At 44.8% G+C, this 124,623-nt stretch overlaps 2 protein-coding genes across 2 annotated transcripts; both read right to left on the reverse strand.

The window, feature by feature from the left end:
* Nucleotides 1-7,896: 7,896 nt before the first annotated feature.
* On the reverse strand, nucleotides 7,897-78,000 carry LOC146772515 (asialoglycoprotein receptor 2-like). The gene is made up of 7 exons (XM_085637081.1): nucleotides 77,763-78,000; nucleotides 44,752-44,873; nucleotides 27,683-27,799; nucleotides 25,748-25,867; nucleotides 17,844-17,995; nucleotides 12,309-12,418; nucleotides 7,897-10,396 (listed from the first exon to the last, which is right to left on the reverse strand). The coding sequence occupies exons 2-7, from the start codon at nucleotides 44,822-44,824 to the stop codon at nucleotides 10,225-10,227; spliced, it is 744 nt and encodes a 247-aa protein (XP_085493207.1). The 5' UTR covers nucleotides 44,825-44,873; nucleotides 77,763-78,000; the 3' UTR covers nucleotides 7,897-10,224.
* Nucleotides 78,001-93,594: 15,594 nt separating this feature from the next.
* On the reverse strand, nucleotides 93,595-110,818 carry LOC146772516 (hepatic lectin-like). Its single transcript, XM_085637988.1, has 6 exons — nucleotides 110,590-110,818; nucleotides 107,993-108,112; nucleotides 107,502-107,624; nucleotides 105,817-105,968; nucleotides 102,814-102,923; nucleotides 93,595-93,965 (listed from the first exon to the last, which is right to left on the reverse strand). Exons 2-6 carry the CDS (start codon nucleotides 108,108-108,110, stop codon nucleotides 93,788-93,790), a joined length of 681 nt encoding a protein of 226 aa, XP_085494114.1. The 5' UTR covers nucleotides 108,111-108,112; nucleotides 110,590-110,818; the 3' UTR covers nucleotides 93,595-93,787.
* Nucleotides 110,819-124,623: the final 13,805 nt, after the last annotated feature.

Here is a 124,623-nt window from a genome sequence, read left to right on the forward strand (position 1 = left end):
ACGTTTTCAATAGTACATTCTCAGTATCTTCTGCTCTTGCTCTTTTTTTCTTTTTCCCCCTGCAGTGAACCCTATGTCCCCCCACACTACCACCCTGAAAAAAAAACAATCCCCACCCAAAATGTGGAGAAACCCCTTCCAACCACGCTAACCACATTTCGCCCCACCCAGCCCCACCCACCCTCATGGGTGTCATCAAATTACACCCTAAGTGACCCCCGCCGACCCAAGAACCGCCCCCACAAAAACGTTTCAAAGTAATCAAAAATAAATATCCCATCTGACTTCCTAGGTCTGTAAAAAGAGTATAAGAGAGACCCCTCTATAATTTCCGAAAGTATTTAGCTTAATACAAACAATAGCAAAAAATTCTTCATTTCAATTAATAATGATAGTTATATTTTCCCTATCCAGCCCAATGTGTATCTTTTGGGGAAGGGAATCCCACATATTATCATTAGTTCTACTAGCTCCCCATACATTTCTATATTCAATCGCCAGACCCTGCTGAAATTTCTTTTAACAGAGCCTGAGCCTCTTCGAGGTCTGAAAACATAAAGAACTTTCCCATGACTAGAACTCTGAGTTTTGACTGCAGTGCAATTGAAGCTTGCGCGCCGTGAGCTTTAAACAAGTGCAACATTTTTACGAATTCTTTTCTCCTGCATGCAGCAACAGCAGTCATATCGGAGAATATGCGACACTTATTAGTTTAATTCACGGAAAACTGTCTCTGCTGGATAGCTTTTGATAAAATCCTCTCCTTTATTCGGAAATCCGCAAAGTTCAGCAAGATGGTTCTTGGTATCGTAGAATTTGGGAAGGGTTGCGCTGGGACTCGGTGGGCTCTTGTAATCGTAAGGTCCCCTTCAAACTCGGGCAGGACATACCGTTTAATGAATGAATTTACCCATAGGATGGGTTGGGAGCCTTCAATCCCCTCCGGAACCCCAACGATCTGGAGGTTGGACCTCCGCGAGTGGTTTTCAAGCTCCTCCAGTTTATTCTCGAGGTAGTTCTTCCTTTTGGATACTTCCTTTACCTCTCCCATGGCCATGGTTATCTGATCCTCCAATACCGATATTCTAGCTTCTGCTTCCTGCAGCTTGGCAGGAAATCCCAACATCACTTCTTCAATGTTTTCCCAGTCTCTGATACAGAGCAGCGATTTCCATGTGTTGCGTTTTTTTCATTTCGGACATCTTCCAAGATTAAATTCAGTATTTCTTTGATATCTAACTGAAGAACCCCCCCAGTCTCCACATCCAAACCATGATTGCTCAGTCAGCCGTCAGCTCTAGTGCTTGTATCTTCCGCCCTTACATCGAGCAGAGCCGGTACAGCTTCTGGCGGCAATTGCCCCTGAGATCTCAAGTTGAGGTTGTAATTGAGCCTGGGAGGAACTTAACCTTGGCGTGGTTTTTCCCATTGAATTCATGGGGCTTGAACATGTTGAAGATGTTGAGAGTACTGCCAATGTTTGTGCTGGAATTAAAACTTGCTGTGGATGCCGGACTGACATCAGATCCATTTCGTTGAGTTATAGTTTCGTTCTGATCCTTGGGAGTCAGCTCTTCTTGTGGTCCTATTAAAACCAATCCTGACTCCAACAGCAGAGCACTTGATGGTTTGGGGACTGAAGTCGCAGTTGGGGAGGGGGATTGTGACATTTGTAGAGCGGAAAATCCCTCACTCCTTTTGCACTATTTCTTAAGCCATCCTGCGTCGGGCTGCCTTGTAAAGACATAGCAACAGCAGCCTCAGTCTGCTCCGGTATAACACATACCTGTTCAGACGTTGATTCGGGCAACCCCTCGCATTGTGGGGAGGCGGTAATGGAAGATTCATCTTCAGAGGTCTCGGGGGTGCTGTTAAGATCAGGGGGGACCAGAGTTGTTTCCCTTTTCTTTCTCCTTATTGGCCCGAAGCCCAGCTTTTTTTGCCCGAGCCTGACGTGTTTTGATTTTGAGGCGGGCCGCTACCACAGCGTCTACTTTACTGGATTTATTTACCATACCTACATCTTTCTGGGGTTTGCCCATTGTTGCTACTTCCTCTTTTTTTTTTTTTTTAAGTAGCTTTTTTTTTGCTTATTGTTTTCTCACTCTACTTTTTTTCCCCCCTCCCCTCTTAGCCAAACATAATGGAAGTCCTGATAGAAACCCTCTCCTCTCTTCCTTCTTTTGTTTTTTCACAAAAAAAAGAAAAAAAGCCAGCAAAGTCTCTTTAGCGCTTTGAAGCCGGGCTCATAATGATCTTCCTACACATTTCTTGATTGTCCTGGCCGTTGCTGGAAGACACACACCCCCTCCTCACCTCAATGACCCTCAATGAGCCCTCGCCGTCTACTCCTCTTCTGGCATTGGAGAGAGATCCCCCTCCTCTTATGATAATGACCCTTTAAATCTTCTGCTCAATCAGATGTGTCCTTCCGCAAAAAAGGCTCCACAAAGCGTTCTATTTAAGTCTATTTGTTCCCCGATATATTCAGAAGCCATCCCTGCAGATGCCCCCCATCAACTAATATGTTCCTTCTATTTCACCGGCGGCCTCACAACCCGAGGCGGAAGGCAATTAGCTGCAGTCCTCCTCAGTCCATTACCGCAGTCAAGCAAATCAGGCCACAAGCGGGGAAATCACAAGAGTCAACAGCAAGGCAACTGCCAGACAAAAACCACAATTTTAGGAAGCTAATGTCCGCCTCCGCGTCACCTCCTCCGCGCCGCCGCCAGGATAGCAGAAAACGTCATTCACTGCTCCGGAGGGCTCTCCACAAAATCCAAGGATTTCCCTAAGCTTCATGCGGCATCAGCACTCCGAAGCGGACACACCTCGCCGTCTGACTCCGAAAATCAGCTTCCACTTCCACTATCGCCGCACCTCGGGCGCCGTAGGGGAAGCGCTTTCAGCAATAAAAATATCCGCAACCATGACGCTTCGCCTTATCGCATACCCCAGACCACAACCTTCACCAAGACGCCGGCCAGGTATGAGCCGCCATTACCGGAGGTGGGGCCGTGGGTCACCTATGGCTATCCGGAGGCATGGTTCTCCGTAGCCAACCTTTCCGCCCTTTTGTCCTGGCCGCAATTTTTTCTTGACTGCTAGAAACGATGAACGCTGCCTTTGGACCTCCGTGGAAAAATCAGGAAAGATTCTGACAGAGCTATTGTCAACTATCAGGGGGTCCTTCTGCCGGGCCTGTCTGAATGTATGATCCCTGTCCTTATAAAACAAGAGACGAGCTACCACATGTCACGGCGGGCCTCCAGGGGGAGGAGGTTTTGCCGGCACTATATCCGCCTCCGCCTCACCTCCTCCGCGCCGCCGCCAGGATAGTAGAAAACGTCATTCACTGCTCCGGAGGGCTCTCCACAAAATCCAAGGATTTCCCTAAGCTTCATGCGGCATCAGCACTCCGAAGCGGACACACCTCGCCGTCTGACTCCGAAAATCAGCTTCCACTTCCACTATCGCCGCACCTCGGGCGCCGTAGGGGAAGCGCTTTCAGCAATAAAAATATCCGCAACCATGACGCTTCGCCTTATCGCATACCCCAGACCACAACCTTCACCAAGACGCTGGCCAGGTACGAGCCACCATTACCGGAGGTGGGGCCGTGGGTCACCTATGGCTATCCGGAGGCATGGTTCTCCGTAGCCAACCTTTCCGCCCTTTTGTCCTGGCCGCAATTTTTTCTTGACTGCTAGAAACGATGAACGCTGCCTTTGGACCTCCGTGGAAAAATCAGGAAAGATTCTGACAGAGCTATTGTCAACTATCAGGGGGTCCTTCTGCCGGGCCTGTCTGAATGTATGATCCCTGTCCTTATAAAACAAGAGACGAGCTACCACATGTCGCGGCGGGCCTCCAGGGGGAGGAGGTTTTGCCGGCACTATATGCGCTCTTTCCAGTGCAAAGTATTGAGACAGGCCTTCCAATGCCACTTCCTCCTTGAACCATTTCTCTAAGTAATCCACCGTGTCTCTCCCCTCAACTTTCTCCTGGAGCCCTGTGATTCGCACATTATTGCGTCGGGATCTATTTTCAGCATCTTTAGCCCTCATTTCGAGCACCTTCACTTGGGCTTCCACCACCCTCAGCCTGTCAGCGGTCGTAGATAAGGTCTATTTCAGATCCTCCATTTCCTTTTCCGTTGCATTAACTCGTTCCGCTAGTCGCTGGTGGTCGGCTCTCAAGAGACCCATTTCCTCCCTCGCCTTGTCAATCTTGGTCTCAACATCCAGTCTCGAGGCCGCTATGGCCTGTAGAATGTCTTGCAATGTGGGCGCTGCCTGTGGGTCGTTCTGCTCTGTGTTTGTGGGGTCAGTGTGGAGGAATCATCCATATCCGTCTGACTCTGGGTCGGGGGGTCAATATGCTTCTATCTACTTATCTACCCCATCTAACTCTTGTGGCAGCCAGGAGACTATTCACTGCTAATTGTCTGACCTCCAAGTAGTGCTCCTCCGATCAAAAGGCCAGCGGGGTCAAGAGGGGACCCCACCCAGTCGACCATTATCTTTCTCCTGAGGTAGTCCCCGATGCTCAAGGCTATACACAGGACGTCCAGTGAGTGCTACTTGGTTGCAGTCAGATCCGTTGCAGCAGTGGGGCTGAGAATCTCTCAAGTTTGCTACTCCTTATGCTACATCTGTCTTGTTTGTGAGAAGTTTGCCTTTATGCTGCCTGTGTTGTACTTGTGCAGTGTGTAAGAGAAATGCACATTGCTTCTTCCTGTGCCGTACATGTTTAGAACATAAGTGTACGTATACTGCTGCCTGTGTGGAAACAGTTTATGTATCAGAAGCTTGCACAGTTGCAGCATCCAGTGCTGGGTCTATGTGCGGCTGAAGCCTGCACTGTTACTTCTGCAGTATTAGTTCTCTGTGGGAGGGGATCTTTCACTGATGCTGCATGTATGGTGCATATTTCTGTACAGGCATAAGACATTTCTGCTGCTTTCTATGGAAGTACCTCCTACAGCTGCATGTGCTGCACCTGCTCTGTTTGTGCGAGGGTACTTACTCTACTGCTCCTAATATTGAGACTGAAACTTACATGGGCCCTGCCTGTCTGCAATGTACCTGTTCTGTGTGTTTCTGTGCACATCTGTGTGTTTGAGTCTGTGTGTGTGAAAGAGACAGCACTTCCAGCAACTTTTTTTACGGTACATATTGTGCTGAGCAATGTGTGTGTGTGAGTGTGTGTACGAGGTTTGTGCTCCATTGCTCTGCCAATCCTGTACCTGTTCTTTGTGGGAGGAGCTAGTCCTCTCTCTGTTGCTGGGGTTGTATGTGATGTATATAAGCATGGAGGTCTGGGCTGTGGCTACTCTACCTTTTCTGTATGACTGCAGCTTTCATAGCTGATTCCCGAAAAGTACCCATGCTGTTACCTTCAGGAAAGCTTCCTGTACTAGCACTTGTGCTGAAACTATTCTATGTGTGTAGGAAATGTTTATGTAAAATTAAAAAAAGCATGTGCACATCGTTCACCATACAACCCCCCAACTTTGACCTCTGATAGGGAATCGATGAGGTCTCGTGAATGAGCGGCTCACTGTGGGACCCGAATGCCAGTGTTCTTATACAGAATCAATAATACAATGTCACTGTGATTCTATGCAAATCACTTAGTCTCTCTATGATTAAAAACACAAAATGCATGAACTGAAAGTAAAATATAGGAATCCACACCCAATAGCTATCAGTTTAAAGTGCTCTATTGCCCACAAACTCTGTTTGCTCTCTTTTAATAACAAAAACAGTCAAATACTATTCCGGACACACGAGCGGCTGTCTACCTGACTAGCCCTCACCCTTGTTGTCTAGGAGGGAGGCAGGCAGGGATGAGTGACAACTTGATTAGTCTGAGATAACAAACATACAGGTACCCGGCTCCACGAAGAGCCTAGGAATGGTACTTGGTCCCCAGATGAAGTCACCAGTGCAAGGCAGCTGAAGCTAGGTTGCAGCGGCAGCACCTCTGGATGATGCCTTGGCTAATGCGTTGGCCGGGCCAGAATGAAAGCAGAATGGGCAGGAAGCTTGGGAACCATTGGGAGCACCAGCCACAACACAATATAAAAAATAAAAATAAATGAGTGGTGGTGATGACCACTGGCACAAACTGAGTACTGCCTAGAAGGAAACAAGTTAATAAAAATGATCTGTTTTTTTCCATCTGTGCATGTTGTTTTAGTTTTATGCAGGAAGTTCACAAAACAATTTTTTTATGATTACGCCTCGAATGACGCTGATCCCCGGCATAACCTGGAAAGGTTTTGCAAATTTTTTAAAAGTCGGAAATCCGTACCTAAGTGAGGTCGAAGACCACATGGGTGCAGAATTATCTCAGTTCAATTTTTACAAACTACCTTTTATAACTGATAGTATTCATTCCCATCGACGTGTTGGCCAAGTTACCAATAATCTAAGGATAATCATGTACTCCACCAGTATCTATGGACAAGAGTTGGGAGTAACATCCAGAAGTAATCCATTCTTAAAGGACATGGGTGCAATATCACTACCAACAAAAGGATGTATTTGGCTGATTTACGAATAACCGTTTGAAGATTTATTCAGGCTTGGTTTTTGTCTTTGCTGTCACTGCTACAATAGAAGCATTCACACATTCAGTTTGTTTCTTATTATTGATTTTTTAGTAGATGTAGATAACATGAACCAGACAAAAAGGGCAACAGAGCACTTTACATAGTAGCAATGATTAACACAAGGTACATATTTACAAGATTAATATAAAATATGATCCATCAGGAAACCATAATGAATACCCTAGCGGAAGGGAAGCAATCACCCTACAGAGGGAAAAGGTACACCGGAGCAGTGGAGAATGAAAATGAAATTGTTTTGAATTTTGGATTTAGTCAATAATAGGGGAAAATGCTGGGATGACTTTCTGTCTTCTCGTGAAAATAACATGAAGGAACGCTCTTTGTAGCTGGAGGGCTGAAGTTTCAGGTTATGGGAGCACTTCTCAACAAAGAAAGATTCTGAGTTCTTCATCTTTTGAGGCAACTTATTTTTCTATTCCAAAAGATCTGCCTCAGATTGAGGATATTAAAAAATGTATTGTACATCTTTTTATTTTGGGCAACCAATGCTTACAAAGACTCACAATACATCAAGGCAGCTAGGAAATGGCTAGATATCTGAATCTGTGATCAATACAGGTAAGTGTGGCACAGCCCAACCTTTGGACAATCTCAGATGGTTGCGATAGGGCTTGATTGTACCAACGTTATTAAATCTTTGTGAGTTTCTAGCCATTAAGCCCCCTTAAATCTCCTTGTACTATGCAGTGATAAAGTGCACAGCGTCCTAAGGCCAACAAAAACAAATTTCAGCAAAAATTGGAGGTAAGTAGGCAAAATGTTTGATGGAACACCACTCTAAGGCTGACAGGTCCAACATGGACAATGTAGTCTTGCTTAGCAAAGATTTGCAATTCCTGATAACAACCTTTTTTGCATATCTAGAAGGAATGGGCTGCAAATAAATACCAAGAAAACAAAAGGTATGCATTTGGCAACCACCAGAATAAAAAAAAAACATAACTTGGTATTTAGACAAACAATTGCACATAACTGACGCGTACACACATCTAGGAATCATCTTTGTTTGCCGACTATCTAAACAAAATGTTAACTCATTGTTAGCTGCATTCAAAACACTGAGTGGTCCAACGAGGACTCCTATACTTAAGACAACTGAGGCTAAATTTATACCATCACTTAGTTATGGATCGGAAATAATGCGTGGAGTGAGACTCCATACTTTTAGATACTCTCTAGCCAAATTTCTACAGGCGTCCTTTTATACATCGACCCAATACCTCCTGGAATTTGGCTTAGTTAGACAACTCTTGTCATGCCAGGGTGCGTTTATTTAATTTTAAAAAAAGTGGAACAAGCTCACGCACCATCCCTGCCCTCCCTTATCTTATCTGGGCAGAAATGGGTTTTGGTGAAATAAAATACCTCTTGGGAAGAGTATCTATCCTCTGCACTGAGCACTTTAAGGCTTACTCTGTTATGGGAATCTGTGATCTCAGACCCGTCCTTTAAGCAATTTGTAAGCAGGTCAGTTAGACTTGTTTCGTTTCTTCAGGAATCAACTTGCTAAAAAAACTCATGCATGGATGCTTTTAAACTCCAATGGCTGTTTACAACCACAGTATTACTTGAGTATTCTTACCACATCAAAACAAAGTTCATGAGGTTAAGAATGGGCGTTCTATCCTCAAAAGACATTAATTCAATATAGGAAGTGCACTCTGCCAACACCATCTTGTCATCTGTTTGGATAAAAAGATGAAGCATTTATTCACATTTTGGGCACTTGTTCAATTTTGGTGGATGCTTGTAGGTATTTTTACCTAAGCACTTCAACACTTTACAAATCAGATCATGTAGAGCAGCTTTGATTCAGTGCCTAAAGTAGGAACAGCCCACAACTTTCATGTACTTTTGTAAAATGTACAGAGTATATGTGCCATGATGGCACTGCATTGACTTGTTCTGACTGTAAAACTAGCTCATCCTCCTATGTTTTATCAAACAATGATTGACGCACATCAACACTTTTTGTACAAGTACTGTAAAACACATTGACACTTTTAGCACAAATATTTATAAACATATTAGACTTGAAAGAAGTATGATGACCCTGTTTGTAATCAAATATAATTGAGCAGGGTTGTCTTGTTCTATTGTTTAAGTGGGATAATGCCGCAATCACAGCATAATGTGGTAAAATCCAGGCCGGGGCGGTGCACTCTTCTCCGTTCGGAGTTTGCGGAGTTTTCCGCACTCCTCACTCCGCGAATGTTAAGTTGGTGAGTGCGAGCGAGGAGAATCCAACGCTAGACTACCTCACAGCGAGATTTGTGAAAGCAGGCGGCCGCAGATGGGCGCGACCGTTCGCGTTTAGAAACCTTCCATTTGTATTGAGGACGCTGTCGTTTCAGTAGAACATTTACTCGAGCGGCAGAAAGAAGCAGCGCCCTCTTGCGCTGCGCATGATGCTGTTTGCGCTGAATTTTCAGCGCAGGATAAACACTTGGCACTAAAAATTAGTGTGATTGGCATGACCTAACGCATCCACAGCTTGCAAAACTCTGCGTAGCACGGCAGAGTATTTTGGTCACTTTGCGGAGTTTCGCGTAGCTGAATTCAGCAGCCTCTGCCCGGGCGTGGTAAAATCCCTAAATTGTGTGTCTGAAAGGTTGCCTTGGCATGGGTTTGAATTATCAATAGGAATATTTGTGCGTTCAATTAGACAAAAAATATGCTTTATGGACAAATTTACACATATTCTATATCATCTCATATGTGTAGTTGTAATGTACAGTAAGGTGGATTTGTAGAGCACTGCTTATCACCAGGGAGAGTATCCAAGGGCGGAGTAGGTCAGTGTATTAGTTGGTGAGGCTCGGCCTGAATACAGGCAGTCACGATGTCCTGCAAGAAGACTAATTGAGTAGCCAGGTCTTCAGTTACTTGTGGAATTCAAGAAGTGAGGAGGAGTCCCTGATGTGTTGGGGGAGGTCATTCTAGAATTTGACTGCTTGGCAGCAGAATGATCGACCTCCCATTCTACTACTTTGGATGCGGGGTGGATGTGCGAGTGAGAGTGATGCTGGGGTAAGTTATCTTGTGGGTTGGTGGAAGTGAAGCTGGTGATTGAGGAATGCAGATCCTGTCTTGTGTAGTGACTTTGATGCATGTGTGAGAAATTTGAACTGGCAGCGCTTCTGGGTGGAGATTCTGTGGGGCTCTCTGAGGAGTGGTGTGGTGTGTGTTTTGTGCGGTAGTTCAAAAACGAGTCTTGCAGCGGCATTTTGGGTGGTTTGAAGTTGGTGAAGAAGATCGGTTGGGATGCTTGCATACAGTGCGTAGTTATTTTATTTATTTCTGTATTTTCTGGAAAGGATGTTTTATTGATTTGTTTTTATGGTCAAAAGTGAACCAGTTGACCTACAAATGCTTTTTATTTATACCTGAATTTATAATGATTGATTGATTTAATTGTGATGGTTATTAATAACTATAAGCAAAAAACTTGAACTATTTTCATTCAGGTTTTCACAAACTAACTCCTGTTCTCCATTCTATTGCATCCAAATAAAGGTTGTCTTTTTTAAACATAAAACATAAAAGGGCTAAATTAGAAGCGATCCATTGTCTGGCTGTGTAGTTCATGGGATGAAATCCATCTTTCTATCTTCAGCCTCTTTTTCACAGATGAAATTGTGTGCCTTTTCACAGTTGTCATCATTCCAGTCCTTCAGATATTCACACTCATACAAACCCACTGTGGCACAATCTTCTCCTGCTCCGGAGTTATCAGGTTGTTTACAGCTCCAAAATCTAAAAATAGGATCAAAAAATGAGCTACAATTAACTAACTGTTTGTATACCTCTGCCTGGTAGCTTATGAACATAACATATATTTGTAACGTTTGGGGTTGAATAATAGTTGTTTATGATTACCTAACTCAAGTAACTCATTTCATCGACCTCAGAAGCATGAAAGGCAGAGTGGAACTATGGAGATTCAAACCCATGTTCATGAGGTCAAACACAGGTTTCTGCAAAAAATGCATTTGTCCACCGAGCCCCAAGACTAGACCCTAATTGATGCAGACTTGAGATGCAATGAATATTACCTCCACGATGTCCACAAGATAGTGCTTTTGAGGAGTACACACTCCTAATTTAGGTAAGTCAGTCTAACTTTCCTGTTATATAATGCATAAGAATTAATTCACATGTTGATTCCCCCAAATGATTGCTCCAGGTCAATATAACTGCGGGAACACATGCAACTTCGTAGGCCAACCAGGTTTTGCTATTTGTAGTGTTGTGGTTTGTTATGTGTTGTGTTGCAAGTCAAACTGCTGTGCTTTGTTGTATTGTGTTGTGTTGAGTGTGTCACATTACATTGTGTTTTTGGGTCACTATGAGGATATTGTGTGCTATGTTAGGCTTTTGTCCATTCCTTCATGGCCTCCCTGATATTTGCATCCTTTCACTCCCAATTTCAAGAGAATCCTTCAGTGTGTTTGGTTTTCAACATTCCTCTTTTTCACTCATATCTTCAATCTTCCCCTCAAACAGTACTCATCCCATTTTCTCAGTGTATTATTGCATTGTACCTAAATCAGTTGACACTGCTTATCCACCAATGTCCCTCATTTCCTCCCTACACTTTATTTCCCTCTCTTTGGTCTTCTTCCTACTTTGTTACTTGTCCCCTTACCCTGTTTGTTCTTTACTTAGGTCCTCAATACAAGCGGCACAATTTCACCTGGAGCAATAACTACTCCTAGGGTAATTCCGACACCTCATCAGGGTAGCAAGCGCTATATAAATGCAAACTCTTCCCTCTTCTATCCCTCCACCATCCTTTCCAATCCAAATAATAGAATAACATATCCATCGCTCAAATTAATTTCAAATTTCACTATACTAATTCACCACTAATCCTTTTTTGGTTCCCGAGTAGCATGCTACTCACCGAAAAAGCATTTCGATACCTCATCAGGGGTAGTAAGCGCAATATAAATGCAATTACAACTGCAATGTCTCCAGGCCCAAAGTAATTGGAGACAGTATAGGCATGGGCTGAAGGTAGCCGCAGCTCGTGGTCCCTTGCTCAGAGTGGGGAAACTGGCAATGCTCGACCCAGACCAACCCAAGCACTCCCCGACGCCTCACCCAACACCCAACCATCACACACTCCCCACCAGAACCCCTGATGACATTTTCTGCCTGGTCAAAACCTGCAGTTTTATCACTGAAGTCACTGAAAAAACCTGCAGTAAAGGACCTGGTAGCTCTGATCTGAGTGGTTATTCCCCATGTCAGGGAGAAAACGTGTATCGTGCATGAATATTGGGATAAATTGGGAATTCTGGTCCTCCTGTATCCTCTCAATAAAATCCAATTATTTCATAATAAGGGCCTATGAGACATTTACTCTTTCTCCTCTACATTTTATTATTGGAAAATCGTTCTCCATGGTGCCCATCTTTTTTCACTCTATTATTCCACTGATGTCAAATTCTCAAACACACATCTTTTTGTCAGCCTCACTATTTCTGTCCCAAAACACAACATTAAATAATTTACATACTGGTTTTACTAACATTACCTATGTATTTAAAATTAGTTGCTTTGGAAAAAAACTGACCAATTAGATATAAAAATTTAAAAAATTCTGAAATATAAATTATGAACCTATAAACTATGAACGTATAGTGCTTTGCGGTTGACTTACACCTCTGGCTGTACCTTGGAGCCATTCACCCACTTCCAGGTACCTTCCTCATCCTTATCCGTCAAGCCAATCCAGTGGAAGCCCACCTTCTTCTTGTTTCTGATAAAAAGCTGCAGGAGAATAAAGGGAGCAGGTGAGGTAAAAGAGCACTAAGACCAGAATACTCTGGATTTTTGTGCTTTATCTCATAAATATCCATTCACTGGGTGCACACACAGATGCAGCAGTTCATTGACCAACACTACTCCATTGTCGTTTATCCCATCGTCGTCAATCATGGATTTGCTCCCACAGTCAATGCTCCCCCTACACCATCTCCTTTGTCCATGTGCACATAGACAATTTGGAAATGTTGCACATTTTATCCCTTAAACTCCTGGGTGTACATGTTGACTTTTTTTGTAATTAATGCACATTGCAGGTATGCACATTTTACACTTGTGGAGTCACATTTATGATTTCCAACCTGAAGGTCTTCCAGTCCGACCCTGATAACTACAAAATCAATTATAAAAGTAAATATGGCGCAGGTTATGAAGCAAGTGAAAACTTCACATATTTTTCAATTGCCAAATAAATTCTTACACTCCCGAGCATTCATGACGAGTGTGTTCATTGACTGGAAGTGTAGCGTACTGATCCTCTCTATACAGAGAGAAACTTTACCGATACTTCACCAGCGTGCATTTGAAGGCACTCCATTTTGGAACACAACAGGTAAACAGTTGTTCTTGTAGTCTTTCTTCTAAGTCAGGATATTCTCCAAAGTGCATTACAACAAACAAATGATGGACGGAATGCTGACAATGCATACATTCTCCCCCAGTCAAGAGATCTGGGTTAAATCCATCGTTCTTTTGCCCACTACACCACCCCAGTTTAGACATGGCCATATGCAAATCAGTCTTGACCCTGTGCCTCATGGGAACAGTCCAGCCCGAACTGCCAAGCCATGTCTTCCCTGGACCGGAATCAAGCATCCAAGGACCGGTCTCTGGCTATCAGCCATCATCAGCCAGGATAGCTTGACTCCAGTGGCGTAGTGAGCACGGGTCCCACGTCTGGGAATACCCATCCCACTTAGGGCAAAAAGTGTTACAACAAACAAATGATGGACGGAATGCTGACAATGCATACATTCTCCCCCAGTCAAGAGATCTGGGTTAAATCCATCGTTCTTTTGCCCACTACACCACCCCAGTTTAGACATGGCCATATGCAAATCAGTCTTGACCCTGTGCCTCATGGGAACAGTCCAGCCCGAACTGCCAAGCCATGTCTTCCCTGGACCGGAATCAAGCATCCTAGGACCGGTTTCTGGCTATCAGCCGTCATCAGCCAGGATAGCTTGACTCCAGTGGCGTAGTGAGCACGGGTCCCACGTCTGGGAATACCCATCCCACTTAGGGCAAAAAGCGTTACAACAAACAAATGATGGACGGAATGCTGACAATGCATACATTCTCCCCCAGTCAAGAGATCTGGGTTAAATCCATCGTTCTTTTGCCCACTACACCACCCCAGTTTAGACATGGCCATATGCAAATCAGTCTTGACCCTGTGCCTCATGGGAACAATCCAGCCCGAACTGCCAAGCCATGTCTTCCCTGGACCGGAATCAAGCATCCTAGGACCGGTTTCTGGCTATCAGCCGTCATCAGCCAGGATAGCTTGACTCCAGTGGCGTAGTGAGCACGGGTCCCACGTCTGGGAATACCCATCCCACTTAGGGCAAAAAGCGTTACAACAAACAAATGATGGACGGAATGCTGACAATGCATACATTCTCCCCCAGTCAAGAGATCTGGGTTAAATCCATCGTTCTTTTGCCCACTACACCACCCCAGTTTAGACATGGCCATATGCAAATCAGTCTTGACCCTGTGCCTCATGGGAACAGTCCAGCCCGAACTGCCAAGCCATGTCTTCCCTGGACCGAAATCAAGCATCCTAGGACCGGTTTCTGGCTATCAGCCGTCATCAGCCAGGATAGCTTGACTCCAGTGGCGTAGTAAGCACGGGTCCCACGTCTGGGAATACCCATCCCACTTAGGGCAAAAAGCGTTACAACAAACAAATGATGGACGGAATGCTGACAATGCATACATTCTCCCCCAGTCAAGAGATCTGGGTTAAATCCATCGTTCTTTTGACCACTACACCACCCCAGTTTAGACATGGCCATATGCAAATCAGTCTTGACCCTGTGCCTCATGGGAACAGTCCAGCCCGAACTGCCAAGCCATGTCTTCCCTGGACCGGAATCAAGCATCCTAGGACCGGTTTCTGGCTATCAGCCGTCATCAGCCAGGATAGCTTGACTCCAGTGGCGTAGTGAACACGGGTCCCACGTCTGGGAATACCCATCCCACTTAGGGCAAGAAGCGTTACAACAAACAAATGATGGACGGAATGCTGACAATGCATACATTCTCCCCCAGTCAAGAGATCTGGGTTAAATCCATCGTTCTTTTGCCCACTACACCACCCCAGTTTAGACATGGCCATATGCAAATCAGTCTTGACCCTGTGCCTCATGGGAACAGTCCAGCCCGAACTGCCAAGCCATGTCTTCCCTGGACCGGAATCAAGCATCCTAGGACCGGTTTCTGGCTATCAGCCGTCATCAGCCAGGATAGCTTGACTCCAGTGGCGTAGTGAGCACGGGTCCCACGTCTGGGAAAACCCATCCCACTTAGGGCAAAAAGCGTTACAACAAACAAATGATGGACGGAATGCTGACAATGCATACATTCTCCCCCAGTCAAGAGATCTGGGTTAAATCCATCGTTCTTTTGCCCACTACACCACCCCAGTTTAGACATGGCCATATGCAAATCGGTCTTGACCCTGTGCCTCATGGGAACAGTCAAGCCCGAACTGCCAAGCCATGTCTTCCCTGGACCGGAATCAAGCATCCTAGGACCGGTTTCTGGCTATCAGCCGTCATCAGCCAGGATAGCTTGACTCCAGTGGCGTAGTGAGCACGGGTCCCACGTCTGGGAATACCCATCCCACTTAGGGCAAAAAGCGTTACAACAAACAAATGATGGACGGAATGCTGACAATGCATACATTCTCCCCCAGTCAAGAGATCTGGGTTAAATCCATCGTTCTTTTGCCCACTACACCACCCCAGTTTAGACATGGCCATATGCAAATCAGTCTTGACCCTGTGCCTCATGGGAACAGTCCAGCCCGAACTGCCAAGCCATGTCTTCCCTGGACCGGAATCAAGCATCCTAGGACTGGTTTCTGGCTATCAGCCGTCATCAGCCAGGATAGCTTGACTCCAGTGGCGTAGTGAGCACGGGTCCCACGTCTGGGCAAAAGAACGATGGATTTAACCCAGATCTCTTGACTGGGGGAGAATGTATGCATTGTCAGCATTCCGTCCATCACTTGTTTGTTGTAACGCTTTTCGCCCTAAGTGGGATGGGTATTCCCAGACGTGGGACCCGTGCTCACTACGCCACTGGAGTCAAGCTATCGTGGCTGATGACGGCTGATAGCCAGAAACCGGTCCTAGGATGCTTGATTCCGGTCCAGGGAAGACATGGCTTGGCAGTTCGGGCTGGACTGTTCCCATGAGGCACAGGGTCAAGACTGATTTGCATATGGCCATGTCTAAACTGGGGTGGTGTAGTGGGCAAAAGAACGATGGATTTAACCCAGATCTCTTGACTGGGGGAGAATGTATGCATTGTCAGCATTCTGTCCATCACTTGTTTGTTGTAACGATTCTCAAAAGTGCAGGCCAAACTCAAACTAGTAGCGGGACAGTGCAGGATTGGATGAATGTAACTGTTATGATTGGATCTATAATACGGCACACATTATACCCAGCTCTGCTTCTAACCGCCCCATTAGGTGACCAGTTTGTTGTGTCCTTGGCCCTCCACTGCCTCTACAGCTGCTTGTGGCAATCTCTCCGACGAAAGACAATGCCTGGCGACCCAGCTCTCCCTTCTGTCCTCAAGGTCTCAGACTTTGATCATGGATGGTAGACTGTGAGGAGCTATAGATGCAGCCCGGAACCTACTGCCCATGAAAGCGCAGAGGACTTTGTCTCAGGCTGGATGAGCCATGCTGGTGCTCATTTTCTCTAATATTGCTAGGTCCAAACTAGGGGGTGGCTCTGTTGCGATGACTGCCAGACAAAATAAATCGAGTGGATGCTCCACCAGCGTTTTAGGTTCTTCTATAGCTAGCAGAGAATCTACATGTGAGTTGGTACATGAGCCCTGCTGAAAGGCTGTTCCTCACACAGAAGTGTGATACCCCCATTGCATCCTTCAACTCCAATAGTCCTAGGTACAGTTGTTGCTGAAGCAGGGGTCACATCTGCATCATAATTTAGAATGAATGGCAGAAGGGTAGAGGGTGTCAGCAGTTGAAAAATGCCCTGGCTGCTGTCTCATTGGAACCCATCGCCACTGCACCACACTTACACTCAATGAACACCTTTCCATGAATGCACAATAATAAAAAAGTCTTACTGAACTGGGTGAGGAAGGTTTGCAGAGCTGACTTCCCGTCTGTACATACTAAGTTTGTGGATGATGCAAGTGCTGATGTCTGACCTATACCCAGAATTAAACGAATAATACAAAATCATGCTAATTACACATCTCAGAAATGACATATATGCACAGAGAAGTGATATAGAAAACAATTTCTATACTTGTGAGAGAGAAGCTTGATCTTGTTTTGCTGGATACACTTCTTATGCACTGGAGTGAAACCTGCACTATTGCCTCTTGACTGAGCATTTTAGCATAGGGACCAGTTATATCCTGCTGCTGCCTATACTATGGGCCACCAGAATTATGCGAAACTGCAGCCATGGCAGTTTTTGGATAATACTTGATTTGCCACATAATCCATCAACTGATGTAAAATATGCAGACTTGAACAAAACATTTTGAGCTAGCTCCAACAGATCAAAACTCAGCAACACAGTTTCTCATGCAGTGGAAGGTCCTTCGCAAAGACTGACTAATCATTGTTCCATTCCTTATTACTTGATGTTAAAATGTTGTTAATGAGGTGAATTAATTTACCAAACAGTGCTATTGTGTTCACAATGACACAATAAGTAATACTATCACAAACTGTGCCACATTATGTCACATGAAGTGCCTTGCCACATTATTTTGTCCTTCCCTTTGGCATAATTCAAGTGGCCCTGCCTATATTTTACCTGTATAACGTCAAAACAATTGTCTCGGGCAATGGTTCTTTTTCGTATTTTCTCTCCCATAACCTTGCCTCAATCATCCCTGACCACGAATAGACCGAGGCCGTCTATTTCCATGGTGTTAGTTTGCGGATGGCTACATAGATTGACACATAGGCTGATAGAGAAACATATAGATTGACAACTGATATATAGGCTGACATTGATTGAAAAATCTATTTTGAATATAACTAAGGTTACAATGGTGCAGAGTCCAACGCTTTCAAAGCAGAAATATGCCACTGAAGACAGTTTATAGCAATCACATCAAAGCCTTATACACATCCTTAACTTACCTGCTCTGCCAGGTCAGCGATGATGAGCAGGTTTGCCTGACTTGACTGGCAGATGGATCTGCTTTTTTCCCATGACAGTGGGGTTTGAGAAAAGAAATAGCATGTTTCGTTGTGCAGCAGCCAATTTATGGGACAATACTTGTAGTAGAACTCTGAAAGAGAAAGAACAATCCATGGAGTAAGAACACACAATGAGAACCAGCAAGAACCCTTCTGCTGGGTCAGAAGTGAAGCCTCAAGGTGCTCTAAATAGGGATTCAAACCACATTCTCTTTTTGATGGGACGTCTCTAGTGCCCTGAAATTAGGCGAACCAGCTTCTGAAATCATCTTCCACTGGCCTGAATGTATATTTTAGGCAGTTCTATCTAAAATGGCCTTATAAGTTCAGATGCCTATCCCTGCATAACTGGTTTTGCTTTTAATGATTGATTCAGCGCAGAATGCCATCTACTCAGCAAATACAATATCAACAACTAACATGAGCTGTGCCTAACCCATGCCTCCTTAAACAAGGACATCAAAAGGCCCATCCCAATCCAACCTAAAGTTAATCAAGGCAGCAGTGAAAACAATCATCCCTTCTGGGGCCTACCTCTTGCCAAAATTACAGGGTGTGTAGGGAAATAATTAACCCAATAAGGTAAATGAATGGAACACAGAACAAATTTCATTCTGCTTTCAATTCAAGGCCCTCTGTTGAAAGGCTAATGTGAAACATAATTGATGCCTTTCAAATGCAGGGAAAAGGTAAAGCAAATCTTCTAATCCCGTTGGACTTCTCAGCCGCAGTTGATGGAGCAAATTTCTTCTTAGCTCATTATCCTTCTATTTCAGTACTGCAGAAACGGTTCAGATGGTAACTGGAGCGATTAGAGAACATTCTGACTTTCCTTGGCCTTTCATAGCGACAATGCGCTGACGAGCAACCTTAAGGTTTGCTTGGACTGATGACCTGGGTAACATAGATGATGAGGATTGGCAAGAGGCACTCCAAGGTCCAAGGGAAATAGCAATACTTGTACGGTTCCGACTGGTCCAGCTCAGGATACTGCATCGCTCCTATTACCCCTCGACGCTTCTGCATAAGATTGGAAAGGCGCCGTAACCGCAGTACATCAGAGGCTGTCAGGGCGAGGGCACTTTCCTTCATACCCTGCAGGAACGCCCTAGGGTTATGCAGTTCTGTCGCAATGTTACGGCATTAATGGCAGGAGTAGTGGGAGCTGAGGTTCCGCTAGATGCAAAGTGGCTTCTGCTTAGAATTAAGGCTGGCAGTGGGAATCGCAAAGCGCAACATCGCCAAGAGATGGGGAGCGCAACTCCCCCCCCCCTCGGTGACAGAGTGGTAGAGGGATCTGAATTGGTGTCAGAGGGCGGAAGAAATAGTGTATAAAAGTAGAAGGTCTGCCAAGAAATGGGAGAAAGTGTGGGCACCATGGAGTGCGTACAGGGGGTCATTGGAGAGCCATGAACCAACCGAAGGGGCCCCAGCTGACTGTAAAGGGATGGTCCCTTAAATATATGTCTTCATTGAATGCATAATGTTGTCCTCTCTCCCCATTCCCATATTCTCCTAAATGATGTAATCGAAATTCAACTGTGCGTGCTATGACGAATATCATTGTACTGTCTCTTGAGCTTGTTTAATAAAAGAAGTTTTTTTTAAAAAAGACAATGCGCTGATGATACAACGATATATGTAATATTCAATTACTTATCTAACGACTACGTTAATAAGTGCATATCTAAAATAAAAACTGGATGTCCACTGAGCAAGTCAGGCCAAACCAGAACAAGACACTGTTCGTATTTATCACTCGTGGTCCAAGCAGAAACACTGCAGAGGAGTTACAATTCAACGTACTTGAATCTGGCACTTGATACTACTCTCAAAAGCGAACTCAGCTTAAATTCACAGATAAGAATTAAGGCAACATCTCCAAACTTCCAGCTAAAACTCTTGTATCCAATCTGGAATTTTATACTTGGTAAATATATCTGAAACAGGGTGCACAAGCACTCGTTATATCATGACTGGAATATGGAATAGCCGTCCTTTAAGGGTAGGCTCCAATTACGACAGCCCTTCTAAAATGTATTCTACACACTACTGTGAGATTGCTGTGCAAAACACAACAACGCATGAACATATTATACTACCACTAATACCTCTTAAATGGTGCCCACTCCAATCTTGATGCACACTTTTAGCAATCAATTTTAAAGGATTGAAATGTAACACAGCACACCACTGAAGGAAGACACTTAAAACATCAGGGCAGCACAACCATAGCTGTAGAACAAATAATCTCTTCAATACTAAATGGTTCAATAATACGTCAATGATTTTCCTGTTCCTTCTCTATCTGCTCCCAAAATATAGCAGAGTTTATATCCACTTATGAGCATCTCCATCACTTGTCAAATCCTGGAATCCAAACTAATGCCCTTGGCCTTTAGTCTTGAAAATAAATATCTTGGTGCCCTTGACAGCCAGATGCTGTTACTTTTTAGTACAAACCATCTTTCAGTGGCACACACTTCATATTGGTTCTGCCGAGGGTCTGAAGAGATATTTGTATTGCACTAGCTTTATGTCAATGTCCATCTACGACATTTTTCCAACAAGTCAATGCCCATCTAGGAAATGTTTTCAACAGTCTGATTTCTCTGCAGTAGTAGCTTTTTGAGGATTTTCATCTTTAAGGATGGCATTCATAACTTACTCTATACTCAAACCCTTAAAGCATGATTCCTGTAATATCAAAAAGATAGGTAATTCTTTTTTATATGATGCTGTCTGTGTTCATTGGCATTCCGGGGTACAAAGGGAGATAAGAAGTGGAGTTCCAGCTCTCAAACGATATGGTTAAGCTGAAGAGCCCTCTTTTTTTATAATGCGGTGCAGGGTTAAGCGCAGTTCCCTGGGAGCTATCCGATCAGTGATTTGTGATCTGTGAATACTCTGAAGGTGTTCACATATAAATACACAGAGAAATCTTGACTGCCACATTTGATTTCGAGGGCATCTCTTTCAATTTGTAAATACCTGCATTCTGTGCAAACATGTGACCTGACTGCCATATGCAGTAAAAGTCTGTTACACATTTACTGTTCCTCTAATAGCACCAACTACCAGTTCGGCAGCTTTAGTGGGATCAAAATAATGTACTACTGTGTCCTGTAGAAGGCTTCATAAGTATCTTTGAATGCCCAAGTTGATTTACCTTTGTTAGGCCACATAGTGCCTTTGTGATAGTGGCTAGGTTAGGAATAAATCTACCACTGTTTAGAGCTGTGCAAAATTTGCGTATTTAATTTTGTAATTATGCAAAATCTTGGCGCAATTATGTGAAATTATGCGTATTTACATAATATGCAAATTTGTCATTTACTGAATTTGTTTTATCACAAAACGTGTTCTTGTATCTATTTTTGCTGTGAGGATACAATTTGAGCTTTAAAAAAAGCACAACAAACCACTATTGTTGCGACCAACAGTCGCTCGCGTTCTAGTTATTTACAATGTTCCTACACTCCCACCCTATATTTCTTCACAAATAGCGGCCTGAATACATAACGTGGAATAATGATATAATTTCAGGAATTCTGCATAACAGGATTAATGTGAAATGAATGAAATTAATTGAATTACACCAGTGTAAATTACATTGCATCTGAGCCTAATCTCTGTGTCTAGAAATGTGTTGTTTTGAAGCATTCTGAGGTGGTTTGCCATCTTGATATTTGAATCCTCTGTGGAACTCTATACAAAAATTAAGAGCTATCTTTTAAGAACTACCATTTCTTCTTGTGAAGGACCAGTCCACACTCAAATACTCATTGAAGCTCAGCTCTTAGGCGCCCTTAGAGTTCTTGCACTTCTGTGATTTACAAAGCGATATCATCACCGACATTCCTAACTCCTGTGATTCCTGCTAGAGTTTCCCAAAGGAGGTACTTTAGGTTCAGCTCTCAAAAGCAGAGTGCACTCTTTAGATCAGGCACAATGTCGTCTATTGTACAAGTCAAGTCCTCTCGGTTTGGTTTGAGAGGGAAGTCTCGCATCCTTGCATATTCTGATAGCTGCCCCCTGTTTTGATTTTGTGGAAACAATCATTGTGGACACTGTGGGTGTTGCACGTGTCACTTTCTTTATTACTGAATCCTTTTGAAGCATACCGAATTTAGCTTCTACCTGTGAGCGGATATGAAAAGATCGAAGTCCATGTGTTGGTGGTACCAGCTTGATAGTTGGGTCACTGTGCTGTTTCCGTGGTCTGGTGTTCTATGATCCTGGCCCATTAAATTTATTTTCAAACTCCTTTAGGATATATTCCACTCCAAGTACGTTAATGCTACTTGCAAAGTAAATCATCCCAAAGCCTTCAGTCGATTAACCGCCTAGCAATGTTCCAATACCTTTCTATGTGCAATCAAAGTTAGTTTGCACTTTCTTATCTTCATGTTAAACAATGGTTTCAAGAGTGGTAGCAGTTGAAGACCACGATAACTGTTATGTGCACATGCAGGTCTTTGCTCCCATGAATTTGTGCATGGGCCTTGGAGCATATTCACAGCATTCAGACATGCTGTTATTTGCGAGATTGGGACCATCACACCACTGTTGGGTTGAATTCTTCTCAGCTTGACTGTGTGGCGTACAAATTATCTTCTGAACACTTCCCCAATTTCCTTAGTTGGAGACGCTATTGAATTTTGGCCCACTTGTACTCTTCAGTGGTTATGGCTCCCATTTTCTTGGTTTACAGTCTCAGTTGACTGGCACAACTAAGAGTGAAGTCTACATGGGCAAACCAGTTTTTATGACCTCAATGGAGCATGTTTTACCCTGGGCAATGAACACTTGTGATGGGCCTTGGCTTCCCCTGGAGTATCCACATTTTGCTTTTCCAATGATACTTCCTGGCTTTCCATTAAATTGAGGTCTTAGAGGATCTCTTCTATAATGGTTGTCAACAGTTTCATGTTTGCTAGTTTGCGGTACATGAGTACTGTTTTGAGGACATCTTTGTAAGGGGTGACTCAATTTTTGTGCCTCTGGAATTTCATTCTTCATGTCATCATAATCCTGATTTATTTGAGAAATTATAAAGCAGGCACTGCAAGGTCATATTCTGCATCACCTACTGCATTTTGGAGAATTTTAATCCAACAGTTTATATATTTCTTCTCCTGCAAAATTGAGTGAAAGGGATCTTTGGATCCTTAATTGCCTCCTTAGTGGCTTCAAAGTAATTATTTAATCTTCTAATTCAAATGTACTGTTGCTGTAGACGTTCCAGGAGCTACCCGTTGACTGAGTGTAGCCATGGGCTAAAGGCACCTCCTATGCAATGTTTAGTTGGCTAAGACATTTTCTCTCTAAGTCCTTCTGCACTGTATTTTTCTCCTTTCCTTTCATCTCCTCTTATATGTGTTTTGGAATATCTTCCCTTCTTCTGTTTTGTCTTTCTTTCCTTTACAAATCAATCAGCAACAAATAGGCACTTTCCTGATTTAGTTTAAGGTATATGTGTGCTTGTATGTAAGTTCAGAATTGGTTCCTTTGTTTCTAGTATAGATGGATTTCATTTCGTCACACGGATTTCGCTTTTCCGCATGAAAATTAATGGCAGAGTTACATTTGTACCGCATAGGATTAATGGTCTCTTTTTTGCTGTGTATGGACGGTGTGTGGAGGCATCACTTCATGCGGCCATTAATGCAATTTATATTAATGGGTGGCAGTGCATGGGGTCTGCAGCACTTCATTGCCAAAGGGTGGTAAGACCCTGATTCACTAACATTTTGCATCATGGTTGCGCCACTTGTTTGGAGCAGCCGCGACACAAATGTTAGCTGATCTTTGCTAAGCCACGTAAGGGCTGTCTTGCATGGCTTGGTAATGAAAATGGAATGCACCGCAGCCTCTTGTCTGTTCCTTCCCATGCGTCCACTCATGGATTTTGGCAGTTTCCAGATTTACAAAAGCTAGTAAACCTGGGAATGCGTCAAATGCTACCCCCTTCCCCAGTGAAGCAAAACGAGGAGAAAAATCTTTACCGCAAGAGTACCTGCATTGGCGCAAGGCAGCACACAGTGCGCCAGCATGAGTGGGGAGCTGAACAGTGCCACATGTTCTAAATATGGCGCTGTACAGCTCTACCCATTTGACGCAACACAGTTGTCTTGCTGCGTTGTGTTTCGCCAAACGTGAGTAAATCTGAGCCCATATGTTTAACTTTACCCTGCTAGAAGTAACATTATGAATGCAGGATTTTGATCTTTGATGACCTTGTATTTTCATGATGAATGTCAGCGCATATGACCTTGGGGCTGACATAATCCATTCTATGTTACATAATTTGCTTTGAGAACACTTTCTGAGTTGTAGGGCAATCACTCTAATTGCAAAAGAAATTGTAGTCCACATATGGTTTGTTCATCAGTTTAAATCTTTTTTGTGGGTGGACAATTTACACTTCAAAGTGCCCTTAACCCTCTTATGCACATGCTCACCAATGGAGGCAGAAGTAAGATTGCTGCTCGACTAGCATGTACGTGCCTTAATATTAATTTAGTTTAGTAACATTTGTTGGGGTGTGTAATGTTAACACCAATTGTTTGTCCCAACTTTCCATTCAGACTACATTCAAAAAAAGATACATAACGATTGTTAAGGCAGTGGAGCCAGTGAGGTGGGTCAAGGAATGTGTGTGTCAAAAGAGTGGTGTGAAGAGGTGTGGGACAAGATAGGGTCTTCAGTCAAGCTTCTAAGTTCATTGTGGATGTGTGACCAAAGGAAAATGCTTGAAGCCTGAAATACAGCTGTTTGTACTGGTGGCGGCTGCACTGTCCCTGTAGTTTGGGGTACACTAAAGTGATGCTTCCAGCAGATGTGTGAGTCTTTCTGGTATAAAGAGCATACAGATAGTGGGTGATACAAGAATACATCTGGTTGGCGATGGATTTTCTCTGAGTCATTCTTCTGCATCACCAGATAGCTCTGCATTAAGGCTTCACTGTACATGTCAATAATGAACAAATCCAAACAAGGAGGACATAATTCAGACATTTCCAAAACTTTTCAATAATGTGAAACGTTGGCCAGTCCAGCACTTACCAAAACTAAACAAGCTCGAGTCACCCATATTTACAGTAGAGTTGAGTTTCACTGTACGCCCTCCATTTTTACAGCTCAGAAGAGGTGTGGTGCAGCACGGGTCTGACTGAGAGTATCTTTGCGTGGAGTATTTTCCAAGGAGCTGTCACTGTGAACATTTGTTATAACAAATCAAGGCTAACTACAATTGACATTGCTGCACTGGAGTAACATGCAACATCAACCTTTAGGTAACTCAACACCATTTCGTGGCTGTATAGATACGGTTAAAATATGGACTTACACATATATCAGAATCATAATGCAGACTTCCAACATACCATCTCAGAAGAGTTAATAAAAGAAGATGTACACTTAAATTTAACATATTACAGAGCCAATTTTATGTCCCAACATTTGATATTTTAATGTTTGTTAATGTGACATACGACCACTGTAGGGAAGTTCCAGTTGACTCGGCATCATGGGAACACATTAGTACTATTATTTACAGTATTATTTTTATTGGTCTATTCATCTAGTGGAATATTGTGTTTCTTTTGCTGATTTTATGTAATTTAATTCAAATGCTCACTTGACTCAACTGAATCCACTATAACGCACAGCAGTTGGTATCCTAGTGTAACCATCAGGATAGGCTGATGTGTGGCATTATTATTTCTCTGAAATTGGCAGGCCTTGGTTGCCATGTACAAGGCTGGAATGATATGAGATATTTTGCAGCTAAATGTAATATATGCAAGTGAAAGCCTGGGGTGAGTAGGAGGAATACTCACGACTACAATTGTGAGCAGATCTGTTTTTGCACCCAGTGTACTCCAGCAACTTGGTGTGATTGTGTTGCAACTGTGCCATCTGATGTTCCAACTCTGGAAGCCTTGAGGATGTGATGAAATCTACAAAGAATGCAAGTCACACTGTTATCTATGGATGATTCTTGGATCACATCTGTTTTAAAAATAAATCACAGTATCAGTACAATCCTGCAAAGTATTTCATTTACACAGAAAATTTGAATCGCAGAATAACCATGTCATTTTGCCCATTTATCTCCAATCTATTAGAGAGGGCCTACAAAAAGATAACTCATGTTTTTAGCATAATCCCATTCTCACGCAAAATATAGGTTTTCTGACCCAATCTTTCCAAAATATTCTGTTTACAAAGTAAATCTATAAACAATCAAGAATCTAACAGCTAAACAACGTTCCTTACTGTATATGGATGAATTCTGAGGGGTTATGTCCACACTTAGTGCTGCATGAGCTCAATAGCACCCGCAGAAACTAGGGGAGAATTTATTCGACAATGCATAGTAAAAAAAGAATCAGAAATATCTAGGATTTGTGATGATAACACATTCATTTATTAAAAATGTTAACAATATCAGCTACTCATTGCAGGTCTGGTTACCAAGAAGGTGGGCTTGGTCCCCATGGTAAATGTGAACCATTAGCCTGCAAAAAGAATGCAGATGACTGCCAATGGGAATTTGCCATAGACTCACATTGTTTATTGACAGAGTAAGCGCAGGTTACAGATGTATTTAAATGTAGAGGACATGTTAGTGTTATGTAATTGAGAGTTAATCAGCATGCTCTTTTTGTAATAAAATCAAATATACTATCTCTCCTCTCCTGTGGTCTCTAATGCTAGGTTATTACTAGGGCCTCAGGAATTCTGCAACAAAGGAGAGCCAGAGTATGCAGCAGGGTTAACTAAATTATACGGCATGAAAAGGCAAATTATGCTATGCAATACAGCACATTTGGTAATTTAATTTATTTCTTTATTATTTAGTCATTTTACACATGTTAGCACTAACTAGCAAAGGTGCTGCAAAGCTGGTACCAATTAAACACAAAAATTAAGATACAAGCAAATGAAAGGTTACGAGCCAAACTTTGTGATGTGCCTTCCACCATGCACCAACATGAGTGACCTTGTTTTAATAATTTTTGATTTGTTTTGTTAAAATATTCAAATTTTTCACCCAATGGATTAAGAGGCATATGCAGCAAATCTGTAATTATGCAGAAAGCACTGCAGCCTCAGAATTGCATTATTCCAATGGCCTTGGTATCACCACACTTCAAGAAATTCTGTTGTCCTGTAGTAATTCACTCAGGAAGTATTGTGTAAAGATAGTCAAAGTCCAATTAGAAACAACAAATCAAGGATTTGAAGAAACCACTAATGGCGAATAGGAGACTATGAGAAAACATTGAACATTCTACCAGTTAGGCTCCATGCTGCGATCAGTTCAGATAACATCCTAACAACATCTTACAGTCACAGATCCTTTTATTGAAACAGGTAACTTGGGAAACACTTTGCTCCAGAGCACCATTAAAAATAAATACAATGGAAATTTCTATTTCAAAATAAAGTTTAAAAGGGTTGAAGTCTCCTATACCACTCCATAATTGATACAAAACTGGAGGGATTTTGGGATATAAAGAGAATTCATAATGGGAATCTTCTAAGTTTACCAGATGTAAAATGTTTAGGTGAGGTGGAATTGTCCACTTGAATATAAGTGGGCACATTTTTACTTGGGGAAGGAAACAGTTCAACCTGTGGATGGAATCTGACCAAGATTTAGAAAATTAAATTACAGCATGCATCAAGAAAAAATAAATTTCCGGTGATGTTGCCAGAAACAAGTCGGACCTATTGACTGGGATGATTAGAAAACACGAGGTACTTACAGAGCGTGATCAGAGCAATCAATCCTGCCAGCAGAAGGACAATCACCAACAATAAGGCTACCACAATCTTTGGTGAATTCTTATTCTCACCCTGAGCCCGAGAGTCTGTCCTGGCACCTTGAAACCAAAGAACGACCATTAGTTTGAATGTTAAGAGGATGTCAGTCATTTGTTTGAAAAGGTGCTCTGGTTAAAGCCCAGAAACCTAATACTTTTTTATGCAGTTTCAGTGATGGCTGCTCTCATCACGTTTTTCCTCTTTTTTGTCTAAATAGAGAAGTCCTCCACATTTCACCACTCAAACCATCCTTTTTCACTGACCTTTCCCCACTTTCATCCACCTCTAGCCAATTTGTTTGAAGATGTTTGCACTTCCTGTACTTCTTAACAGACATATGACACTGTTTCAAGGACTCTAATATCATTCTACAGGATCGATTATATTGCCTACCACTAAATCATCAATGTATGTGTATGTTTACTATTCGTAACTTGACATCTGCTTGTTTACATATAGCATGTGATGCAGTGATTAAGTCATTGAGGTGAATGCAATATTTTTGTCACGCTGTACAGTGCATGCAATATAGTGCTGGAAGTATGCCTTTTTACCTCCTTACCCCTTATCTTGAGATTCAGTTCACTATGGCAAACAGTATACGCTATCTCTTCTAATGAAATTCTGTAGTTTTTGTTAAAAACACCTAATCTTCGACTCAATTTGGATTCCAATTACTAATGCACGAGGGTTTAAGTATCCAGAGCCAAGAAGACTCCTTCAATTGCAAATGTGTTGCAGATTCAACTCCATTTACAATAGAAATTTGAGAACCATCCACCCACCTGAAAGAATTAATGATTTAAATATTGTTACTGTGAGAAACTGAACTATTGGGAATGCCCACTAGGCCAATCCAGGCAGATAAATAGGTTATTCAAAATACAACTTTACCTTACAGTTAATATTTTGGGCTGTGTATTAAGGTAATTCTCAGAGAAACTGCATTAGTTGCAGTGCTTAACAAGCAAACAATACAGTATGGTGAAAGGAACGTCAATGTCCAATGTAACTTTAAGTAAAAGGTAAGTGGGGAGGGATGTCACACTCAAAAATCCATTAGAAATACAAATAATGAAAGATGTCCCCAGCAAGAATCTATGGAAAAGGGTATGCCTTGACACCCAATAGAAAATCAAAAATGTCCACAATAGCAATTCATGGTAAGAATCAGTAAATTAAAAATCAATGGAAAGCAGCTAAAATAATATAAAATCACTGATGAAAATTAAATACATGCTATGCTACCTTAAAGAGCAATAGGAAGCAATAAAATAAAAAATGTGAAAAGCTTTTTCAAAAGTCTTTCCTCAAGCTTTGCTATTTCCCTACTCAGTCGCAATTTCTATTAATCACAGAGTAGATCCAGGTACTGCAGGATGGCATTCCCTCACCAGATTATATCTAATTATTGCAGGAGGTGTTCACCCATCAACATATATCTAGTTAAGCAGAGGGATTTTTGGTGAATCCTTCACTAAAATACATACTGTTAATATAGGAAGGCGCTCCTTCACCAGAGTGTATCCAGTTGGTGGTATTCTATCACTCATTTTATGTCTTACCGCTGGCTTGCATTTGATGTACTCCTGAATGTTGTGCTAATCGTGTTCATGAATGGAGGTTTTCCCTCGACAGAACATACAAAGTTTTGAGGCAGTCATTACAGGACTGGTGGTTCGTAGGTCAGCAGCTGGACTTTAAAGACTCAAGGACACAGTGCAGTACCCATAGCCCCCAAAACTGTGAAGGTTGTGGGTTTTAGCTGGTGCAAGTGGTACCCGTGAAAACAAACCAGGGAGTCTGTAGTTAGAGCATTCATCCCACTGATTCTCTTCTGATCCTCTTATTCTATTCCCTATTTTAGTCTCACAACTGTAGCCACAGTTTGGGGTGAAAAGGGGAAGGATCAGCATCAGAATCCAGGGTGCCCAGGAGGAGTAGGTTAGGCCTGGGTCATCAGGAAAGGGAGCAAGAGAAGCAGTAGCCAGCTTATGGAATGAAATGAAATGCACCTGCAAAGCACAACTTCTACTCAGAGGCATCTTGGAGCTGCACGCTGGAGCAAAGAGCTAGTCAGCAGGAACGAGAAGATCACAGAGAAGACAAACGTCTTAATGAGTTTCCTGAAAGCTTTATGGTTTTCTGTAAGATCAAGTTCCACTATTCAGCCATGAAGGAGGTGAAAACAGATTTACCACCTCGTCTTCTGAATTTAAAGTTTGAAACCACCAGCTCATTCGTGTTACTAGATCTCAGTAGACACGGAGGGATATACAGCTGAAATCTTGCAGTAATGAAACTATGATCAGAATTATTCACTACCTTGTGAGCCAAACATAAAGATTTAAACATGGCCCTTATGCAGATAGGAAGCCAGTGAAGTATGTGGAGTTCTTTGGCGACCAACTGGTTCCAAGGCAAATTGAGAAAGAGGCGAGTTGATGCTTTCTGAGCCCCTTGAAGCCTAGACTGCAGTGTCTTCTTCAACCTCAAATACAAGGAATGGCAGCAATCCCACCTCCACGAGGATAAGGCCCTCAACACTATATTTTGTGATGAAATAGGGTTTAAACAAAAGATCTTCCTTGGTGCCCTTAAAATGACAAAACAGGTAGCTATGACCTTATCCACATGGTAGGAGTGGTGTAGTGTGTTGTCGAAAACCTCTCCCAAATTCCGGGTGGAATTGAAAGGCACTTGAATGGCATTTACTACTTTAGGTCCAGCAAGTATTGGACCAAAAGTTCAAATCTCAGCAAAACAGCAGAACCTCAGTCTTTTTAACATTCTCCTTAAGCCAGTTTGATTTCATCGAGCTGCTATGCACACATGCAGTTTCTAAAATTGGCTACAACAGGTTGGATGTCATAGGAGATGGTAACAATAATCTAATCTGAATGTCGTGGACGTAGGAAAGGAGCTTAAATCCAAAAGACTGAATAAGACTAGCCAGCAGAGAAACATACAAATTAAAAAGGGTGGGACACAGGAAAGATCCCTAAAGTCCACCAGATGAAAGCAACAAGCATTTAGAATGGAAATAATTACATGCCATAGTCTGTGTTCAGATGGACAGAAAAGAATAAATAGGTTGGAGAGCCTTTCCCTTAAAAACAAGTTGCTCTAGGTAGGCCACCAGTGCAGAGTTTAATAAAAAAAAAAGAGAATGAATGGACGAAATCACGCTAGCGTGATTTAAGTGAGTTGCGTCTCCTAGCAACTACCTAGGAGACAGGAGGAGAGGCTCTTTCCTGCTTGGGCCCGCGTCCTTAGTGACGTGGGGCATAGAAACCTGACAAAGAGGCCGGCACGTTACCTTGGTGACAGCTCCCCGCTCGAGCTCGTAATGCTGCCTCCTTCGAGTCGGACGCCTCCTCGGCAAAGAAAGTACCTTTTTCCTTGATTTTAAGCAAGTTTCGTCCCGACACCACCTAGTGGCCTCTCTCTAAAAGCGCTAATCTTACGCTGGGCAATAACATACTGGCTGTACTTCTTTTGACAATGAAATTGCCAGCATATCAATTCTGACTATTCCAAGACTAACAAGTTTGGGAAACAATATCCCTTCTTCTATCCTTCTTTATAAACAGTGAGTAAGCCTTGCAAAGGGCTTTTTTATCAATTTTCATTTTATTTTAGTCTGTCTATCTGATTCAATGGATACAAACAACCCACATCACCCTTCTAACGAAGTGCTTATGGGGGAAAGTTTTAAGAAGTTTCTTGAGGAAGAACTTAGGTCTTCCGTTGAAGTGGCGGCGGACGCCGTGCTAACCAAGAGGAAGAGGGCGTCCTCCATCGAGGAGATCTACTTTTCTCTCAGACGGCGAGTCCCCTACTACCTCAGAACCCCTTAAAAGGGGGAAAGTTTCCCCCAAGGGGAAACACTTAGAGGAAGCTTCTACCCATGCCAATGATTTTGGTAGCCCTCGTGCTAGAATAGATAATGGTGCTCATTGCAGCACAAAAGATAAAGCCCAACCTATTGGGGTTCAGAGAAAGGTTGCCCGTAGCGGCATGGAACAAAGAAGTAACCTTCATGGTACAAATGATATTGGAGACAGCTTTAACTCACCATCTGAGTTTTTAGAGTATGAAGAGATGGACATGGATGAATTTATTTTCAATCCACAAGATAGCTACAATACCCTAGAGAACCTAGGCAAAGACTTGGAGCAACCCTCTACTTCCATGACTATTAAAGGCCTCCTAGGCAGGGAAATGTTCAATCCTATATCCATTAGGCACCCACGCAGCACAGAATGGTGGCCCATGGACCACATGAATAAATACTTAAGTCAGTGGGTGAGGAAATCTCTGGACAGAGAAACTCATAACCTTTTGCCCAATAAATGCCCAAGACCCTCCACTGAGGATAAGGTATGTAACACCCCAACCTCGATCCGGAATTGTTAACCTTCCTGTTCAAGTTTGGGAAGGACCCTAGGAAAGGGATAGAAAAATATCTGAAACAGTGACAAGACAAACTCAAAGATGTCCTTGGCTCAATAATACGGATTCTGACATATGACAGAAGAGGCAAGGGCAAGTAATATGACAGTCAATATTGACCTACTGAGAGGCTGGTCCCAGCGAGCCATTTGTTTATTAGGCAATGCCAACGCTGGCCTGATTACTGAGCGACGGAAGGCAGGCCTCTTGAGAATGAATCCCAAACTAGCAGATTTGTTCTCTAGGGAGGACATGGGTGATACGAAGGAACTCTTCTTCGGAGACAGTTTTGTGAAATCGCTGGGGAAGTATGTTTCCACCTTTGCCGCTTTTAGTAAAGCCCAGTCTAATATGCGCAGAATCTTTGGGGAACGCCCACTTTTTGGAAGGGCTGACGGGAGGGGACTGGCTGTCAGCCGCGGTTCCTACAGGTCCCAGTTTTTCCCACAAGACCAGAGGGGCCACACTCTTTATAACAGAGGTTATCGCCAAAACTTCAATTTCTATCCCCAGAAAGGGACAAACTCAAGGTTGCGTGGCAGTAGACCCAGATCTTCAAACCAAAGCTACCAAGGTAAGCCCGAATTCCTATTCTCATACAAAGGTGGGAGGGAGATTGAGACACTTTCCATACAATTGGCCAGAGATTACACATGATCCTTGGGTACTAGAAACACTTGTGGGCTTCAAAATAGATTTTTGGAAACATCCAATTCAGCACAAAAGACCCAGAGAGATGATTTTAGATGCAGAGAATTCAAAACTAGTAGACCTAGAGATCTCCCAGATGCTTGACAAAGGTGCCTTAGTAAAGATACCTTTAACAGTGATTTCAAAAGGGTTCATAAATTCAATTTTTCTAGTCAAAAAGAAGGATAAGGGATGTTGCCCTGTCATAAACTTAAAGTATCCAAACAAGTTCTTAACTTACAGGCATTTCAAAATGGATGGGATCCATCTCTTGAGCAACATTTTACCAGCCAGGAACTGGCTGGTAAAATTCGACCTCAAAGATGCCTATGCTACAATACCCATGGACAAGGACAGCCAGAAGTACCTTTGTTTCACTTGGAAAGGAACTTGGAACTTGGAAAGGAACTCTTTATCAGTTCCTCGGAGAGAGGTGTTTGTCTAATTTTTTACCTAGACAACATACTTATTATGTCTTAGGACAAAACAGAGGTTCAAGAACACTTGTCTTGGACAGTAGACCTCCTACGGAAATGATGATTTATAATAAATAGTTAGAGTTAGAATTCCTTGGATTTCAGGTAAATAACAATTCTATCCCATTTAATTCTTCCCCCACTAAAAGTAACCAAAATTAAGAAACAAGTGTCTGCTGTCCTATCAAAAGACTCAATACTTTTGAATGATCTAGCGAGAGTCCTGGGACTTCTGTCATCTTCTATCCAAGCAACTTGCCCGGCCCCCTCCACTACAGGGACCTGCAGAGACTGAATGCCCTGGGCTTGAGAAAGGGTTTATGGTATGAGGACTTAATACCCCTATCAGAGGACGCCCAAGAGGATCTACTGTGGTGGCTAAAGAACCCCCGCGTTTGGAATGGGAAAACCATTTTCAGGAACGTTCCAGATTTTACCCTAGAATCAGACATGAGCAACCCTGGCTGGGGAGCCCGCCTAAACAAACTAGAAACTGGGGGGAGATGGTCATTGAAGGAACAATCCCTACAAATAAATTGCTTAGGAGCTAGTATTGGGCCAAATTCCGTTTTCTTCACCGCAAGAGCCCCCGGGGAAGCCGAGGCTACGTCTTTGATCAGCCGCGCTGGAGCTAAGGCGGGGGAGAAAGGTGCGGAGCCTGGTGCAGTCACGTCGTGGTACTGCCAATGGGGCTAAATCCAGAGTGGTAGCTACTAAGGACGCTTCAGGTGGGTTGCAGAAATCCGTGCTGTCACTATCACTATCGCCTCCTCGGGGAGAAGCCGAGGGAGGAAGGTCGACGAAAGGATTTTTTCTCTGTGGTGAGAGTTCTAAGAGTGCTGATACGCTGGCTGGACTGCCGCCGGGGTCCGAGGTTACTTGTGGGGAGTTTGTTGACTTGTCATTTACCGCTGATGGGGGGCAGGTTATTCAAGAGTCAAGTGAGGTAGTTTCACAAGCTCTTGGGGGGGCAGGTACTGTCCAGTACTCTCAGATATTGGTTAGAGGGAAAACTTCTTCTTATCTAAATACAGAAGTTAAGGCTAGAGGAAGCAAACAAAAATCTAAATCTAAATCCAAAGTAAAGGGTCCTAAGGTAGCACTATCTCTAGGATCCAAGATCACTCCATCACTTAGATCTTATTTTGAAGCGGTCCCCCAGATTCTCAATCTTGTAGAAGATCACTATATGGCAGGGGTCTTGATTGTCCCAGACACTCTCCCCTCTCCATCTGAAAATGGGTCATCATTATCCTCCCGCACATCAGGTAGGGACGAAGCCACAGAAGAGGGAACGGGTACACCACTACAGTTTACCCCACAAGTGAAAGACCTAGAAGAAGCCGGGGCAGGTCAAGAGGTGGTGTTGGGGGTTCAGGCATCAGGGGGTTTGTCTATCATCGAACAGTCTCCTCCTCTGAGTCCCCCTCTAAACCTGACAAGGTCGGCAAGATCAAATTCCGACGTACAGGTGGCAGCGACATCGGTGATGGAAGGGGCAGTTGGTGGAGAGTGTGCGGATGAAGAGAACATCAAGGCTCTGCATCAGAATGCTTCTGAGAATGCTTCTGCTGGTGCTATTACTGCCAACTTTGAGGCTGAACCTCCCATTTCTGCTGCCTCTTTGCTGGGGATGTTCTCTGCGCTCACGATGGAGATCAGGAAGGGGTTTTCTGAGTCTTCTGCAAATCAGTTAGAGATAAGGAAACACTGTGAAGCTCTGGACAATAAGATTGAGGGGTTGAAAGTCAGAACAGGATATTTGGAAGAGACCTCTGCAGCTCTCTCTACCAACTTGGAGCAAGTTAAGGATGATATAAAAAAGCTTACTAGAGAGGAGCAAAGTCTAAACGAGAGATTGGAGTCGTTAGAAAATAATGCCAGGCGGGGGAATATACGGATTCTCAATATTCCGGAAGGAACTGAGGGCTCAGATATAAAACATTTCATTTCTGTTCTGTTAAAGGAGTCCCTGGGCTTAGAGCACTCAGTTGAGGAGTTAGCCATGGACATACAACGAGTTCACAGAGATCCCTTTCGGCGGAATCCCCAGAGATCGAAGTCCCGTAAGATTCTGGTCAACTTTCGTACGTATGTGTTGAAGGAGCAGATCTTAAATTTGGCATTAAAGCAAAAATCTCTCGTAGGGAGTGGGTTTACTTTCTTAGTTAGGTCTGACCTCTCTAGAATTACATTGGAGAAGCAATGGGAGTTTGGGAGGAGATTGGATGCCTTTAGGAAAGTAGGAGCAACAGCTCAGCTCATGTTTCCGGCAGCCATCAAGGTTATGCATAATAATCGGATGTATAACATCAGGTCAGTTCAGGAAGCCGATGAGCTTTTGATGATGTTAGGCAAGGAGCATAAATAGTTTATATATGCTTTGACATAGCCTTGGTGTCTCTCTCTTGATAAGCCTTATAGACAGCGTTCACCTTTAATGTATAGGTCTATATAGGTCTAAGCTCCTTACGTTATGCCATATCTTCTTATCTATACAGACTAAAATGTTTTTTTCTATCTCTATGCAGCTAATCGGCCAAAGTAATTTTGGTTACCTTCTTTCCTACTGCTTGTTGGGTGGGGGTTTTTCTTCATCTTTGTATATTTTTCATTTTCTATTTTCCATCGCTGGATGGGAGGGAGTTTTTTTTGACGGGAGCCTGTCAAAGGGTTGCTTCTACCGGATCATTTTCCGGTTAGATAACACAAGGGTTTTCCAAGGGGGGTGGGGTGGGCGGGAGATGTTGCACGGGGGTAGGAGGGGGGTTGGGGGTTTGCATAAATATAAAATGGTCCTCATTGCTCGAAGCAGCTCTATTAAAGATGGAAGTAGGTATATATTGACTCAGGAATCAATGCAACAAACGGTAATCTTGGCTTTTTTTACTTTTTTCTTTTTAAGTATGGGTAGTGTAAAATATATCTCCTGAAATGTTAATGGCCTCTGCACCAAGCCCAGAGCTAATAGAATCATGCAATATTTGCGGGACTTGGATGCGCAGGTCTTGGTGCTCCAGGAGACACACCTAACTCACACTGAAATGCTTACCCTTATTAAGAAAAACAACTGGATAGACTTTGCAGTTTTAACTACCCAAACAACTAATACAAGAGGGGTCTCAGTTGTATTTAAAAAAGGAGCTAAAGCTAGGCTGATATCACAGGCAGTTGACCCAGGTGGCAGATGGGCCATATTGTCAGTTGTTATGTCTGGTAAACAAAGTACAATCTTAGGATATTATGGTCCGAATCAGGACGATCCCTCCATTCTGGAATCTATATTTTCACACTTGATTACCTTTCCTGAACCCATTATCCTGGCAGGCGATTTTAATATCGTACTGGATCCTTTGTTGGACAAATCACCCAATAATCGATCCTCTGTTTTTTCTAAGACGAGGGCCGTGCTCCAAAGTGCCATGAAGCAATATGGGTATGTTGATATCTGGAGAGCGAGGTCGGGGCAACAACAAGGGGTCTCTTTCAGGAATTATAAATATCACCACCAGTCCAGAATAGATTTCATCTTAATAAGTCTGAGGCTGGTGGATTCCGTAAAGAGTATTAGCTACCTCCCATCACATCTGTCGGACCATGCAGCGGTAGTAATGGAACTTGCCAGTTTGATTAAAAAGAGTTCCATCACATGGTCTTTTGACCGGTCTTTTCTCTCATCATTAGAGGATATTACTTTTCTTAAATCAGAAACCCATAATTTTTTGAATTCCAACGATTAGAATAATCTGGGATTCGTTTAAAGCTTTTTTGAGAGGGGTTATCATTGGGAAAGTTTCATACCGTAGGAAGTTACATAGAGAGGAAGTCACCTCCATTGAAGATCAGATATCTCAAATACAACAAGATATAGACTCCAACTGTATGGATTCCGGTTTAGATCTGCCCACTCTCCATAATCAATTAGTGACTTTGAAGGGTAGTTTGAGTTCGATATTAAATCTTCGACTTCAACAAAGATGGGAAGCCAGTAATTTGGCCCATTTTGAATACACTGAAGGTGCCGGGAAATTACTGGCCTGGAAAACTAAAACTGATCTGGTGCGGAATAACATTGCTGCAATAATGGTAGATAACAACATCTTCTCTTCAGATGAGGGCATCAGGGCTGCCTTCAGAGATTACTTTCAGGTAATCTATAAGGAGGATAAGCAGATCTCGCCAGATTCTGTTGAGGGTTGGTTAAGGGACATCAATTTACCTTCACTATCTGCTGAGCAATCTCAATCTTTAGATAAAACTATCACTGAGGATGAGGTAAGATCTGCCATTAAAAGAAGTAAGAAGGGGAAGGCGGCTGGACCTGATGGTCTGCCGGCAGAAATTTATAGAGCCCTTGAAATAGAATTAGTTCCATTCCTCACCGTTCTTTTTAATCAAATCCTACTGGAAGGTCAGCTTCCGCCAGATTCCTGGGATAATGCCTCAATCACCCTTATTCTGAAGCCAGGGAAACCAAAGACGGCTTGTGGTTCTTATAGGCCAATTTCAATCCTGAATGTGGATTACAAGATCTTTACCACAATCTTGGCATCAAGGTTGGCTGTGATTGCGCCTCTGGTTCTCCATCCAGACCAAAAGGGCTTCATTAAGGGGTCGACAATTATTCGAGCTAACCTATGATTTAATAGGAGCCATAGATATAGCATCGGCTCGGACCCTTCCTTTGGCCGCCCTCACGTTAGACGCGACCAAGGCCTTCGACAGAGTTAACTGGGTATACCTGTCGGGGGCTTTGGCTAAGTTTGGCGTGGGGGCTGGGTTACGTAGGGCAATTGGCTTGTTATATCATAATCCTGTAGCACGCCTCTTGGTCAATGGAGATTTGTCTGATCCAGTTACTATCACTAGGGGGACACGGCAAGGCTGCCCACTTTCCCCCCTTTTGTTTGATTTTTATATTGAACCCTTTGCGCAACAACTGAGGGAGGACACCTCTATTAAGCCTTTCTCGTATAAAGGGTGGGTAAGGAAAGTAGCCCTATATGCTGACGACGTGCTTATTCTTACTTCAGATGTTGGCTCTGCACTCCCTATAATTTTAAGGATAGCTCGTTCAATTGGTCAAGTTTCCGGTTACGAAATTAATGATACTAAAACCGAGATGCTTGTTTGGAATCATGAAGGGCAAGCTATAGACTTACAAGCGGGCTCCTCGATGAGGTATTTGGGTCTACAGATAGGAAAGGACATAGAAAAAATAGCTCAAATTAATTTATCATCAGTAGCTAAAGAATGCCGTAGGTTATTGCACTCATGGTCTCATACCCCACTATCTTTAATTGGGAGGGTCAACCTAATCAAGATGTCGATCTTTCCTAAAATTTCGTTTTTGTTTTGTACCATTCCCTTGCACTCTGATTATTCTTGTTTAGTTAAATTGCAGTCAGACATAACATCTTTTATTTGGAACAACAAACAGGCAAGGATTTCTTGGAAAAAGCTTAGAAGGCGAAGGGACAAAGGGGGCTTGGCAGCCCCGGACTTGATATTATATGCTTGGGCCTTCCAGTTAACTCATGCCCGTATGTTGTTAAAAATACCTACAGACTACGGGGTGGGTCTAATGTTCTCAGCCATGTTAGAAGGGGAAGATGCTAGTCAGTCAGCCTTTCTCTTCAAATTCGGCAACCCCAAGTACTTCAAAAAGATAAAACTGAAGGTATTACAAGGTTTGGCAAAATTATGGGCCGAAGTCACAAGATCTATAAAATTAAGCTATTTTTGTGATAAGACGCCGCTATGGGGCCTTCCTGAAAACCCCGTTTGGCTTGAAGACATTCTAGCGGCTCCTATAAGAGACGCAGGCTTAGAGGTCTGGGGAGATCTTTTTTTTTAAGGGGAGCTGCTCTCATGGGAACATCTTCAGGCTAAGATCGGCCCTAATCTATCAAGGCTCAAATACCTTCAAATACATAGTTGGACTCAGGCCTACAAATCTCAAGCTTTAGAAAGAAACAAGTTTCCACTTGGAGGATATAGCCTGCTCATAAATAACCTGATGAACAACCCCTTGGGAAAAAAGGAGACCTCACAGTGGTATAAACTCTTGTTGGAGGAAACGGATGGAGTTTTCGATATGCCTGATTCACTTTGGAGCCCTTCAATCTCTGGCCCAAACTTACAAAATCTTTGGACAGACTCATTCGGCCTTTTGTGTAGCATAGTTAAGCCTTCTTGGCTACGGAGGAACCACTTGTTTACACTGCATAGGGCATATTATTCTCCTCTTAGACTATCTAAATTTTCCGAGGGTAACTCAATTGCTTGTTCCAGATGTGGGTTTCTGGCTGCACCAGACACCCATATGTTTTTTGACTGCCCCAGTTTAGTGTCATACTGAGCAGCTATTAGTAACATTCTAACCACTTCATTGGGTGTTAAAGTAAACATTGACTTACCGCTTGTGATCTTCGGGATTTTGGAAGGAGCTCAAGGTGCAGCCAAAAACTTAGTGTTCTATACGATTTTGTTGGCAAGAAGGGAGATCTGCAAGAAATGGAAGGACGCGTCCCCTCCTTCCTTCGGCGAATGGCAGGCCTCCGTCATATATACATCACGTATGGACCTGGCTAGGGCTGGTAATCAGAGTAAAAGAGCTTTTTGGTTTTTTTTTTTGTTTTTTTTTCCCGGGTCCGATGATTACCCTATTATGGTGTTCTAGCCATTCGTACCATACCTGGTCCTAGCCCGGGCTGACATGGCTGCCACTTACACCAAGGTGGTTTATAAGAAGGGAAATGCCTGGTTCTTCGCCTTCCAAGATTGAAACTGCAATTGCTGAGGGATATCTTCTACTCACTTCCCTGGTCATATATCCCTGCCAGTTCTTTTATGAATTGAGACAGCTGACTGTAGGGTAATCTGGTATGGCACTGAAACCATGGTAGTAATGAGGTGTTAGTGGGTTTAAATCCTCTTATGAGTTTCAAAAAGTTCTCAGCAGTCTCATACATAAACCGTCTTGGGGTGGGAAATCCAAAACACTTTCCGATATAGCAAAATAGATCTGGTATTTTTGTTGGGAACAAAAGATCACTCTCAGAGCAGAATTGATACCTGGAACTCAAAATATCAGGGCAGACTGGAATTCTCATTTTCTCCACGAGTCCAGCGACTGAAAATTGAATCCAGAAGCCTCTGGATTATTTCAAAAGATATGGGGTCCAGTTCAGATAGACCTTTTTGCGAGCAGACTAACTTCCCAAGTACAATCGTACTTCGGCTGGAGACCAGATCCCAACGCAACAGCAGGACGCCTTCCTTCAGTCCTGGGAAAATAACAAGGGTTATGCTTTTTCCCCGTTCTCCATGATACAGAGCGTTTTGTGAAAGGTGAGACTAGAGTCATGCACCATCATTCTACTAACTCCCTTCTGGAGATCTCAAGTCTGGTTTCCCGGGGCAATGGAACTGGCAGTGGATTTCCCATGCCCGATCCCAACATACTTGGGCCTTCTTCAAGGTCCAGATGGAGAGGAACATCCGTTGGTCATAGAAGGGAAAATGAACCTTCTTGTTTGGAAGATATCAGGTGATCAGATAGATATTCAGACCTTTCGGAGGGGCTAAAAGCTTACTGGAAGAATCCTGGGCTCCATGAACTAGGAAGAGATATAGGGACGTTTGGAGGAAATTGTGTAGCTGGTGCATGGAAAGGGTCCTGGATCCCGTGGAAAGCTCTTTACAACAGATAGCCAACTAGCTAGCACATCTTTTTGATTCAGGTCTCTCTTATAGCACTATCAATTGTTATAGATCTGAAATCTCATCAGGTCATCCCTTGATTAATAATCTTGCAATAGGTAGTAACCCCCTAATTAAGAGAGTAATGAAAGGAGTTAGATTAGGAAGACCCCCATAAGCTCGTTATGAATCCTGTACACTTAAGTTTTTTAACTCTTCACAGCCTGGCCTGATAATACCTTGCTCTCTCTTAAGCAAATTTCCATGAAGCTTGCGACCTTACTCTGCTTAAAGAGTTTCAGACATTAAAGCGTTCGAACTTTCTAATAGATTCTACTCTTCAGAAGGCGTTCACTTCGATATTTGGAAGAGAACCAAAACTATGTCAGAGTCTACATTCTATCCTTTTTTTCCATGAATGTGAGAAATTATGTGTGGTTAATTGAATGAAGGTTAATGAGAGCAAGATTTCAGAATTCAGGTCTCATATGTTAGACCATATAAACCAGTTTCTACAGTTACTTTAACCAGATGGTTTCAACATGTTACGTATGAAGCAGGTGTAGATTTCTCTGGGTATGGGGCACACTCTTCTAGGGGCGCCGTGGCTAGTTAAGTATTCTGAGCAGGGGGATCCCTACCTGAAATACTTCAAGCAGGTGATTGGTCAAATGCAAGCAAGTTCTCAAAATCTTACTTGAGGCCAGTGGAGCATGTTAGCAGAGTAGACTTACATGGCTTTGAAGATGCATAGTGGTTCCCTCCGGTCTTGTAATGAAATGACGATTCTCCAGTAAATATGCACAGAGAATCTTAATTTCATTAAAGACAGACAGAGGCTAACATTATCACCACCTCCTCACCCTGAGGAGTAAGGGTTGAATATTATTATTTTCCTGAGTTAATGTATTGCTGACTGAAGATGTTTCTTGCTTTTGTGTTTTACAGTTTTGTACAGAATATCTTTACCATACAGTTCTTTTCTTTTGATTCTTTAGATAACAATGCTTAAGCGGAAAGCCACGAGATGTCTAATCCTTGGTGTCATCGCAGCCTACGAGGAGGATGGGGCTGTGCACTGTGTATTTATAGTGTTTTAGTATCATTCTTATGTTTTATGTTGTATTGGCATTCTTTAAAGGGCTGCATATTTGGGCAGCATAGAAAAGCCATTGCATAATGTTAGCCTCCATCTGTCTTTAATGAAATCATGATTTTCTCTGCATATTAATTAGAGAATCGTCATCCTCTCACTGACTGTGCCAGGGGACCCAGCAAGGGTAACGCTATTGGGGTTTCTGTGTGTTCTCATTCAGATTCAACCTGGCCTGGTGGCTAGTATTGGACTGTTCCTATTAGGGCAAGGCCAAGACTGACTTGGATTTGGTTGCTCCCTGTTTGGCGTGGTACATTGTCTAAACATACCACCCGAGTATTTAACAGTGGCTAAGAGTACGTCAAACATTCCACCGACTACTTTTTTGTTTTTCTAAGTACAGCAGTAAGTGAGAGGGTCCTGACAAGTTGTCAGTCATAAAGGGATCACGTTTTAACTCACTGGTGACCCCCCAATAAGGCCAAAACCTGCATGGGGTTGGTTGTGTTTCCAGGGGATGTGGATTGGTATTTTAGGCTGGAATATTACTAATGGAGCAGGGCCAAGGCTGATTTACATATGATTCTTCCCAGTCTGGAGATGAACAGTGAGAAATAAAAGGTAGGCCATAAACCACATCCAACTAATTATCATGATTAATTCAGACGGTCTTTCTGCCTTTTTTGCTTTCTTCTCTTAATCCATCACCATGGATGGATGACAGCTGCCTGAAAATAATATTCAACACCACTGCTGAATAGAGAAAGAGGTGGCTTGAAGGGTGGAAACCCTTAACCGCATCCCCTAGATGTTTCCAAATATAAAGCTGATTCAGTGGATGAAATTATTACAGGTAACCAACTAAAACCTGCATTCCACTTTGAAAATCTCCTTTTGTACCTATATACAAGAGGGCCAGTAACGTTACTCGGAGGTAGTGATGAGGCCAGAATGAAAGGGTGGCATATCAAGCAAGTCCAACTACTTACTAGAAGATAAAAACGAGAAATAACAAAGGAGTTGCTCGACCTGCACAACCTTGTACGGGTGGAGAACTCGTCCTACGTGGAATAGTAGGTTCACTTTTAACGGAATTTATAATCTATACAATAACTCTTTCTCTCTTTCTTCCCCCCTCTCTCCTTCCTTCCCTATATGGGTTTGATATTTACAATATGCGTGAATCTGCAGATGTATGTTTACTCCCTGTTTGTGTGCTGATTTTTAGAATTCATTGAGGTATTTAAGAGTACTTATGGAACCCTACTTGCCACAGTTGCAGCTTTCCAGAAGCACACTGGAAGATTTGGATGATTTTCAATTTATGTCTGTTCAACACCAGTTCTGTATGCGAAATTGCACATAGTGCACAACTGATCGTGTGATAAAACCCTTGAGTTATTGCACCTGTACTTTTAAACAATTATTTTCTCTCCACAAAGCAAATTTGTAGGAATCCCTCAGCCCACGCACCCAGTCCACAGAAAAGGAATTTTCTCACTCGGTGTCTTGAGAGGACTCCATATAGCCAACCAAATGCAGAGTAAAATAATATTTAATCATGCATCATAATATAGTATACTGGGGAAATATTACCCATAAGTATATCCCTTGATGAATGCAATTTTACCTTTGTGAATTTCAAATCAATTTGCAATTATAAGTTATGTTATTTGTATGTATATAAATGTAATATATATGTCCAAATAGCTTTATGAACGTAATTTAGAGCAGAAATATTTGCATGTCGGTTTGCACTCCATACTCTTTACTGGAATACAGACTTTACATTTCATAAGAAATGCTGGGGAGAGCTCGAGCATGAGTCATTTACAAATTTGACTAGCAGTGGAACGGGTAGACCTCATGTTAGACATGAGGTTCAAGTTCCTCTTTTTACATTGTCCCTACAGACAGCTTTAGCTGTGTCCTACAAACAACATTGTAACCAATATTTCAACATATTCTTAGGTGACCTTCAGGTCTGCCCTTGCTCATGATTTGATGGCCTTCTTCTCTATTTAAATTCCTTGCTCGTACTTCAACGGTTCCTTCCTGTAATCTTGTGTTGGTCCCACCAATAGCATTTAGATTTCACCTTACTTTATAATTGGTTGAGGGTATCCCCCCACTGTTGACATCAGGGAAGTATTTTTCTTATGTTTATTTTGGTGTAATATGAGATGGTCTTATTTCAAGTTTGGCGGAAGGAATACTCCATCACAAACATAGTGGATGTTCAACAATTGTAATATGTCGAAAGGGATAGTCACCAACTTTTGACAGTGTTACCTGTCTGCCAAACTCTAAATAAGGCAATCTTCTATATCATCACACACAATCACATATTTAACACAACCACCTACCCATCTTCTATCTTTCTTTCTTTCTCTCTCTTTCTTTCTTTCTCCCTCACACACACACACTGACACTCACACACCATCACACACCATCACACACTCACAAACACCAGCACTGCACACAATGAAGTAATATTTCTATACTTGTTCTCTGTTTCACATACAATAACCTACTCTGAAGCCTACCCACAGGCCAGTAAGCTTCTGCATTCCGTCATCGTACCCTTTACCTGATTTTGGCTTAGCTGTTCGCTCCACTTCGGAGTTGAATTTCAAATCAGCATAAGTCACATCGGACTCCATGGCTGCGGATTCCAGTCCAGTATCTTTGGAAACTATATCTTTTCATCACCTGAAAGTGGCAGAGAAAGCACAAAGCCAAGTTGGTGCAACAAATGTAATTACTTTATGTAATAGCAGGTAAAAATAGAGTTACAATTACGCTACAAAACCTCAGGTTCGAGCCCTGTCTGAAATTTTAGTAGTGACAAAACAATGACTTTTGTTTTCAAGATGAGCCTCTTGCAAATATTATGTGAAATGCAATAATTTATTCACTTCAATAGAAAGGTGCAGAATGTAAAACTATTCTCATTAGAAATGTTTTGATAATAATAAGCTATCAAAATGGATCATTTCTGTTTTAGGCTTTGTCTCATAAAATGCTTTCAAAATATGTTTTTGGGGAAGTTTTGTGTTTTTTATCCTCTGTAAAGCTAAGATATGTTTCTTGATTTAAGACAAAAATAATGTTTTGTATGAGACAAATTAAAATCCCCTAAAAAAGTCAGATTGGTCAATCCTCTGGTATGTGTTTTTATTGTACATACACACGCACGACATTTAGATATGCAATATTAATGCAATTGCTCCCAATCTTATTACTGCCCATTGAGAATAGTCATGCTACCACCTGCAGATGAGAACAACACATGGCAATATTGCTGTTTCTCTATGTTTTTTATGTTATCGCCCTTCTTTAAATCCTACCCTTCAGCATGCACAATTATTTTGCTAGGTTTTGGGTCAGAAATACTCAGTGACTATTGCCCTGATTACGAGGGCTAAATTCTGTTATTACGAGTTGTGTGATAATTATCCCATTCCTAGCAGTTTTCCTCTGAAAAAGTCCAGCAGGTCAAAACTGGTGAGATCTATCAGGGGAAAAGGCTGGTAAGAAAGGTAAAACATGTTGAATTTGGTGTGTTAAATGCAGATGCCGCATGTTACGCCTCATTTTCAAGTTAAAAAGTCGAAATAGCAGGAATTTACCACACATGGTTGATAACTCACTCCAGAGTAATATTCTTTACCATATGTTGGAATTGAATCACCTATGCAGCCTAACGTGTATTGAGGAACTGAAGTTTGATATTGATGTTAATAAATGGTCATGAATGCTCAGCGTGAAATCGGTAGGGCAAGTTCGTATAGCTTTCGTTAAATATCTGTTAAACGTGGCCCAATCATAAACCTCAGTGACCCCTAATATATTCATTCCGGTAACCCTGCCAGTTTCACCTGAGTATTGAGGAACTTCGATTTCTGATCGCGATCGAATCGACCCGCCATTTTGTGCTCCGCCGCCATTTTGTGTTGGCATCACTCAGGCAGCACGGCGAACAAAGTCTATTCTGCTTTTTCTGTAACCTGGTGTCGAAATACGCTTTCTGCCTCTGTTTGCAAAGCTGGTGTTAGGACTAGCCGAGTACACTAATCCCTGTCTGGCTTTTCTAATCCCCGTCTCAACTATCTGTTGGTTCACACTATTCTTTCCTGACCTTATCTTATTGTCTGGCCTTCACTGTCTTCTGCTAGCATTCTCTCGTTTCACAACTGTCCTCCAACACACACAAACGTATCTCGCCACCTGCAAGTTAGTTATGAATCTGTTAATAAATTAGCTTAAGGGAGGGGTGACAAACATAGTTGGAGGAGAGGTCTTTCGAATCATCTGAAACTTTGTTTTCCAAACTCTCCTATTGGTTCTGTCCTGTTTTCCAACTTTCCTTATTGGCTCTTTTCTTGTATACCGTGGGAGTGTATTTCGTTAATGATATGTTTCCATATGATATATAAGATTGTGCGCCACAGAGTGAAGTGGCAGTCTCCTGAAAACCTACTGTGTGTACTTCTAGGATAACTGTACTAGCTGCAGCTAAATAAACCTGATTTTCTAACGCCGACAGAGTGTCCCGTGTCTCTGTGTAGCTGAGCAGGAGAACTCCGGAGACTTGGGCGTACCCTGCGCTGCCAGGCCCAAAAGGTTCTGGTTCTTCAACTGGCGCCCACGTGGGGCGGCTTCAGTGGTACCGGTTCTGCCCGAAGGTCGTGAGGAACCCCGCAAGAAAATTCCGGAGGGTTCTCGAGCCACACTAAGCGACCCCTGTATGTCGAAAGTGGTCCGAAGGTCTTTTGCAGCGCGGTTACTCCTTCCTGACGGCTACTGACAACCGCTGCCCTCACTGCCGCCCTGCTTTGGCCCTTCCTTTGATGATGTATGGTAAGGCGAGACGATAGACGGGCCTCTGTTGGTGGGAGAAGACGTCCTTAGTTAAGTATTTTTGTGGGTCGCGCCCACAATTTTGGTTCTTTGTTTTTCTTTGGTCCTTAGATTTGTCTATTGCAATAAACAAAGCCGAGGGTAGGTGCATTTGTGCTGCGTAAACTGAGTTTTACTCCCTTGAAGTTTGTGAACAGCCTGGTAATATCACGAGATGCCTGGTCTGACTAAGTTTGGTAGAATTTGTTGCTTTGGTTGTAATAGGGATTCCCGACTTGAGGACTCTTGTCCGATTCCTTTTGTTGGAACTCCCACATATGAGCTCTATTCAAAACATGGTATTGGCCCCATTGCCTTTAACGAGACATGGACCCGATACACAAAGAAAGATGGTGTTCTAAAATGGCCAGAAAACATTAGTTTTGATCCTGATGTGCTAGACAATTTAGAAGCAGTTTTATTTAAAAGAAAAGCCCGGCCGGCAATGTTTGACTCTTTCCGCCTTTGGTGTAAGGAAGCCAAACAGAAAGAAATTAAACAAGCAAAACGAGATAGGAAAGCACAGGGTATGACAATTATACAGGCTGCCCAACAGTTTAAAGACGATGAAATTGATAATGCGACTGACATTTCAGAGAGACAGCATCGTATGGCGATAGATAAACGCTATCCGGTGTTGCCTATTTCTTCTTCCGATAATAAGAAAGATCTAGAAGAAGATCCCCTAATGTCCCATTTAATAAGGTTGCCTCCGCCCTATGTACAAAGTGCCAATGCACCTCAGCCGTTACAGCCTGTCCAGCCGCCAGCGGTACCTCCGCCTGTTCCGGCTCTTCCGCATTTGCCGCCTCCAGTATTACCGCCATTGACGGTTTTACCTTTAACCTCGATTTCTTTGCCCTCATCACCTGATCTTAGATCTCTTTTGCCTTCTGCTCCTCCTGCAATTATTGGTTCTTCTCCTGTCAGTCCTCCTAATACTTTGTCTCCAATTCTTATGTCTAATTCTCCGTCTGTGCGTAAGCGTCTTACAGACACAGTCACTGGTATTCTATCTCCTTTCTTTGGAGCTTTAAATGTGTCTCCGGCTTTTGCTCGAAGACAGTCTCGTAGTCAGTTCCCAGATTTTGAAGAACGAGAAAGGTTGGACTCTCTTGCACGTAGATGGATCAAAAAGGGTCCACAATACAGCGTGCTCGATATTATGTCTACCTTTTTACAATGGAACGCGCCTACGCAAAGATATGTTTTTAATATAATGTGCGATACACTTATTAAAGAATGGGAAGATGTGAGTTCGGGTCCGATCCCACAGGATCTACTAGATGTTCAGACAGATTTTGATAAAGGACTTGTTGTGGGTTCTAAGGTTGAGAAAGCTGTAAGGACACTTATTTCTTATAGATCCTTATTGTCCTCTCAGGTTTCCCTTGATTCTGATCCGTCGGTTAGACTGACGTTGAAAAATTATCCTATGAGAGAGGTTCCTCCAGTATGGAAAGAAGAGGTTGCGGGAGTAGGTGGTAATGCACCTATCCCTGCTCATTTCCAACGTATATGGGTACATGTCCCTTGGAAGAGATCTGAAGTTTTGGCCCTTAAGCAGACTCTACCGGATCCTCGTAAAAACCCTGCAGGTTATTATAAGGAATTATCACAGACAGTTGATGCTTGCATTATGAACCTAGCAGATATTGACATGTTGATGGGAAATGTAGTCCCACAAACAATATGGGCTAAGATCCGTAGAGAGGATCACGCGCAGGAATTAGGTGCTACTTGGGATGTTATAAGTACCACAGATAGTGATCAAGTGGGTGGTGCAAAGCCTGACGCTCTGATCTCGGAATTCCCTGGTAGAATCATTACATTAATGAAAACTATGATGCCTGCATTGAGAGTAAATTGGGATAAACTAGCAGCATGCAAACAAAAGAAAGATGAGAGTGTTTCTGATTTCTTTACTCGATTCGAAGAAACCTTTATTGATCACAGTGGTCAAGAGATGGCTACAGAAGGTGGACAGCGATTATTTGTGGACAAAGTCGTATTTTATTTGCTTCCCGAGCTGTCACACAAATTAAAAAATTCAGAAAGTTCATGGGCTGTTTCTTCTTCTGCTCAGATATTAGCTACTGCACAATATTATGAAAACAGGGACAAAGAAGAAAAAGAAAAGCAAGAGAAAAAGACAAAAGAATTAAAAACGAAAGTTCTCTTGCAACAAGCCTATCCTCCGCGTTATGTTCAGCCTCAATTCCAACAGCCTCCGCAGCTTCAGAGGTTGTATCAAAAACCTGAGCCATATATTCCGCGACCTTTTTTAGAACCTAATCAATGGGCCTATTGTAGAGAGGAAGGTCATTTTAAGAATAGTTGTCCGGTTTTATTGCAACGCAATGGAGCATTATCTGCTCCACGAGGTCGTGCTGGCCTTCAGTCAGCAAACAGAGGTAGAGGTCGGGGTGTGTTGACTCAAGAACAGCGTGCCCTTCCTTCTCCCAATTCTGTGAACTACTTTGATCAGCAGAATGTGAGGTCTGCACAGTATTACAATGAAGACCATTACATTGAAGGCGAGAATGAAAGTCTTCATGCTAACTAGGACAGCCATGGACAAAGTACGGGAGTTGTGTTGATCCCAGTAGATCAGAATGGACCTTATGTTAACGTCACTACAATGGGTGTTTCAGAGCCATTTCTTCTAGATACTGGGGCAATGAGAAGTTCTATCATTCATTCTAAACTCCCTGGGGCACCTTTGTCTGGCTTAACAAATGTTTCTGTAGGATTTTCTGGCGCCCCTGTTCGTAATCCAGTTTCTTGCCCTTTGCCCATTTCAGTTGGTCCTTATGATTTGGAAGCTCCGCTTCTTTTGACGAATGGTTGCAGTGAAAATCTGTTGGGTCTAGACCTATTGAAAAGAATGCATGCTACAATATATTGTTCTCCTTTTGGTGTACATCTTACTTTAGGACAGAAATTGATTTCCCCAATGTATTTGACCAAAGATCAGTTTCCACCTGAATTGCTTTCTCTTCCAGCAGCGCTTTGGGCCACGGGTCCAAATGACGTGGGTTGTCTAGAGATTCCACCTTATGTTGTCACTCTCAAGCCCAATGTCGAATTACCACGTATCCCGCAGTATAGAATTTCTACTGAGGGTGAAAAAGCGCTTTTGGAAATGATTCATGACTTGATCCAGAAGGGTGTGGTTGAAGAAACAAGCGGTAACACATGCAATAGTCCAATTCTTCCTGTCCTCAAACACACTGACCCTTCTGAACCACCTGTATATCGTTTTGTAATTGATCTGCGGGAGGTAAACAAAATTGTTGTCCCACAATTTCCTGTTGTTCCAGATATCACTGCTCTGTTGACAATGATACCTTCCACAGCGACTTGGTTCTCTGTTATCGATCTAAAGAATGCCTTCTTTAGTATTCCCATTGCAGAAGAGAGTAGGGACATTTTTGGCTTCTCTCTTGGAGGCTGAAGCTTCCGGTTTAAACGTGCACCTCAGGGCTATTGTGAAAGTCCTTCCATTTACAGCCAAGCTTTAAAATGTCATCTTGATACTTTTAATTTGCCACCTGGTGCTGCTCTTATACAGCACATGGATGACTTGTTAGTCGCCGCTGATTCAGAAGATATCTGCGAAGATGTCACTGTTGCATTATTACGTCATTTGTTTAATCTGAATCACAAGGTTTCACCTTCCAAACTGCAATATGTTTGTCGAGAGGTTACCTACTTGGGTCATCTCCTATCAAAGGAGGGACGACGATTAACACCAGAACGAATTCAGGCGATTACGCAAATGTCCGTGCCATCCACACAAAGAGAGGTACGTGCCTTTCTGGGTATTACTTCTTATTGTAGACAGTGGATCCCTAACTTCTCTCTAATAGCCAAACCTTTATTGGCACTCACTTTAAAAGATACGCCTCAGCCCCTTCCTTGGACTGATGCGTGCCAAAAGAGCTTTTCTGACTTACGTACTGCTCTGTGTTCTGCTCCTGTACTAGGCACCCCTGATTACACTAAGCCTTTTACGCTCTATGTTCATGAGAGAGATGGTTGTGCATTGTCAGTTCTAACACAGCAGTTCGGAGACAAACAGCGGCCATGTGCCTATTTTTTTGGCTACGTTAGATCCTGTAGCTAAAGCATTGACCAGTTGTCTCAAAGCGACAGCAGCAATTTCTATTCGACAATCTGCTGGAGTGGTGTTGGATAACAATCTCATTGTCATGGTGCCACATGCTGTGGATACTTTATTGAACAGAACAAAAACTCAGCACCTCACGAGTGCTCGTCTAACTGGATACGAGCTGACACTTTTGGCTAGTCACGTACACATTAAATGATGTAATACCCTGAATCCAGCTACTCTGTTGCCCCTTCCGGATGAGAAAAGTGTTGAGGAGCAACATGATTGTTTCTTCCGTACCGAGGAGGAGACAAAGGGAATAATTGAGTTGAAAGACACACCGCTAGAGAATCCGGATGGAACTCTATGGGTAGACGGTTCTTGTTTTAAAATGCCTAATGGAGATGCAGTTTCAGCCTATGCTGTAACTACTCTACATACAGTTGTGGAAACTGCACGCATTAGACATAATTCAGCGCAAGCAGCAGAATTGATAGCATTAACGAGAGCTTGTGCATTGTCAAAGGGAAAGAGAGTGAACGTATACACCGACAGCCAATATGCTTTTGGTGTAGCGTTCAACTTTGGGCGTCTCTGGAAGGAAAGGGGTTTTCTCACTTCACATGGCACCAAAATACAACATGGTCAGTTAGTGACTGATCTCCTCGAATCACTTGCCTTACCCACCCAAATAGCAATCGTGAAGTGTAGTGCACACAAAAAGATTACAGATGATGTTGGTCGAGGAAATGCATTTGCAGATGGAATAGCGAAAAAGACAGCAAAAGATGCAACAAGTCGAATGTATGTGGCGGGTCCTGCGAATTGGGTAAGAGAGAGAGGGATGTATGAGGATACAGTGGAAAGTGTAAAAGCGATTCAGAAAGAGGCTTCAGAAAGGGAGTTAAACAAATGGAAAGAAAGTACCGGAATGTTAGATGAGATGGGTTGCTGGATAGAACTATCTGAACATCAACGTTGGCTGTTGCCAGATGCCTATGTACTCCCAGTGGTTACTATGGCACATGGTCCAGCCCACTTAAGTGCAAAAGGTATATGCAAACTTCTGGCTCCAGTGTGGAGAAACGAACAAATCCCAAAATGCGCAGACAATGTAGTGAAGCATTGTATTATTTGTTTAATGTACAACCCGGGAAAGGGAACCCCAACTGCAACAGGTCACTTTGCTCCCCCAACATATCCATTTGAGGTGTTGCAAATCGATTATATTCATATGGAACGATGCAACAACCTCAAATATGTTCTGGTGGTAGTATGCGCCTTCTCAAGATGGATAGAAGCATACCCTTTAAAAGACAACACAGCCTTATCCACAGCTAAAATTCTACTGAAAGAATTCTTCCCCAGGTTTGGTTTGCCGCGCATTGTCTGGAGTGACAATGGGAGTGAATTTGTTGGCCAAGTCATGCAGAAAGTTTGTGCAGGTCTTGGTATCAAGCAAAAGTTCCATGCGGCAAATCACCCACAGTCAGCGGGTTTAGTAGAATGTTACAACGGAACCTTGAAATTAAAGCTAGCAAAGGTTCAAGCAAGTACAGGACTCAATTGGCCCGATGCTTTGCCAGTAGCCTTGTTATCCACCAGAACTGCAGTACACTCTCGTTTGGGGCTTTGCCCATACGAGGTGGTTTTTGGACGCCCGGCTAACGTCTGGGGAGTCCCTCGCCCTAAGAAATACTCAGACGTGCCATATCCAATGTTGATTGATTACTTGCATGATCTTACGACTAAATTGCGTGTTCTCCATCAACAGGTTCAGAGTGCTTTGCCGGAGGCCTCCACAGACCCAGGTCATTCCATCCGACCAGGAGACTGGGTCTGTATTAAAAACTTCCAGAGGACGAGAAATTTGGAACCGAGGTGGAGAGAGCCCCGAATGGTTTTACTCACTACGAGAACAGCAGTTAAAGTCGAAGGAAAGAAAAATTGGATTCACGGTGTGCATTGTAAGAAAGTGCCTTTGCCCTACGATCAATGGGTACGCAGGGGTATTGGTGACTTTGAAAGTGAAAAGGTTCCACGATTCGTACCCTTTAGTGATGCACACCTGAATGGGACACTGTCTGAGAAAGAGGACGACGACATTCTGCAGGAAGCAATACCATCGCATCGTCGCTTAGATACGACTAATCCTCGAACATTGTTTCAAGATGCAAACATTCCTGGGAAAGAAAGATACCATTTGAGACCCAGACCAAAGAACTTTTGAAATTTCTCTCTGGTGTAGTATTCTGTCCCGGTTGCAGGGTCACGGTAGGAGTCTGAATTACGACCTGAGTAGTGGCAATAGGCCTGCAGAACTTGTAGTGTCATAGGACGGCAGACAATCGTAATTGAGCGATCGAGGAAGATTGCCGTGAGCATCCATTAGAAAGATGGAAACTACACTAGACCAAAGAGATAGAAAAGAAGAAATGAAGAAAAGATCCTGTAAAATAATGTATAGCCGTTTCAGTATAACCTTGTATATTATTATATTATTGTGTATTGTTTTGGCGTTTATAGGTTGGATTATTTATGCTCTGCAGCAAAAAGTTGTCTCTCCTTCTTCCTCTTCGTTCTCTTTTACTGCCTCTCCACATCTCTTTCATACTCTTCCTCCACATGAACTCATTAGAAGAACTGAATATTATAACAATTCCTTTATCCAGCTATTACATCAGCACCAATTAGTGGTCAATACAACTGACTGTTGGGTGTGTGGACTCGTGCCACATACCACAGAGAACGGAATGCCATATTTAGTTCTTCCGTTCTCTTATGGGGTTTCTGCCTGGGCTTATTTCGTCATCTTCTCCAATGCTTATCAAAGCAAATTCAGACGATCCATTAGTTCACATGTTAACGATCCGGATTTTAATCATAGTTCTTTGATTAAAGGAATGGTAGCTATGGCTAAAATCATGGAAAACAGTAAAATCTCTATTGATGAAAGAAAAGCGTACACTAACTGGAACGTCACCCAATATATGTCTAGTCTTAGTGATAAAGTTAAGAAAGGAAAGTCTTTACCCATTTGGACTATACCACATCAGGGCAACTTCTGCTTACAGATAAATGATCGCTCTTCTGACACTATTCAAAGGAATAACTGCTCCTACACGTATGTTTATTCCTCTCAGAACTCGCCTCCTCTAGTGCCATCTCAAGGCACCTATTTCATTTGCTATAATAGGGCTTACACATGGTTACCAACGGGTTTCTCTGGTACTTGTTATATAGCCTTCCTTCTTCCCCCTACCTACACCGCTTCCGCAAACCATCATCAAAACAGATACGGCAGAGGGATTATTGATTCGAAGGACACAGCAGGACAAGAGGGAGGAGATTTCCTTAAAGGATTTCTTCCTTTTTGGGGTCCGATGGCCAACAGCAGAAATATAAGGCAACTGGTCCGTGTCGTAGACACTACAATAGACATCACTGTAGGAGCCTTACGTAACATCACGGCAGAACTACAGGCGGATCGTCTTATGACATTATAAAATCGAGTTGCCTTAGATTTTGTTCTTGCCGATCGTGGTGGAGTGTGCAAACTGATCGGGTCAAGTTGCTGTATTTTCATACCAAATGACGCTCCGACAGTATACCAAGCTATCTTCAAGTTGCACATAATCTCTGAGTCTATTCACCAGGACGAAGGAGATTGGTCTTTTACGGAATGGTTTTGGGGACTACTGTCCAAATGGGGTTGGAAAGCATTGACGTTTCTAGGAATAATTCTGACCATTATTTTCTCCTGCTGCCTTTGTATGCACCTTGGTCCCGCTATCTGTGACCTCTGTGCTACTATGTGCATCCCAAAACCCAAACCACAAGTAACAGAAAACATAAGGATGATGTTACAGCAACAGCTCGATGACCTCATGGCTATCGATATTGACTCAGATTAGCATGAGTCTATCTTGCCTGAGTTCTGGCAAAAGGAGGGTCTGAGGAACTTCGATTTCTGATCGCGATCGAATCGACCCGCCATTTTGTGCTCTGCCGACATTTTGTGTTGCCATCACTCAGGCAGCACGGCGAACAAAGTCTATTCTGCTTTTTCTGTAACCTGGTGTCGAAATACGCTTTCTGCCACTGTTTGCAAAGCTGGTGTTAGGACTAGCCGAGTACACTAATCCCTGTCTGGCTTTTCTAATCCCCGTCTCAACTATCTGTTGGTTCACACTATTCTTTCCTGACCTTATCTTATCGTCTGGCCTTCACTGTCTTCTGCTAGCATTCTCTCGTTTCACAACTGTCCTCCAACACACACAAATGTATCTCGCCACCTGCAAGTTAGTTATGAATCTGTTAATAAATTAGCTTAAGGGAGGGGTGACAAACATAGTTGGAGGAGAGGTCTTTTCGAGTCATCTGATACTTTGTTTTCCAAACTCTCCTATTGGTTCTGTCCTGTTTTACAACTTTCCTTATTGGCTCTTTTCTTGTATACCCTGGGAGTGTATTTCGTTAATGATATGTTTCCATATGATATATAAGGTTGTGCGCCACAGAGTGAAGTGGCAGTCTCCTGAGAACCTACTTTGTGTACTTCTAGGATAACTGTACTAGCTGCAGCTAAATAAACCTGATCTTCTAACGCCAACAGAGTGTCCCGTGTCTCTGTGTAGCTGAGCAGGAGAACTCCGGAGACTTGGGCGTACCCTGTGCCGCCAGGCCCAAAAGGTTCTGGGTCTTCAACATTCATGCCCATTTATTGACGAAAATATAATTACGTTAGCAATGGAACACTCCACAATTTTAAGTATTAACCGCTGGGTTCTACTACATTAAAACAAGGAAGGGAGAGACACTGGACACATCACAACTATTCCTAAAGCCACTGGTGAGACACTAGTTAATACTGCAGCTATGACTAAGGTTTTTCACAACATTTTGTGCCTTGAGAAAGTCTTTGAAAGGATCAAAACATGTTGGCGGTTGTGCTGCAATCGAGTAATTGTTGAGAACATAATGAGCATCAACCAAAATTTAAAACATTGTGAGGCCCATTCTCAAATGTTAATATACACCTGTATCCTTAGTCACGTATATATTACAGCTAAACATAGATGTAACTCTACACTTTTTTACTCTTCACAATTTCCAAGTGTAGACTTAATTGTAAACTTCCTTGTCTCAACCCCCTGTAATCCAGCAGTAAAGCTTCCTACATCAGGATTTACGAGTGTAAAGTTACGACAAGTACTGTTAGATTGCTGTGTTATGAATCTTCCCAAATCTTTCCCAAAAAATGTTTGCCCACCTCAGCTCCTTCTGGGAAAGCTTAAAGGTGATTCATCGAGCTAGGGCAGGGAAACATTAACATTCCGAAAACATAATTTTCCCATATTAATTCCCATAGAAAAGTTTAGGAAGCGATACAGATAAAAATGGCTGAATAGAATCACACCAAATTCGGCATAAAGGTTGAGCTTTTTCTCAGAAAGCATGCTTTTCATTCTTTTGTGTAAATCTGGGTGGTTATGAAGGGATTAAACTACAGTGATATTTGAACAGTTTGTCCTGTGAGAGTCTCGCAGACCCGTAATTTAAAAAAACAGATTGATTCGATCGGCCGAGAGGGCTTTTTTCCTGTTGGTTGGTTCCGTTCAGAGGGACCGATCCCGCAGGACCAAGTGATCTGACTGACTGGCAACAACATGAAGAAAAATCTTGCAGCTGCCATTACATTCTCAAGACTCTGTCCCGTGTCCAGAACCAAAAGTTTAGAAAACATATAAGGGAGCCGGGTAGCGGTACCTTACACACTTGCCATTTTTGTGGAAGCGCGAAAGGAAACACTACAGTGGACCCAAAAAAATAAATGTGTCTGGCATATCCTGTGGAACTCCCATGAGACCCAGCGCAGCACCTTATAGTGCTGTGTGACTCCCAAAGGAGCTAGGGTACTGTGAGAACACACTAGCGTCAACAAGTTAAACTTTTACCATGTCGCGGTACTGCAGGTGGGTCTTCGGCTGTGGTACCTTGGTAAAGCTAAAAAATTGAAAAGAAAATAAACACACAAGAAAAATGTGCGGTGTGTCTGTTGGTGGTTGCCCTCCAGCTGGGGGTTGAGCCAAGATCTGCAGCATACCAACTGCTGTGCATGGTGGGGAATTGAACTCCTTTGTGGGGCGCCCAACCACTGTCGGTGAAGGGCCGAACACTGGGTGTGGCATGGGGTTGGCCATCCTTGTGGGGCTGTGCAAATAGCCTGATCACAGGCATTGGCCGGGTGCAGCAGGGCATTGGCATTCCGCAGGGGGTTGGGCTCAGGGCCTGGCCACAGGTCTGGCCCTTTGGCCAACCCCAAGGCATGCATGACAAAAAGCTATACTCAGAGGGGGATTTGGTTGGATATGATTGAAATCCTCTGAAAAACAAAGTCTAAAGTGGCATTATAGTTAGGGGTCGCAATAATATAAAAACAAGCATATAAAAGCCAGACAAATGCTGCAAGTATCTAGTTATAATTTACTGATCAAAATATAACTTGTGCCCATGATATGTCACTACTTTTAACTCCATATTACATCACTCATGACATGTTAAATTACATCATTGATAACATCATGCAACCATTGTTAGACCTTCCAGTTGTCTTGTAGGGTGTGTGTGTAGGTGTGTGTGTGTATGTGTGTGTGTGTGTGTGTGTATAGATATACATATATATATACACCCCCCCCCCACACACACACACATGTATATACCATGCGTATGGTTTGACTTACTCCAATGTTTTGTTAGCTTTAGGACTTTAGTAAATTCAGAAGTGTAGTAAGTGAACAGCGCTCCTTTCTGGGTTTGTGTTCATATTAGCATGTCCATCTCTAAACACTTGAAATATTTCTAAACCCCTCATAAGTAAACTAAGGGCCCGATTCTGATGCGGTTTGGAAAGCTTCCTGACCGAATGGGTTTGGGAAAGGTTTCCAACCGAATAGGATTGGGAGAGTCCAACCAACCGAGTACAATACATCTGGATGCTTCCAGATACGATTTGGTTGGACTCCCATTGACTTCAATGGGAGCCTTAGTTCCGACCAAATGCTTAGGCTCCCATTGAAGAAAGGGGTGGCTGGGGAAAATCGGGCATCCTCTGGCAGGCACCCCCCGGTGCCTGCCACATTTGCATGGCTTGTAAAAGAAGACCCATGGGTACCCCCACGGGCCCGATTGTGAAGCTCCAGGTGCAGGGGAGCCCATTACGGGCCCCCAAGGTCTGATTCCGACTGCCGATTCGAGTTGGATGGCACGATTCAGAAAGGCTGTCCAAATTCAGCATCGTACTCGGTCGTTTGGAAATGTGGCCCGTAGAGACATACAGTTTTGCTCCGTACGGCTCAGTCATTCCAAATGTCATCGGGTTTGGATTGGGATATTCCTAACGCCTAACTCGCATCGTACTCGGTCAATTGGAAACCTTTCCGAGTTGGTTGGAAAAACACATTCCTGATCCGATTTGGACGGAGAAAATGCCGTTAGGAGGCCTTCCTAACCGCAACAGAATCAGGCCCTAAGAATTGTCCAGTTTCCAACCTCTCTCTCTCTTGCTTCTTCCTCATTTACTACTGAAATGCACACATACGTGAGTGAAAATCATTGTGCAGAAAAGACAACAGAGGCTTACTCTACGCACGTAGGTTTTTGAATAGAATGTTGTAGTCCATGAGTAGTACTACTGTAATACTATTTCATGTACTTCAAAATATAGTTTGTAAATAGGTCCATATACATGAATTGTGACCCCTTAATACTCTAGAAATAAGTATAAACTTTTTGTAAATACACTAAATTTTCTTTGAATAATTCATAATGAAAAAATAGTGGTATGCATCCATTTTATATTAAGATATGTCATAGAATGTGGTTGAATGTAACATCCAACTACATCAGTTAATGCTGTTGGTATCTAGGTGTTTAGTGGTTATTGCACACCTTTTCAGACCCCCAGGATACCGTGCCATAGATTTGCAGATTTTGCAGCACAAACATTTAAATTTTGCGGCACAAAAATGTAAATTTTGCAGCATTATTGCAGTACTTTATTTTACTTGTAATCCTTCCTTTTCAGCCTTAAATCAAAGGAAACTGCTTTAGCAGAGTATTCCACTTTCAAATAGGCATGTTTAAAGTGTCTGAGAGTGTTTGTTTGCTATATGGTAACATTCTGCATCCTAGTGTAAGACAAGCACAATAGCACAGGGTTGCTAGTCATCCTGTTTTTTGTGGCATTGTGCTGACTTGTGCTAGTGGGTCCAAGCCCCAGAGTCATCTTCTGTAGGATACTACATTTTGATATTCCCAATATGGGCAAAAGCCAAACTCATGGTTTTCCAGCAGCTGCCCAACGATTACCCTTGATTACCCTTCCACTTCCTCTGTAACTGGCCTCTTCTTAGATTTCACATATAGACCCATCCCTTTATTTGAATTGTAGTATGCCAAAGGTTTGAGGGTCTGAGGACAGTTATGTGACATTACTTGTTTTTTAAATTTACATCTTCATTGTATTGTGGATGTTTTATTTTTTGTATACAAATTGTTTGTTGTTTAGCTCTCCATGAGATATTCAGCAGGGGTCACACAAAATGAAATATCATAAAATAAAATAAAAAATACCAGAAAAGGTGAAATTGCATAGGATATCTAAGGTCCACACAAGGAGCTGCTCCAGTGACAAGATAACTGGCATGGGTCCAGGATTGTGTGCTGTATGCAAGAACCTTGAAGAACATAAAAGACATTCAACAGCCAGGTACCATGAACAACACCAAACACCAGGCCCGGGCGTAGAAGGCGGAGTGCCACTACGCGGAGTTCCATGGAGTTGGAAAAAAACTCAGTGGAATTCTACTCCGCTCCCCTCCACCCTCCCTAATTTAATTATTTTAAAAAGGCACTTACCTGCTGTGGCGTCTTCGGGCTGCCTCCTCCTCACCATGGTCTCTCTCTCCTCCTCCTCCTCGTCCTCGTCCACGTCCACGGAACCCCCTACGTTGTACATCATGCGCACGAGCATTCGCATACAAAATAGGGTTTCCGTGGATGAGGGCGGCAAGGACAAGGAGGAGAGAGAGATCATCATGAGGAGGAGGCAGCCGGGAGACACCGTAGCAGGTAAGTGCCTTTTATAAAAATAATTAAATCATGGAGGGTGGAGGGGCTGGCTAACTCCGCTCCACCACGAAGTTGGATTTTTGCCTGAACTCTGCATTCTTAAACAGAGCACGGAGTAGGAAAAACTCCGTAAACTCCTCTGGCTAAATGGAGTTTTCCACCTGGGGTTACAAACACACGACACAAACATGTCACATAAAGGAACCCACTTACGATGTGATTCGCAGTCATTTTACTCACTAGTGGTGCAGGAGAAATGGTTTGTGCTCCAAAACTATCAAGTTAAGTTCCACTGAATGTCAGTATGCATTAGGGTTGGACTGGACTATGGGGCAATCAGGCAATGCCCGAGGGGCTGCTCAAATAAGATAGTGTGTGGGACGTTTTAGGGGAGGTTTGTGAGTCTGGTTTGCAGGTTTTCACTGATGATTGTGCTGATATTACCACAAGCATTGCTTTTAGCAAACACAAATGCATACATACTTTACAAAACACCTATAGTTTCTTCAAAAGTTCAAAACTGCCCTATTTGCCAATGTGGGCCACTTTTTTTTTAGCTGTTTGATGCACTTGTAGTGGCCACTTTGGTTTTGGTCCCCTGGCTTATTTTCTGCCCCAGTCCAACTCTGGCCACTGTATAATGTGATTGGAGAGTGCAGAAGTTGCCCTCATCTGTGGGTACTGGTCCAGTTTGGACCCACCTCCTTGCAGGCAGAGCCTGTTGCTCTGGTGAGAAATGTGTGTCAAGGAAAACATGAAGCACTCTCACTGGACTCGCTGAGGGTCAATATACATGCGGGACCACAAAACCTGAAAAGTGTCATGATGGAGTGTGGAGCCTAAATTACGCAGCTTCAATGATATCCCGTCTGATTCCCAGACTAACTCTGAAGTCTGCCATTCAGTGACCTTCCAATGCTGTGGCAAAGACAGGATGATTTCAATAGTTAGAGGTTTCCGGGCCCTTCACTAAACCTATTTCTATTTAGGTTGAGCAGGTAGATACATTTTCTGAAGGGCCTGAAATGTTTTAGAATATCTAGCCAGGTAGGTTCATCTTCTGCAGGTATGGCTCAACTTCTGAAGATGAGGGGTCTTTACGTGGGAGTGTGTTGATGTGTGACCTCATAAACCCTAGATAATATTAAAGGAATATGCGAGTAAGAGCAAAGGGTAGCTGCCTGCGTTTTTATCCAAATTGTCAACTGTGATAATTTGGAGAACAAACAAAGGTTGCTGCTAATTTTTCTTCTGCTGCTAATTCTACTGACCGGATTTTCGGTCTTTTACTGTGTTATATTGTGTTTTTATTCCGCATACCCTCACTTAAAAAAACATTCACTCACCTGCTGCCTAGAGCGGGGCCTCATCCCTCATTGCCGAGCTGCGAGCGCCATCTTGGATCAGTCTGGATCCAACAGCTGAGCACCATCTTGGTACGCGCGCTAGTGTTCTTAGACGGGGGGACGATAAAAGCAGAGCAATGCAAGCCCGTCTGCGCCCGTCCGTGCCCCGGACGAGATCCGGACACCGGACGATGAGCACAACTCCAACAAGGTACGCCATGTATACTCTAAAAACCAGCTGATTGCGATAGGCAGGAGGGAAAATGGTGGAATTGATGCTGCCAATGAACTCGATGGCAGCGTCCCTGACATAGGGGCAAGCATAAGAAATGTGCGTGCTAACACGCCTGGTCACCTTAACTGTGGCCTGATCAACAGCAGGTCACTAGTAAAGCACTACTCTGAAATAGCGTTTCTAATTGAAGATTTGAAACTAGATGCCTTGTTCCTCACAGAGACCTGGATTAGAGCGGATTCAGCTGTGGAGATCGGACTTGCCTGCCTGGATGGATTTAAAATCTTACACAAATCCAGGGATGAGGGCATGGGAGGAGGGGTAGGGCTGATTTTTAGGGAGGAACTCAATTTTACTCTGCTACACGTGGATAAGCTAGAGGGAATTGAACTGATGGGCTTCTCGCTTCAGGAAGCCAGAGGTAATCTCTTCTCAGGCTTGCTGTGTTATCGCCCTCCGGGGAGTAATACTTCACAGCAACCCCTTCTAAATACCATTATCAACCTATCCCTATCACACTCCAATATGGTCATCCTGGGAGACTTTAACTGGTGGGAGAATGCTACCATGAAAAACCAACTGAGAGATCTGAAGTACACATGTCACAATCTTGGCCTCCAACAACTAGTCACCTCCCCGACTCACCAGGGAGGACATATACTTGATCTCCTATTTGCAAACGAGTCAGAGGTGGAACTTTTAAACATCTCTCCTCAAATTTGGACGGATCACTATCTGTTACATTTTACAATACGGCTAGCTGATTCTCCTGTCCAAGTTAATATGGCCGGGCTGTATCGGGAAGGGAGAAATTGGACTAAATTAGCAAGGACAGGCGCCCTCCTTACACCGCCTACGGTGAGCCTTTTCCAGAGCTCCAGCACAGTGGAGGATAATTACAACACATACCAGGAGTATATCACGACTGCACTGGATAATTTGATCCCGATGAAAAAAGTGAAAATTAGAAAGAAAACTTCAGCGCCCTGGTACACTGAATATCTGAGACAACTAAGATCACAATGCAAGAAGGCAGAAAGGGCGTGGAGGAAGGAGTATTTGGATAGGGATAGGGTATACTCTGAAGTCAGCATTAAGCAGGTACAAATCACCTATTCTGGAAAGTAAGGCTCACTTCTATGCTCAATCTATCCTGCAAGCCCCAAATGGGATTACGGAGCTTTTTAGAATTGCAAAAACCATCTCAGCTCCAACCTGCCTGGAGAATAAAGTAGAACCCTCACAAAAGCTATGTGATGAGATCGCCACTCATTTTCAAGATAAAGTGGCTAAAATTGTTGACCTCTTCAAGGACAACGAAACGACTGCCCAGAATCCTGGTAAAAAAACAATCAATGGGACCTTGGACCACCAAAACTCTCTGGTCGCCTTCCCCATCATGTCAGCCCTTACCTTCGATTCTATGGTCAGGAGTATTTCCTCCGGCTCACCCCTTGACCCCCTGCCCCAGAAAGTGTGGAAGTCATATGGTCATCTAACCTTCCCCTGGCTGCGCCAGATCTGCAACCAATCATTGGAAGTAGGACTGGTCCCGGAAAGATGGAAGCAGGCTGTGGTTTCCCCTCTCATTAAAAAGAGCCTTCCCTGGACCCTACCAATCCGGTTAACTTTCGACCTATCTCCCTTCTCCCTTTTCCTATTAACATTCTGGAAAAGATAGTGAGTAGATCTCTCTCGGAATTCCTGGAAGAGCATCACCTGTTAGACACGGACCAGTTCGGTTTCCGTCCTGGCCATGGGACGGAGTCGGCTCTGGTTACCTTGTTGGACAACATGCGAATGCGGGCTGACACCGGGAGCACCGCTGTTTTGGTGCTCCTGGATATGTCAGCCGCATTCGACACAGTAAGTCATCCTATACTGCTGGAGCGACTGGAGGAGATAGGAGTAAAGGGCCGAGCACTGCAGTGGCTCCGCTCTTATCTTGCGGAGAGACAGCAGGTGGTAACGCTGGGACCATTTTCCTCAGGAAAATCTCCCGTAGCATGCGGGGTACCACAGGGCTCTAGTATCAGCCCCATTCTTTTTAACATATACCTGCAACCATTATTTGCGATTATTAAGGCGTTTGGGGTTGAACTGGTAAACTATGCAGATGACACACAACTGGTGTTTTCGCTGGAAGGAAAACAGGCGATGCCCCTAGAGCAGTTTCACAACTGCATGAGTCTGACCACAGACTGGCTGCGGAGTAACTCCCTGCAGTTTAATGGAGAAAAAACTGAGGTGCTGTTCTACTCGCCGTTAAGGCAGAATCATCATCTGTCGGTGGAGTTCAGGTTGGCCCCGGATGAGGCTCCATTGGTACCAGCAAATACTATCCGTAACCTCGGCGTCTTGTTCGATAGCAATCTTCAATTAGATTCACAAGCGAACAAGACAGCCAGCGTGTAATTCGGGCTACTACGAGTGCTCCGCCGGATTCTTCCGTTTCTGCCAGGCAACTTGCGTGCCCTGATTGTAAGGAGTACAGTACTCAGCAGAATGGACTACTGTAACTCCCTGTATTTAGGGGCCCCCCAATACATCCTGCAGGGACTACAGAGAGTCCAATCAGCCGCAGCAAAGCTGGCGCTCAACCGTAGGCGCGACTTCTCATCCACTCAGGCGCTGCGAGAGCTTCACTGGCTACCGGTCAGAGAAAGGATTCATTTCAAATCGCTTTGTCTGATCCATAAAGCAATGCATGGGGAGGGCCCGATCCCGTTGCAGGAAAGATTCTTACGCTATTCCCCTCCAAGACAGCTGCGCTCCTCCAATGCTAACTTATTGGCACAACCCAGATTTAAACGTGCCAGAATGGGCGGGAGGGCTTTCAGTGTGGTAGGGGCCCAGTTGTGGAATGAGCTCCCTTGGAAGATCAGACAGCTAGACTCCTTACTGGAATTCAGAAAGAGCCTTAAGACCTGGCTTTTTCCAGCAGCCTGATTGCCGTTGATGCGGTTCACCTCTTTCAGCATAAGCAATTAATTGTTTTGTCAGAGCGCCAGGATACCCGTAGGGTGACAGTCTGCGCTATACAAATGATTATACAATACAATACAAAGGTTGTTTCTCTGTAGTGTGCCTAGTTCATCTAATGCTTTTGCTACAGGCTTTAAATTGTAAACTGGCATTGAAACAGAAAGGTGCCATAGACAACAGCTCCATCTAAATGTAGATTTATTTACTTTGTACCACCATGAAAAGGCAGGGCTCTCAGGTGACAAGACGACAGACGCACACAGAGTGGCTAAGAGACAGAGTACTTGGGAAGGTGGTGTATCACCTGTGTATTTTAGCGGCAGACTGAGGCCAGTTTATGCAAATAATTTGTAAACGAGCCCCAACTACACAAGTCCACAAGTACCCTAAGGACTGCTGGGCACTGACACAAAACCAGCCTTCATCTTACTGTGATACTAGTCCCTTGCAGCTCACATTTGTAAACTTGTAGCTGAGGCCTCCGGCAGAGCTAGCTTTCTCTCTCTCTCTTTCTCTCTCACTCTCCTCTTTCTCTCTCCCTCACCTGCTGAAAACCGTGACTTTAAGATTCGGCTCTTACTCTCTTTTTCCTCTCCTTTCCTACATTTGTTTCCCTGTGAAAAGGATCCAAAAGAGAAAAAAATAAGCGCATTGCTGAAAATGGCATCTTTTTCAGATATTTTACCCATACAATGTGCAGCCTCGGGACAGAGGGGAAAAAAAGGATGACTTTTTTCCCCCCAAAATCTGTCAAAATAAATAAAACAAGACAAAGCGACCAGATTGGTTTTATTCAGTGCTTTAAATGGAAAAAGAGAAGTGCTCACCAAATTGATTGGGGTGAGCCTGGAAGGGGCGTGGCTTCAAGGCAGCCTTGTACACTATCAGCATTTTCTTCTTCAATGTTCAAAGTGCCTTTGTCCAAGTTCTGCCCATAGCTGCAGGGTGTAATTGGTGTTTTTTGTAATCATATATAGCGTGAACTTAGCCCGAGGGCATTAACGTGAGAAGCAGAAGTTTTACGCGAAAGCAGACTTTTTTTTTTAAGGCACTTCAATGGATCTGCAAACTTTCCCTATAGCTGACAGCGCGACAGTTCCAATGTCGAGAGCTCTAGCTTAGAAAACCACAGGTGTCTTCCTGTCCTGTTGAGCTGTCAGGGTGTAAGCAGGGCCGGCCTGTTTTAACACCTCATTGCCCCTTTCTTCGCGCTCCTTTCACCGTCTCACCCCTGCTGATACACGCACCAACAGACCCATCACCGTGAGGCAGCTAATCTATCGGTGATTTAGGTGAGCTGGGGAGGTCCCGAGGCGTTTGTGTTCAGGGGGCAGTCACTGCTCATCCAGGGACTGACCAGTCAACTCAAAAAGGACCCCCTGCTGCCTCATTTTAGTCTCAATTAGCAAGGGCGCCAAATTTCTCTCCGCCTAAAGCGCTATCTTAACAAATACCTGCTGTGTAGGGCTGCAGCCGCAACCTAGCGCCGGAATCCACTCGACATTAAGTGTCAAGCGCCCATAACCCAGAGACTGACCACAGCATGCCACTAGGAGTACCGGTACTCTCTTAACACAAGGAGAAGTCCCGGTACTCAATGGGAGAACACGGAGAAGTGCTGGTACTCAGTACCGGTGAGTACCGGCCCATTTAAAGCACTGGTTTTATTCGCAATTAAACACATTAGCGCCACTTTATAGAGTTTGCCAGTGAAGTGCTACTTTTGTTTTCTCATCTTTCTTTCAACATCATTGATTTCCCCTTTCTTCTGTGAGGTGCGTGAAGCTCTGGATCCACGCACCACAGAATGCAAGCTGTGAACGTCATGCCCGCAGGGCCCACAGACAGGGTCGCTTCTGTAATTCCGAATGCGGCAGAAGGAGGCAGGCAGCAATTATCACTGTGCAGCCTTTTGCATCTGAAAAGATAATTATCACACCCATCATGCTCCTCAGTTGATTTCGCAAATTGCACAATCGCGAAATGCTGGAGGGTCTGCATCTTGTATTCGACAACACCCTTGATGTGGATGTTCGACAACACTTTTACCAGTGGCGGCTCTTCGAGGGAGTGCTGCGGGGCGGGGTAGGCGTAGGGTGGAGGGTAGTAAACTCCAGCATACGACCGAACTGAGTAAATAAATAAATAAATAAAACAATTTATATTGCGCACGCTGCATCGCCGAGTTGGCTTCCAGTGTGTTACCCTGTACATGGCCATTACCTCTGATCAGGTCCCCTAACACGACGATTTACTAAGTCATTCATCTGAGGTATCTGAGACAGAAAGGCACTTAAGATCATTGTTTCCAGATGGATTATTTCTTGCAATTCTCACTTTCATGAAGCACAGGGTACCTCATCATCAGAGGCCTTTAGTCTATTTTACCAGGTGAAAGCAAAGGCAGTATTCTCAACTTTCCAAATGCAATGGAAACGTGTAGGGCAGCCACAGGGGCTTCTATTCACAGATTCAGCAGACAGTTTTCCTATTATTCATATAGCTTAAAGGTCCTCTGATCAGAGATATTGGGTGGAAACAAAAAGATGGATGCATGATCAGATAAAATCTTAACCCCTTCCACCCGGGGGTAATTCCCCCGTGGTGAGGGGGGGGGGCCACGGCGGTGGCGCTGTGCTCTGACGAGCCCAGCTCATCATGAGGCACAGTGGAGCTGAGCTCGTCATGGCCCCGCCCACTGATTGATTCTCCTGCACAGGAGGGGAATCAACACGCGTGGGCGGGCCGCGACGGTTATGACGAGCCCAGCTCATCATGAGCACAGCTCCACTATGCCTTATGACGAGCTGTGCTCGTCATGAGCACCGAAGCGGTTAAGCACTTTAAGAGCTGTGGTTATGTTTTAAAAGAATAAGTGCCCGTCCCAAAGTTTTGCAGAGAAGCCCACTGCTTGAATTACTAACTGTCTGGGTGTTAAATGTCTAGTCTTGATTCCTCCTTGTGCTGCTTTCATGCACCACCAGACATCCCTGCACATTTAGCTCATTCTTGCAGGTGCATTTCCATACCTCCTTTCTCCATTTGTCACATTTTTTTGTCGTTCTCTTGATCCTTCTTCAGGCGCGTAGCTAGGGGGGGGCGGTGGGGGCGGACCGCCCCAGGCGGCACTGTATTTAGGGCGGCCGCTCGGCACTGGTGGCCCGTTGCGGCTGCGGCGGCTTTTATAATTTATTTAGGGACACAGTGTGTCACAAAATAAATTATAAAGTCCGCCGCGGCCGCAACGGCGCGTGCGGCCGGGCGGCCCAGTTTTGAAGAGTGTACTGTGCAAGCAGCGCGCTGCGCACTGCGCGCACCTCACCTACCTGGTTGTAGTGCTGAGTGCGCCAGTGCGTCAGCGCCTGTTGCTGCATTGCAATCCGCACCATGACGTTGACGCTACATTTTTGCCGGGCCCTCGCTATGGGAGCGTAGCGGTGACGCGTCACGCGCTTCACCACTACGCACTCTCGTGAGGGTTGATCGACGTTTTGCCTGGGTCGCGTCGGAGTCCTGGGCAGCAGGGTCCTGTGCATTGGAGTTCTGTGCGGAAACTGAAGACACTAGTCTGCATCGGCATACTTGCCCTTGCTTTTTGGAGGTTCCTGAATCGTGTCTGGGTTCCTGTGTGGCCGGAGGTTCCTGAATTGAGTGGGAGATCCCTGTGCGGCCGCAGGTTCCTGAACAGCGCCGGAGTCCCTTGTATGGCGTTGGTATCGGGTGAGACAATTATATTTGTGCAATCTGCCTTTTTGTTGTTTCCGTCGTTTCCCTTGCTGCACACAATTTGATTTATTTGAAGTCAGGTAGGACCCTGTAGGCAGGTTCTCTTGTTGTGCATATTTAGTTCTTTTGCTCACCTGATTCTCTCCTCTCTGCGCTGGCGCCAGTAATTATTTTTTTTTTTGCTCTTATTTATTGTTTTGGTATTGGGTTATCTTTCCGTTCCTGTGGATTAACAGGCCTTACTGGGGCCCGTTTTTCTTTCGTGTTCTATTTTATTTTACAACCTTCATTATTTCAGAGAGATAAGGGGCACTGGTGGATGGTGGCAGTGAGGGAGTCCAAGGAGGAGGTCATGAGGGGGAGGGGCTATGGGGAGATGAGGGGCACTTGTGGCGTGAGGCAGTGAGGCAATCTGAGGAGGAGGTCACTAGGGGGGCCATGGAGGGATGAGGGGCACTGTTGGAAGGTGGTAGTAAAGGTATTTACGGAGAAAGAGGTTATTAGTGTGGCGCCAAAAAAGACTTTCGCATCAGCGCTAAAGCCGGCCCTGTCATGGCCTTTCTGTTTTTAGGTCGAGGGACCATCCGGTCTGCCGAAGGCAGAACCGGAAGTCCGGAGATTTAATGTTTCTCAGAGTGGCTATTTAGGCCGCCTCTCTTTTTAGCTCTCCTCCATTGGCTGGCTTCCTAAACGGAAAATAGGCTCCGTCTTTTTCAGATTCGGGGGCGTGTTCCGTGCTGTTCTTTCCACTTTTTAGCCACGCCCTTTTTGGGCGTGTTTTTCTCTCCTCCTGCCAATGGCAAGAGGAGAGAAAAAGAAACACGCCCCGAATCCTAAACCGCCGCTGCGTTTCTCTGAGGCATTTCTGCTTCGCCTCGGAGAAAGGCAGCGGTGTGCTTCTTATTGTGTGTTCAATTGAAATAAACTCGGTTTTCTTTTGTAGTTAAGGGTGTTTTCTATTGACGGGTATTTGTGTGGAGTTTGACTGGGGAAAGTGCCTCCGTATTCAAATGGGTGCCTAAAAAGAGCGATCTCTGCGCCGGGCACACGCATTTCGCATGTCCGTAGTGAGGGGGGCAGATGGTAAATACTTTGTGAACGTGAAAAGCCCCCCCCCCTCCTGATCTATCTCACTCCCAAATATGTAAAAAAATAACTTCCAGAATCTTGAACGACAAAGACTCCGTAACCCTTTTGCGTCCTACATTGCGCATTTTTTAATACACATTAAAATGCAGTCATTTAATATCCTAGAGTCTGTGTGCGTAGTTTATGCAGGGTGCACACACCGCAGTGTCCACGAATCCCAGCAGTGTGCGCGTGTACGTGCGCGCGCTGTCTGTTGAACCAGCCCCTGTGTGAGACCATCTCAGTGCCATCCTCGTTGCGGGCCATAGCTACCCACCTCTGCCACGCTCTGACCCGGCCCCAAAGAGGCGCGAGCGGGGAGTGTGCGTGGGGGCAGAGGGTGCCAGGCCGTCTGCTGACCGGTTGCTGTCACTGTGTGTTCATCCTCCCGGAGCACGGCATTCCAGAAACGGTTGCGTCAGGGGTGTTGGGAGAACGTGACGTTCATAAGCATCAAACATGTTTCTTCTTAAGTGTGAAATCCCCCGACATTTTTCTGTGTTTTGAGTGTTCTTTGAATATAATAAATGGTGATGTTTCCTAATTTGTGATTTGTTGTCTGTTGCTCTCCAGCATAGTTTGGGATGAAAAGGAAAGCGCAGTATTGTCTCGAATAGGGGAGCTGCCTTTTGCAAGCTTCAGGACTGTCTCTTCCGCTCTGATCTAACACTATGCCTGATGGACTTTCCTTTTCACGGTGTTACGTTAGTGCGTTCTGCAGCTCAGGGTGCATTTGGATAGACAGACGGAGCACTTGTATATGACACGTGTTTTTACGGTACTCATTCGAAGTTGGAAATTACAAATGTGTTAACATATCTCGGAGTTTCGGGCAATTGGGCGCTTGTTTTATTTGTAATGTGTTTCATTAGCGTGGGTTATGTTTGAGAAGAACATGGCTGTCTTTGTAAACTCCTACCCGACACATATTATATATACACCATGTTTACTAAACCTCACTAGGTCTGGCGCGAGCCTTGCCAAGACCGGGGCAGTTCTTTTATAATGCCTTTCGCCCCCCAAGGAATGTTGCCCCGGTACCGTTTACTGTTTAATGCGTGGTTTTACATATACCTTACAATGCACTCTAAATAAACCAGAATGCACACCTTCATTAAATACTAACACATTCTATAAAATATGTGCAAGTGCATTTCGTCGTTGTTTATTTGCGTGCACTTTTCACAGAGATTTATTTAATTTTAACAGCGCTTATAACGTGCACAGATTTCTAGGTTATTATACGTACATACCAAACAGGAACAGTACGAAGACTTTAAATTTTAATTGTGCTGCATAGAAAATTTAGCGCCTTACGTAGACTTTATATTTTGATTGTGCTGCCGCCATTAATGTTAGCGCCAATTCATTGCACAGCACACCTCCCCCCTCCACCCACTGCCATAATGCTGAGTAATGGCAGGCTAGCCTGTATTTGTGATATGTTGTTTATTTCCGTGCACTTTTCACAGAGATTTATTTAATTTTAACAGCGCTTTTAACGTGCACAGATTTCAAGGTTATTATACGTACATACCAAATAGGAACAGTACCACTCTGCTTACATCTCACTACCTCACAACATCACTCTCCCTCACTACATCACTGTTTCACTACCTCACTCTCTCTCACTACATAACTCTCTCTACCTCACTACTCCACTCTCTCACTACCTCACTATCTCACAACTTCTCTCTCTCAAAACATCACTACCTCACTCTCTAGCTCACAACTTCACTCTCTCTCACTCACTACCTCAATCACTCTCTATCTCACTACCTCACTCTTTCTATCTCACTAACTCACTTTCACTCTCTCTTTCACTACCTCTCTCTCTATCTCACTACATCACAACATCCCTCTATGCTTATATATCACTACCTCACAACATCCCTCTCCCTCACTACCTCACTCTTTCACTACCTCACTCTCTCTATCTCACTACCTCACTCTCTATCTACCTCACTCTCTATCTCACTACCTCACTCTCAATCTACCTCACTCTCTCTCACTACCTCACTCTCTATTTCAAAACCTCACTCTCTCTCTCTATCTCACTACCTCACTCTCTATATGCTAATGCAATAGGTATCACATATGCAAAAAAAAAGCTAATGCCAATAGAAATGACAATGCCATTTATTTAGGGATACAAAAATGATAAAAAAATAATGAGCAATACCAATAGCTCTACCTATAATATTGCCGAGACCATTGCATTGTAAATGCTTGTTGTTTATTTAATTAGCAGTTGGGTCATAAGGGCTACTGTGGAACATACTTTAAAGTGCATGCTAATTATATTTACTGCTATATTCAATGTTTTAAGTTTGAAGGTGATTTTACTAATGTTTTTACCGGGAAAAAGCAAAGTGGAGCCCGATGGTGCCTGATATGGGGCTGGGGCCCAAGGTCAGCTGTGAGATAAGGTGCACTGGAAAGAGGAGAAGTGGATAATCAAGCCTGGTTGGGAGAGCGTTGCCGAGTCCGGGGTCAGGTGGAGGTAGTAATGAAGAGGGATTCTCCCTGAAGGCTCGCACAGAGGGAGCCTGTAAGGGAGTGCGTTGCAGAGTCCGGGGTCAGGTGGAGGTAGTAATGAAGAGGGATCCTCCATGAAGGCTCAAACAGATGGAGCCTGAGTAGTATCACTTGCCTGATACTCCCACCTCAGAAACCTCCTCTTCCCATCAAAGGAACATTACATGGAAAGTGATAATATTTAGAAAGAGATTTGGAAAAGAGTGAGTTTTACTGGTCCTATTTTTCTTGTTTCTTCTGAATATTCAAGGAGTGCCGCAGCGCCGGAACAGTTTGTCCCGGGTCTTGGATAGAGTTGAACAAGTTCCCATGGCCCCCACAACTGTGTTTAAGGATTGTGATCATAATGTGTCGCCCCTCCCTGTATTTTAGCTTTGGGCCCCCAGGCAGGCTGTGCACCATGTGTGTGCTGAGGCTGCTGTGAAGGAAAGATGCACTATTACAAGCTGGTTTTGGGTACCAAGAGCACATGTCTTTTCATTCCCAGGGAGTTGGTTGCTGCTGCTTGGAAGTAATGACAGGGAGCGACCCCTGGTTGTTGCCTTTGGGCCACCAGAGTGGGCTTTGTATCCGGTCTGTGTTGGCAAGGTGGAGCTGACTGACCCCTTTGTGCTGCGTTTAGTTTTAAGGGCACACAGTGAGTCATTCCCTGTGAATAATTAATTTGCTGTTTTTGAAAGATAAAGTATCACAGGCTTCGACACTGTTAAGTTGGTTTTGGGTCCACAGAGCACATCACGTTTGTGCAGGTCCCCACTGCTTTAATGGGGGGGACCATGATGTATGGTCATTTAATGTCAGCTGTAGATGAAGGTTACATGAACAGTGTCCTGTATGTGCATGTTTGCATTGTGTTGAGGGGATTACCAGGTAATTGTTCACGCAGCTCTCTGATGGATGTCACATGCGGTTTTTCTGAGTCCCCAAATAGATCATGCAGTCTGTGTGTTCTCTTTTGTACTGCCAGTCACCGGTGTATTCAACTGTGTAGCCTTGGACCGTGTCATGTATGTGCATGTAACTTGCATGATCAAGGTAACTATTAGCGGCGATACTACGTGTCTCTCGGACCTATTTGAAGTGCATGCCCCCCCCCCCGGGGGGGGGGGGGCGGCAATCTGAGGGATAGCCCCGGGCGCCACAAGCTCTAGCTACGCCACTGTCCTTCTTTCAGCCTTTTTTTGTTTTTTTCTCTCTTGCTCTGGGTCAAAGTCTGATGAGGAAAAATAAGTGCAGGTCCCCACTAAAGATTACCGGTGAGCCACACCTGAAGCCATCGACTCTGTTCAAGAGCAATCTTGTATTCTCCTGTCTACTGATCTTCAGGAAGCCTAGAAGGGAAGTGAGGAGTGCAAAGTGGGGAGAGGATGTGGTCTAATGGCTAGAGCGGTCGACTTACTGGAGAACCAGGTTCGAGGCTCAGCAGAGACGTTCAACATCCTGTGATTCTGAGCAAATCACTTAATCTCCCTGTGCCTAACAAAAAAAAAAAAAAAATGAATGTGTCCATCTGTAGCAGAACTGGTGCTCATGTAAAGCACTTTGATACCTTCAGGTCTAGTTCGCATTATATAAAAATAAAATCTACCAGAATCAGTATTTGTTTTAATTTCCAACAAATGGGTGTAAATAATCAGAATTTTCTGCGGTCAGAGAGGAGTCCGTGGGTAAATAAAGAACTAATGAAAATAAAATGAGTTCACATATTTAATTACTCATTAGGGAGTTTTGTAAAGAGCTGCATGAAAGCTCACAATTACATCAGAGCGCTAGGAAAAGAACAACTGTGGTGGTGGAGAGTTAGAGATCAAATAGAGAGGACAGGGGAGGCCCGATATTCTTTGTGGTGAAGGATTATATTATAGAAGCATTCAAAACTCAGTACACGGTTGTGTTCATATCATAAAAACCATGTTGGCAGTTTATTAAACATTCAGCCCCAGCCTGCAGTTTTTATCCTTCTACGGTTCACTCTAGTTTTAATTAAGAAAAGACCAAGCACAAAGTAACTGAGCTTTGGAAATGTAAAAGCTGACATTAAGGCGTGGAGCTTGTTACAAAGAAGTTAACCCAGTGAAGATATCTGAACATTTATAACAAAGTAACTCAGAAATGTGCACACTCAGGTAAAGTGACTCAGCCTTTCAGGAAGTTTGAATCTTAATAAAAAGAAACCACCCTGAATAAGAAAATGTGTCACTGATACAAAGTTACCCAGCCCAGGAAGGAACAGTGAATATTGTCACAACTCATCACAGTCTCTGTGCAAATGTAAGCATGGATACAAAGAGTCTCAAGGAGTTCATGTGAACATTGATACAAAGTAGCTCCGCTCTGGGTGGAATGTAAACTTTAATACAAGTTTACATCAGCTGCAGGGTTTGGTGAACATTGGTAAAAAGAGACAAACTGTGGTTAAGATCGTAGCTATAAATTGTGCAGCTGGTGCAGTGGCACCGGGTCCCTGTGTGTCAGGGCACACTGTCCTGGAATTCTGGAAGGTTTTTGCTATCAAAGGTGAGGCCATAATCCTTGCTTGCACTTGGGCCAATGATACTCCTGCTGTTCCACAGTCTGTGATATCCGTGGCTCGGCTGTGCCTGCAGTGAAGGTGCCATGGGATATAGTGTTCAGGTGGAATGCTCGACTGCTGGTGTCGGTGATAGCAGAACTGACCTAGGAACGGGGCAGTGAGTATGAATACTCTCATTGCGGTGCCCTCCTGAGTACTTATTCCAGTACTTGCTTAACTATCAAGTTGTCGGACCCCATTTGCGCAACCTCTGGGTAAAAAGGGGATACTCGCCCTGAACTGTGGTGGCTGAAGTCATTCACCACTGGTGTCCTGGGGTCTGTTCTACTATGGCTGTGCACACCGGGCAAAGTATAACCCTTTCTGAACTTGACTCACAGGGTGGGGGGCGGCGGGATGAGCAGTTACAGACTTTCCAGGCCAGTAGAGTGGAGGACAAGAGCTCAGAACTCAAAACCAACCAAACTATTATTCAGTTCAGAGCTCATCTTTTATGTTAAAAAAATACTTTAAATTGCACAGCATTACGAAATATTGTACATTTCAAAAGGGGGTTCAGTTACAGGGTTGTATATCCTATACAATATCGAATGAAATGCGGTATATGGTGGGCGAACATTTAAGTGCATCGGACGCGGGCTTCTGAGCAGAGATTTGGGCACTGTCACTCATTATTTTACACATTAAGCACTGGACACAGCACATGAAAATGTTCGACACAGGAAGTTGCGGCCCTGGAATGCAGGTGGTGAATGTTTATGGTGACATAATGGTGAATATTTCTCTGTGCTGCTCGAAGACCACATAGTCATTGGGTCAGGACCAGCTAAACTCAGCAGCCTTCTGGTCACCCCACGCCCTGGGACCACACTGGGCTTCTCCTCCTGGACAGCGTCTCCTCCTAGGCAGGCTTCTGGGTTCAGGAAGAACTAATCAGCAATTCCAGAATTTCTAACGGCTGCCCTGTTTCCATCCTCCTCACTCCAGTGACTCGAGTTCCACCCCCAACTACTGGAGTGGAGGCAAAACACTTCCACTCTCTGGGTATTCTATCCCCACCATCCATCTTTCACCATGCTAAACCGAGGGCATCTACAAGGGATTCACGGGCCAGTGATGTCAATGGCTTTTCTATTTTTAGCCAATCCAAATTTGTATTTTATTTTTAAACTGTTTTCACCTAAAGTGTAAATACATTATAGCACTACAGACTGACACTTCATTAAAAAAAAACAGAATTGTGTTATTTCTTTTTTGAATTCCCGTTTATTTCATAAGGCATGTGCAGGTAATAAGCAATTCATGTAGGGTCCCTCCTGTGACTGGTATGCCTAAACGCATAGACAGGGATGAGTCTGATAACAGTTTTCGTCACTCCACCTCGCGCTGTGCCATATGTGTTAAATGATAATCCCGCTCACTTAGGACCTTAAAAGGCATTGGCTCCTTCATGGGCCTCCTCTCAAAACTAAAGGCACCCGAGCCCTCTTCTTCTCCAGGTGGATCAAGCCAATGGTATCTATTAGGTAATCCTGAATATGATATCGAGCAAATGGAATGGATACAGAACACATCGACAAAACAACTAGTCTTCGATTGAGATAAGGACTACATCTCCTCCTTCCACACATGAGGCTAGATCCCAGTAGCCAAGTAGATCTCTGTTATGATACTCAGCATTACACATTTCCTGTAACAAAACTCTCTATCTATTACCTTAAGATTCTCAGATCTAAAGAAGCCCTATTATTTGTTGATTCAGTTGTCAGGAAATGCCGTGACTTGGGCTGTTTCTTCAGTTCTGACCGCTCGACATTGCAACAGCCTCCTGATGAGGAAACGCACTAACTTAAATATATTCAAGAAAGCAATACAAACGGGGTGTCCTTGATGTTGGTTTGAACCCCCATTGTAATCACTATACTGTAATTTGTATTGAATTATGATCTCACAGTTACTTCTGAAGAATTATGACCTTACTGCACAATTTCATTAAACTTCTTCATTAGGATGGGGTATGTGGCTTGTGCATCAATGCCATACCATTGCGGGCAAGATAACTTATTCTGATTGAACTATGACCATGCACATGTGTGCGGGGTTGATATATCATATACAAAGTAAAATCCAAATTTTACAGCCCAACTGTCACTAAATGAGTGGAGGAAACTACGCACATTAGCTCAATTCTAACACATATTCCAACACGGTATACAAGCACGCACAAAAATAAACAACCATATTTGGACCAGCGTGGAGCATGTGAAAAGAAACAGTGGTATTGTGAATTCAAGCAATACTATGCTATCCTTAGCTCATCTTCATGGCACAATCGTGTATACATGCAGTCTTGAAAAATTGAGAGCACCTCCTAGGACCTTACACCTACAAGAATACTCCCTTTGTATGCCTTACTACATCCTTGCACTCTACCTTCTTTTCATGCAAGATCTGACTTGAATTGAAGCAGTCAAAGTGATCCTGGAAGTAAAGCCCTGGATTGCACCAAATCAGACAAAGACTCTACAATACTAAAGCCACACCAGTGACAGCAAACCTGTTTGCAAATACCAGTATGAATCAACAGGTCTACCAATCACTTTTATTTACTACTGGCATTCATGCTGACTTTAAAGTTGCATTTTCTGCATCAATATGTTTTCTTTTACTTGAAACCAGCTAATCTGCTTGTGCGAAAGTGCACACTAAGGGCTCTCTGAATATCCCACACGCAACACCAAGTGTTCCTATTTACAACATACTAGTTCTATGTACATATGTAAATATGTATGCACTTCCAGCTAACACTAAAAATGTCAATGCAACCCTTGCTTGCTTGCTCCAAATCAAACACTTATTTCGGCGAACGAATAAAGGTGGTACGTTAGTGCCAGGAACTAATACACAGATAACCATACAATTCAATACACACAGTCTACCAAATTCCTAATAGGGCACTTACATTTGATGCTTGATTTTCTGCCGTTATTTCTTTCGTGCCTGTGCGCCACACAAAATCTGCTCTTCTGTTGGAGTCTTTTCTACAATGTGCATTTGTGCATATTGTACAACTAGTCGTTGTGAAACGCCAGCTCCTTTATTCAATGGTGCAATTTCCTTCTGGTTTTTTTTCTCCACTGGAGGAAAATATGCTCGTTCGGGGAACTACTTCTCCTTTGCTCTACTCGCGTTTTAGTGATGGTTTGCTTGCCTTCCAGTCAGTGGTTATTTTAAAAATCTGGCACAGCTCGGCGATGCGGCGAGCGCAAGGTAAGTGGTTTTATTGCACTGCCGGAATAATACCAACAGAGCGATCTTGAAAGTTTTTTTAGAGGACAAGTGAAACCGCCAGGATTGGGGGGGGGGGGGGGGGGGGGGTCTTCGGAGGTTTGGGCAAGCGCTCCTCCTTGCGGACGCCCATGAGATCAGGCTTTTTGAAAATGCATGCAATCTGATGACGCAATCAAGGAGAAAGAGACAACATAATTTGCATTTGAGATAGTGTTATATTGGGGACTTTAGATAGGTACTAGAATCAAGTCTAGCCACTGCTAAGTTACTGCTATACCAGAGTTTCAGCAAGGACAGCTGATCAACTCAGTGGCTGGAAACGTAAAGTAAAGGCTGGACTACGCTCGAAGCAAGGAGCGATCTTGTGATCATATCAACATGAGCATGTATTCAGGGGAAATAATGGAAATATCATAAAAGAGATTCTACAAATGCCGGTGTTGATGTCTTCTGTTGTTCACCCTTAAAGTTTGGCTCAAAGCATCTGCAAAGGTGGCTCCATTTTGGATGGCACGTGTTTAGCTGCATTCAGGGCACTGGAGAATTAAGACCCAGACACTGAAGTGACTAGGATGGAGCAGGGCCGCCTTTAGGAATTCCATCAAATCTGTTAGCAACTGACTGCTTATTAGTTCATCAACTCCATCCACTTCCTTTGGGGAGTGATTTTGTTGTATTTTGCACAAACCTGGGCACTCAAGTGGCGATTGGATTGCCCTTTAGTGGTATTGCCTTCAACAAGAACCCTACCATTAATAAAGAGCACGGACCTTACCCATCTCCACCTAGGCTAAGCGAAAGGCTGTGTTTATCTGCGACTAAAAAGAGGTCAGATTGAAGGCGTCATTGGAGGTTAAGTGTCCTAACCCAGAAGTAACCTAACCACAGGAGGCCTAATAATGGCCATATAGTGTGACTCTCTTATTTCACAGGCCCACAAGCTCCTCTCTATAGAAAAGATGGGGTTACAGAGATGAAGGCCTGGCATGCAGAGCTAAGCTGCTTCCTGGCAACACTGCCTCCCTGTGTGTGACACGAGCAGTGATATCCCGTAGTCAACTTCTAGTGCCGCTGTCACTTCCACAAGGTCCTCGAAGTTTATTGCAGCTGGCATGGGGAAGCTTCAAGAGAAAGAGAGGGAGGTGGGGGAAGGTAGAGAGAAAGCAAACAGAGAGGGAGCAGAGGAAGAGGAGGAGAGAGAGAATGGAAGGATGAAAAGAGAGATTGCACAAGGAGCTGAGTGGAGTGGCTTTTGGTTCCTCAGGTCGGCCTTGGCAGAGCCCCCTCGCTTCGTGTTGCTTGGCGCTGCTTTATATTTGTAGTGGGCGCACTTTGCTTTTAGGTCTGGGCTTTTTAAACGCCAGACTGTTCTTTTCCTTAAAAAATCACACATAAAAAATACATATAGACATAGATAGAGTGGCCTTCAGTCTTCATCCAATACCCTTTTAATTGGTCCTTCAGATTTTACTTCTGCCTTCTACAGCACACAGCATGGGCCAGTGGGTCAGCTCACTTCAGCCTCTCACTCTCTTTACTTTGTCTGATAGCATTTTGCTTGTTCACATCCACCTAACAATGGAGCCCCTCCCCCATTTTCTCTTTTGACAGATCCCATTTTTTTCTTGGTTTTTTAAAATTGTTTTATCTCGTTTTTTTCACCTCTCACTTCTCTGTCCTGTCCCCCCTCTCTGTTTCTCCTGCAGTCCTGGCTGCCTCTTCACTCTGCTCTCCTCCTCTACATGGCCCATGTAAGTCCTCGTCTCGCCCTTTTTGTAATGCTTGGAAAACAACATATAGAGCACCCACATGCTATGTTAAGAACAGAAAATGTTTCTATTCTGGTACTCAAACATGGAGCCTGTGGTTTGGGCACGCATTAACTTTACCATCAGGCCCCAAAGGCTGCATCAAGTGCGCCATTTTGTGGTCAATAACTTTCTCAAATGTTTGTTCATTACAATTTATTGTTTTATATTTCTGGACTTTTCAAAGGTGCAGATGTTTTGCTGGGAGTGAGTCTTTGACCAAACCCGTTTGTTTCAATGTAAATTATATATAAACCTATTACTTCAGTGTGTTTTGAGAAACTAAACGAAAGCAAGCAGTATGTTTCCTCACAGGTTGTATTGGAGCACTTTACAAATACAGGTTATGTTATGATATTTTATATTCTAGCTTCCACAAGTTCCGCAAGATGCCTTCTTACCCTACAAACTCTGGTGATGTCTTCTTCCCTTTCTCTCATTCTTCTCAGTGGCTGAATTGCATGAACCTGTAACATCCTAAAGCTATTTGTGCTTCCTGGAGAGGCCTTGCCCCCTGGACCCTTCTCTCTACCTGCTCCAACAGATATCCACTATCAGCAGCTGTTCCCTGTGAGGCTCATAACTTCTTACATCACTGATACACTCAAAAAGCAAAGTTTAGACCTCTTGAAAAATGGCAACTACAGACCTAAAGAAAATGGAGGTTGAAAGAGAAGCCGATCTCCTGCTATAAGAGTGATTTGCCGGGAATAATCCCTTGTTAGATGCCAAAATTGGTTTCGGACCCCTGTGTGAAGCTGAGTCTGCATTAATCCTCATCTGGGATGACCTTGAAAATGCTGGTGAAAATTGGGTGACTGATCTCAGCAGCTTTCAATACAGTACCTGTTATAATGGTTGTTAATTATTAGTTCATTTTTATTATCACCTTTACTTACCTCTTCTGGTTGATTGGTACATCCCATACCCCCTATGTTGCCACTTTCATTATTCCCAGATGATGTAATCGACTACTGGCAGCTGGAATGCAGCTGAGAGAACTGTGAGGAGACCTCCCTGAGAGAAGATCCTAGGGGGTGGCTTTTGAAGTCTTAATAAATCCGTCTTCTCTACCCAATGGAGTTGTTTCTCACTGGTGACGAGGATCAAACGGTCTATGCAGGAGACAGCCGTTCCGCCTTATCTCCTGGGCCCTCATCTCTTCCTCAATTGACCAGTTATTTACTATTAAGTCTGCATATCCACACTGTTGGTATGTACTCAACTATCACTTGATCATCCTGCATAACCTTCTATTCGCTATTAACTTATTACGATTGGGACTGGATTCCCACAAGATTTTTATGGCTTAGAGTGTCCACTGTTTAGATCCTGCATGAGTGATGTTTCCTCTTCACTCCTCAAGACATTAGCTTTTTTCTCAGCATAAACTAAAGCTTTACACTCTCTCCTTTATTTCTGGATAATGATCGTTTACCACTTATGTGAAACTGCCATTAACGACCTGATGCAGAAAGGATTCATTAATGTTGTTTGCTACATGCCTCTACAGTTAAAAGTTTAAAATACCTCATATCTTAATCGAGTCGACTGAGACCTTTGTCCTCAATCACTGTGCTCCAACACGGCATAATTCGGTTTCCCATGCCAGAACGACGAGTAGGCTTGGTAGCTGGAAACTACTACTTGCCAACAGGTAAATCTCCTGTTCTTTCATTGGATGGTAGACATCCATTTACCAATCACACTCTCAATTGGCCCAATGGGGGTTATTCTGTTTAGGTTCACAGAAAAACCATGAAGGAAAGCGTCTGACAACATCAAAGTAAAGACAAAGAAAGTCATGACTCTAAATAAGGAATTAAGGACCAACTTTGGACTGTAGGTGAATTGGTGATTCTTTAAAGTCCAAGCCAACAGAATGACCAATCAGCTCATCTCATCTCATCACATCTCATCCCATCTCATCTCATCTCATTTTGTCTTGCTTCGTCTCGTCTCATCTCATCTCATCCTATGAAAATGTCAAAGAAAAAACATAATGTAGTTGTGATGGAAGAGTCTGCACCTGGAGTAGGGATAGATAGGCTCATTGTCCTATCATTTATGGGGACAGACAATCCAATTTATCAAGAGAAAATGCTAAATTTCCTACTTTTCCTTCAAAAATTTCTAGGCAAGGCCAACATTCTGATTGGTCCAAGGACTATGTGATGAGTTAAGATGTAGTTCCATCGGACATGTTTATACATGTTTCTTAAACATTCTGCACAATATGAATGTCACTAGCCATTATGTATTGTGTTGTATATTAGAAATAACTATCTTTTTATTACCTCCTTGTTATGTATTTTTTTCTCTTGTTACTTTGTCTTTCTTCATTTGTGACACTTTGATATAAAGCACTTTGTATTAATGGTTTCACATTCCATAAAGGGGAAGATGTGTTATATTGGTTATTAATTATTAGGTAATTTTTTATTATTATCTCTGCTTGCCGCTTGGTACACTCACTTACACCCTATGATGCCACATTTCCTTAATCCCTGATAATGTCATTGACTGTTTGGAGTTGGAAACCTAATGAGAGAACTTTGAGGAGACCTGCCTGAGAGAACAGCATAGGAGGTGGCTTTTAAAGAATTAATAAATAGATCTACTCTACCAATTGGAGTAGTTGCTTTGCTACCCCATCCTATACTAGGAATTAATCTCTTCCTCCTTTTATTTCGGGGTGAATTTGCATGCTCTCCAACCTACATTTCCATTCCAATTGATGCCTATTCACTTAAGTGTACAACGGGATCCATGATAAGATCTGTTCTGATTACTACTCATTGACTATAGTGCAATTTTGAGGATGCACGTACCCCAACTTTGATTACAACGCATAAATCATTGTAAAATGAGGGAAACCATCAGAAAACAAGCATTCCCCGCTTTGTCGCTGCTTCTTGACAGTATAAAATTGATTGTCCTGGAACCATCCCAAAGTCAATGCTTCAAAAACTAAAATTCTCACCTGAATGGACTCGACAATTCAGTCTGAGCGTACTCAGTTCAGCACCTTTACATGTCAGTGGAGTGGTCTGATGCCAGGGATATCACTTAAAAAACACGCTATCCCTACAACATTTATAATAGGGATTTACCATCAGTAGGAGAACCAGGCATCGATTGGAGAGTCTGGGCTTGCATTTTTAGCCCTGTCCTTAAAGTTGTGTGTCTACTGCATTATTATGCCTTGGCTCCCTTAAGCAACATGGGCATGGTGGCAGAGCCTGCTGATATCAGTAGGCTTGCATCCATGCGCCTACAGCCTTCCTGGAGTATATACGCTTGGTCTTCAAAGGATGTACATGTCACACCTTTGCTCTAAATCTCCAGAGTTTCTATTATTTGCCAGGAACAACCAACAAGTGACTGTACAAAACTGGGCAAACCCCATCTTTCATGGAATGCCACTTGAATTGACCCTTAATGAACACATTGGCAAAAAAATCAATGACTGCCTGGTACCGACTCTCTCTTCTAAAGAAGGTGAAACAATTTCTTCTTGTATCTGGATGGTGGTAATGCCCTTCTATATGGACACCCACACTCCACGCTGGCACCCCCTTAGAGTCATCCTAGATGGTGCAGCACATCATCCAGGGCCTGATGAAAAAAAGATCACATCACCTCCAGCCTCATGGAATTCCATAGGCTCTCCTTGGCAGCCCACCCCATCTTGAAAACCAGCTGCATTGTTTACAAAGCCATCAAGACCAGCACCACACTTACCTTGCAGACACTTTCTCTGGCGGTTGTCGGTACACCCAGAGCCAGGACACCATTAGACAGTTAGTCTTTTACATCTATGCACCCAGGATCTGGAACAATATCCCCATATCCATCAGGAATGCCCAAATGCTGCTCAATTTCGGAAAGAGTTGAAGATGCACCTCTTTAAAGAACACTACATTACAATGCATTAACGCCCGCCATCACTCGTTGACCTCGACCCTGTACAGAGATCCACTGCCTTTCAGATAGGTTCACACTATTCAAATACCACATACCAGTACAAAAGTAAAAATAAATTACGGTCCTCCATCGCTCATGTAATTCATGAGCAGGGGAATATGGTGTACACACAGGACATTTTTTGCCCAGTGTCTACTTGTGTCTTCCTTTTCAGCACCTTGTGCCTGTTCAATCCTCCCCTACTGGAGATGCAGTGGAACCAGGTGGAAAATGTAGCCCTTCCTTCTAGGAATGAGGAACGAGCTGAGTTCCATCTCTTCACACCCTCAACACTTGCACAGTCACACATTATGCACCAAAGGCAGATGCTTGACAAAGAGAACAGTGTTAACAAACAAGTGCAAACACATCTGCAGATTAGCACTTGAGCAATATGTATGTTTTCCTCATAGCCAAATCTGGAAAAGGTTTTTGGGCTTCATGACCAAAGAGAGTATAGAACCAATTAGAATACGCTATCCTCCGATTACCTCTCACACACCTGACATGCCCTCTTCCTCACAACACATACGTCATAGGAACATGCGTCATGGTAGTGGAATCATGGATCAATTAAGCACCACCATCCCCCGACTTTCTAAGCGGCGCAAGTGCTAAAAAGAGCAAATGATAATTTGTGCCTGTTTTAATTCTAGTTTGCTGCCCTTAGGTTGGTTAAAAAGAAGAGTTGTGAGCTCAGTGTTGTGCGCTCCAGGTTTAGTAAGGTTGACCCACATTCAATACATGTCCAGGTCAGAGTTTACCTTCAGGACAAATCAGGTCATTTCTCCGAGTCACAGACTTCAAGGGGGCCCCATTTGAAACACAGAGGCCTCTTACCCCATAGTGGAGACAGATGAAAACTGGAGGTGTTATTTTTTTTCAGTCATTTATTATTTTTATTATTTTATTATTACACTAAAATATCCACAAGTCTGTAGGGGTTGAGAAATATTTTTCACTGGTGTTACATTTTAATCGCCAAATTTCCATTTCAGTTCAGACTCGTACACATTATAGAGCAGAAGATGAGGATACATTGATTTATATTTATGACAGTTACATTATTTTATTTACATGAGGGGGTTACAGCACCATTATGGATTTACCATCAAAGTGAATATTGCAACATAGGAGGATTTTCACATCAACGCCCTGAATGAGGTCTCTTTGGTGACCAGCCGCTTCCAAAATAAAATAGTTACTAACTGTTTAGATTGAAATTAATTTGTAACCTGATGACGCATGTTTAAGAGTAATTTGATGCTTTTTTAAGGTTGAAAAATTAACAGCAACATAATTTGACCATGACATGTCACACCACAATATGTATCAAATGGAAATACACATTTATGATTTCATCTGTAGTTTAGCTCTCAATGTCTTCTTGATAATTCACAGAGACTGTCTTTTCACCATTACTGCAATAGGTGGCCGGGGTACAACCATCTTTACTATTCAGATAATTACAATCATGAAAGTTGATGTTTCTGGAATCTAGTGAAAGCATCTTGTGTCTTCACTCTTCCTTTTGCTCCATTTTCTAACCGTTCCACCCATCTCCTGCTTCCCTACACTGACTCCTTCCTTTCCTTCTCCTACTCCGCATACTCCCATTTCTGTCTTTCCTCCATCTCAACTTTCTCCTTTTGCTTCTTCTACTTTCCTGCCTTCTTCTCTTTATCCTTCCCATTCTCCTTTCCCTCCTCCTTCTATTCCTCATCCATGTCTCATCCTTTCTTCAATATTTGCCTACTCCCACTCTTTTCTTGCTCTCTTTTTCTTAGTATTCTGTGTCTCCTTCTCCCTTGCCATGTCCTCCTTAATGTATCTCTCTTTCTTTCTTTCTTCTTTCTCCCTCTCTACTTTTTGTTCCTTCTTATCCCCCCCCCCCCTGTTATTTTCACGTTCCTCCTTCTCCTTTGTCTATTACCAGACTACATTGGGCCTATACTCTTTATTTTTCTGTAACTCATCCTCATTCTCACATCCGGACGTCTCCTCCTGCCTTTCAATCTATTCCTCCCCCTGCTTCCACACCCCATCTCCCTTTCCTCCTTCTCAAGCTTCCCTGTTTTCCTTTTCCCCTTCTCTCTCTCTCTGTCTCTATTTCTTCATCTCCTCCTTTTTCTTCACCTTCATCTCTTACTCGCGCTCAAACTCCTTACTCACTCTCTCTTTCCTCCTTTTGTTCTACTTCACTTTCTTCCTTTCTTTCTTGTGCTTCAGTGCACTAAATTTTCTTTTTGGCAAGCAGAATGATGTCCACCTCTGACCTATTTTCCAAGATGTCATGCCTTAGCACACACTACACCCCTTCCTAAATACTTCTTGCTGTACATATGCAAAGCTATTACACTGCAGTTTTCCTTCTTTTCCTTTCAAGACAGACAACCGAGTAAGTCCTGCATTTTTCTTTGTTCAATCTTTTCAATTAGGATGTTCTCAACTGGTCAAACCCTCTCCTCAGTTGCTTCTATGGACGACTAGCTCCATAAAATATTCAAGCTTTTCCAGCTCTAACACACATTACTCATTTTAATTCCAGTTCTCTTTTTTTACTAACTGATCGTACTCATTCCCACAGATGGGTTAGCCATGCTTTCCAAGCATTACAGGGCCAGTGTTCACTTATTCAACACCACAGGATAACTGTTTTGGGAATAAATTTCAGATGTGACCTATCTTAGGGACATGAACGCAATGTCCCTTTAGCAAAGAAACAAACATTTCAGAATGTTGTATAACCAGTCGTTGATTTAGTCAGGCCTGTTTTTGAGAATATTTTCATTGCGCCACAAAGACTTTCTAACCTATGAAGTTCTTCCCTCTTCCATAGGTTCTGCCTTGGAGTGAGAATATTAAGAGTATTCCTGTGTTTGTTTTTATTTTGGGTAACAGTTACTTGGAAATTGTCAGAGGTGTTTAGTAACTACAAATGGCTATATAAGTATATCTTAGTTTATATCCTATATCTATTTCAGATGCAACCCAGTTACAGGCCAAACTAAGATGGCTGGTATATGGACAGACTGACAATGTCCAATTGTACCAATGTAAACAGTTAATTCACACTGCCAAGTACTCAGGCCTTTGTTCTTATATTGACTCTTATGCCGATTTGAATCACAACAGTATTTCTGCTTGATTCCATATTACATGTAAAATAGTAGTTTTCCATGCTCTAATACAAGAAGAGGTCAACCCTGGAATTTGTCACAGAAAACAGTTCTGAATTCAGAATTTACATGTGGAGATCGATTCAGTAACGTTGACGTCCACAAACCTTCTCTGTTACAAAGGGAAAAAGTAATAAAACAACAGTAAATTTTCTTTCTCAAGGACTGTGAAAGTATTGCTTAGGAGGCCCTAGTGCATCCACTCCAGATGTCCATTGAGAATGCCGCTCCAACGATAACAATCAATCAGGTTTCTTATAAAACGCGACTACTCACCCGTAAGAGTCTCAAGGCGCTGAGTGTGTTGGGGGGCGGTGGGGATGGTTGATAACACCCTTTCTTGTACTGTACTGTTTTTTTTTTTTTTTTGAAACCGTTTATTGCAATCTCAAATATATACAGGTAGGGGCCTACAACCTTCTGGCCGGCCGCTAAAGTGACGATAACAAATGACATACATACAGTGAGGCACTTAGCTTTACATAGACACTAAGGCAGGAGGTATCCACAACGCGGGCCATGTGGCTCTGAGCCCACAATACGGTTTCATTTTATACAACACAACAACATAAATAAACACACACCCGCAAGGCAACCCACGATCGAAAGTGGCAGCACGTGCTCCTCAAATGGGGGACCCCAAACCATCCACTGAAAACCCCCGAGAGGGGAAGGGAAACAGGCCTGGGACCGGGAGAATACTGTGCTCGGAACTGAGGGAGGGAGCAAACTAGGGGGATGGAGCTGGTGAAGCGGGAGGCAACAACGGCGGCTCGCAGATATCCCCGCGGTAGGCGTTCCAGGGGTCCCACATCTTCACCCATGCCCCAGGCTTACCCCGCGCCACATACACCACCTTTTCTCGGAACATGCACCAATCCATGTGTTCTTTCCAGGCCGACACCGCCGGGGACCTCTGGGATCCCCACAGCTGTGCAACGTCCCGTTTAGCCACCATATAGCCCAGAGTCACCCATCGCGTCTGCGGAACCGAGTAATCGGTCGGTTCCCACACATTCAGCAAACATCTCCTCGCTTCAGGCAACAGCGCGACATGCGTAACCGCTCGCAGGACCTCATGCACACCACGCCAGAATCGCTCCACCCTCGGGCATTCCCACAAAATGTGCAAAAAGGTCGCTGAAGCACCACACCCACGCTTACACAATCCGTCCTCGGCATAGCCCATACGCAGAAGCCTTGGCCCCGTCATGTACACCCGGTGGAGTATCTTAAGCTGGACGAAACGAAGGCGAGCCGGGATGGCCACCTCCTTCGGAGAGGCCACCGCGGAAATCCAGTCCTCGTCGTCCAACTCCAGCCCATCGGCAACCCAGGCCTCGCGGAGGCCAGTCAGTAAGCCCAAACGATCATTTATCAATTTCTTGTAAATGAGGGAGATCGTGCTGTCCGGAACATGGCCATCTAGCACTCGATCCTCCAGGGGGGAGGACTCCGGGATGGAGGCCACGTCTGGGAAGACGGAGCCCAGCGCGTGACGGACCTGCAGGTACCGAAAGTATTCACTGCCCCGCAGCTGAAACTCCGCCTGCAACGTCTCGAATGTTTTAAATCCTCCCCTCGTCCAGAGATCCCCCACTGTACTGATGCCTATAGTGTCCCACTGCTCGAAGCCCTTCGAGGTCCACAGAGAGCCCAACCTCTCAGACGCATACAGCGGTGACGCCCGGGTCAAACGGTCCTTCCAACCCATAGCTGCATTAGCCGCGTGCCATACTCGCACCATGACCCGCGTGGGTCCCGTCAAGCGGGAATCGTGCACACTAGCGTAGAGCGCTCGATTGTAGTCGCCACCGGGTAGGAGCATCTTGTCCATTTCAAATGCCGGGTTTAGGGCGGGCCCATAGAGGCCCTGATTAATTGCAGCTAACTGGGAGGCCCAGTAATACCGTTTAATATCCGGGAGGGCAATCCCTCCGTCGTACCACGGGAGCGTCAACTTTGCCAAGGCTATACGCGGCCTCCCATCCCAGAACAGGCGGCGCTGTAAACCTTCCACTTCACGGAAGTAGCGCGCTGGGACCAAGTCCATAGTGTTCTGGAGAGCGTACAGGAAGCGCGGCAGTGACATCATCTTGAACAACGCCGCCCGGCCGAGCGGCGAGAGTGGCAAGCGCCTCCAGCGCGCGACATCCTCCTTCAAGCGCCGGAGGGGGGGAAGCAAATTTCGTTCGTAGCGGGCCACCGGGTCCAGCGTAATGTAGACACCCAAGTATCGAAATCCCTCCGAGGCAATCTGGATCGGACAGCCCCGCGGGAGGACAGGAGCCTCCCCGGAAAGCACATAGACACAGGATTTGGCCCAGTTGATGACAAGGCCTGAATTGCGGCCAAAAGAGTGCAGAACATCAACCAGGACAATCAGTGATTTGCGCGGGGAGGCCAAGTACAAGAGGATGTCGTCTGCATAGAGAGACACTCGGTCCTCATACTCAGGGGTCCAACGGAGACCTCGGATAGAAGGGTGCCACCGCAGCCACTCCGCCAGGGGCTCCAAGGCTAGTGCGAACAGGAGCGGCGACAGGGGGCAACCCTGTCGCGTGCCCCGTCCCAGCCCGAATGGGGCCGAGACTCGACCATTCACCACCACCTGTGCAAGTGGGTCCGAGTACAACAATTTGACCCAGCTGATGAAACCCGGCCCAAAGCCAAATTTCGCCAGCATCGCCCAGATGTACGGCCACTCGAGTGTGTCGAACGCCATAGTGGCGTCCAAAGACGCCAAGATGGCCGGCTCCCGCACGAACGGAACACGCGCTAGCACGCCGTGCAGGCGTCGCAGATTAAGAGCCGTATTGCGGTGGGGGATAAAGCCGGACTGGTCTTGGTGGACCAGGTCGCCCACCACGCCGACCAGCCGGTTGGCGAGCACCTTGGCGAGGATTTTAGGTTCCGCATTCAAGAGCGAGATAGGCCGATAGGATGTGACCCGATCTCGAGGTCTCCCCTCCTTGTGGATGACCACGATGGTAGCCAGACGCTGGTCCGGTGGGAGGGAGCCCCGCGAGTGGGCCGCAAGGAACATTGCGCGGAGGTGGGGTGCCAGTACATCCGGTCGCAGCTTGTATAACTCGATGGGAATGCCGTTCGGGCCCATGGCCTTGCCAGAAGCGACCGAGCGGATGGCGAGGGCGATTTCGTCCGAGGTGGGGGCGGCATCCAGCAACTCCCTGTCCTCCACAGAAAGGGAGGGGAGCGCGATGTCACGCAGCAGGGCATGGGAATCCTCCTCCGAGCAGGGAGAAACCGGGGAATATACCTCGCGAAAATAATCCGCGAAGCAAGAAACAATGCCTTCCGGCTCAATGACACGCACACCATCCGTCCTCTCAATCAGCGGGACCACACGACTCGCTCTCTCCTTCTTATCCAGCCACGCAATCAACTTGCCCGCCTTATCACCCACATCATACAATCGCCCCTGTTGCTCTCTGCTGAGGCCCCTGGCCGCCTCCGTGACGAGGGCCCTATAGGCCGCCTGCTTAAGGTGCAGAACGTGGAGCGCAGCATCAGTCACCCCACTCCCCAAATCACCCTCCAATTCAGTAATTTCGGCCTCCATCCGGGTCACCTCCTCCTGTGCGCGCCTCCGGGCATGGGAAATGAAGGAGAGGGCCTCCCCTCTCAGCACTGTCTTGAAAGCCTCCCACAGGGAGATAGCCGATAGGACTGACCCCACATTCTCCTCGAAATACCGTTGCAAGGATTTAATCAAGTCAGCGCGAATAGTGGGGTCGCGCAGGTACCAAGCGTTGATTGGAGCTACCCTGCCCTCCCCCCTCGGGAAGACATCAAAGTGCAACAGGAGCGGGGAGTGATCTGAGATGCCCCTCGCCAAATGGCGCACCTCCCCCACCCTCCCGGCATAGGCCGCAGGGACAAGGATATGATCAAGCCGCGAAAGGCTACCATGGGCACCCGAATGGAAGGTGTACTGCAGCTGAGTGGGATGCTTTAAACGCCAGCAGTCCACCAATCCCAGTGTGTCCAAAAGGCCCGACAGCCACGCCTGTGCCCGGGGGAGGTCCCTAGGGGGATAACGATCCATGGTCCCAGAAACCACCGCGTTGAAGTCCCCCCCGACCACCAGAAGCCCCCCCGGAAGGTCAAGAAGGAGGCGTCCCAGGTCCGCAAAGGTGGTGGACTGTAACCCCGGTGGGACGTACACTGAGACAAAGACGACTACTTTGCCCTCCATTCTCCCCACCAAAACAGTGTAGCGTCCCCTCTCATCATGGCGCACCTCGTCTATTTCTAGCGGGAGCGAGGTCTTGACCATAATGCCCACCCCTCGTGAGCCTGACGTAAAGCCCGAGTGGGCCACCAAACGATAACCACGTCGATTCATGGCACAAAAGGAGTTACCAATAAGGTGTGTCTCCTGCAGAAAGACCACATCAGGCGAAATCCGTTTCAGATATTGCAGGACCACACCCCGCTTAATCCTATCCCCCAGCCCGTTAACGTTCCAGGACAACAAAGTCAGGTTCCTACCCCCCATCACATACAGATGCCATCATTTGTCCCCCCGAGAGCAACTCAAAAACACCAGTACAATAAAGGGCTTGCCTTGCGGTAGAAACGAACCACACCCCACCCCAACCCACCCATCCCAACAGAACTCCCCCCACCCTGCACCCCTGCATGAGCCCAAACAGCCCCCCCAAAGTGCAGTGTGCCTGTCGCCCCATAGAAAGAAAACTAACTAGTCCCCCAGAGGAGGAGGGAGATCCCCCAACAGACCCCGCACGACCTCCACAGGAGGGGAACTTACCCTAACAGTCAATGGTGACAATGGTGACAATAACACAGCCCGGAGCAAGGCCTACCATTAGTCCCTTAGGCCTGACCCGGCGGGCCCTCCCCACCAACCGCACCCCCCCCGCCCCCCCGGCCCCGATCCCCGGGCAAAGTGTCCAGCCAGTCCCCGGCCGCCTCGGGACGATCAAAAAAGTGCGTGCGGCCATCTACCTCCACCCTCAGCTTAGCTGGAAAAAGCATCGAATATTTGAGATTCAGGTCTCGTAGGCGACGTTTGACACCCAGAAAGCTTAGTCTCTGCTTTTGGACCGCCGGGGTAAAGTCAGGATAGAAATTAATATCCATGTTGTCAAGTCTGACTGGCCCCTGGAGCCTAGAAGTCTGCAGGATAGCGTCTCTGTCCCTAAAATTGTAGATCCGGGCGATGAGAGGCCTCGGAGGGGCGCCGATCTTAGGCCTACCCCCGGGGACCCTATGGGCCCGCTCCACTGCAAAGAATTTGCTCAGCCCCCGAGGCTGTAGGTGGGTGAGGACCAGGTCCTCCACGAACAGATCCGCTGCCTCCGCCTCTCGTCCCTCTGGCACCCCGATAATGCGGACGTTGTTTCTCCGGGCCCGACCCTCGGAATCCTCCAGTCGACGATTCATCAGGGCGCTCGCCTGGCCAAGCCTGCGCACCTCCTGTTGGAGGGCCGCCACGTCAGTTGTGAGGCCCGAGGTAGAGTGGGCCAAAGAATCGACCCGGTCATTCGTTTTAGACAGATCGGCTCTCACGAGGCCCACATCCACGAGGACCGAGTCGATCTTCTGCGCCAGAGTGTCAAAGCGCTGGTCCACCGAGGCCTTCATCTCGGCGATGGCGCCCATGACGTCCCGGAGGGTCAGGTCCGTGGGCGGAACAGGAGCATCAGTCGGGCCCGTGGGGGACCTACGCAGCACCTCTGGAGATCCCTTCTGGAGGGTGTAGCGGTCCATGTTATTGGATTGTTGGGCCGTGCCACGACGGGTCGACTTCACCTTGGCCCGGTCGCCATCTTGTTTTGTGGCCATGGTCGCAATCCCCAAATCGAGCCAATCTCCTCAAAAAGGGGGCAGACAATCCCGTTCAAGGGCGCCGGGGGGGGGGCGACCACCGCTCCTCAGGACGGTTCGCAGCCGGCGGGCCGGCAGGGCAGCCCAACGAGGCCACAGCACCGCACACCGCCCCGCAACCCAACCTCGCCTGGCAGCGAGGAGGGCGCAAAAGCGAAAGTGAAAGTGCGGGGCACGCGAGCCACCCAGCCTCGCCCGCCGCTGTTGTTCACTTTGTGTCCGGATCGCCCCACAACTCCAATACGGGGGGCCGGCGTGGAGAAGGCCGCAAACCTCAATCGATGCTCCTGCCGGTGTCCGAGGTCCGATTTAAAAACGGAAAACGGGCGTCACCTCTGCTCGGGCTCACAAATACAGTCCCCTCATCTGGGACAGGATTCTGTCAGGATTTATGCAGGAGGTCGCGGAGGTCCTCGGGAGCCTCGCACCTACGCGGCCATCTTGGTTGCGCGCTAGGCTCCTCCTCCAGTACTGTTTTTTAATAATACTTCCTAAAGAACACCTTCTTATCAAAAATGGCCTCTTCTTTCAACTTCCACCCCTTTTATTCACACCGGTCCTGGGCATTAGAAGACTTTTCTTTTTTATTTAAAAAAAATTCATCTATTTACAATACATTGCATTAACTGTTTCTAAAAACTTAAAATTCAAATGAAAACATTCTAGAAATCTATTTAGATAAAATCTTTATTTTTCTCATATACATGGGAATTAGGCGTCGCTGTTATTATTCAGATTTTGACAAAGTAAACCCGGTTGCACCATGAGAATTGTGCATTCAGTCGCAGTAAGTAAATGTGTAAATGTGGCCTATTGTTTTTAACATAAAAGGACTGAATTAAAAGTGATCCATTGTCTGGCTCGGTATTTCACGGGGTGAAGTCCATCTTCTTGCCCTCCGCCTCTTTTTCGCAGATGAATTTGTACTCCTTTTTACAGGGGGCATCATTCCAGAGACTTGTAGCTCCTCCGCAATCTGTTATAGAGCCCATTGTGGCGCAGTCCTCTCTGTTTCCAAAGTTATCAGGTTGTTTACAGCTCCAAAATCTAAAAAAATAAGGATCAAGAAATTAGTTTCAACTTACGAAAATGTTTGTATATCTCCATGATAGCCAGCGGTACCCATTTTATCGACCTCAGAAGGATGAAGGGCTGAGTGAACCCAATGGGATGCAAACCTGTGGCCATGAGGCGAAACCCAGGTTTCTGAAGGGAATGCATTAGACGTCCACTGACCCACCAGACTGGAGTATCTCTGACCAGGGCTTTAGCTACAGTGGGCATTACTTCTACTGCTTAGAGAAGATGAACTCTTGGAGATGTACACACTCCTGATTTTAGATATGTCACTCTCATTCCTTCTGGTGCCTGATGCATAGGAGGTTTTCCCGCCCCACAGTATTGCCACAGGTCAACCTAATGGAGGCAACTCTTGCAACCACATAAGCCAGCCATTTTATGTTATGCGGTATATGTTATTTGAGTTGTGTAATAGGTTTTGTTGTTCTTTTTTATATGTTTTGTTCTATTGTGTTGCATTGCATTATGGTATACGTTTCATTCATGCTCAAGATGTCATGTTACAGTTTTGACAACTCTATGATGCCTCAAAGTGCTGAATTTGGAAAGGACTGACCAGCAGAGAGAGGGGGAGGAGGTAAGATGGAGGAAATTAGGAAAGGAGCCCTGTTGATAGTGTGATCTTCCTTACAATGTTACTATTACACTACACAGAGCTCTAAAGAAAATCTTCCTACACAAATTGCTCGGCATAGCCATATCCATCACCACAGAACCCTATCCCTTCTCTCCCGTTCCTCTAATGTGACTTTTTTTCACAACCCACCACTTTTTGTTCTTCTCCTCCTGCAGCCCTCCATCCTCTACTCGTACCAGTCTTGACTTTGACTACACACTTTCTGCTCCTTCTGACCAGAACTCTGTAGTTGACTTGTTCCATTTTTCTTGCCTTCTGCCTGGAATCAAATCTCCCAAATTTTGGCTTCCTTCTGCGTGAATCTTCTCCAATGGTCTTGTCAAGCTATATAAAGCCAGGAAGATGCTTTGCAGCACTGTACCGCCAGGGACTACCTGTCCCATATTGCACTGGGCTACTGAGGAGGAGGACCCAAGGTCCAGCAATGCTGGGGGAACGCTTTTAAGTGCAGCCTTCATCCCGCTGAGCGGGACGCTTTGCACCACTGTGTAGTAAGGGACTACCTGTCCCATACTGCCCTGGGCCTATGAGGAGGAGGGCCCAGAGTACAGCAGCACTGGGGGAGCACTTTTAATCCCACGGCGTGGGAAACAGCCGGGCTGTCCCCGGGCAAATCCTGGGCCAAAGGTGGACCCGTCCATGTCCGGATGAGGCTGGGCTGGGCCACCCCTCTTGGTTCCAGTTTTCTGGAGGTGCTGTTGCTTTACTGATCTGCTGTTGTTTCTTTGATCTGCCCCAGCACCTGAGATGGCGAAACGTAATGCCTCGATTCCCACTAAGTCCTGTACTAATTCATTTTTAATTTCATTCTCTGGGCGGAATGTTGACGTGGATAGAACTTCTCCACATAAAACGGGCCCCAGCTAAATGGAAAAGATGCCTTGGGGCAAGAACGATGCCCCCTATATTACAACCGTCAACCCGTGCTTTTGATACCTGCCCAGCGAGCACTACTGTGTCTATTGCTTTGGGCTTGGAGCTCCTCCTGAGGAAATGACTGGGTTTTGTGAGGGGAGGGGGAATATCTGCTTTCTCCAGAGCTTGTGCTGTTGGCAGCTGTCATAAATCATTTGTGCAGCTTTACATCAAGTCTCCCTACCTCTCCTAGTAGATGGTCAACTTCCTCACGCTCTGGCACCCGGGCCTCTGCGCTCTTGACCAGAGTTACCCCCAAACAATCACTATTTCCCACCCAATTGTTCTGAGGACAGACACACGGTCTCCCCCTCTACTTCACACCACTACCCTTTACAAAATCATCAATCTCAAATAGATTCTGGGCTGAGTGGTGTGGCAGGGTTTTACACTCTGGAGGGGGAGTCACTCTTGGGTAAGCCCTCTAGGACCACTGCAGGTCAGCTATCCACCCAGCCCCTTGGTGTTTACATTAATAACCCGGCTAGCATTACCAGCAGCACTACCTCATTTGATGCCCCACTTGGTAATTCAATTCGAGGGTCGGGAAACACGAGGGCTAGAGGAGGGGGTGTTACAATGATGTCACCATTCATTTTCCACCTGACTGCTTTCTTTATGTTGTGTTAATAATGAACGTCCATCCCCGGTCTCCGCATATCACCGAGTCTCCGGACAGGTTAAAGAACAAAGTCCTCCACTGGCTTCAAGTCAAGTACATCTTTACGGTCTGTAAAGCTGGTTATATTCTGTTGGCACGAAGGACTGTGTGGATTGGCCCATCTTAGAAGTTCTTTGAAGGAGATTGGGTTATTATTAATTTCAATATTCTAGGTCTGCAGGCGAGATTTGTCAATGTCTTAATCTTGCCTCTTTAATTCCAGAAACATTAAGCTTCCCCCACTGGGCTTTTTCTACCGCCACCTGCACCATGCACATCTTGCACCTGAAAGTCTCTGGTCAATCCTCTACCAGTAATCGTCGATCTCAACTTCCCCTCTTTAATAGGTTTGCAGCCTTGAGCGACCTGCAGGTGGTTGAGTGACGATATGACAGTCAGTGTACACCTCAGACAACCCGCCCATATGACCTTACTGATAACACATGCCTCCCTCTCTGTCATAGTTGTGAGCCTACATTTGAGCCTACTGCTCCTGCTCTTTTAAATCCATCTCAGGCTGTTAGGGGGGAATCAGTCAATTTTGCCTGGTCCCCCCGACATAGGCTTTCCACCAATAATCCCCGGTTATGGTGGGGTATGTAATATTACTTCATGGAATATTTCTGCACTCTTAAACAAATGAATGGCCCTGGACTGGCTCACATTTACTGAAACCTCTCAAGCCTCCGGGAAACCTGGCGTGCTGAATCAATCCAGGTTGAAGGCTTCTCCTCCATATTCACTGCTGCCACTCCGTCTCCGTCATGTCACGCCAGGGCAGCCTGCTGATTTTAATTTCTAATTTGTTGCCAGTTATAATTAGAGGATCTGTCACTGCCTCCCCGTATTATCAGTTTGCGTTTTTCGTCTTTTAGAGGCGGGTCGGGTCTAATGATAATACATGTTCATTATAACGTGTTTGATTCAACCCACAGCAATATCGTCTCCATCCCGGATGTGGATTTAGATGCTTTTTTTTGCATCGAACTCACTCTAACTGTCCCATCATATGGGGTGGTAATTTTAATATTCTAAAATTTACCGTTCCGGCAAGACGTGTGTGTGTATTACTAACCCCTTGGGTTAGGGTGTCTCACACTTTCCACACAACGCCTGTGGAAAGTCCTTAAATTCCTTAATGGTCAAACTCGACCTTTTGTTGTTGGATAATCGTAATACCTCAATTAGTGTGAAGAATCATTCTTTCATTGGTAAAGGTACAAATACCACAATTGATCATATCCTATTTACTTCTTCAGTCCGTCACTTTGCTTTTATTTTTGGTGTAACCTGAAATGCTGTGCATGACCACACTTCATTAGTGTTATCATCGCCCCTTCGCGCTAAAGGTTCCACAGTTACTAGCCATGTAGAAAATGTCACTCCAGTAAGGCCAATTAGAGTCCTCATCAAATGGACAGGGGTCGATTCATTGAGCATAACACGAAAGCTATTAGCTACAAATGTAAATGAGTTTAATTACTGCCTGGGCAACGAGGTCGATCAAGATGGGTTAATTCATGCTTTGGAAACAATCAGCAGGTTAATTAATTGTTTACTGATGCAGCCTTTTAGGCATAGGAATTCCAAAAGACACGTCAGGTTTAACAATTCATGTCAAGTTCCCTCCAAATCATTATGGATAGCTCTTCATAGCTCTCCAATGGACTATCTTGCCATTAAGCAACTGAGAAAGCAGTATAAAAAGGAGGCGCTTGCCTCTATGAAAAAGGCTCTTAGGGAAGATGCCTGGCTTAGGCAGTTGAGACCAATGATGTTTCCCTGTTTTGGGGCATGGTTACCGCACCTTTTAAAAAAAAACTGGAACTAACTCCATTTGTCTCTCTCCAAGCATGGGCTGACAATTTTTCAATAATGTTTAATCCCTTTGTGGGCATTGACTTTGAGAACGGTAATAAGGCACTAGTGGACGAATGGAAGAGTGTTCCCCAAATTAGTAGAGGGACCTTTGCATTTACGTTACAAGGAGTCCTTTTAGTGTTAGAAAAGTCTACTGAAGGCAAAGTCCCAGGCCTTATGGGATGTCGTTTGCTGCATTTAGAGGGGATTCAGGCAGGCCCGCGACCTGGCTCTATTCCTTTTTAGGTCTCGGCTAGCGAAGGCTGCACTTGCGCAGTCTCGCTCGCGAGATTTAATGACTTTGAGAAGTGGGGCTTTAACCCGCCCCTCTTCTCTCCTCTTCTCCATTGGCTGGCCTCTTAAATGCTGGTCAGCCATTGGAGAAGAGCTTTGTCTCTCCAAACAAGCCCCGTCCTTTTCGGATTCGGGGGCGTGTTTTTTCAATTATTTCTCTTTTTTGTACTCCCTGCCCATTTCACACGTGGTGGGTGTGTTTTTTTTTTGTTTTTTTTTACATCCGAAGGTTCGGCCATTTCGTGCGCGGCGGGACTGGGAACGGAGCATTTTTTTATCCTCGCAGACAGGAGTCTGCAAAGGTACAGAGCGGTGGCTGTACTCCCTCTCTCTCACCTCTGTGACTGTGCACTGGAACGGCCCTAACATCAAATACTAAATATTATGGCTGTAAAGGGGGGCTTCCCTTGTCGAGGTGTCACGGCACCCTGGCAGTCACCGGGTCTGAGGGGGAATGCGAAGTAGGCTCCGGGTCCGCCCCCTGTTCTCGTGCTTCTCCCAATTTGGAAATCCACAGTGTTTACCCTGCGCGTCAGCTCAGCTCCCTCCCCTCGGCTGACGTCTGTGCCGGGCTATGTTTTTTCCCCCGTAGCTACCAGGACGCCGTGCGCTCTGCAAAGCAGAGAGGCCCCTGGAGTTTGCCTTTCCAGCGGATGCAGGAGTCACAGCGCCCCCAGATGACTCACCTCACACTCATCACATCAGTGCCGGACAATAATCAAAGCTATTCCACTTCCCTTCTTGTGCAATCACTCTTTCTCACATCACATCCTGATTTACCTACAGCAACCATGGCCGGAAACTATAGGCTACTCGCTGCGCATGCGCAAAGTGTTTTAAACACCATCTGTCTCCTGTGCAGGGGAGACGCCGCTGTATCCCATCGGAGTCGGAACCAACCTTCCCAGCCAATGAGGAGAAAGGAATGATAGACATGGAAGAAAAACACCCCTGAGTGAACACGATTGACTGCGAGTCTGTCCAATCCCTGCGCGGAGCATATGTTGTTCGCTCCCATCAATGAGAGGAGGCGGAGGGCGGGACGTCGTCGTTCGGCACGCGAGTCTGGCGTTAGTAGGGACTGGCGAGCGGGTCGAGAGGAGAGGATGGCAGTTGGTGTTGTGCTCGCGCCTCTCTGGAGGTTCTTGGGAATCGTGCGCCTCGCGCTGGGGTTCGGTGAGTGTTCTTTATTCTCCTGGGCTTGCGGGAGCTGCGTTCTACGTGGGCCAGTGACGTCTGTGCCCGAGCACTGGTCCGAAGCTGTGGGGCGCGAGAGGTGATGGTGCAAGAGATACTGGAAAGGCAGGGAGGTGAAGGAGGGAACGAGGGATAGAGAAGGGCGAGGGACAGCCTGCAGGGCTTGAAGGATGTGGGGTAAGTTAGAGGGGAAAGAAGAGCAGGAAGTAATATTGAGTGAGAAGAAACCAAGATTGAAAGAGATGGAGGCAGAGATTGACCAGGGCAGATAGACCGGAGGCGTCAACAATACAAGTGCAGAGAATAAAAGTACCAATGGGGCTAGCCTGTATTGTCAAGTGGGAACTGAATGTGAGGGGGATGGTAGTGTATAGGGCAGTGGGGTGTTGGGAGTGCATTGGACAGAGAGGGGACGGGAGTGTATTGGGCAGAGGTGTTGCTGGGGGTGTATTGGAGACAGGAGTTTTTGGGGGTATATTGGGCCGATCGTGGTTGCTGGGAGTATATTGGGCCGATCGTGGTTGCTGGGAGTATATTGGGCTGATCGGGGTTGCTGGGAGGACATTGGGGAGGGGGGTTGCTGGGAGGACATTGGGGGAGTGTTTGCTGGGAGTATGTTGTGGAGAGGGGGTTTGCTGGGAGTATAGTGGGGAGAGGGGGTTGCTGGGAGTATGTTCGGCAGAGGGGGTTGCTTGGAATATATTGGGCCGATCGGGGTTGCTGGGATTATATTGGGAAGAGAGTGGTTTGCTGGGAGTATATTGGGCAGAGACGGGGTGAATTGGGCAGACATGGGTCCTGGAAGTGCCTTGGACTCTTCAGGCGAGGAGTACTTTTGTCAAGACAGGGTGTGTATGCTATAAAGTAGGTTCTGGCAGTCACTTGGTTAGAATCCTAGTGTGGTGATGCCGTCCGATTGAACAGAGACAAGTACAGTGTAGTGCCCAAGAGGAGTATACGTTTTAGGATACTGATTTTAAGCAAGTATTTTCTTGATTGACCAGCGTCATTAGTGATAGTTCTTTCAATGGTCTGCTCTTATACTGCCTCAGAGGTGAAGAGACCATACGTTGAATAGGTAGAGAGTAAGTGGAGGTTGGGCATGACATGGAAAGAGGCCACAGAACTCTGTGCATATCGGGAAGAGGCTGGTCGTAGCTCATGACAAGAGAAAAGGCAGAGCCGGGGTCTGGTCAGAGGCGGGGCGTAACAGTAGCAGATTAAATGGGTCCTTTATTAGGTCTCGGCAGCGAAGGCTGCGCTTGCGCAGTCTCGCTCGCGAGATTTAATGTTTTTCAGAAGAGGGGCTTGAACCCGCCCCTCTTCTCCCCTCTTCTCCATTGGCTGGCCTATTAAATGCTGGTCAGCCATTGGAGAAGAGCTTTGTCTCTCTAAACAAGCCCCGTCTTTTTCGGATTCGGGGGCGTGTTTTTTCGCGTCTTTCTCTTTTTTGTACTCCCTGCCCCTTTTACACATGGTGGGCGTGTTTGTTTTTGTTTTTTTTTTACATCGGAAGGTTCAGCCATTTTGTGCGCGGCGGGACTGGGAACGGAGCATTTTTTTTTATCCTCGGCAGACAGGAGTCTGCAAAGGTACAGAGCAGTGGCTGTACTCCCTCTCTCTCATGAGAGCCCATGTGATGACATTTAAAAGCAGAGCACTCAGCGCTTTATATTATTCTGTCCTTTCTATGACGGTCCAAGGAGATTTTTCTTGATACCGACCTTTGTTGAAAATAGTATCAAGGATTATAATGTTGCTCCACAGTACCTGTGAACATTGGAGGATCACACTATGTGCTTTAGAATAGCCTGTTATATATGGAGTGTGAATCAAACTAGAAAAAGCATATCTAGTTACACATAGTTTTGCCTATTTTAGATGGTTTTTCTATTAATGCTGTGCATAGTTTGTTTTCATATTGGTGTAGCCTGTCTGGGTGCTATTTACGGATGATGTTTTTTAGCTGAGCTGTTTATCATTATTGCACGATCACTCCCCTGTCTTTTTAAACTGTTTTAATTTGTGTTGCTGGAGTAGTTCTATGCTGGGGAAGCCACTTAGGTGCAATTTGTAGCTAACGTTCTTTAGCTGAGCTGTCTACTACTATTGCATGATCACTCCCCGGTCTTTTTAAGCAAATCTTTTACTTCTGTTGTTGTAGCAATTTTATACTGTTTGTTCTTTTATGTTCCAATGAGATTGTGCTGAATAGAGTTTTGACTCAAATCGCCTGGAAGAGATTGCCCTATCTCATTGATTTATCTGTCTGCCAAGCCCCTGTTTTATTATGACTCTGCTCTACTTGTGTCCTCTATATGCTCTTTTCTTCTCAGCCGTGCCCACTCTTCTCTGCTACTGACCATCTCCTTTCCCCTATCCTTATCATTCCTCAATTTACACCTGCACATTTTTTTCCTGAAGTTGGGGTTTGTGTGAAAGGTCTTTCACAAGGATACAAAGCCCCACTCCTTCTCTTCCCCTTCATCGTCTGCCACTTACAGTTCACGTCTTCATTCCATTGACAATTCTGATTTGGGTACAATCTCCTGCATGCGGCCAAATTCAGGATTTCAACCTGGGAGCAAATTGTGCAGTCCAGTATGGTAAATACCTTCTCCTATTAGTACGTCATCCTCAATTCCAATAAGCTTCAATCAAAATGGGCCCCTAATTGTATATCAGGTAAATACCACCCTATTTGCAGTTAGTATTATCTGGGTGTTTATAGGGTGCAGTCTGAATATGAAAACAAGACCAAATTTCCACCCAATGGTATGTGATCCTTGGACTTTCTTTCTATTTCTCTTCTTCCACCTGTAAAATTACATCTCTGATCTCATTTTTGTTCAGCCATCTCCTATTTGGATGCAAATCGTCTAATACTATCAATTCTAGATTCTGAGTTTAACACGTTTATTTAATCTGATGTATTCCTTGGTTCCTTTCATACTACCTTTCTTGACAACATCAGTTTTGACAAATTTAATGATACAGTAATGAGCCATGTGATAGCTGATTGGATGTATGAGTTCAAGTATAAATGACTGAGCAGGTAACATGAGTTATTGCTTGCACAAACTCACCAAGGACTGTAAGCGAGACCTACTGGCTTTGCCTATGCTTATTACCATTAGTTGACACTTCGTTGTTCTAGATTCTGTGGTTTGGTAAATAAAATAAGGTAAAGCAAGAAAACGATAATATACAGAAATATAAATCGAGTTTGTTTTGCTTGGAAGGCGACTTACTCTTCTGATTGCAAACTGAGACCGTTCACCCACTTCCAGACACCTTCCTGATCCTTATCCGTCAGGCCAATCCAGTAGATATCCGTCTTTGTCGTGTTTGAGATGAAGAGCTGCAGGAGAGCAAAGGGAACAGGTTCTGTAAAAGATCACAAATCTCTTGGGGTAATTTGTGACCTGTCTCAGACACAGGTGGCCACTTTTGATGCTAGACAACTCATGGATACAATGGAGATGGGTGCACGCAAGGATTCTGAAAATTTACTGACCAAAACACTTTGTATGGAAAAATGGCTGCTGGGAGTAACAGGTCTTTTGACTTGTGGTGCAGCAACCGCTCACACTAGGATGTGCCTTCAAAAATTAAATTAAATTTAAATTACATTTATTTATGATTTGAGATCTATCAAAACACTGTTGCACTCCTGCAGGTCTGTAACCACCGCCAGCTTTATTAGAATGTGCCACAGTGTCAGAGCAGAGTAGTGTGGACTGCTTGCATAAGTGCATGCATATTTTGTGCTTCTTTTTTCCTGTCTTCAATCCTGGATTTGCTAACATCGTCCCCTTTCTCCTTACACCATCTCCATACATTGCCATATATCTTTTTATGAGAAGAGGTTTGCACAGCTGTCAGCTGTCATGAACATGTGTACTGAGTGAGGGCTGCCTGGACCATTACAACTTATGCTGTATAAATGTTGTTGTGGTAAGTGTTTTCTACTCCTTGTGCTACATCTGCTGTGTTTGTGAGAAGTTTGCACTTATGATGCCTTTGTTGTGCTTTTTCTGTGTGTAGGAGAAACTTACGTTGCTTCTTCCTGTGCTGTACATGTTTAGAACATGAGTGTATGTAAACTGCTGCCTGTGTGGACACAGTGTATGTACATTTTAATATGCAGGTGCAAATCTACAATGCCACCAAGGGAGCCAATCATCTGTTGAGAATCCTAAGGAAACTAAAACCCTTCCTCCCACAGACTGATCTAAAAATGGCGGTACAAGCTCTAGTGTTACCAAGACTGGACTATGGAAGCACCACTCTATGCGGTCTTCGAAAATACAAGCTAGCACCGCTCAGGGCATCGCTTAACGCTGCGGCAAGGCGGGTCTCCGAAATAAAAAGAAATAACCACATCACCCCGGCCTTGAAAGCTCTGAACTGGCTACCCTACGAGGCGAGAATACAACTAAAGATCGCCTGCATGACACATAAAACCCTACACAGCAACACCCCCAGCTATTCAGCACAAAACCTAGAGCAGTCAGGAGGATGCAGACATTCGGGAAGTTCGAGCTCACTACTACTAAAACCTCAATACTTTCACAAAAAGAGAACTGGGTGCAGAGCTTTCTCGGGTATCGCACCGAAGATTTGGAACACCCTTCCCCCAGATGTAGGCAGAATCTCCTCCTTCACCGCCTTAAAAAAAGAAGTGAAAATGTTTCTAATGAACAAATTAACATCCTAAAACTTTAACTCTTGGGGACTGTTTGCCACCGATTATATCCAAACACCAATGCCTACCTCTTTTGTATTGTATGCGATTTCCGATTGTATGTATAATGTGTGATAACAGTGTACTGTAAAGCGCTCTGATACCCCTGTGGGTCATGTTCGCGCTATATAAAACTTTATAAATAAAAAAATAAATCTGAAGCTTGCACAGTTGCAGCATTCAGTGCTGGGCCAATGTGCGGCTGAAGCCTGCACTGTTACTTCTGCAGTATTAGTTCTCAGTGGTAGGGGAGCTTTCACTGATGCTTGATGTGCAGAGCATTTCTCTGTACAGGGATAAGACATGTCTGCTGCTTTCTATGGAAGCACCTCCTACTGCTGCATGTGCTGCACCTGTTCTATTTGTGAGAGGGAGTTTACTCTACTGCTCTGAATTTTGAGGCTGTAAACGTGCATGTGCGCTGCCTGTCTCCCACGTACCTGTTATTTGTGCTTCTGTGCATCTGAGTGTGTGTCTGTGTCTCTGTGTGTGTTTGAGTCTGTGTGTGTGTGAGTGAAAGAGAAAGACAGCATTTCCAGCAACTTATTTCACTGTACATATTGTGCTGAGTAATGTGTGTGTGCGTGTGTGAGTTTTGTGCTCCGTTGTTCTGCCAATCCTCTCCCTGTTCTGTGTGGAGGAGCTTGTACTTTCTCTGTTGCTGGTGGTGTATGTGGTGTATATAAGCATGGAAGTCTGGGCTGCTACTACTCTACCTTCTGTGTATGACTAGGGATACATAGCTGACTCCAGTAAGGTGCCTATTCTGTTACTTTGAAGAAAGCTTCATCTGCAGCCGCTTGCGCTGAAACTATTCATTGCGTGAAAGCAGCATTAACAGCTGCTGTGTGTGTGTGGGTGTCTGTGTGTGTGTCAACTTTACAATCCGGCTTTCATTTGTTTTGTATGAGTGAAACATGGACTGCAGCCATCTCTGCTGCAACTGCACTGTGAGATGGAAGGTTGCACTGCTGTTACAGGTTTGGATCTGCTCTGCGTTTCTCTGAGAGCAGCTTCCATTGCTGCTATGTTTTTATTTGAGAGAAGATTGAGCTGTTGATTCAGTGCAGTATTTGATCTTTGTGTGGGAGGGAAGCTTGCACTACTCTTCACTGTTCTGTGTTTTTATTTATTTGTGTCTCTTTAAAGAACATTTCACTGCTACTGAAAAAACATTTACACTTCTGCTGCCCTGACTGTATCTGTTCAGTGTTTGTTAGTGGAGATCATGTCTTCACTAAACAAAGCAAAAACAATTGGTTCAGGCAATGGTTCTTTTACATATTTTCTCACCTAAAACCTTGCCTCAGTCAGCTCTGACAGCTAATAGACTCCAGCAAGGTCTTCTATTTTACAGTGTGTGTATGTATGTAGCTACAAAGATAGACAAGGAGGCTGGCAGAGAAACATATAGGTTAGCAATTGCTATACGCTTCCGAAGCAGAAATAAACCATGGAAGATGCCTTTGAGCCATCACAACAAACCATTACACGAATCTTAGCTCACCTGCTCCATCTGGTCATTGATGATGAGCAGGTCTGCCTGACTTGTCAGACATTTTAATCTGCTTTCTTCCCATGAGAGTTTGTTTTGAGAAAAGAAATAGCATTTTCCATTGTACAGCAGCCAATCTGTGGAGCAGGCCCAGGAGAAGAACTCTGAAAGATAAACAACAACCAACAACAATACTTCTGTTGTGTCAGAAGTGAAGCCTCAGGGTGCTCAAACCACATTCTGTTTTAGTTGGCGGTGTCTCTAGGCCCCGGAGCGTAAGCCTAGCAGCTTCTAACTTCACCATTCACTGATCTGAAGGTATATTAGTGCAGTTACTCTTTACAATGGCCCCACATGTTCAGCGGCCTGTCCCGGTGTAACTGGTTTAGCTTTTTAGGATTGGCTCTGATCAATATACAGTCTAACATAGGCAAACCTACCAGCTCCTTTCTCTACTCAAGAAAAATACCATTAACACCCTCCATGAGCTAGACCTAACCCTCAAAGCTCATGCCCTTTGAAAATGGAATTCCTCTAATCGCCAACCACAACTTGCATCAACTAGCAAAACCATGGCTCGACAACATGAACTTGGACTTATTCATACAGCATGTGTCACTCAATGCCAAGTCACTCTGATATACGCAGGACCTCACCCAAAAGGAACACATTTCCAGGAGTTCAAAAGTGTCTAGTGTCAGCTTTTTCTTCTAATCTAAACAAAGTGGAATGTTTCCTTTCAGAACTACTGGTCAAGCCCTCACCCTCTGGTGTCTGGATGGTGGCAACAATCTGCTCCACAGACTCCCACATTGACACCAAGGGCATTCTTCACAACAAAACACTTTTTATCAAGAGCCTTAAAAAATAAGACCATATATCACCATGCCCTCATGGAAAATCTTTCTGAGAAGCTCACCATACCGAGTGCATTTTAGCACACCCTACCTAGAACACCATCAGACTGGAGTCTAAAATATAAAACTGAAAATCAGAGCAAGGGCCAATTTCACCCCAGCACCTAGGATCTGAAATGATCCCAGCATCCACCAGGACTATCGAAAGGAGTTCTTTGGAAGGTACACAGTTATCTGACGGCTGTATGCTTTGCTCCAAATACTTGTGTCTGACCTCTGTTTCTTTTCTCAATCCGTGAGCCTTCCCTAATTCATCTCAGACCATTTAGTCTTCATTGCTGCTCTGTAGAATGGAGCACAATTTTCTTATAGACAATTACGTAATTTGCCATGCGGCAAAATAATGCACTTGGTTAGTGTGTTGTGTACTGAAGCCATTTTTGGTATTTTTATTTGTAATGGGATTTACAGAGCACCACATTCACTTAAAAGTATCTTGGATCTACTGGATGCAGAACACTCAGACTAGCACTGTTACTCCTGACGAATATTAATTTGGAGACATTTGTAAAGCTTTTCTGAAACAGTATTGGGTAATACATTCCTCTTTAGACCTGCCTGAAACAAACCTTTAGATTTCTGTCTAATATTTATGAGAATGTGTGTTACAAAAAGTAACAATAGTCCCATTTAAAAAAAAAATAGTTCTTTATTGGAGAGTTCCTATGATGCTCACTTGCTCATTCAGTATGGATCTGGCATTGGAAATTTCCAGGCCTGCTTGTGTCTCTCGTCTGCCTGTAGTACAGTACAAATACCAGTCCATGCTAGAGTACTTACGCCCACAATCGGTGCCAGAAGTTCTCTCTTTGCATCTGATGTACTTCATTACCAGGCTGTGATTGCTCTCCAGTTGTGCCAACTTTTCCTGGGTGAGCTGGGCTCTGGCAGTAACTATTGAATCTAAGAAGATTGGAGAAAGGAATATGAGTGACTTGAACTAAATGTTATTTAAAGGGTATTATTTCATGTCAAATCATCTCTGGTCCTTAAAAAGGAAGTACAGGCACACACTGTCATTTATTGAATTAGGAAAGGGGTGAAAATAGTACTTTTCACTTAAAGTTTTACCTAGTTCTCTTAAACATGGAATGGCATTGAAAAACGTCCAGAGAGGGCAGTGACAAAATGGGCAGAAAATGCCATTTGATGATACTAATTTGATCACATTTGTCCAATAGTAGAATCAGAAGAGATTTTGGGAAAATTTAATTTCCTAGTAATTCATTACATCTCTTTGAAAGTGTTCAAAGATAGTAAATCTTACTTACAGAGTATTACGCGAGCAATCAATGTAGCGAGCAGCAGAAGGCTGATCACCAGCCCTGAGTCTACCAGATTCTTTGTTGACAGCATCTTCTTGTTCTCTGTCAGCGAGGTCTTTGTCATGCCTAGAAAACAAAACAGAGTGTCTATTAGTTGGTCACTATAGGCCAAATTCCCCAAAAGGGATGCTTTGCATTTGTTTTCTTGCATCTAATTCAGAACTCTTCCTCACTCTTACGTCGGGTCCCCTTTCATTGTTTGCCTGCTAATGTTTTTTTTAAGGGTCTAATGTGATGTGAATGGGCTTTGTTGAGGGGGGAGGGGCCATGACCCAGGGAAAGTAAATCCTTGATTGGATCCAGGAACCCCTCTGTTCCGCCAGCAATGGCGTCCAATAGCATGTTACCCGCAGTGGATCCGCATGTAAGGTTTAGAGAACATTATTTATCACGTGTATCAGTTATAAATACAGGTATCAATCAATCAGAAGCAGAATACAAGGGGTTAAAACTATGAAATGTAAAATCACAATAAAATACTTTGTTGGTAATAGTAGAGTTGTTTTCTCTGTAAAGTCATTCACTCATACAATCTGTAATTCCATAAGCATGTTTTCTCCCATTGCTTGTACTGTATCATGGTGTGATATCTCACTGTAGTAATAAATGGGTGAACATACATTTATTACAAAACTGGCAGCACATTGTAATTTCCAGGTCGTCACATTTATTTTCACTAGCAAAGCATACTTGGTAATAGATATGAGTTATGAATATGGGTTCTTTACCCATCATTAGGAGTTACCATTTTTTTAAGATAGTGTTACCCACTCCTGTTGTAAGAGGTCCAATTTATCAGGCTGATAGTAATTTTAACAAGTGGAAAAAATTGCTTTTTTAGCTGACTAAATAATGTCAAACCAACATTTTTTAATAACTTTGAAATGATTACGAGAGACATATAACAGTAGGGCGGGCTGACTGGTAATAAGAAGAAGGTCCAAGTGTTCCATCCTATGCTTTGTTCATATGTGATGCTAACAGACTAGAAAGACCACACTCATCACGACAACAGACACAGAAGAAACATCTTATGCAGTTAGTCATTCTCTTAGAAAGAACAGTTCCCATTTGGTCACTGTATCCAGAGGAATATCATTTACAACTCACCTCGAATTGTACATCAATATTTTTTTGTTGCTCCAGGAATTCATAATAAAATCACTCAATTTTTCAAAAACATATCTAACTTGGATCCTTCAGTGGGGTGCAGATTGGTTAAAGTCAGAGAGTGAGCACGGGACACATGCCTGGACAACCCTAATTTGGCCTCTTCAGTGGGATGCACTTGGTTCCAGTGAAGTAGTGAGCAAGGGACTCGTGTCTGGGCAGACTCATCAAACTGAAGAGGTCACAATGAAAATATAAAAAAGGGATGAATGGAATGCTTGAATTAATCTCAGCCATTGGAAATTACTCTGGGTCGCATAGCAGTCCATCATTCTTTTGCCCACCATGCCACATCAGATTAGACCCACCCATATTCAAATCAGCCTTGATCCTACTCCAATAGGAACAGCCGCGACAGAATGGCCACGGCAGGTCATTTCCAACCAGAACACAAGCAGACAAAGACCCAAAACCAAAGGTGAAACTGACCTCAGGTTGCTTGTTTTATGGTTCAGAAAGGACCTGGCTCACTCTTCTTTATGTACTTTAGTTCACAATGGGAGGAAAATGTAAAAAGTGCTAGCATTTTGTATGCGTACATGTGTACTTGTATAGTCTGTATTTTGAGAATTTAAATATCTCATGGCTTCTGAGCCAGCCAACCCCCTATTTCTCAACACCCCCATGCCAACTACGTCTGAAATCTTTCACCATCTACTTCTCAACTCTCACTTAAGACATGTCTCAAACAGTGGTCATGGTGTTTCCTGTAACTTCCTGCTGAGGGGAGTGCAAGAATTGTAGTCAGTCACTTGAGAGAGACACATTTTGCAAGCCAGAGTCTGAATCTGCAATCTCAAATATCGAACTGGTGACAAGATTAACCACTACCAGAAGCACAGCAAGCGTAACATAACAAGTATTTGCAAAGTGCATGTTCAGCCTTGGGCCACTTGTTGCTGTAATAACAGATGTTTATTGTTACCTAACTCTACGGTACTCATATTCTCGACCTCAAATAGATGAAAGGCTGAGTGAGCCTACCAGTTTCAAATCTGTGATCAAGGGGTCAAATACAGATCCCTAAATTGGATCCATTAGTCCACTTAATCATAGACAGGCTTCTTTGTAATGCCAAATATTTTAAATTTTTGGGAAGTTTGATATAGTGCAAACTTGGCCCAAGGTCATTAGCAGGCTCTACGTGAACACAAGATTACATTACACGTGATTTTTTAAGAAATGCATAAATTAAGTAATTTGCCCAGGATCACAAGATCACTAGGTCACATCTCCCCAAGTAAATATTAATTTGCTCAGAGGGGCAATGTTTTTTCAAAAGTATTAAGTGTCACATCTGTTCATAGACGTGCACTGGTCTATCAATCTAGCCATGGTTCCTAATCTGGATTAGTACTGTCGGCCGTACTTACTTTTAACGATGCAGCTGTTTTATCCTTCTGCTCTTGTGCTGCACTGCACTTTCTCCTCTGTTTGTATAAAATTGCACTCCAGTCCTATTACTTTGCCCCTGGTATCACTTGGGATGGTCAGGTTCTTCTCGACGATAGAGCAGGGCTCAGCTTCTGAGGGCATGCCCACCAAATCACAGACCGTGGGATGTTCCGTCGCTCACACATCTCTCAGAAACATTTCTTTATGAATTTGTGGTTCTATCAACTTCCCCTTTTCTATCGTGGCTGGAGGAAGTTTTGGAAATCATGCAGCCTTAAAGGGGCCATCCGATGAATGATGTCACAAGAGTTCTCAAATCCCAGGCAGAAGTCATCAAACAAGTGATGTAAGTGATGCAGGACTAGTAGGGAGCGAGCTGCTTTTTCCTTCACTGGATGCCCATTTAAGAAGTCAATACAGTATCGCGTCCACCTGCAGTGGGGCCAATTTGCCAGTTTGCTCTGAGTGACACAGCCCTGAAATTGCACAGACAAGCAAACAATCCAAACTTATTAACACAACTGCATTAATGCATAAACTGGATCCAGACCAAGTAAAGTGTCAGCACACACTTTAATAGAAGAAAGTTATGCCGCAGTTTTATTTTAAGAAGGTAATGGGTTACCTTACGGGTGTTCCACAAGTAGTCAGTGATGATGCAACCTAAGCTGACTACCAGTTTTCTTAGCCAACAAGCATCACAGCAACATACAACTAATGCAATACTCAAGCTGCTTGGAATACGGTTATCCCATCTCTGGGGACCGTAGTCCAAGGGATTGTAGCTCTCACCAATGATGGAGCGAAAACAGGGCGAAAACAAGGCTGGTGCCCTGGCTTGAAACTCTCTCAGGGAATTCTGGGGCACAGTTCAGTTTACCAGGCCCGGGCAAATGATTAGCGAGGTATTGCCACTAGGCCCACTCTCCTTGGCATATTTCCTTGGTTTATTTCAATTGTTGATTAGCTATCCGAACTGAGGATAGTCTCATGTATTTGGTGACAACATTGACTGACATGTTGACTCTGCCTGGATAAATTCCAATGCCATATAGTCAACATTTGAAAAGAGTTAATAGACACCGTTTATCTTGATAGAGCAGTAAAACCTATATATATGCTACATTGTTGTGGGAGTATTGAGTGCATTTCTAGACATAAATGTGTTCATTCTCATTGGACCCGACTTTTAGCACTGAAACAGCATAACCCATAAATCATTATATGTGTAACTGTTATATCCTTCTTATGCATTAACATGTTTTCTGTGTATTTCTATGTATTGCCTTGGAATGCTTTCTGCTCCCTAGCAACCTGTCCTCTCTGATGCTGTTCTGAGATGTAGACAGCAGAGAGATAGCAGTTGCTGTGGAGAGTGGCTGGTGTTTCCAGGGGTCGTTCCTTATATCTAAATAAACTCTCTTAAATTCAACTTTATGTGTCCTGCCTCTTCAAAACTGGCGACTAGGATGGGATACCTTTGTTAAGAGGAGGACACCAGTTGTGGAAGTTGTGTTCCTCATTTCTGCTGTAAGAAGAATACCCGGATGGACAGTAAGAGACCCCTGGAAAGTCTTTTTATAAGACATATACCGGCACTAGAAGCCCATCTAGTGTCTATCTAGCCACAGGACTCAGGTACGATTTTTCATTGGAATGGTCAAGACTTTTGACTTCAAAGTTTGCCTTTGATTGGTATCGTTTGAACTGTCAGACGCTGTGTGTTTGCGCTGTTCAAGGGAAAAGTCGTTGCTTGTGACTGTGGATTGCTGCACAGCATGCCTATGGATGCAGGTACAATTCTCAGCAAGTACAATTTTCAGCGATTGTGAGGATTTAAAAAGAGGCTTACTTCGTGGAAGCGGCTGTTGGCAGGCCCGCGCGACTTCACCTGCTTCGCCGGCGGTGACTTTGAATAACACGGCCGGAGAGTTCTTTTGTCGAAGCGTTCCTGTTGACATTCTGCCATTTTGGAGTCAGGCGGACGTCCCGACGCGCACACGTTACACACGTCACGTGCGTAGAAAACGTACCTCCATTTTGAAAGTAAATAGAAACTTCGGTGACACACACACCATTATCCTGCGTGTTCAATTGCAACGATTTCACAGAAGTAAGCGTGCCGCCATATTGGGAGTGTATACTCCGGGGAAAAGAATACACAGAAGAATCTCTGCGTGTCTGTGGTTTGATTCACACGCCTTGCATCTGTGACACGCACACCTTTGGTTATTACACATATTTTCCAGCGTGTTCAAGACAATCCTGTTTTGTTTTGAGGACATCAGTGACACGCACACCTTTTACCTTTTGGTTTAATTTCCAGCATTTCAACCAGTGTGTTGAACAGTTTCATTCTGCATGGTCTCTAGGGTATTGTAACTTATGTTTTTTTTATTTAAAGCACAAGACATTGACATTTTAATTGCATCAAACATTTACAGGGCTGTGTACAGTATCACAATTTATTTGTTTATTGTAGTCATTTAAATAAGTCAAAATAATGACAAATCAAGTCATTCCCGCGCCACATTATTTTCTACAAAGTCCAGGTCAACCTTGTATGGCGTGGGAACACTGGAAGGAGACATTCGAAACGTATTTAGAAGCCATAGGTGGAGATGTATATGTGTCAAAAAGGAAATTAGCAATTCTTATACAATTTTTAGGATTAGAAGGCAGGAATGTTTTAAAAACCTTACCCATGGTGGAAGCTATCAGTGTTGTGGAAAATACTTAAGGTGAGGCTGAGGGTGCAGGTGACAGTAATATCGATGTGTACGAAATTGCTCTGAAGGCCTTGGAAGAAAACTTTGGAAAAAAAGTCAGTGTAGTGGTAGAAAGACATACATTATTTTCACGCACACAGTCACTAGGGGAAACTATTTAGCAATATGTGGCTAAGTTAAGGATGCTGGCTTTCACTTGTAAGTTCAGTGACATGAGAGATGAAATAATAAGACATCAACTAATCAATAGAATGTCCAATCTTAAAATTCAAGAAAAAATACTTGGCTTGAAAGATCCTTCTTTAGAAAAAAACTCTATCAGTGGCTAAAAGAATGGGGAATACCTCCTGATATGTGAAGGTGTTAAGCACAGTTTCTAAGAAAGTGGGTCAAGATGAAACAGTTCACAACATCAAGAAAGGTGTTTAAAAAGTTGATGAAAAAGTAATATCTGAAAAGAAACCAGAAGGTATCAAATTCAGGCCTAAATCCTGTTTTAGGTGTGGTAGTTCAGGACACACTGCGGATGCCAATCACTGTCCTGCCATTAAAAGTAGATTTTATAAATGTAGAAAGTTTGGGCATTTTGCGAGATTGTGTAAAAGGTCTGAGTCTTTTGTTTCTCCTAAATCTGTTAATCTGGTAAAGCAGATTGAACAGTCAGAAAACGAAGAGGTTTCATGTGACGGTGATGATGACAATGACAATGTGGAGGTGATGGTGATAGAGTCAAATCAAGTCTTTAAATGTGAAGGGGTGAAGCATGATAGTTATTGCCCTCCCAAATGTTTAATTAAAATCAAGGGCAAGGATGTACAAGTCTGGGCGGATTCTTGTTCCCCATTCACCATCATCGATAAATCCATTTGGGAAGGTTTAGGTGGCAAGTTAGATGATTTGCAACCTACTGATGTCATTCCAGAAGGATATTGCAGTGAAAAATTACCTGTTCTGGGATATGTGGAATCAGAAATGTGTTTTTTAACAGAAAAACTACAGCCAAGTTATATATTGTGCGCAAAGGTAGATCTCTCTTAGGTTGGAAAGAACAAAGGGCCCTTGATATTGTGTTAAACCCAAATCATCCACAACAAGTCCTGTTGACATCATCTGGGAACACTGTAGATTGGGTTACCAAGTTTCCTGGTTTGTTTAGCAAAAAACTAGGCTGTTTAAAGAAGTTCAAACACCGCATTATTTTGAAGGAGGATGCGGTACCCAAGGTACACAAAGTTAGAAATGTTCCGTTTATGTTAAGGGACAAACTCAAAGATGAGTTGCAGAGACTTTGCAATGAGGGAGTGATTGAGCCCATTGAGGCATCAGAATGGTTAAGTCCAATAGTTTTAGCCAGAAAACCTAATGGTAATATTAGAATGTGCATCAACTTGAGAGACTTAAATAACAACATCTGGATTGACTGACATCCTCTTCCTCGCATTAGTGAAATACTAGCAAGTGTAAAAGGGGGTACACGTTTCACCACATTGGATTTATCCAACGCTTATCACCAAGGGTTGTTGCATGAGGATTCGAGACATGTTACATCTTTCATCACTCCTGAGGGTGCTTTTCAATTTGTTCGAATGCCATTTGGTCTGGCATCGGCTTCGGTCGTATTTAAAAGAGTTGTGCAAGCTATTTTATCATGTTTGTAAAATGTTTTAGTGTTCCAAAATGACGTTCTGGTGTGGGGGTGCAATAAGATCAAGCATGATGAGATTTTGGAAGAGGTATTGAAGAAGCTTTTGGATGCAGGTCTCACCATAGCTTTGGAAAAGTGTAAGTTTGGTTTGGGTGAAGTCGAATATTTAGGTCACACTTTAACATGTGATGGAGTTAAACCCAAACGGAGTTTGGTTGAAGCCATAGAAAAAGCACCTGCTCCGTGTGATAAGGATCAACTCAGGTCATTTCTTGGCCTTGAAATAGATGAAAAAGGGGGTCAAATTTGAATGGTCTGAAATTTGTCAACTTAATTTTGAGGCGATAAAGAAAAACATTGCCAGTGCAGTCACTTTGAAGCCATTGGATCCCGACGATGAAACCATCATTTCCACTGACGCAAGCAATCATTGTCTTGGTGCGGTGCTCGTTCAGGTACACAAAGGGAATGAGAGAGTAGTAGCCTTCGCTTCCCGCACATTAAAGGGTGCAGAGCATACCTATTCCACTATTGAGAAGGAGGCTTTGGCATGCTGGTGGGGTGTGCAACATTTTCGTACTTTTGTGTGGGGAACTAGATTCCAGTTGCGTACCGACCACAAGCCCTTAGTAGATCTTTTCTCCACTAGAGGAGCGGGCAAAACAACACCTAGGATCGCTAAGTGGTTGTACCGTCTTCAGGAGTATATCTTTGAGGTAAAATATATTCCAGGTGCCAAAAATGTAAATGCTGATTGTGTATCCAGATTACCATTTGATGATGTACAAGATGAAGATGATGACGAATGGATGGTGGCGGAGGTGAAAGATGTATGTAGTGCCATCAGTGAAGAGGATTGGAGAAAAGCAGTTACTGATGATGTTGTGTTTACCAAAATCAAGGGTGTTTTAGGATGTGAACATGGGTGGAGAATGCACAAGGAATTGGAGTCATTTAAATGAATTTGGTCTGAGTTAAATGTTGTAGATGGGTTGCTGAGGAGAGGATGTAGGTTAGTGGTGCCTGAGACGTTGAGGGAAAGATTATTAAATATCATGCATGAGGAGGAGCCTAGCGCGCATCCAAGATGGTCGCGTGAGCACAGGGCTCCCCGGACCCTTGCTGCTCCTCGGAATTTATCCTGAGAATATCCTGATGTGGTTTATGGAATCTGGCAGATGAAGACCGGCTGAGCACGTATCTCCTTTCAGAACTCGAATTGGACCTGGGAATCCTGAGTTGTCGCTGTTCGAACTTTTGGGACCCACCCGACGGAGGTGCCCGGGGCGAAGGTGAACCGTGGAGCCGTGTCGTAATTGAACAACAGCGGCTGCAGTGCGGAGCCAGTGGCCGCTCTACCACTTTCGGTTTCACTTTCGGACTTCAGGGGGCTGGCCTGCGAACGCATTTGATGTGGCGGGGTGTTTCCTTGGCCTCTGCACGGGGCCTTGTCTCCACCTGCCACTAGTGTGCCCATCGCCTTGGGTCCCCCCGCACCGCTATATTGTGGTCCCTGGTGAGGCGCTGGTCTGCGGTGCCGGTGCCCCTACGACTCTTGATCGGCGGTCCCCTTCGGTGTCCGTGACCACATGGGGGGCAAGGGGGGCCCCGAGGGGCGAAAGACTAAGGCCTCCCTCCGCGGGGGACCGGTCCAGGCCAACAACATGGACCGCTACACTCAGGGCAGAGGGTCCCCTGGAGCGACCGCCCCCCCCCCCGGATGCCGCCGGCGGTGGCACGACCGTCTCTCCGGAGCTTTCCCTGCAGGACATCATGGGCGCCATTGATGGCATCAGGGAAACCATCGCCACGCAATACGAGGCCCTGGCCCGTAAAATCGACACGGTGGCAATCGTTGTCACCTTAATTCGGGCAGATCTCTCCAAAACTAACGAGAGGGTTCAGGCTCTCGATGCGCGGACCTCCACCCTTGGTGCGGACGTGTCGGACCTGCATGCCGCGCTTGGTGACATTAAGGCGGTTAACGATCAGATGGCTCGGCGGCTGGAGGACTTCGAGGGACGGGCCCGACGCAACAACATCCGTGTCATAGGCGTACCGGAGTCCTCCGATAACCGCCCGGTTGACCTCCTGGTCGAGGAACTCATCCTCCAACAGTTGGCCCCTGCAGGCCTAAGTAAGTTCTTTGCCGTGGAGCGGGCCCATCGAGTTCCGGGCGGTCGGCCACGGCCGGGGGCCCCCCCGAGGCCTATCGTGGCCAAACTGTTCCACTATAGAGACCGAGATGCGATTCTGCAGGCCTCACGGGTCCACGGCCCGGTTCGTCATGAGAACTCATCCATTAACTTTTATCTGGATTTTACCCAACTTGTCCAGAAACAGCGGATGGGATTCCAGGGGGTGAAGCGTCGTCTCCGTGAACTGGGCCTAAAGTACTCTATGCTCTACCCTGCAAAACTCCGAGTGGAACATGAGGATCGGACTGCCTTTTTTGACTCTCCAGTGGCCGTGAACGACTGGCTGGACTCGCTGCCGGACAGAAGGGGCCGTCCCGGGCCCTCTGCAGGCGCAGGAGGTGACGGGTCCCCTTTGGAGTGACTTTTGGTCCTTGAGTTTGCCATTTTGCACTGTTCAGCTGGGTTTTACTTCTTTTGTTCATTTTGTCTCGCTAGGACCTGTGTGGGGGGCGGGCGGGGACGGGTCCCTTTCCTCCTCCGGGGTCTTTTCGTAGAATGGGGTTAGTAGGGCGACAGGCACACTGCAAGTTGGGGGGGTTTTCTGGCCCGCAGGGGTGCAGGGTGGGGGGAGTTGGATTTGGGGGGGGGTTGGGGGGAGGGAGGGGTTGTTTTGCTGTGTGTTTTTTGTTTGCAGGGCGAGGTACTGATTTTTGTCCAGATTTGGGAACTGTGCTACTGACTGGGGGGCCTTTGATCTATTGGAGGGGATGGGGGGGGACGGGTTGAGGCTGTTGTCATGGAACGTCAATGGGTTGGGGGACCGTATCAAGCGGGGTGTAGTACTGCAGTATTTGCGTCGTTTGACTCCTGATGTGGTGTTTATCCAGGAGACGCATCTGGTTGGTAATGTTTGTCATGCAATGAACAGGGGGGGATACCGCCTCGTGGCCCATTCTGGTTTCACAACTGGCTCCAGGGAGGTGGGCATTCTCCTGCGATCCTCACTTCCGTTGGATATCACTAGGGTAATCTCGGATGACAGAGGGCGCTATGTGTGTCTGATTGGGAGGTGGGAGGGGCAGCCCCTCTCCCTGGTCTCAGTTTACGTCCCCCCGGGCCTCCAGAACTCCACCTTCGCGGACTTGGGTCGAATGCTGCTTGAACTTCCGGATAGTCTTTTGCTTATGGGCGGGGACTTTAATTCGGTGGTTTCGGGTGGCCTGGATCGTCACCCACCCAGGGCCCTCCCCGCTGCCCAGGCATGGCTTGGTGGACTGCTGGAGACCTTCGGTCTGGTAGATAGTTGGAGATTAATGCATCCGACCCAATGTCAGTACACCTTTCATTCTGGGGCGCATGGGAGTCTTTCTAGGTTAGACTATTTCCTTATGCCCGCGGCACAGACTGGTCGGATACGAGAGGTTAGGCACCTGGCGCGGGGTATCTCCGATCATTCCCCGCTGTGGCTGCTCTTTGACACCGAGCCGCGGTCTGCAGGGCGGATCGCTCCCATCAACCCGTGGTACCTGCGAGACCCTACGACTCGCGACAGCCTGGTTAAGGCTATGGACCAATACTTCCTTGAAAACGAGGGGTCGGTGTCGTCCGCAATGTCCCTGTGGGAAGCCTTTAAAACCGTAATCCGCGGACACGCCCTCTCCCAGATAGTGGTGGCTAAGAAGCTCAAGAGTGAGGCAGTGGTGAAGCTGGAGACTGACATCTCGGGGCTGGAGTCGGCCTTGGAGACGGGTGTCACTCCGGACGGGCTCCATGCCCTCAGCCTGAAACAGTTTGAATACAGGTCTCTTGTCACTGACGCTGCCAAAACGATGTATAGGGAGCAGCAGGGTCGATTGTATGATGCCGGGGACAAGGCGGGAAAGTTGATTGCGTGGCTGGATAAGAAGGAGAGAGTGAATCGTGTGGTCCCGGAGCTGCGTGTCTCGGATGGAGTGTGTGTGACTGAGCCTGGTGAGATTGTGGAATGTTTCGCTGACCACCTCCGGGCCGTGTACTCCCCGGTGACTGATAGGGATGAGGAAGACTCTCGCCTTCTGCTGAGGGATATTGCTTTGCCCTGCCTGTCCGTCGAAGACCGTGAGCAGCTGGACGCCCCCTTGTCTGTCGATGAAATTGCAACTGCGATTCGGTCCCTTCGTTCGGGCAAGGCGATGGGTCCCAACGGTCTGCCTATTGAATTATATAAGTTGCGCCCGGATAAACTCGCGCCCTTCCTCCGTCGTATGTTTCAGGAGTCCCTCGCGGCTGGCTCCCTTCCTGGCGACCAGCGTCTGGCTACGATAGTCGTGATCCCCAAGGACGGTAAGCCACGTGACCGCTGTGCCTCCTATAGGCCTATTTCACTGCTAAACGCAGAGCCTAAAATCCTGGCTAAAGTCCTTGCCAATCGTTTGTTGAGCGTCATCTGCGATCTGATTCATCCTGATCAATGCGGCTTCATCCCTCACCGTAACACCGCTCTTAACCTGCGGCGGCTTCACGGCGCCCTTGCCAGGGCGGAGTACCTCTCCGAACCAGCCGTGCTGGTTTCTTTAGACGCCACGATGGCCTTTGATACCATCGAGTGGCCATTCCTCTGGGCTGTCTTGACCAAATTCGGCTTTGGGGACGGATTTCTTGGCTGGGTGAAGCTTCTTTACACGGGGCCCATGGCTCAGGTGGTGGTTAATGGGCGGGTCTCTCGGCCCTTCGCTCTCGGTAGGGGTACGAGGCAGGGGTGCCCGTTGTCCCCTCTGCTCTTTGCTCTTGCCCTGGAGCCGCTCGCTGCTTGGCTCCGCTGGGAGCCCTCGATCAGAGGGATCCGGTGGGCCCCGGGCTTCGAGGATCGGGTCTCGTTATATGCGGACGATATTCTCCTGTATCTCACCTCGCCGCGGCAGTCGCTGAATGTTCTCTTTGATGTTCTGACTTCCTTTGGGAGAAATTCGGGTCTAACGATCAACTGGTCTAAATCCTGTGTCTATCCCATCTCCGGCGACCCTCCTCTCTTGCCGCCTCGGCTTCCGATCCAATTATCTCTGTCCGGCTTTAAGTACCTGGGAATATACGTCTCGAGGGACCCGGTGGCTCGCTATGAGCAGAATCTCCTGCTTCCACTTCGGCGTTTGAGGGAGGACACGGCTCGGTGGTGTAAGCTGCCCTTGTCCCCTCTGGGTCGGGCAGCACTGTTTAAAATGATGTCCCTTCCCAGATTCCTCTATGCACTTCAGAACTCCTTCGATGTCATTCCTGTGTCCTACTTTCGGGAGGTGGAGAGCCTGCAGAGGAGACTGGTGTGGGACGGACGGGCGCGTATCGCTCTGACAAAGCTTACTCTCCCCTGGTACGACGGGGGCATCGCGCTTCCCGACATTCGCAGGTATTATTGGGCCTCACAGCTATCGGCCATTAACCATGCCACGTATGCGCCTGGCTTGAATCCGGCGTATGAGATGGATAAATTCCTGCTTCCCGGCGGAAACTATAATAGGGCACTTTACTCCAGCTCGGCTGGACGGACCCTTACGGGCCCTACTAAGATTGCAGTACGGATCTGGAAGGCGGCCAATGTAGCCATGGGCTGGAGTGAGCGGTTAACATGTGCTACTCCCCTGTTTGCCTCCGACCGACTGGGAAGCCTCTGGACAACGAAGGGGTTTGAACGTTGGGACACGATTGGTATTAGTAGAGTGGGAGACTTATGGATTAAGGGTGCGGTTAAAACATTTGCGGCGCTCCAGAGCGAATACGAACTTACGGAAAGGGAGTTTTTCCGCTACGCCCAGGTTCGGCATGCCCTGCTCTCTGTTTTTGGGGAGGGGACCAAGATCCCGGCTTCTTCGCCCCTCGAGGACCGCATACTCGATGGTCATGTCCCCGACAGTACTATCTCTTTAATTTATAAAAAACTTATCAACAATCGGGCTGACCTCTTGGTGCGCCTTCGGGAGGCGTGGACGGGGGATGGGGTGGAATTGGACGACGAGGACTGGCAGTCCGCACTGTCGTCCTCCAAGGAAGTGGCCATTCCAGCCCGTCTCCGCCTGGTCCAGCTTAAGATTCTCCACCGTGTGTATGTGACGGGTCCCCGTTTGGTCTCGATGGGATTTTCTGAAGACGGGCTCTGTAAGCGGGGTTGTGGGCTCAGTGCCACCTTTCTCCATATCCTTTGGGAGTGCCGCGAGGTGGCGGAATACTGGCGTCGGGTTCATGTGGTCATGGGACAAGTCACCGGGGTTGCGCTGCTGCCCGAGGTGCGTCGCTGTGTCCTGAATGTGTGGGAGCCCAATGATTATAACGCGGCTCAGACTCGGTGGGCGGCCCTGGGGAACATGATTGCCAAGAGAGATATAGCGCAGCTTTGGGGTTCCCAGCGGCCTCCCACCGTGTCCGTATGGAAGGAGAACATGGACTGGTGCATGTTCAGGGAGAAGACTGTGTATGTGGCTCGTGGTAAACCGGGGGCATGGGGTAGAATCTGGGGACAATGGAACGCGTATCGTGGGAGTATATGTACTCCCCCCCTAGTGGACACCGATATTGCTTCGTCCCCCTGACCCTTGATGGTTCCTTGCGACTTTTGGAATAACCGAATATAGACGTTCCTCTCCCGTGACCCCCCCCCCGACCTATCAGTACTCCTTCCTCTTGATAGCTATTTGAAGGTCTGAATTAGAGTCCCCCGGATGTAGCCTGACCCACTCTTTTTGCCCTTATGCCTCGCCTTTTGTTTTTAGTTGTTATTTATGTTAAATCTATGTATCCTGCTTCCCTAGGACTATCCGGAGCCATGTACGGGGCTGGGCCCCGGGAGTCGACTACTGCCTTAACAACTGTATGATCCTTTCTGAATCTAGCGGCCGGCCCTGGTGGTTGTAGGCCCATGCCTGTAATTGATTTATTGTTCAATAAAATTTCATTAAAAACAAAAAAAACCAAAAAAAAAATATCATGCATGAGGGACATGGTGGTGTGTCTGCTATGAAGAGGAGGATTAGGGAGGATTTTTGGTGGCCTAGGATGTATATCCAAATCGAGAGATATGTTCATGACTGCATAGCATGTGCATGTAGTGATAAGACTCATTCTTCACAGGAAACTACCATTGTTTCATCGCCCATACCTAAGGGTCCTTGGGATAAACTTGCTATCGATATCTGTGGACCATTTGATACCTTGAATGTGAGTGAAAGAATTGCCATAGTCATGGTCAATTATTTTTCTAAGTGGCCGGAGGTAGCTTTTGTTAGAGAAGTTAAATCCATGGAGGTATTTCGTTTTGTGAAGATATTTTCAGGAGAGAAGGTTGTCCTGCTGAGATTGTCATGGAGAATGGTCCTCAATTTATTTCAGAGGAATTTGAAAGATTTTTAGTCAGATGGAGTATCAAACATGCTGGAACACCTGTTTATCATCCCACGGGCAACGGTCTTGTTGAGCGCTTTAATAGTGTTCTGGTTGAGTGTGTCCAACTAGCGTGCATGAGTGGTGAGTGCAGGAAGCGACAGGTCAAGGATATGTTATGGTCATATCGCACTACTCCTCATTCGGTGACCAAGGAGACACCTTTTTCTTTACTCAAGGGCAGAATACCATGCTCTGTAGCGGTACCAGCTTGGATGAACAGAGCAGGGAAATGCGAAGTTGATTTAAAGGGTGTACAATGAAGAGTGGACAAGTACCAGAAAGCTTATTGTCAAAGGCACAATAAGAAGATTGTGAAACCAAGCGTTTGTTCACGGAGGGCATGTTTGTGAGAGTGTTTTTGGGTGACAAAGCAAGAAAGGGTTGTTCGAAATGGTCGTGCCCTAAGAAGGTGGTTCTTGTGAAGGGTAATTGTGTGAAGGTATCAGATGGAAAATGGTGGAACACCAGAAAGGTAGCGCCATGCTCTGGTACTGAAGTGGCGGTGTCATCAAAAGTCCAGCTGGGTGCTGATGCACATGTTCCTGTTTCTGGTTCAGGGGATGCGTCCTCATCTAGAAACAGAATTGGTGCTGGACGTATCAGGGTACTGCCAAAAAGATATGATGATGTCATATGCTCATAAAGTTAACCTTATTATTTTTGGGGGGAAATTTCTTAAGAGGGGAGATGAGTTATATTCTTCTCATGCATTAACATGTTTTCTGTGTATTTCTATGTATTGCCTTGGAATGCTTTCTGCTCCCTAGCAACCTGTCCTCTCTGATGCTGCTCTGGAATGTAGGCAGCAGAGAGAAAGCAGTTGCTGTGGAGAGTGGCTGGTGTTTACAGGGGTCGTTCCTTATATCTAAATAAACTCTCTTCAATTCAACTTTATATGTCCTGCCTCTTCAAAAGTTACTTCAAGCGATGCACACTATTCTCGATACGTCCATATACATACACACTTACTGGTTTGCTCCATTACATGCTTCGCAGGGTAAGCTGCCCAGTACATTTACCAATGTGATTCATTCATTCACAACCTCTCTAAGTAAGATCTACAGGAGTTTTCTTTGAGTGCAATTATGTTATATGTTGCATGTACCCTGACTCTCAATGGGCATTTGAGGTACCATTTAGTGGTATTACCTACAACAAAAACCCGACCATTAATAAAGAGCACGCACATTAACCATCTCCAGATAGGGTAAGAGGAAGCGTGGCTTTCACTGCAACCACCCAAATACAGGTCAGGCTGAGAACTCAAATAAAGGGTGAGCCTCCTGACCCAACCCTGGAAGTAACCTAACCCCGGAAATCGTGAAAAAGGGCACATAATGTGATCACTCAATTGTCCAGGAACCCCCAAACCTCTTCCCCATAGAAAAGAAGGGCAGAGGGGCGTACAGGCGTGGGAATGCACAGTGAAAATGCTATCAGCTGTGTCTCCTCGGGTGAGACACGGGCAGCAACATAGCACTTAGTCAAGCAACCAGTCGAAGCTCATTACAACAATATCTTGACTACATATACAGCAATCAGATCACACAATAAGAGGTGTGCGCTCCAATGGAGGTGAGCCTCCTGGCCCCTCCCAGAAATCACCTAGTCATAGAAGAGGTGAAAGGGCCAATAGTAAGATTCCCTGGTTGCCCAGCAGCCCCACCCCAAGCTCCTCCTGCAGAAAAGGTTGTGGATTGAGGCAAGCATGGGAATGATGCTAGGATGCTGTTCATCAACTGTGTCTCTGCGTGAGACACAAGCAGCAGCATTTCTGTGCTTTTAGGTTGCCTAATCAAATTTATTATTATTGTTTTATTTAAAATGTTCTCGAATGCCAACCTTGTCGAAGGCTTACAGAGCGCTGAACAACAGGTGAGCAGCAGCAGAAAATGTGTTAATGCATGACCATTTACGTATAGCAAAAGGTTCCGCCTCAATATAGTGATACAGATAAAACAACAGAAAATAAGTGCTTCTTAAGGTAAATACCATTCATAGATTATGTTAACTCTTTATGACTGACTAGAAGTGTTGGAACAAGTGAACATTGATCTTGAGGGTCCAGGAAAAGGGATATCCAGCAGCTGCTAT

This window comes from Triturus cristatus, chromosome 12, assembly GCF_964204655.1.
Source record: "Triturus cristatus chromosome 12, aTriCri1.1, whole genome shotgun sequence".
NCBI classification, from domain to species: Eukaryota; Metazoa; Chordata; class Amphibia; order Caudata; family Salamandridae; genus Triturus; species Triturus cristatus.

Coding starts and splice junctions, on each gene's coding strand:
- LOC146772515 (XM_085637081.1), bottom strand. CDS start 44,824: ATGGAGTCCGATGTGACTTATGCTGATTTGAAATTCAACTCCGAAGTG. Junction 25,868..27,682: donor GATTGCTCTGATCACGCTCT/GTAAGTACCTCG, acceptor CATTCTTTGTAG/ATTTCATCACATCCTCAAGG. Junction 12,419..17,843: donor TCGCTGACCTGGCAGAGCAG/GTAAGTTAAGGA, acceptor ATTCTCCTGCAG/CTTTTTATCAGAAACAAGAA.
- LOC146772516 (XM_085637988.1), bottom strand. CDS start 108,110: ATGACAAAGACCTCGCTGACAGAGAACAAGAAGATGCTGTCAACAAAG. Junction 107,625..107,992: donor GATTGCTCGCGTAATACTCT/GTAAGTAAGATT, acceptor CAATCTTCTTAG/ATTCAATAGTTACTGCCAGA. Junction 105,969..107,501: donor TTCTGGCACCGATTGTGGGC/GTAAGTACTCTA, acceptor TTTATCTTTCAG/AGTTCTTCTCCTGGGCCTGC.